Source organism: Leuresthes tenuis, unplaced genomic scaffold, assembly GCF_036924035.1.
Source record: "Leuresthes tenuis unplaced genomic scaffold, fLeuTen1.0.hap1 SCAF_6, whole genome shotgun sequence".
NCBI classification, from domain to species: Eukaryota; Metazoa; Chordata; class Actinopteri; order Atheriniformes; family Atherinopsidae; genus Leuresthes; species Leuresthes tenuis.
Genome location: NW_027325360.1, coordinates 5330390 through 5462491, shown reverse-complemented (window position 1 = coordinate 5462491; position 132102 = coordinate 5330390). Strand labels below are relative to the sequence as shown.

The following is a 132102-nucleotide window of genomic DNA, read 5'->3' as shown; positions in this document are numbered from 1 at the left end:
AGGAGAACATCCATTATGGAAGCGAGTGAAAATGCACCATTGCTTATTCACTGGGCCACAGAGATGTGCAACATAACTGCAGCTTTAGAGGAAATGACACATTTTTGCCACACTGCAGCTTTGGCTCCAATCCTAACAGGACTAACAAATAAAATCCACATTTTTAAGAAGCATGAAGTTACCATAAAATAACTGATGCTTTAAGACCTTTCATCTTGTTATGTCATTTCTGTCCTGCTATTTTCAGACCCAGAAAACACTAATCATAATTTTGTATTTCAGTCCAATAATCCATGGTTAAAATTGTGCTGCTCTGTTTTCATTGCCTTACTTTGTACAATGAAATATAAACGTTTGATTTCATTATTTTATTTTCTACCTCAAGCCTCAATGCTTGACATTTTTTAACCATATTATATAAAAGTGTTTTATATGGGTGTTTAATTTTATGACTCTAAAGGGTCCTAAACCCCAAAAATGTGAGAACCAGAAGAAATCCGAAGTTGCCTCTTTCTTACAAACTGACTTGTGCAGTGCAACTTTCTGAATCTGGGTAATGGCATGAATGAAAAGCAAATAAATCCCTCTGAACTTCCACTCAAGTCTCACAGGGCAGCTAAGAGGGGCACTGTCCCAGTCCATGCCAGCAGTCACCAGAAATCCTTTGACTTCTGACCTCTGTTGACATGGATAACCATGTCTGACCATAATTGCTTTGAAGCCCCCTCTCCTCCAAGACATTTAAGCTGAGGAAAAGATCTTGGCCTTAATAAGTGACCTCTGCTTTTAACGAAGTACTGCCATCGCCCCCCGGCACTGTATTCCCTGAACTAACTCAGAGGTCATGCACCCTGGTTACATCAACCTCATTCTCCTCACATCAGGGCTAAGCAGACGGCGTTGTCCTCTGCGTGGGGGAGATCTCACAGCAGATTTATCTCATAACCATCTATCATTCTCCCTTCTCCTCACTGGGGAATCCCCTAATTCCCACTGTGATATTCTTTGTCTTTGCTGATGAGGGTCTGAACCTGGCACGCACCCCCAGTCAACCAGTTCTCTTTTGTCTGATGTGGTTTTGGGAAGTGTGGAGAGCACAAGGCTTTCTGTAGCAAAGAATGTGCAACGTGTTACTAGGATGACTGCCAGGAGAGAGGTTGGTTGTAAGACCCTGCTCTAAGTTTTAATTGGTCTCATATTCTTGGCTCTCAGAGTGCAATGATTGAAAGCAAGGCTGCTGGGGGAAAGACATAAGAGTGGGGACAGAGGACGCCGTAGAACTGTAATCAAATAGTTCTGTTTTTTTTTATTGTTGGTTTTTCTAAAGAAATTTGTTCAGCCTACACTGCTTACAATTAAACGAATTAGAAAAATCTATTACAAAAAGCAGGCAAATGTCAAAGTGGCTAAGAGTTGGTCACTTGATACAATACAAATTTAGTAGAATAGCTGTTTCACTGCAGACTCAAGAGGTTCTTGGATTTTATGTGCATATTAATGTGCAATATTCTCTTATTGCAGCTGGGACGCCTGGTTTTCTAACACTGGATTGCAAAGGACTGCGAAAGCACGTGGGTGCTTCCACTCAAACTGCCTAAGCAAGTTTGAGCGACTTAAAAAAGTAGCAAATGTTTTACTGTTAAGCCAAGTATGTGAAACATTGAAGTATTTGGACTCTAAGTATCTAATGGAGCGTGTCACTCAAGCAAGCCTCCCCACCCTCTGTACTCGAGGGACGTTTAGTGTTAAGCTAACATGACTTGAGGCTCGGGCACTGCAGCTCAATGTCCAGCTAAATATTGCTGAGATTGGTTAGAGTTTACTGGTATTATAAGTGTGCCCATTTAATCCCACACCCTCGGACAATATATCTACCGCACTCATTACTGTCACAGCCCTTTAATATTAGATTAGTGACCCTTTGGAAATTGAAGGATCACCAGACAATGAGACTTGAGGATTGCTTGCCAGGAGGGATGAGAAGGAGTGTGCGCCTACCATCTATCCAAACCTCTTATGTTCGCTCTGGGAAAACGGACGCCGTGGCCTGGACTCATGTCATCCTATGTGGCCGGTAATCGCATTAAAAGTTCACACAGTAGTCTGAGATGAAAAAACTGTGCAGTGCTATGGATGTCCTAAAAGGCATCCCATGTGAAGATAGATGATCCGCTCCCTGGTGTACATTACAAGTACGTGGCTCTGGGCTGTGATGGAGCTCGTTAGCTGATGGTTCTATAGATGTTCTCAAAGTGGGACCATCAAGCAAGAAGACATGAGGGAGACTTTGATATGCGATAAGGCTGTTTGCTGAACTGAAAATCTGTCTGACAGCATCAAACTTTGTGTCACTGAGTTGCGCTTTCTAATGGATTTGTGCTCTTAGAACATTTAAAAAGATCAACATTTCATTCCTCCTATACCATGCAAAGGTATCATATGAGGATAAATTAAAATTCAAAATGTAGTGCTCTGAGCTAGTGGGTTGTGTCGTGCAAGTCTATGGTGAGATGCCTGGTTAGAATTAGAATCCTCAGAGCTTCAACTTTGCAGTTACTTGTCTTCTCCTTTGGTTGAATTATTAGATAATTATCAAAACACCAGCTAAAACCATATCTTAGTTTAATTGTGCAGTTAAAACCGTAAATTCATTGTAAAGTTGCTCGCTTATTCAACCTATAACAGCAATAGTACTGTTACTTAAGTGAATTACAGATCAGTCTTGTGTAACTGGAGAAGTTATGTGTGCACAGATCTGGCAGCATGTACTTCAAAGATATTAATGTTGCGGTGCCCATGGCCTCAAATCAGATTCAGATATTTGTTTGTTTAACAAAAGTGTTTTCACAAATATGTGGTGTGTCATTTGTAGCAGTTAGCAACACAGCAGTGTCCAAAATGTTTTTCCCAGGGGAATTTTGTATAAGATTTCTCCTGTATGCACATAACTGGCCTTGCATTACGACAGTGGACTTTGTAGTGTTTATGGTTGCTGCAGACACATAAGTTTGGAATTTTTAGAATTAATTTACAGTCTACATTCAGCTTTGACCAGCTTTGACTAGACTGGTGGCCATGGTCTTCATGGCATTGTGCAGAGAAATAATTTAATTTCTAAAGTCTTATAATACAAAGTTGCTAGGAGTGGTCAAAGGGTTCACCTACATGACATGCAAGTGCAAGTATCGACTGGAAAAACATATCTCATTGTCCCACTGAAAGATCAAACTGTTCACCTCATAAAGCTGAGACTGTAAGTTTAGTATGAATACAAACATTGTATTTACTTCACTTGCTGTGACAATGTGCTGCCATATGACAAACCACAAAACCCATTAGCTGTGCCCGCTCTGATTTTGCCTGCGTGTATGAGTTTGCACACAGCTTTGATGAGAAAAATTATGAAATGATAATCCCCTGCAGTCAGTAAAGCAAACTGAACTTTGTTACTCAGATACAATTGTTTTTCTGTCTATTGATGGCAAGTTTACAGCTTATCTAGTTAGCTGTGTTTGAAAAAAGCTTCAAGATTAACTGTTTTCATAGATATGTAATAAAAAATTACCTCTTACACATTGCATTATGTTATATGCTGGGTCTGAGAAACAAAAATGAGAAACAAACAAACTAAAAATAAAACACATAGTAATGACATACAGCACAACTTGGTTTGTTATCAATACAAAACCAGGCTAAGTAAAAAAGCTTGGTTGGGGCTAGGCATGACACTTATCTGTTAAGTTTAGGCTCCAGCAATAATGTTTAGAGATGAAGATAAGAAAGGATATGTGAGGCCCCATACTTGAGACTGTTCAAGACATTTGTTCATGATAAGGACCTGTAAATAGCAATCAAAGAAGGTGATTTCTAGTTGTCCTTGAAGCAACTACAAAATAAGTTCCAAAATGTTTTCTTTAATGCGCATAGTAAAAGTAATGTATTTTTGTCCAAACCACACTTTTCCATTTAACTCTAATCAGGATTTATAACCCTTATTACCTAAACCCATCCAGTAAGTGATAAAGCTTTTGTGTAAGGGGTTGTTGTGTTGATGTGTCACTGAGGAAATCAGCAAAATGCCATCCTTGAAGTTGATTTTACCTTAATTTCAGGCCTATTATCATTTTCTAACCCTAAGTGTCGAATGTTATTTCCCTAAGTCCAACCAGAAAGGCACAAAACTGTAAGTTCTATCAATCTAATCTAGTCTGCTATTGACTGAATGTAACTCAGAAGTAGAAAAACAGTTGTTGTCTGGGTGTTGGATTTGTGTCCCATGGTTAAAAGCACTCCCCCTTCCCTCCTTACACTCTAAAGGGTTAATTTCTTTTTTATGTTTTACCTAAAGCAAAAAGCTGCTCTGCTACTCCAAAGAGGGCCATGTAAGGAGCAAATTCTTCACCATTTTCAAACAACTCCAATTATAAAAGTATCATAACAGTTTCAGCAAGAATTGTACGGTGGCATTTTACACCGCATTACCTCTGCATAAAACATTCTTTATTCGGTCTCAACTGCAGAACATATGTGCGGCAACATGGTTCAAATCAGACAGGGTTGCAACAGCTTGGGCTATGTCACATGGCCTCACGCACAATCCCACTACAAAAAAAACAGAGTGTCTCTTTAAGATGGCTTTTTGGCTGGTTAAAGGAAATGTTTCAGAATGACATTTGCTCTAAAGTGGAAATGCTCCGCTGCCACTTTTTGGGGTGGTAATCCAGAGGACATCCCTTGGGTCACATTTAAGGGTCTGAACTAACCTTTTTGGTCGTTGTGAATCCAGGATTTGTTTTAATATTAACTTGAAAACAACGACAGAACCTGATTTCTATTCTACTCTGAATAAATTTATCTCTGACCCATTTTAGAATGGGACTTGTCTCCAAGCACTTTAATGTGATTGACAGACATGACATGAACACAACTTCTTATCACAGTGTGGTCAGTGGAGGGCAATGTGTGCATCTTCCATTCCACCTGAAAACTCTGAGACAAGGCTGTAAGAAACCTGTAAAGTTGATCATCCTAAAGTGAGAGATGCCTTCTAGTTAAACATTTACATAACCTTGCCTTCGGATGACAAAGTTCAGTTAAGACTCCAAAACCTCATCTGATGTAACATTATCGTAAGAACTGACACAGGTGTTCTGCTTTCCTGCTACATTTCAGTTCTGTAGTCCCATTGTTTCTGAGTCAGCCATCATGTCAGCGTCTCTTCGGCATCAGGCTGAGTATGCTCACTACCTCATCTCTAAGTTTAGGATATTTCTTATTTAATTTTGCTGTCTTCTCCTGCAGTCATTCGTGCTCCAGTGAAAGCCTGCTAGCTCTCAAGCCTCTGTTGCTAATCACCAGTGACATCGTGCCAAGTCCTTCCGCTGTCGCCAGTCTGTGCTCTGGAAAGCCAAGCAGGAAAAGGTGGCGAGAAAGTAAAGTTGATGGGGACTTGGCGGTTGGCTGGCGACGAGGGCGAAGCACGGTACTGAAAATGGCAGCTGTCAAGAGTTGTGATGCCGTGAGCGAGCAGGCGAGGACTCCCCTCCCCACACACACACACGCCACTGTGGGCTGTCTGAGGACTTTGTCACATGTGGTAGGTACTCCTGGTCATCAGAGTAAATGCAGACGGGCAAGCTTGTCAAGTTGAGTGAGGAGGTATGTGCATGCGTGAAGTCAAGTGTGACTGCTTAGGTAAATCTATTAAAGCACTGAGAACGGGGGAATATCTTCATTGATTTAGCTAAAGCTGGGAGAACAGATGACATGAACATCTCTTCACATTTTCAATGAATCTCATAAACTGGAGACCAGCTCATGATACAAATGAATATGTTTCAAAGATGACTGCTGACAGCAGGAAATACACTTTTCAGCCTTTGTGTTAAAGGCGCTTTTGCTAAAGTGGGGAACTGAGGTGTGAAGCAGGAAAAACAACAGCAACACAGCAACATCAGAAATAAAACAGCATTCAGTTCTCTGTAATGAATGAAAGTAGGTCATACATACGTATCTCAATAATGTGCAATCAAGACAAAATGGAACACTATTCTAATAATAACCATATTCTAATCTTTACAGTAATGGGAAAACAGTGTCTTAGACCCTGCCACGTCAAAGCTCCAGAAACCTCACAGTCCTGGCTGACAAAACCACATGGTCCTCATCAACAAACAAAGCTCAAGTTGCAATTCGTCAAGGCTTGTTGATCATATTATCTTTCAATGTGGAAACATTTGTTCTTTGGCCACGTGTTTAATTTATTTTTCAATCAAATTCAATTCAGTTTTGGGCGCTAAATCGCAACAAATGTCATCTCAAGGCACTTCAGATATATCTAAATAAATGAAAATGAGACCAACAAGATCTGAAAACATCTATATTTAGGTTTGAACTGAATAAAACTTTTTTGTAAGCGGAACATTTCAGGGCAAAGAAACACAGTGATGGAAAACAAGATGACAGATTTTTAATTTTTTTTCTTATTCATACGATTTAACAACAATAGTGGGTGATGTTAGTTCAAAAGTGTTTGAAATATTGTAAGTCCCCACAAAACTCTTGGCTCAGCCCCTAAAATCAATAACTTGTTAGTAAAATGACAGATTTAACAACGATCTCTCATCAGAATCTGCTGTTAAAGATAAAAATAGAATTAAATTGCAGAGCATTACAGAAAACTCAAACCAAGTCAGGATAATGTTTACCAGATACAAAATAATTTATTTCTGGAGAGCAGAGGACGTGAAAAGTATCCATTCACAGATGTTAGTACAGCAGTATGATGAAAGTATGTCCATACTGAATAATACATCCGGGGTGTTTATACTGTAAACCTTTCCCCTGTAAGATAATGTGAGGTCATAAGAAGAAAAAAGAGATGTGCCTGCAAGTTTTCTTCCAACACTGGAAAAGTGCAAAGGCTCTTGTGACAGGCTGGAAGAAACATCAGCAAGATGAACAGTGAACACAGCAATTGTTCTTCACTATCTTACTCCAAGCGCCTGAGGCACTTTCAACTGGAACTGGTGGAACAAGGGGGGAAAGGATTGTATGCTGCACTGGAGGTGACGAGGTTGGACGGATTATTTGTTGGCAAGTTAAGCGTCAGCAAGGCTTTTGGACTTTGTGCTTCTCTAAAAAGTGTTTTTCCCCCTGGAGGGACAGGGTGCTGTGGGACAATTATAAAGCTGTAAAGGGATGGGCCTCACCAATCAGCCCCTGTCAGTGCTCAGAAGCGCCGCAGCCTGACATGTGAAGTAACAGCTCTTTGAAAGCCTCGTCCATTTTGGTTTCACTTCAATGGCTGCGCTCTTGCCGTCATTCTCTTTGTCTTTATTCAAGTCAATGCTTCTCTGCCTCTTATGTACTTTTTCTGCCGAATGCACTTGGACATTCATGCAAGATAACACTAATTGTCTGTGACTATCATTTCCTTCTTAGCAAGATTTGTAAGATGAATCTTCTATTGAGTTAAAATGAAATAAAATGTTAAAAAGCAAGTTCTTTTTATACTCTTTGTCCCATAAAACAGCACTGAGATACCCACTGGGTCTATTTTGTTCATCAGATGCTCGGTCATTCAGTATTGATTCTCCAACCTGAACACTCCTTTGAAACAGATCTCCAAAGTTGCATATCCAACCATGGACAGCATGTGTGGGCTTGTATCAGAGGAACTGAGATCTCTTAAAAGTGTTGTTTAATTTTGACTTTTTTTAATTGATGTTTTACTGATGTCTCAACCATTTTTTTTAAATGCCAGCTGCTGATTCTGCAGTCAAGTCTTGAATCAATAAATAGATCCCTTTCCCCTCTGAAACACGGTATGCTAATGGTTCCCCCGGAGCTTGAGCCATTATTTATCCGATCAGATACTGAATATGAGTGTGAACACGCTCAGGGTACATTTAAAACACATTAAAACCGCAGGTCACTTTCAGAGGTGGTCTAGGATGCTTGTGGCCAAGTTCTTATAACAGTCTCATTGGAACTGGGTGTTTGGTCACATTGAAGGACCACCTGCTCACCTGATGGGACTCCAAGAAAGCAGCAGAGTTTCCAACAGGATGTTTTCTCACACTTCTAGTTTCCTGAAAAAATTCAATCTGCAAAAGCAGCATGAATGTATCATTCATGGAAAACCTCCTGCTGGTCTTTTGTGCTAAAGAAAGTTGTTGCTAGTCCCGCCGGTCCTGGGAGTCGTTTCTAATTGGCCGTGTCTCATTTATTCATATATTTGTGCGATCCAACACCCACTTTTAGTTTGGAGGTGGTAGGAATTGTTACTCAGGAAGCCAGGAAAAGGAAACTATGGCATATACTTTATTACAATGCATGTTTTAACCCAAGCAATCATGTTTTCCTAAGCTTAGTCAGTTCCCTTTTAATGTCTAAACCAAACAGTGACTGACAGCAGAATTAACACTGACTAAAAAAACAAGTGTTTCAAAACAAAGTAACTTTATAAAACACTTGGTTAGATGGGAGTCAAACTCAGATCTTCAGTTGAGTGTGTAGCATGACCACTGAAACCCTCAGACATACAAATGTGGTATTTTGCCTGTGAAATATATGATTAACACTCCTTACATGACAATGGAATGCCTTGAGACAGTATTCCAGTCATTAACGTGTCCTCATTTTGATTAAATTCTAACAGTTGAACACCATAAACAGAACACATAAGCTGTGTAACAAATAGGTGCAACTAATCACAATCTGGACTTGCTGCTGCACTGTAAAGTTTGTCATCACAGGCTGTTTTAATCTAGGAAGTTTATCTGCAACACAGACAATGTGTCAGTCAAGACTCATCCATTTTGTAATGTCTTTGAGTAAGACTCGGAATTCCCAACATACACACTCATGCAAAGACCGTCAGCAGAAGCCTCTTTCAAAAATGTGGTGAATGTAATCCAGTGATGTAATTCACAAACTTTTCCAGAGACAAGCATGCCTTAGGATGCGATTGTGACCTGATGTCTGCACAAGCAACCGTCAGATGGGGAGACATTTCAACAGAGTTGGAAAGAGAAAAACCTGCTGACATTTTTTTGCAGCTCTCTGGACAAGAAGGTGAGCAAACAATCACCAGGAGCAGGTGCCTTTTGATGGACAAACCTGCCAGCGCAAAAGCTGCATGTCAGCAAGATGGATGGATGCAAAATGATGCAGATACAAGCTGACCAATTTTTAGGAAGGCAAATTTGATTTGAACATTGCATGTCGAACACTGAACATTGCATTAAGTTTGTTGATATAGAGGACTGTGTTAGAGAGAAGCTGTTTTCCCCTTAGCCAGATTCGTTTCCATAAGTTCACTCGGCCTGCAGAGTAGTACAAAACAACAAAGACTCTTAAGAGTTGACTTTACAGAACTTATGTGAGGTACTGGTGTGACTTTCATGACTGAATGCGGCATTAGGAGACATTGTCTCTGTGAACTACTGTGAACTCACCGCATGAAGCCAAACCATCTACCAGGAACCACACATCATCACCTGTTTTGTTTGACTTTCAGGTCTGTCTCATTTGTTTGATTTACACCTGACCAGGGTGTCCTCAGGGATATTAGTCACACATTTGTGGAAATCTGCTGCCCCGGGCATCTTTTTTTATGAGGAAACTCATGTCAAGTAAAAATGTTTTTACTGTGGCAACAATCCATTTATGATAAACATTTTGAATTTAGAGTTAATTTTGGTTAAAGTCAGAAAATCTTACATACATTTTATGTAAAAAAAGATGTTACGTGTGAATGATTTCGGATGATACCGAGCAGTAAGCAGAAAAGACCTACACCTAACCCTGGATCCCTGTCTTTCCTTCCTTTCCTCCCTTCCTTCCTCTCATCCTTTGTAATACAAACAGAAAGACAAAAAGGACTCATCGTGACTGCTGTTCCCTGTTGTTCTTAATGAAGCCTTGATTTAATCAAACTCAGCTTACAAAACATTGAGATAAGTCACAACCAACTTTATTTTGGATAACTCTGTTCTGTTTAATTTTTTGCATGAATTCAAAAACCATACATCTATTCTAAATTTAAATTCCTTTTGATTTGCTGGTTCATTTATCACAGAAATTAATATGATAATTGATGTGCTGCGGTTGCCACAAGAGTTTAGCTTTTCTATCCTTTTTTCTATCGCGTTTAATTATTAAAAAAACATATGAGATGGCATAATTTCATAAGGAATTTCTCACAAGTAATTTGGAGATTTGGAGAACTCATTTAGACGTTCAACTGAAGCAAAGACATGTAAATCTAACAAAGGTTAAAGATGAGAAGGATCATCGAAGTTAGATTATCGTGTGAGAATCAACAGTGTTTGAATGAAATTTCAAGGCAATTTTGTGGTCATGTTGCTAAAAACCTTCATCACATAGTAACACAGAAATTGCCAGTTTGAAATTAATTAAACAACAAAGCAAACATCTAAAGCTCAGACTTGGATGAACTAAACTAGAGAATCTAATAGAACCTTGCACTGTCCCATTTAGACTGAACATCAGGAATAGCTCCTACTTTGACATTAATCAGTTCAGCCTAATGTTTCCCCAGATTAATACATACGTCCTCACACAGGCTTTCACTTCATCCCATGATACTCCATGCCAAAGAAATCCTTGATGTCTCACTAGTGCAGTAAAAGGAAGTTGATAAAGTAATTCTCAAACATCCTCATCACCTGTTTTTCTTTCATGCAGCCCTCTCCAATGTGGCATCTGAGAGTGTATTAATCCCGACTTCTCTCTAATCCAATTAAATATGGAAGCAGAGGTGCTGTCATTGCCAAACATGTTTCTGCAGGAGCGAACTAAAAAAAGCCTCGAGACAGATTAAGGCAAAGAAGATCCTTAATTTGTTAATCACTGAACTCTGCTGTCACTGATAGGGGAAATGAACACGTCTTCATACACAGGCCCTGATATGAGTGGGGAGTCAAGCGTGAAACACAAAGGGGGAATCAAGAACAATTACCAGGAGATGACGATCAAACGTAGATTCATTTCATTATCTGGACAATGCCTCACTGCCTCACTTTCTCTAAATGCTAACGTCTGCCTCCGAGGAGTTTGGAGTCATTTAAGATGTGAGTTTGATCTGAGGCTCAGTGTAGTGGAGAATGAACCCACAAGAAGTCAGTTTAAGGCAACATCTTGGTGTGAAAATTGAAAGCAGTGCTTGTATTAGCCCACATGTGTTGAGCTAGCTTGCACCAATACATGGAAGGGTCATTGCTAACGAATAAACACTTGGTCCAAGAGATCCCAGTTTTCCTATGTTGAAGCGTTTGAGTGCTGTCTGTTCCAGGAAGACAATGTGTCCATTTACTTTCAGTGTCCTTCAGTGTAAAGCCCTTTGTGTAAGAGATACCATCAGCTTGTGAGGGTCTTCTACACCAAACCATCATGATAACCCAGCAGAACACTAGCACTTCTACAACTGAACTGGCTGAAATGACCTGATGGAGAAAACAGGGAACTTTGGCAGGACAAGTCCATTGTACTTCATTATAGTTTCCATCTGGTAAAGGCCTCACTCATCTTTATTCTTGTTTTCTTCCTTTGTCAATCCCAAACTTGGTTTGACTTTTCACGTCTTTGCTTCTTTGACAAGGCTGATTCACGCTATTCCTTTTTCTTCCATTGTGTCAAGAGTGAGATATTATATTTGTCAAAGGGGCCCCTTAAACTCTCGCAACGGTATTTGATTCCTCAGCTTTCTTCTTTGTTGCCCTCATTTATGGCCGTAGGTACCCCAAAGGTTGTAAAATGGAGGTGCAAGGAGCGTGGAAGGACCTGCTGCACTATATGAATGGTTCATTCTAAGGTAATAAAAAAATACTTTATTTATTTATACAAACTTAGTTTTAATGCTAAAATGATATTTCCTTCATAGATCTTTGTTACTTTAACACACTGTGCATAAACATGGGTCTTCTAAGTTGTGATGAATACTATTTAGCTATGTTTTCATGTCGTAATCATTCTTCCTCTTCTGGCCATAACACAGCCCCCTTGTTGTGTCTGTTTTAAAAGTAAGGGGGCAAACCCTTGAGTCATTGAGAACAATAGAAGCTTTGATGTGGTATCATCCTGGCGGGTTTATTGCCTGTGTTGAGTTGCTCTTTAATTGTAAGTGCACTTACCAGGAGGTATCTGCTGAACAGCTTTGAAACAGTGTAGGTAAACACAGCAAAGAATTTTACTCTCGTAGAGCATTAGAAAACCAAAACTCAGGCAGCTAGAAGCTCATACTAACTACAGCTAAACTCTGTAAGTGTTTTGGATTTTTGTTCCCCATCCCTTACGTACTCCAAAAGGAGATAGCCCACTTGCCTGAGACAGCTGTACTTAAATGAATTTTGCTACAAGGAAATGGCATGATTTTATTGATGAAGTCTTATGAAGTATGAAGGTGCTATGCAGGAGTCTGAGCCTGTGAGAAGTCTTTCATCCTCTGGTGAAAGAGGGAGTTGAGATGGCAAGAGGTGTCTGCAAGACAAGCAAAAGACAAATTCAGCAAATACACTAGTTTATTGATGAGTTTAGAAACAGAAGGTTTAAGAATATGGAGAGATTGGATAAATAGGATCCAGCCTGAGTTAACCTGGTTTATTGTACTTGCTCAGAGACAGCAAGCTTTAATTTGCTTTCACCTGCTTGGATTTTGTGCATGGTCTTTCATAAAGGGGTTTAATTTCTTTTTTCTTGTCTGATTAAAGGATCTAAGTGTTAAATTTTCTGTCATCTTTAACTACAATCTGGCATGACCAACCTGTAAAGTTACTCCACTAACTGATGAGGGTGATGAGGAGCAGCTGAGTTTCAACAAAATGAAAAATGGCTTGTTAAAAAAAGACAAAGCTTGGGATGGTCACTGTGTGTATAATTATCACCTGCACACATAAACACACAATTGGTTTTGTGTGCTTTTGTGTGTTTTGACACTTGGCCTCAACTCGTGATTGATAGATACTGTTTACTTCTGGGCAAGGTACTCAATTTCAACTTAAGATGCCATTAATGACAAACAGTGCTTTCTCAAAGGAGGAAAAACAAGCTAAAATAACAGTTATTAAGGTAATTATGAGTTATAGACGCTATTAGGGCTCAATGGGTCTTTGTTAATGTGACTAATACTTGTTTGGCTGGTTTTCTTGAGGTGCCTTGATAATCAGACACCTCTCCAATTATCAATTTTACTCCAGATTAGGAGTCACAACAGCAGTTTTAAACTTCAAGGACCTTCAGGGAGCAAAGCTGTAAGATTTTCTTTCTTCAGTACATTATGATAAATATAAACTGTATACTGTGAGGTATAAATCACTACAGTCATGAAACTGACGCCACATCTCCTGCATCTTTCTAAAGAGCATGATCCCTGCCACTGGTGCGATTCTTCCATAAGACCTAAATTAAAAAAATCTAAATGACCTGTTTTGGTTTTATCTGGTTTATGACTAAATCAGAGCTAGAAGATGGTCATCAGAAGCAAATAAAGGTATATGTTTGGAGTAGTAGCTTTACCTACCAGCAGATCTTTTTCTAAAGCTAAGCCAACCTAGCTGTGTTTTGTTAGCTTATTTTAACAGTAGATTAAGCAGTAGATAAAGGTTTTCATGGACTTATATTAGAGAAATCATATTAGGGTCTACCTCTTCAGCCAACTTCCACTACAGTAAAAAAAAAGAAGAACTTGTTTTTTCCCATTGTTAGAAGTAATGTTTAAAGATGCCAACATAGTTTTAAAATTGTTGTTACAGGGTCTATCTTTTTAAGGTAACCAGTAGGTTAGCAAAGTATTTGTTGAAGTCTATTTTGAATATCATATGCTTAAATAATGCACATCATTTTAAATTTTGAGTTGCTCTGAAGCGCAAGACATTTATGGACACCAATGGACCATTATTTAGAGCAATGACCAACCATGGATCTTCACAATAATCTCAGAAGTTTGCATCAGCCAGTATCAACACAATATCGGTGTTGAGAGAAGATCCACCAATAAAGGGTAACGGCTTTATATAAGAAGATTAAATATCTTGTTTAGGAAAGTTAGCTATCTTCATTGATTTTTTTCTAAAAGATAAGTAAATAATGGCAACATTAACATTATAAGGAAAGTTGATGTTCATATAATTTTAGGGTGAGAGCATTTATGATAAAGCAGAGTTGGGAAAGTAAAATGCTGAAAAACAAATAAAAACTAAAACTAAGAATTTTTTAAAAACTGTTTTTAGGCTTTGTGATTCATTATGTTCCACGATGAAACTAGCTTTTTTTCTACCAAGATCATTTTAAGCATATCAAACACTTTGTAGTATGTAGAAATAATGTAGGTAACTGTATGTTTTTGATGGCAAGTTAATTTTCAGTTCAGTTTTTAGGAACACCAGTAAAACTTATTCTTTGTCATTGTTAGGTAAGATGTTTGTGAAGGCAATTTACTGTGCTCGGTGAACCATATAACATTTATACTGTTATACTAATTTGTAAGGACTTTAGCAATAATAGTCAAGTCAAGTCAAAATTTTTTGTATGGTACATTTCATGTACAAAACAATTCAAAGTGCTTTACATAAAATAAAAGCATTGCAGCGGGGAGTGGAAGAAGTATTAAAAATACATTAAAGAATATAAAGACAAACAAATAAAATTATTAAAATTAAATTAAAATGATTAAAAACAAGCAACTGTCTAGATAAGTTAAATGATACTGTGCAGTTTTCATGCTTAGACACATGAGAAAAGAAATGTTTTTAACCTGGATTTAAAAATGTCTACATTTGGTGACAGTTTAATCTCCACTAGCAGTTTGTTCTACTTGTTTGCAGCATAAAAGCTAAATGCTGCTTCTCCATGTTTAGTCTGGACTCTGGACTAGACCAGCTGACCTGAGTCATTGGATTTAAGAGCTCTGCTGGGTTTATATTCTCTGAACATATCACAGATGCATTTTGCACCTAAACTGTTCTGGGATTTGTAAACCATCAGTAGGCTTTTAAAATCTATTCTGTGACTGACTGGAAGCCGGTGTAAAGATTTTAAAACTGGTGTGATGTGTTCAGATCTCTTAGTCCTGGTAATACACAATATGTTTCACCAAATGTAAGGCGAGAACTCAACAATCCAGCTGCTGGGTCTTCACTCATATCAGAGTCACAATCCTAAATGCTGTAGAAGAACAAAGGAAATTATGCTGTGGTGTATAAGGGATGGTCGCCTTCAAACAGCCTATGTGTAGATGATACAGGAAGAACTCTGCTGACATAGACACAAACACACTGAACCCGATTCCCTTCCGAACCTCTGTTAAGTAAAGTCAGATGAGTCAGATTAAGTATCAGACACTGCAGTGCCATTATGTCTGTCTTTAAAGTCCATTGACAGAAACAGTAATTTTCTGATGTGAATCTGAATACACAGTTCCTTTTCAAAACAAGATGATATCTGTTTCCTAAGTGGTGAGGCACTTGGGCGGAAGGCATCTGGACCTCTTTTATTTGGTCGTTGCACACATTTCTCTTGAGGTTTCAGGCATTTATTTACAGCCACCTGTGAGTCGGTACTGACTCAAGTTAAATGTAAGTCAAGGCTTGTTAACAAAAACAACAAAAAAAAGAAAGTTGTTCCGTTGCTTTCTTCCTAAGCATTACCATGACCTGGATGAGTGAAATCTGCAAGGACATTTTGTCACATGGTGGTTTCACAGACATGTGTCAAGTCCCTTTTAGATCCTCTTTAAATCTGAATCACAGCAGAAAGCACTTATACGATCCTAGAAAGAAAATTATTTGGTCACAAAAGTCTTTTTTCTTGTGATGTTTTTGTTGATCTGGTATCAAAAGTTAAAACTGGAGTTTTGTTGACTCCTTTTCTTTAACATTAGCTTGTTTTCAGATAGTTGCATGTACCAAATTGTTTGTGTGCAATCCATATATGGGTTGCGATGATCTTCCTGTTTAGAAACCTGTTTAACTATCACACTTTCTAATGCTTTAAACGGTCAAATTAGTTTTCTTATCCACATAAGAAACTGACCATTTATTGAAGAGGGTCAAAGATGAAATAACTAATCTCTTTAAAGCTTTCATGGACCTTTTCAGAGAAACATTTTCTCTCGTGGTCCCAGAAGGTGTTCTTTAAATGAGTTTCATCCAGCGAGAGTCTGTCACTGAAGAGCATGACAGACTTGTCTCATTGCTTTCAGAAATATTTGTTTGTTCTTGTACTTTTGCTTTTTTTGTTTGTCATGGCTGTGTCTCTTGATTAACTTCCACACCTCACTGCTTTCATAAATCAGGGTTGTTGTTTTAACTGTCACTTTTGATTTCTCCCCCAGCTTTAGAGCTCCATATCAAATCGATGCGTTGCAACTATTTTCTCAAGCCACTGGATTCTAATACACACCTACATTTGTCAAATAATGGGAAATGCATGCTTGTTGTCTTTTTTTGTTCTCTTTGTTTTGTGGAGCCCTGCACAGAATACACCAAGTTATCTAGCATATACTGAAACCAAATGGTGTGCAAAAGAATTAACATTCTAATTAAAATCTAATTAGACTTAGATTTGCCAGATAATTATACTCGTGTGTTGCTGTTCTCTGGACTATTCAGATTTGATGAGGTGTGTTATGGTAATTACCTCACTGATATGGAGTTGTGTGACAGTGGAGTTTCACGGCGAGGCTAAACAAAAGAAAGTGAATTTAGTTTGTTCGTGTAAACCGTGTTTTAGTTGAAGCTGTGCTGTGAATAATTGATTCTTATACTTAATGAGGTGAGAACAGAGCAACATAAAATGACCAGGGTTTAAACAAGTGCTTCCAGTGGCAGATGTGAGCATCAATGTTTTTTTTCCTTCTTTACTAGCTTTACATACAATAATAAAGCAAACTGAATACATTAAAGCTTCATATTGAAACACAAAGTATCCTTAAATGACATTTAACAGCATTAAAAGAATATCAATCCTTGATAATATGAAAACTAATCCAAATTATAATTAACTGACTTTCATGTTATTGAAATAAGACACAAAAATACTCGAAAAGCAAAAGGAAACTCATGCTGATATAAAATTACTATATAATGTCCTAATGTCACATTTCCAAAGTCTCGACCATCTATTGCACATATCTGTTTATTGGATTTTAGGGAGCAGTGACGTGCATTTTGACTTGATGACTTTCTAAAGGAATTCTGACCTTTAATTTTAATTTAACTTTAATTTTAACATAGATAACTATCTTGAGTTTGACTTCAGTCTTTTCTGTTTTACTGAACTTTCTGTCATTGAAAAGCTTGAGGTACAGAGTGCAGCTGGGAAAAATAACCTGTCACATGACTCTTATCAGACTAAAACTGTTGACAGCTGTTTGATCATTTTTCCAAAAATACAATTACATAAAGCCATCATAAAAATGTCTTAAATTATGCTAATTGCAGAAAATTGTGGAAGTTTCATTCTGGGACAGCAACACATTTTTCTCATCCATTTATAATGTCAAAACCTTTCCTTTGCATCCATACTAAAGAATACATGTTAAAGTGCAGTAATGTGATTCACTAATGCTGTTTTACTGGAAAAGTTTAGGATTACATTTTAGGATTACATTGCGTTTTTTCAGTGTTTCTTAAGGTGAATTTGCAAAAAAGGCATGATGTTATTTCAGGCTCACCGGTCTTTGGCAGATGAACTAAACAAATAATTTAGGCCTTCGAAAGCATTGACAGGCATGACTATACACAACAAAGTACTTTTTCTGCAAATTACTTTGCAGATGTTTTCCATGCAGCCATGGAAACACTTATTTGCTACATTCAGGAAACCCTGTGCATCTAAATGGGACACTCTGGGGGTTAACTGTGCTTTCAAAACTGACGCAGCGGGGTCCTAACCATCATCAGTATGTGACAAAGTTTGGAGTGAGAAGAGGTTGCTTATTCTCACAACACCTCTGACCTAGCTTTAATCACTTTGTGAATGAGTTAATGTTCTTATATAAACTATACCAACACATTTTGAAAGCAGGTTTGGACTTGTACCTCGGCCAAGACTTGAGATTTGGTGGTGAAAAAAGTATTGTGACAACATCGAAATCACCACAGTTATGTATGTTACATTGATTACAGACAAAACAGGTGCTGAGTTCCTCAAAAGTAGCACTGGATGAATATTTTCTTCTATGTTGGTTCATGATTTCACATTGACCCCAAGGAGTGAGTATGATAGTAAGTGGTTATTCGTCTTGTTTGTATCTGTGTGGCCCTGTGATGGACAGGTGATCCATCCAGGGTGTACAGTGGCTCTCATTCAGAGGCAGCTTGGAAAGTCTCCAGCGCCCCTGTGACCCTGAATTGGATTAAGTTGGTAAAGAAAATGGATGGATGGATGGATGGATGGATGGATGGATGGATGGATGGATGGATGGATGGATGGATGGATGGATGGATGGATGGATGGATGGATGGATGGATGGATGGATGGATGGATGGATGGGTGTATTTGCAATACAAGACTTTTATTGCAGATGCCAGCTATTGTGACAAATTAGTGACATACCTTGAAATGTAAAACCAGTAAGTGCAGCAAATATATAAAATCCTTTAATTCCATCTTAATTGGGAACATTTGTAGCATTAGACACAGGTAAACCAGGTAGAGCTCAATAACAGATGCAGCATTAGTGTTTCCCCTCATTCTATCGCCTGGAGACTCATCCACAGCCACGAGACTCATGCTTGTTCAAACAAGTGGCACAAGACAAAACCTGGAATTTCCTGTGTGTCCTGAAAAAAATACCACCTGATGAAATATTCATGTTTAATGTAACCTGAGGGAAAGTTAGTCATATACACAGAAGTTATGAAATGAAATCCCTCATCTCAATCGAGTCAATAGATACAACTGTGAAAACATTTGCATTATCTGCCTCAGTTTTCATTTGAACACTTGTGGTTTTGGAATGCTACTTTGCCACATGTTCATATTGCATTTCATTAGATGGTACTGTGTAGCTCCGTGGGTAGACTTTGGTTTCATGCATACAGCTCCATGGTGCACAGCCAGATTTAAGGGCTCAGCTCCCATTGTAGATCAATGTCGTCCAGGTTTGGGGATCTAAAGCACACAAGGATTCATTCAGATTAAAGATGGAGGCACCTGTAGTTTTAGAGTGCCTGGGATATCAAGGCTCAGCGCTTGCGAGCATTAAAACATACGTAAAATGCATAGCTATCCAGATTACCCTGCAGTTGATACTGAGCACCTGAGGATGAACACCTTGTTTGCAAATGTCAGCTAAAAAAACTTAAAGTCTACTGATGGAGATACAAAAAATGAGAAAGACACACAAAGAGCCTTACAAAACACTGTTTGTCTTTATTTCAGTAACATCTTTGTTTTAACACATGGCAGACCTCACATCTGCAGCCTCTTCCTGTCTTCATTTAGCCAACAGACTTTTGTATTTCCCTTAAAGTGACTTTTCTCTCTGAATAGGAAGAATAGTGTTTGCTGCCTGTGTGGTTTGCCACGTGTCCATGCTGTTTCAAATGAAATGTTTCACAGACACTTTGCACGTTGAGCAGATATCAGTGGTTCAACAGGAAATTTAAAACCTGGACGTCATAAGAAAATGAGGAAATTGTGACACCGTGAGAAAATGAGAATGTATGTATTCTCATTCATTAGAGCTTGTGAGATGTGAAGATAAATCACACCAACTTCGAATTAGTGGAAAAAAAGGGAAGTAGAAATGATTGATCCATTTCAGGAATCCCCTTTGTCTGTTGATCCCCGTTGTATAGCAAGAGGTTTTCTTGTTTGTCGGCCAGATATTAACAGAAAACATGTGGTTTTGAGCTCCAAGCAAAAATCTTCGTTCTGCTGCATTCATAAGCAGTTCGTCAGAGTATTGATCTGCCTCGACTTGCGGGTTTCCACAGTTTTTACTCCTTTCTATTTTTCATATATTTAATTTTTCATGTAAACAGATACAGATGTTGGGTGCGTGCTGTGAGAACAGCTGGTTCCGCCATGGGCATGCGCACTGGACTAGGGGTTGATGAGGTCGCCTTCGGGTGGTATAGGAATATTGGGACCCTAAGCAATATTAAGAAAAAGTTAACAACCTATGAGTACGTGTTTAGGCCTTTAGGATAACGTATTTATAACGGGAACAGATTCAAACAGGGACTGCTGAACAATTAAGTGATCCATCAACTGTGGAGTAGTTCTTGCTTTAGGCTTGCGTTAGCTTGCTTAAGCTGTGTGACTCATCCAACAGCCACACATTTATTTGACCATATACTTAAAGAAAACACGAGTTTTCAGTCAGGTGGTTAAATAAAAGTAAGAACATTCTTATTTATTTTCTTTGTGAAATGAGTGTTCTGGTATCATGTGTATGTGGGTCAGTTCTACAAAGGTTGCATTTTTTTTACATCATGTGATAACGTTATCTTGCATGCAGTGATTCACTCTGAAATACTTTAAAGAATTTTCCATCAATTTCTGTCAATCATTAATTCATAATGACTAAGAGACATAATGTTTGAGATTCTTTTGTATTAACTCTTTAGTGGTGTAATCAGTTAAAAACACCAAATTGTACAAGTTGTTTACATGTTTTGTGTGGGAAATCCTAAATATTTGAAAATAACTAAAGTTGTCTAATACCTGTATTTCTAATATCAATATTTACCTGTAAGATATGGAATAAAAATAAAAGTGGGATGAAAAGCAAAGACTTTAGTATTGCAAACAAGCTATTTCAATGGTATTCAAGAGTACAGTTAAATGCAGCAGAAAGATCTATGCCAGTAGATTGACGAGACTAAACGCCTGTAAGATGTGCATGACTCATACGTTAAAAAGCAATAACGGTTTCTTATCAACGGCGAAAAGTTACACATGTGATTTTCAGAATTACGAGCTTTCTGTGGGTACATGAAGATAGCCTAACTTTTCTCCGGACTGGATACTTAGCCTGTCAAGAAATATGTTAGATGCTATTTGAGTTATCTTTCGAACAGAGTTAGGGCGATACCAGGAACCAGGTGTAGTTTTATTGAGGATGTAAGTGAGTTAACAGTGAGTCAGGAAGATGTAGAAACTACAACTGCTGACGACGAAGCGGTGGTTTCCTTTATTTTGCAGTTCAATCAGTGAACTTCATTGTTTGGAAAGAACTCTGTCATGTAGCTGCTCTCGCTGCTGGATTTGCACGTCGTATGCGAGCGTCTCCACAGTCTGGGAAGGTTATTGTTTGTTTTTCAACGAGACTTAACTTCATACGGATACTTTTTGTGGCAAAAATGTTGGACAAGTTGTCACGGTATTTCACCGCGGAGGAGAAACTTCTTCATGGAAAAAGTCGATGGACTTCAGCGCCGGTCGCTGTGATCCTCCTGGGTTTGTTTGCGGCGTCTTGCGGGGCAGAGGAAGCCTCCTGCCACGGAGCTTACGACCTCTACTTCGTTTTAGACAAGTAAGTCAAAAGAAAGAAAGAAAGAAAGTTGGGAAAGTTTAGTTGCAGATTGTAGTCGGGTTAGCGTGAAGCCGAAAATGGCAACAAAGTTGCAGCTCTACTCAAAACACAGAGTGTAACGTGGCAAAATAAGTGGATTTTGTTAAAAACTGTTGCATTTGGAGACAGAAGTAAGTTAAAGTTGCCTAAGGGTGTGATGGAACCGTTAGGGCGGGGGAGCGTGCACTCTGTCGCACGTGTCACACTGTTGTTTGTGACCCATTCATTTCTAAGACCCAAATAACAGTATAATATATAGAGATATGTATATATCTCTCTATATATATACACACATATATGTATATAGATATTTTCCGTCAGTATTATGTGTTAGCTTTTTTTCTTTATTTATTTTATTATTAAAACGAGTTATTTGACACCATAGGGCCAATTAGGTAACCCGAAATATGTTGACACTCATGGCAACAAGACTTAATTTCTTTATATCTATTGTAAGGAAAACAGGAAATATGTGTGGGTATAAGAGACAGAAACAGAGTTTGTACAATTCTAAAGAGATTGAAAGTCAATATCTGGTCTGAGCTCCTTTATTCTCCAACACAGCCTGAACCCTTGGAGAGGAGCTTTCTGTCATTTCTTTAAGGAGTCTTCAGGAATAGTTCTCCAGGCTTCTTGAAGGACATCCCAAAGCTCTTCTTTGGATGTTTTCTGCCTTTTGTTCCGTTCTCTGTCAGATGATCCCACACTGCTTCAATAATGTTGAGGTCCGGGCTCTGGGGAGGATTCATCCCTCCATAAGACCTGTTGCCACTGATTTTCAGTCCACTTCTTGTGTCATTTGCCTTTTCTCCCTGTTTCCCTTCCTTAAGAACGGCTTCTTGACAGCCACCCTTTCATGGAGACCATTTCTGATGAGGCTTGGGCCAACAGTAGATGGATCAGCTGAAGGTCCAGATTACGGTGTACATTTTAGGACATCCTCAGGATCAGGCTTCAGAGTCAGAACTCAGATGAAAAGGTATAAGGTCTCAGGAAAACCTCTGTCACACTCTCCTTTCAGTCTGACTGGCATTTTTCTGAGGCCGTTCATTGTGAAAAGTTTTTTTATGATGCCTTTTGGTCTGATTATTTTTTTTTATGTGGCTGTTTGGTGCGAGTGTGACAGAGGTTTTCCTGAGACCTTATACCTTTTCATCTGCGGTCTGATTCTGAAGTCTGATGCTGAAGATGTCCTAAAATGCACACCGTACCAGATGCATCTCTCAGGTCCTGTGTCAGGTCTTTGCTGGATGTTTTTTCCTATTTCTTAAGAACAACATTTTCAGATTCTGTTCATCTTCTGCAGACAGTTCTTTCGGCCTGATACTGGCTAAGTTGTATGTTACGTATAGATGCAACAGTGGTTCATACCTTGAGCTAGGTGCCTTTTTATGCTTGAGTGAATCAGCGTTAAGTGGCCTGGCAAACATAAAACGACATATTCTTCTGAAAATGATCAGGGACAAGGACTGGACTGAAAATGAGTGAGGAAGAAAAACTTTTAACGGCTTTCAGGAAGCCTGGAGAGCTATTGCTCAAGACCACTTTAAAAACTAACAAAAATGTATGGCTCTATGGAAGCAAAACTCACAAAAATAATGGCTGCCTTTTGAACAGTACTCTGGAGTCACAGTTAAAACAACAGTAACTCTGTTATTGAATTGTTTTGCCTGCCTCGGCATTAGCATCCCATTTGGGGTGGAACCTGACCGGCCTGTACAGACCCTTTGGGATGAACTCTGCGTCGATGTTGGCTCATGTGAATGCTCTTGCGACAGCAAAGCAAAGGAAGAGCGACAGAGCCCACGGTTTCGTAATGAGATGTGTGACAGCCACGTATTGGTGTAATTCCGAGTTTAAGACTTTGTAGTGCACCATTTTCTGTGTGTGTCCAATCTTTGCAAAAACCTCACCACCCAATGTGTGTTTGACCAGAATCTGATGGGTCACATATTCCAGTGTGACATCTCTTTCAAACTGAGTCCAAACTAGTTTTACTTACCTGGAGCTGCTCAGTACACCTCATCATCCTGTCATTTAACCGGGCGGCTGTCAATGTGCTTTACTTCTGGCTTTATACAATTTCTGTTTTTCACAGTTCACATAGAAAACAGACACAACACTGCAAGAGTTATGGATATGTTTGAGATAATAGTCCACAGAGTGAGTTGTAAAACCCGGTATGACCGATGATATGTTCCATGCAAGTTGAATAGTTGCACCACAGTGTTTTAGTCTCCTCTAACCAGGCAGACATTAGTTTAAGTTTGTTAGAATTCAGAGCAACAATAAGTGAAAGAGGTAGTCACTGTTTTTTTTTTCCAACAGAAAATGAAATCAGTGTGCAGATGTGGCAGATGTGCGTAGAAAAAAACAGAGGTTGACTCGGATGCACTGCCAACTTAATTTTTCTGGGGATTTCAGGAGATGAGCTTTGCAAGGCCTGCTCAGAAAGCTGCAGGAAGAGCTTTCAAAAGTTTCGTAACACACAGGCACACTTTTGAAAATGTTCTGCAGAAATGTGAGTTACTAAAAACCACACTTCCTCAATTGATGCATACCACTATGTGAAACCTGAAGGAACCGCACAAGCCTTACCATGATCTCTTTTTAACCCCATCCATGTAGTTTAATCTGACAAAGGTTTACCGCACGTTAACCATGCTGTGTTGCAGGAGCGTCGCTGGTCTCTGGCTTTGTCCATAGTTAATTCCCCTTACGAAGAACTCGCCGCCTGTATCTGAGTTTACATCTAAATGTCAAATGAATTTCAAGCTCATTTTTTAGCTGAACTTAGTTGGAGCAAATATATTAGGCTGCATGTTGCAGCCAAGAGTTGGTGGTACAGGTGATGGTATGCAGAGAATCGCTGCTAGATAGAAACAATACAATGAGGAAGAAGACCAGAACTAACACATTGCTTTAGATGAGAGAAAAATGGAGGAAGGTCTTGAAGTTTCTTATTCAGTCCCAGTAATTGGGATTGTTTTGTTGTTGCAGTGAGTTTCGTTAGTAAGTTATTTTTTTTCATCTAACACCAAAAAGAGCTCTTCCACAAAGTGTTTAAAAAAAACAAAAGAATATTTAAATGATCCCTTTTATGAATTTTTCCATTTCATTCAAACCTTTCTAAGGTGCATAAAAAATATTGAAGGTAGCACAATTGTTCCTCACTTGTTCATATCATATTTAAACATGATGAAAACAACAATTAAAAAGGTTACAAGTTTTCTTTGTTAGAAAACTCTCCCCAACCAGTTGATCCTATTCATTCAACAAGATCAACGAGTTGGAATTTTTACACTTAACAGATCATCAGTGTAACTATTTTAGTCTGCTAATGTCGCAGCACGGTGACCCACTGAGTCTTTGAAAGCTGCGTGTGACACATGCAGCTTTATTTGGAACAGATTTTGGTTCTGCACCACTTCCTGTGTCTTTGCTGCACTCGCTGTGCTGCTGCGCTGCTGTGCTGCTGTGCTGCTGCTGCTGTGCTGCTGCTGCTGCTGCGCTGCTGTGCTGCTGTGCTGCTGCTGCTGTGCTGCTGCTGCTGCGCTGCTGTGCTGCTGTGCTGTGCTGCTGTGCTGCTGCTGCTGTGCTGCTGCTGCTGCTGCGCTGCTGTGCTGCTGCTGCTGTGCTGCTGCTGCTGTGCTGCTGCTGCTGCTGCTGCTGTGCTGCTGCTGCTGTGCTGCTGTGCTGCTGCTGCTGCTGCTGTGCTGCTGCTGCTGCGCTGCTGTGCTGCTGCTGCTGTGCTGCTGTGCTGCTGCTGCGCTGCTGTGCTGCTGTGCTGCTGCTGCGCTGCTGTGCTGCGCTGCTGCTGTGCTGCTGCTGCTGCGCTGTTGCGCTGCTGCTGTGCTGCTGCAGCAGCGTAATGCAGAAAGGCCTCCAGTATAAGGAAACGTGTCATTGTATGGGACCGTTGAGTTGTACCACTGCTCCTCTGACCCATTGTCAAACTATCCCACCCACGTCTAAATTGTAAAATTACAGGATGATCCAAGTGTTTTTTGTATACTTTGTTAGTTTAGTCTGTACATGCAGATAAACTAACTCTGCTGGACTTCCTGATCCTTCTGATAAAGCTGACTTGCAGCAGTTGTTCTCTTTAATGTTTCTAGTCAAATACATGTGTAGTTTGGCATGTTGTGCCCCCTGCTGTTTTTGCACGAGTTGGGTGTCTGCTCAAAGGTTTTACTCGATGGCATTTGACTTTTGCCTTTGATGTCGCCAAACTTCACACGAGCAGTCAAATAATGCATATGTTTGTAAAGGTCGTGCCTGGCATCTGGTGAAAAGATATCATGCAAATCCATCCACAATCTGCACCAAATTAGATAAGTTCTTCTTTTGCCAAAACTTCAACTCATGAAAATTTGGCTTTGTAGTTTTTGCCCAGTCTTTTCAACCAACAGTTCAAGCAAATACTTGCGAACAATCCCAAACATCTGCCTTGGCCTTTGCCTTTGTGGAGCAGCAAACTAACCCTGGCAACAACATAACCTTGCTGAAGGCGTCACTGCCCTGCAGCACAACCCCAGTCTGCTGTGCAGGTCACTGGCCTGAGGTCTGCGTGGGAATGCACTCGGGCACCTCAGTGCAGGTGATAAAGGAGCAACTAGTTTTCACCTTTCACTTCCACATTTATCCTGCTGGTTCAGGTGTGTGATGATCAACCACGTGGTGACAATAAAATGCCCGATTATGGCATAGAAATAATTCAACATTACAGAAGTGTGATTGTTGAATGACTTCTATAGATCAAGTAATCCTGTGATGTTTAGCCTTCATATCAGAATCCATTCAAAGTACAAATGCATAATGATGGTTTTGGAGCTGCTAAATTAAATGGTACTTTCATGATGATTTATATCACGATTTTCAAAATCAAAAAGGGATACTGCATCAGCCAAAGTACCAATCAGAGGTTTCTAAAAACCTTTCCATTCCAGTAAGATCCCGCCGGTGCAGTCTCTAGGTCTAAAACTCAAACCTTTGTCCTCTTTAACCGTTTCACCAACACTTAACCACTTTTAACATCTGTTAATTCAACCGGCACCTCAGTGTCGTCTGTGTTTCCTTTTCCTTTACCTTCGCTGTGCGACCTTGTCTTTGGGCTGAAGGATGGAGAAAGAGGTGGCATAAATGAGAGATCCCTAACGGGGAAACTCCTCTGTTTTATGTTCTCCGTGCATACATAGAATTGTAATTATTGGTTTAATTACCTCTTTGTCGTTACAGCAAGGGCACATTTTACACACTGCGTTCACGGTCAGATTGAATTATTGAGAGGTGAGAGGGGCCAAGGGCTATAGGTTGACACCCTCCCGACACTGCTTTGGTGGCAGTGACTTTTTTCTGGTCAATTATTAACTCCTAATTAGATTTAATGAGAAAAGAGTTCTGCCACCTTTCCCTAGATTGAGTTCCTTTATGTATTCTTGTAGTTTTTGACTGTGCCAGGAAACGCTGCTGAACTCTGCAACTGAAGCTGAGCTGTGCCATATTACCTCCACCCATGTCTGACGATTTCCTGTTTATAAAACGAATCGTCATCGTGAGTTTTCTGCCTTTATTTTGGCAAGTAAACTTAAACCCAAACAGCCAACTAGATTTGTAGAAAGACAGATCTGTGAACATTTTTTAACAGCTGAGGTGGCTGCAAGTACACAGACTTATCAGTACAATTATCCAGCATGTGGCTGGTGTTAATGTCCAACTGTGGTTGTTGCACAAAGCACAAATACTGTACAGTATTTTACCACCCAGCACACAGTCTGCTGGCACTGATGGGCTGTGAGCTGACTGTTGTATTCTTGTTTCAGATCTGGAAGCGTCGCCACTGACTGGGGTGAGATTCACTCCTTTGTGAAGAACCTTACTGACCGATTTGTGAGGCAAGTATAAAATCACTCATGTAAGAATCATACATTTTCTTTGGAAATATAACTCATAAGTTTCATAACTGATTATGTCTTGATGAAAGAAAAAAAACTTTTTAAACATGCTAACACAGCGTGGAGTGAGGGCTTGCAATGATGTGATGTTCGTGACAAAAAAAGTTTTCGATTAGTTCAGCTCAATTCAGTTTTATTTATATGGTGCCAAATTCCAACAAATGTCATCTCAAGGCACTTCAAATCAAATCGGGTAACATTCAACAACTGACTAAAACCATAGTAAGCAGTAAATACAAGAACTCGCCTCCCACACACAAAAGAAGGTGACAACAGGAGATTTAAACAAGGCCTTTACATTTGGAAGATGCAGAACATTTGACTGAATTCCCATAGGTTACATCTGTTTGACATCAACTTTAGTTTTATGTCATAAATAGCTTTAATTCAGCCGCTGACATCATTATTTGTTGTCTGAATAGATTTGAAGGACTTCCCACCTGTTTTTTCAACGATAATTTTGCACAGTCCACGGCATCCTTTTTGCCCTTAATTAATAAAGAGACAAAGCAGAAGATATGGGCTTGAAACATTCAGCTTGCATAATGTTTGAGTCAAACGGCGCTTGCCAGCACAGTACAGACGGTAGCGACCCAGCCAGAATGAAGTGGTTGGTTGAAGAAAATAGCAAAGGCACCAGGTGGGAGTGGGTGGCAGAGAGGAGCAGTCTTCTGGGCTGTGAGAATGGCCATTTGCACCGGGGGGGTCCGGCTCCACACTTATCCCCTGCTTCCACCACAGAACGGCTGACAGGCAGACAATGTACAGTAAAGCAAAAGAACACTGGAAGGCGACAAGGACAATCTGCTAAACAATGCTCGCTCACCAAGAGCACTTCTGTTCCGCCATGTGGAGCGAACTGGACTATTTCATCACCCCCCTCCTTTTCAAAGGGAAAAAAACCCTACACCACCCTCTGATTTGTCCTTGGCATTGGCCTCAGTGCCTATTTATCCCAAGTCTTTCTTAGTAATAGAAAAAATGTCAGTGCTGCAAACCATTTAACATATAAAGTCAAGTGAAAACCTAAAGTTTGACTTTAAGATGCCGCCCACGTTTTTCAGCGGTGACTTGAACGTGGTTAGTTTTTAGTCCACATATGACTGTGGAACTTGCAGACAGGATATGGATGGATACGGCTGTTACCGCTCCTCTGCCAAATCTGGCTTAAAGATTGTGCTATGTTTGTGGGGGAGGATCGCGACTGTGTCACGTGGGTGAGAAATATCAGCACCTCTCCTTATGCTCTGAAGGCTTCACACTTCTGAAGGAAACACTTGTGTGCTTAATTATCTAAAGTTTAACTTGCTCTGTGGGATGGCATCTGTGTGCACTCTGTGGCAGAGTTGGGAAGTTACCGAGTATATTGATGCAAGTACCTACCCAAAATATTGCTTAATTTGGTACTTTCCTTCTCTTAACATTTTCTGTTTCACAAAATCTTCCTCATGTAATTACTGGCCTCTTTAACCATATTTGTGTGTTGTAAACTAGAATTTTAAAAATAACTTGAAGAATGAAATGAAGAATTAAGTAGTTCCTAATGCAACTTTTTTTTTATCCACGAGTAAGAACCAGGAATCTGTTACCGGGATCAAAAGCTTCCACTTCTAAGGTTGCTGTGCTTACTAAGCATCCTCTGCAGGGAGGAATTATGACAAAAAATATGTGTTAAAATGAGGATTTAAAGAATATATAGTTTTTTTTAGTGTTGAAACATAGACACAGTGTTGTCATCCGCTTTGGATGTTTTCAAGTAGCATCCAACTTTGCTCCCTACGGGGCTGCAGAACAAGGCAGTGAAGTTTTTACACAGGGAGTCGCTCTCAACATTCGTCTGTGTTTGTATAGTTTTCACAATTTTAAGCCGGGTATTTACGCTGAACACCACCTGTGTTTGTAAAGAAAGAAATCTGTTAACATCTATAGGCTCTCCGATATAACAGAGGGATTTCGACTGTAAACTTATCGGGTTGTGCAGAGAAATCTGAACTAAAAGCAGACCCTGTGGTCAGCACCACGTCAGAGTGTCCGGTGTCAGTTGACACCCTCAGAAAGTCACAGGTACAGAATATACACCAAATTAAAATGTATGTAATTGCCTGCAGAACGTTTGTGTGACTCATGATCAACACAGCATGTTTCCTTTTCAGTTCCGCTGAAGCTGCTTTAAGTCATACTCTAATATTAGTTGACATTAAAAGAGCTCCTTCTGTTTGCCTAATTATATATTCATTTTTAATTCTCTTTAACAGAACAGAAGTCATAAAGAAGCTTTAAATAAAACTGTCACTTCCACTGACTCCTCACTGGATGTTGTAAGCGTTTCGCATGTTTTGCTGTGAGGGTGGTTTTCTGATGAAGACCGTGACAGATGGGAGCGATGAGTTTTAGGAGAAAGGGAAAAAGAAAACTTGAAATGTACTCGGGATTTTGATGTGGTTCTCTAAAATGGGCATGTAGATTAAAGTCAGATCTGCATGAATGTAGTTTTTTCTTAGTTACTGAAAGAATTCCTTTTTTTGTCTTTGCAGCCCGAGGATGAGAGTTTCATTCATCGTTTTCTCGGCCAAAGCAGATGTCCTGCTGCCTCTGACTGGAGACAAGTGAGGAACCCTGAATTCATGCCACTGTTCTGATCATAAGCTTTATTAGCAACAATTCACGGTTCAGTTGTTTTACATGAATATTACTCAATATAACTCAAGAAGATGTCATACTGACAGTTAAAGTTGTTCTCATTTAAAGGGGTGGCTCAGTACGTATTGCGCATTTTTTCAGTTTAAAGCTTAAAAGGTGAGAATCTTTGGAGCAGATTGAGTAACATTAGTATCAGTTTTTCATTTGCATTTATTCTGCTCTAACCTGTCATTAGACACGTTGTTCGTAATGAAGCGCTTTGTGCAGAGAAAAGACGTTCCTAAAACTGGAACAAAAAGTCATTTACTGTTACACTTCTGCACACAAGACCTAAGAATTCCACACAACACAAATAAAGAATTAAATGATGGGGACAGGATATTTAACTTGATATTTTCATAACGTGGCTGCAAGGAGAAAGCCTTCACAAAAAGCAAAAAAAATCAATGTTTGGATAAAAGAAACGCACCTTCCAACGTGAGAGCTTTATTACAGATTTAACTTTGTGGGGTGGCAGTATTATAGGTACTATTATAGTTCTAAATTCTAAACTATACAGGTACATTTTAAAGGAAACTAACAAGACATGTGTCTGTGAGTTTAACCCCATCACTCTGTTCATGTTTTGGAGTAGTTAAGTCAAAGTTTAGACCCTTATCTCGAAAAAAAAAATGTGGCAGAAGGTATCAAATGTTCCTGAGAGATAATGAGCAGGAATGATCGACAGTAAGCAGAAATATTTTGTCGCACTTTTATCTGCAGTCACAAAGTTGGAGCAGATACGCAAACCAAAGTTCCCAAACTAATGCCGCTCACAGTATTGTGTAATGTTCTGTTCAGTGTTTACTTCACTTCTCTTTTTATACTATTTGGATTTGTGTAAAAACATGACAATTTTAAAGGGTTCTTATACCAAAAACAATTAGACTTTACAATGAAGACAGACAGAGCTGCTAACTGATCCCCTTCCAAAGGACAAACATTTCAGAGTTTCCATGTATTTTATTGAGTTCAAAAAACTTTTTTTTAGTTGGTTAAATTAAAAACTTTTATCTTGGTTGAACAGTGACACAAGGGAGATGAGTTAGTTGTTCAAGGATATAAGTCATGGCCTCACTGGACTATTTATACACCCAGAACAACCAAGTCAACGTCCCTGTTCCTGTTTCCTGAGTATTTAACAATTGTTTACCACATCATGCAGCCACTTAGGGTCTATGCAAGTTATTATGAATTAGGTGCTAACACGTCTTTTTTTGAGGGGATGGGGAAGAAAAATAAGGATGCAAAGAATGCCATTAAACTTCAATGCAGCACAGTCCATATGGACCAAATACTAATCATTTATATAATCTGTATCTTAAGACACAAGATCGAAGAGGGTCTGGTGCGCTTGAGTAAAGTGAACCCTACTGGGGAAACATACATGCACGAGGGAATCAAAGAGGTCAGTTTACCGCCTCAGATTCTTCCATTTTTATTGCGTTCAGTCACTGAGATCTGATAAAGTGTTCAATTGATTTCTAACTGAAGGCCCGGGATCAGATAGGACAACAGTCGACCCAGTCCTCAAGCATCATCCTGGCTTTGACAGACGGGAAGCTTGACATTTATGTTCATGAACTCACCGTAAAGGAGGTGAGTTTTGTTCTGACCGGCATTCAGAGCACATCATTAATGGAAGTTCCCACAAAGCATTTGTGGTACTGGACTTTTTCTCAGTTCATTTAATTATGTATCCTAATTCATAATGTGTTTTTTTAAACTTTTTTTTTCTGTCCAATCTGCACTGCAGGCTAATGAAGCGAGAAAATATGGTGCTCGTGTTTACTGTGTGGGTGTGAAGGACTTCGATGAGCAGCAGGTACGAGAGCTTTAGTATTAATCTGCACCAGAGAGGCCTGTTGCTGAATGTGTACACTGTGATTATGACATTTTGAGTGTTTAGAAAGGTAAATGACATCAGTGCTGTTGACCATGTGGAAAAAATACAAATATGATGATTCTACAGTGCTCTGTAAAAGTCTTTAGCATCCCCCTCTTTCTTTGTATATTGCGAGGAAAACATGAAAAGAGTTATTTATAGAAACATGTGCAAACACGACATATAACACAACAACAGTGTTTGTCCAATTCTAACAAGCTTGAATAGTTAATACTTAGTGTGAGCAGCTTTATTCTCCAACACAGCCTGAACCCTCTGAGACCAGCTTTCTGTCATTTCTTTAAGGAGTCTTCAGGAATAGTTCTCCAGGCTTCTTGAAGGACATCCCAAAGCTCTTCTTTGGATGTCGGCTGCCTTTTGTTCCGTTCTCTGTCAGATGATCCCACACTGCTTCAATAATGTTGAGGTCCGGGCTCTGGGGAGGATTCATCCCTCCATAAGACCTGTTGCCTCTGATTTTCAGTCCACTTCTTGTGTCATTTGGCACAGCTCAGCCTTTTCTCCCTGTTTCCCTTCCTTAAGAACGGCTTCTTGACAGCCACCCTTTCAGATACTGTTCATCTGCTGTAGATAGTTTTTTAGGCCTGACACTTGTCCAGTTTCCTCAGATTTTTTTTTAAGGACACACTCTCACCATGCAGAGTTTTTTTTTATCATATCTCAAAGTGATCTCTAACTATCTGAACTGCACCCAAGTTAGTGATGTCTGTAGTTTTACTTTATTTTTTCTGACATTGTGACCTGCCCCTTGTTACCAATGGTAACCATCTTGCTATGAGCGATTATCAAGTCAAAAACAAAGGCAATATTGCTCTCAATTTGTGCTGCAGCCTTTTTTTTATATTTGAGCAAAGTGTTTGCCACAGTCATGCCATCTGCTATGTCTCCTCCTGCCCATGATATGAAAGGAAAGACAGAGCTCACTCATAAAGAGGAAAACGGATAAAGAAGAAAGCAATGTTAAATCAGCAGTACTCCTTGTTTACTCCTCTTTCATGATGCCAACAGCTTGCTGAAATTGCGGACACCAAAGACCATGTGTTTCCTGTAAAAGATGGCTTCCACGCGCTCAAAGGCATTGTGAATTCTGTAAGTTTGCCGTCTCTCTGTTTCTCCGTTTGTCCGTGTGTGTGTGTCATTAATAATGTGTGAGTGAATCAAATAAGTTTTAGAGAAATGTCTTTTTGATACAACAAGATTCTTTGGCACCAAAGTGTAACTTATAAGAGGTTGTTGTACTTGTTTTTTGTAATGCATTTATTTTTTTAACTTTCCTCGATGATAACTGTGCCGGTAAATTGGCCTTTTCATTGGAGCTTCTCACAAATAAGAGCAGAACATCTTTGAACATCAAGTTAAGCTGCATGGGAAATGCCAGTGGAAATAACTACGCATTATGTGCTCATTTTGTAGACAGAGAAGGGAATGTCTTTGCCACTCATTTGCAAATTACACGCTGAAACAGCTTTACAGATCGTCGCTGTCCATATGACATCCATTTCACTGTTTTTATTGTGCGTCAAAACTCGGAGAGCAGCAGCGCCTCATTATGGATAATTTCTTTGCTTTACATAAAAAAAAGTAATACAATCCAGCATAATACAATAAACACATCCTCTTAGAGAAAAAATGTTATCAGTGAAAAGCTGTGGCAGAGTCGTGCCTCCATAGCGTTAGTAGGCAGTTTCCCATGAAGCCTCCTCGTCCTCTGCCAGCCAAGTAGTGTTACTTTCCATTTTGCTGCAGCTTTTAGGGTGAATGCCGTCAGCCAAGGCGGGGGTTTGAATGGCAAAATTTTCGCACGGAATCTGAGCCCACGGCCTCTCAAAACACCAACCTGAGCTGGACTTAACATCTGTGTCACAGACGACAAGGCCAGCAGTGTTTAGAACGAGCAAAACTACTCAGAGCTGTGAGACGTGCAGCTGGAAGGACACAAAGCCAAGGGGTGTGACTCCTTTCTGCAGTATGATGCAAACAACTGTGAACTGTGATTGATGAATGGATCGTTGTGTAAATATGTATCTAAAATCTTACAAGAGGACGAATGCATGCCAAATGCATTGTTCATTTGTGGTAGATTTAAACAGGAAATGAATGTATAACAAATACTGAAATATGTTCCATTTGTTTTATTTATATTTACGGAGCGTTGGAATTCAGCTTTTGATGCAGGTGATGTGACAACATGACTAAAGGCTTTTTATTCGTGATATCTAGAGGAAATGTAGCTTCTAATCTGTTTCTTGTTTATCTAGACCAGAGCACACACACGGCCTTGTTCATAAGTGTTTTATATGATGATTTATATGTACTACAGCCGTTTCCTGAACTGTTTATGAAATGCTTTTTGAAAACATCTAGGGCAACAAAGAAAAAGCTCATCCCCTCCTTGCAGTCCCCTCAGAGAGGCCCTGAGCACAGTGATGCTTTCAGCATGCAAATGAAAAGAGGAGCATTCCTCTCTGATTAGTAATACTGGATTCCTGACTAGTTGGCCTCATCACTTCTCTGTTGGATTGTGAGGATTTGAGATCATCTGTGGAGCCTTTTGCTGCAAGATCGTCGCTGTTTCTGTGACCAAAATGACAAAACTCACCGTCTATGTTGAGTTTCTCGACCATGATAGCCAGTTTATTCTTTTTTTTTTTCTGTGCAGCGTTCGCCCTTTTATCATCTGAGCTGCAGGCCTTTTGGGGAAAATCCCAAATTGTGATGCAGTCACATTGTTATTGCTCACATCCTTAAACTGCTGAACACAACAAGCTGTGTTTAGTGGCTTCTATAGTACAGCAGACTTTAAACTCTTGCATGACAGAATGCCCCAGTAAAACGTTCCACTCGATTATTTCCGTTATGTGACTTTATCAGCCTCATCCTTTCAGAAACACCAACCAGTTCAGCCCCGGCTGAGATAAGTGGATGACTTTGGATATTTGGACGACAGCCTCGTCTTTCCACTGCAGCCCGTAAATATTGTTTGTCACAAGATCCCAGAGAAATGAAAAGCGGAGGCCTCTAATCTCAGCACTCAGAGCTTATATTGTAATATCTCCAAAACACTCTTGCATCTTATTTTCAGATCCCCTACCTCTGACAGAGTACTTAAATCACCAAAATGTACTTTAAGCATTTGCTTTATTTAATCGTAATTGATAATTTTCCAAGAAGGAGATTTCTTTTTGTGGAGAGTAGAGCAGCCTCCACACTTATTGGTAAAACAGTGTCATTCCTAGAATCTTCCTTTTATTTTAAGCATAGGCAGGCAGTTTTATTTTCCTTTTTTCTACTTTATCTTGGGTACTGCCGAGGAAGTAATTAGACAGGAAAAATAGTGGCACAGGGGAACCGCAGCATATCCATTTCCTCCCAGCTGTCATACAACCCCCTCCCCTCTCAACAATCAAACCATCATCTCTTATAAGGTAGATGTGAACGTTTCTGTCTTCCACTTTTTAGATTGAAGTTTCCTCCAACATCGAATGAAATGTTTAAGTGTCCTCTATTGCAGTTAATATGCTTCCTTTTACTGACTGTGAACTGGGATTTGCATAGTTTCTCCTTTGTTGATTTATTGAATCATAGTGGGAAGTGCGGCTCTGTGACAGTGGGCTCACACAGGCCTCTTTATATGATAATGCAAGATCCCGGAGGTTTTTAATAGAACTGAGGAACAGTAATAGTCTTGCATAATTTTCCCATAAAGGCTGACACAGCTGCTGTTTTACTTCCTGTTCTCCTCACTGCTGATATTCAGCTGCCGAGCTCCGATCAGGAGCGAGACATTTCTCAGGTGTTGCACCCTAATCTGTTTTCTAAACTTGACAGAAAAGATAACAGCCAGGACTTGATGTATTTATTCTTGGTCACTAAGCAATAATGTACCCATTTCAACCTTTTGTCATTGTTCAGATACTGAAGCGATCGTGCACAGAGATCCTGACAGTGGAGCCCTCCAGTGTCTGTGTGAATGGTAAGCAGATCCTCCTGCTGAAGTCAGTCCTCTGAGCACTGCACAGACAGTTGTATTACATGCAAAATCCCTTTGTCTGAAATCCCTTAGTCTGAAATTTTGCAGAAGCTATTGCAAACATATCTCAGTTATAAGCAGCTGTATCAGCTGAGTGACGAGGAGGAGTCTGCTTTGGAAGATTATAGAGCAGAGAACTCTTTTCTTTTCTTTCCAACTTTGACTGTCCAGAAAGAATTCAAGAGGAAACTGTCTGAATAAGGCTGTTCCTCCCAGTCTTATCTTTTATGTGTTAACATTCCACAGAGTCTTTTGACATCGTTGTCAGAGGGAACGGTTTCAGCCTGGGACGAAGCAATGCAGGGGTCATCTGCAGCTTCATTGTTGAGCAGCATACCATCAGTAAGTGATGCCACTGCATTATCCAGCCAAGTCTCATCTACTGCAACATCAAGTCTCTGCATTTTAAAATGTTCATTAAGTTCCAAACGCCTCTCATTTGAAAGCTAAAAAAAAAGAAAATGGATATAATGGATTCTTTTTTGTGAGAATACAACAATCGTACATAATGTGCATTTGCGATAGGCCACTGAAAGCCAGCAGACTGTGCTCAGTGAATCTGTGTTGCAGCCACTGGCAGTTCAAGTTTTCCTTGGAGACACAAACTTGTTAACTTGCACTAACAGACCTCCACCCTCTTCCGCTTCTGCTCTGATCTGTGAATTTCTCACAAGGAACTATGGAGACTAATTGTCTTTTATTAAATTAGATTTCAGTGTCATGGAAATCTTTCACTTGCTGCGATGTGAGGTTGGATATAGCAGAACAAACTCTCATCCATACATGGCTGTCATTCTCCAGCTGCTCCTTATCTATGTTATCTAAATTCAGCAGAAGAAAGGAGGCTATGTGGGTCACTGTGCTCCTTATTTTGAGCTTGCAGTCTGTTCTGTTGAGAAATCCTTTTTCAGGAAGCAAACGGGATTTGGCACTCAAAGCCAATCTTTTAAAGCTCTCATTTGGCCGCGGGATCTGTGGGATCGGCGACTGCCAATGACAACACTCCATCCTTGACAAGTTATTTTTGATTTTTAACGTTATAACTCAACTAAAATACTTGAGCATATTTTTTTTCCTTTTAAAAATGAACTTCATCTGAATCAGGAAGTGGCCATTAGCAGATGTCTTCCTGTTAGTCCTTTCTCAGTTTAGGCTGTCTCACATTCGCCCACTTGGGGCTATTTATTCCCTTATTGGCTTTTGCATGTGTTCAGTCCAGACCTTTTTAACAGTGGGGCACCTTATAATTATGGACAAGCATCATGGCAACTATGGAACACACGCCACATATGTGAAACAGATGCTACAGTCTTCTCCATCACCAAATCAGTTGGAGCCCTATGCATAAGAAAAACAGACAGGAAAAAATATATATCTGTAATATAAATGATCTCAATAGCTGCCTTTGTGAACCTGCCCCTCCTCTTTTGATTTTTTTCTATTCATATGCAACTCCCAGTGAGAGTTCTGAAATATCAAATATATAAAATTATTTTCTGGCACGTTCCTGTCTGCAATATAATTTGTTAAACATAAAGCTCAGAGTATAACTGCTGTTTAGCTGGTTCTTGTTTGTCAGATATTCATGAAGTCCTTCCACGAGAAGCCGCCGGGTTCATATAAGGACTGCTGGCTGATTGTGCTCACGAGATTAAGGTTCATTCTGCACAAATATGACAAAACTGTGCCGGTAATGATGTTTGACTATGACTTCTAATACTTGTAGTTTAAAAAGATGTTAAGGGGATTAGTTGGGATTACAAAGCTGCGATGCCCAGTATCTCAAAGCTGCGTTTTAATTTTTGGTTTCATTTTAACACACATGAAAAGGAAATGTTTTCTTCGTCTTTACTTACTGCTGTTTATATTTTTCACTCGGCACAGTTTTAGTGGTGATTTTTTGCAAATGTTTTGGTCAAATTACGAAGCGATTTAAAGAAATTCTAGGTGCTTCGCAAAGTAAAAGTAGGCTCCTCAACAGCTGTGTTTCTAGTCCATCATCATCAAATCATGCCCAAGGACTGTTCCAATGTCAAGGACACTTTGAAGGACCAAGTCCTTCAGTAGTTGAATTTTCAAGGACAGTTCTGTATACATGCACAATATGGATTTAGATGTAAGTAAGGTGATATCGTATTAATGTCCTCCATCAAAGACTTGCAAAGTATAAATCGTCAATTTACATGGCTGTTAGATAGCAGCTAACTGCTACCGGCTACTGCTTTATGTGTAAAGTGTAATTGACGGTGGGACCTTTGGCACACTTGTAAGGATTCTTCCTTTATGTGTTCTTTTACAAATGCTCAGAGGGAGTCTTTCCTAGCCTAAGAGGGATGTGAGTTGGAAGGAATCATCTAACCAAGGAAGCATCATTTGACGCATTCAGACTAAGCAGTTCTAAGGGCTTTCTGAAGGTTATGGTCAAATCATAAATCCTCATTTTACTGTTGCATATCTGCTCAATAAACCTTGGGTTTCGCTGTGTATTAAGGTATTTAGAGGCTGCCGATTTACAGGTCGTTTTGTAAAGTGGGTTCCAGCGTTGTGTTTTTGTTCAACCCCCCAACATACAATGTCAATGCATGTGCAACTTTTCTGTCTAACTCTTAAGTCACATCTAAGTCATAAAGTAGCTTTAAATTCATTGGCTCACTTTGTAAAGATTGAAATAGCTGCAGCTGCTTTTGAACAAAGAGTGCAGCAGTTTTTTTGTCCTATTACAAGTCGAATATTTGATGTGACTCGTGTTCATGGTTCAGTAAATAAGTTTCTCTTTTTGTTGCTCTTCCAGATCAAAAGCCGAGCATCGTGCGCAATGACTATGTGCTGTGTCCTGCTCCAAAGCTGTTCGAGGTTGGACAGTAAGTAGAGCGTGGTTTGGTTTATTGGAGGGAAGTTCTGTTGGAAACCTGCGTTTTTTCTGCATATCATCCAAATATTGACTTCACAGTTAAATATTTGTCTGCTTCTGTCACATATTTGTCAGTAACGTGCTTGTTTTCCCGTTTACTCGAACTACAGATAAAACTTAGATGTTCTCCTGTTTGACTTCTTCTTTTAACAGATTCCATCTGTGTTCGTTGCATTAGTTATTTAAACGCATTTAGTGACAGTGAAGGCTGTTGGTGTCTGACTCAAATAAAAAGTCCTCATCTAAGCTTTAGTCACTGAAGTAGAAAGAAATGGAGGGAAGATGCTCAAAATCAAAGGGATTTCAATACCACAGAATTCTGATTAGTGATTCACAAGGAGAGGAGCAAAAATTTGTTTTTGAAACAAATTAAGTAGAACATAAGATGAGATCAGCTGTTTGCAGTAAAAGTGGCTGTGGCTTTGTTTTTTAAATTATATCATGGCATTTAAAGCTTAAACTTCTAATAAGTCCTGAAAACGTTAAACATAAGCATAAAGAATGGTTCTGATTATGCACAGTATGTGTTAAAATGTTCTTACAACTGAGATGTCAGTGTTTTTAGATGTACGTTGGCTATGATCTTGGCAAGTTGACAAGAGAGGTGTGAAATTTTAATGACAGATACCACATTGGCATTTATAAAACGGACCTGTTGAAATAGATTTAATATGTTCTATAAATTGGGTCGTTCTCATTTAATTTTGAAGGAAAGAAAGCATTATGGTGTCGGATAAACAGCAGTTACCAGAAATCAGGAAGCCTATCTCAGCCAAACGTCTCATCTCTTTTTTAAAATATTTTTTTCTACACGTACATCCCCTTTCTTCCATTACCAGCTTCTTTCAGACTTCTTACTGCTCCTCTCTGTGTTAACTTCTCTTTTAAATCGAAATCACCCATTCTGCTGTTAGGTTTTGCCAATATGTTTCAGTCTCCTTGCTTTTCTCAGTTTTTCTTTTATTGCCAATAAATAGCGCCTGAGTCTATAAATCGGCTGTATGTCAAAGACTCGATCATAAACACGCAGTAAACAGTGCAGACAGAAAAACACTGCATACATACAACCTACAAAGACAGAAGTGAAAACAGTGCAAATATGCGTTTATTCCAGGCTGCCGAGTTATTGTTTGATTTTAACGGCATCTGTTATAATCCCAAACCATAACAGATGATTGCTAAGGCATTCTAGATGGAACAACAGATTTTAATGTCCTTGCTGACTGCAATCCAATCAAAAATGTATGATTAGGAGCGCTGCTGGCTCCTGAAGGTCTTTGAGCTCTAAAAGAGATTATGAATCATATGATGACGGCGATGCTGTAACTACTCCAAATCAACTTGAACCTCACCTCAGTTAATCTGCCCATTTTTTAATTCCAAACTGCTTATGATAACATGTTATTTTTGCCAGAAGCTGACAACAGTGCTGAAAGTAAAATGTGGATATGTGCATGGATGTGGGCAAAGCAGTCAGACCACTCATTCATGTTTTTGGGTATGTTTGATACACTGCTTGCTGCCTCAGAAATGTCCAGCAGATTTCCATTAAATACATCGTCTTTGATACATGAGGGAGGCATGGCGTAAACTAAAGGCAGATACATATGCATACATTTGGGTTGTTGCATACATAAGCACATACACATGTTGTTAAACTCTCACATGCATTTTTGGGTAAAAAGGAAATGCTTGTTTATTTTGATTTAATCCCTGTTAAGAAAAAAAAGACGATGTTTGATTGATTTTTCTTTCTTTCTGTTAAAATACAGAATAGATAGGAAAAAAACGTTGTTTCCAAGACACCAGTGTGTCTTCACATTTCTGCAGATCAAATTAAATCAGATAAAAGATTAACACCCATCTGATTCTATCATTTAAGAACAAACACATTTTCAGCCATTATTTTTGTTAAAGTGGTAAAAGCCTGAGTAAATAATCAGGAATGATTTCAGTTTATTCTGCTAAACAAACTGAACATGTCAAAGCATTTTGTAAGCCCTGTGTTGTGTTTATTAAGATATTTTCTTTTGAATAATGAGGCATTTGAAAGTGATTGTATGGTCTTTTAATCATTTTCTTAAGGATTCAGTTAAAAAAATGAATGAACTACATCTGTAAGCCACAGTTCCGATGGCTCTTCCTACGCCCTGAAAGGACCTGAGCTGACACCGACATTACGTGCCTTCCATTTGCAAAAGGCCTGCTTAATTAACTCTTGGCTGCCGATGGTGACCCATTAAGTAGTTAGCTGGTATGTGTGGTGAGTAAACACATCTGCTGGAGGGGCTCTAAAAGGATGTGCGACAGATGCAGCCATTCCCTTTTCCACACTCTCCATTTAAATAATTCACCATGCACTGACAATCCCTGCACCCTGGACCACCTGCATGGAACACCAGAGCCCAGAAACTTCCGTCTCCATCCATCTGTCCGCTTCTGCTCCATCACCACGACGGCGCACAGGGTGCTCCTTTAACATGGCTCTACTCAGCCATACACGAATTTCTCTGTACGTTCCTTCTCTCCGTTTCCTCCTCGTAGCCAAGTTTTGCCACACATGGGGCGTTCTCAGAAAACACCGCTTGAGTTTCTGTTTTGACCTGGATTGCTGGGTAACATATTTCAGAAACAGATGCCCCTTGAGTTTTGGTTCTCAGCTGCAGCTTCTTGCTCTACTTGGGACCCTGAGCATACAGCTCCACATCCCGCTTGGATGTACAGGAATCACAGTGTCCTGTCGGTCATGGAGCTGTGCAGGAGCACTCATGGTGGAGGCATCATCTGTGCTGACAGCTGTGGCACCAGGCCTGAAACACTGGCATCTGCTGACGCCCCCCTCCCCACCACCCCTTCATCTGCGTATCCCCATCAGGAGACCTCGCACACCCTGCTGGGGCACATTGAGAGGTTAAGTGCCTGTGGTCTTGCAGCAGCATGTCCTCACCTGTGTTTTCACAATTACGAAGGAAGGAAAAAAATGACTTCGGGCGGGGGGGGGGTGACACCTGCATTACGAAGTAGGTACAGTAGCTAATGCTAATGCTTGTTGATTATTAAACAGGCTGTCCCACAGCAGCAATACCCCATCTGCTCCGGGGGGTATGAAGCTGTTATGATAGAGCAGTCTTGTCTTGTTGTAGCACAGACATGGTCCATGTGGATTGATTTTCGGGGACCAGATCTGTTTGACTGAGGGATGCAAAGAGATTGTCTTCATATGGTTAATCTGCAGTCTAATTCTTTCAATTAAGTGAAAAGCTTCTAAGAATATTTTTTAATGAAAATGTTTCATGATCTTCCACCTTAATCTGATTAGGAGCTTTTAAAGGTTTACTTCAAATGGTGGCAAAGGCCCATTGGAAACCAGGAAGCCAAAATCTTACTTTGGAACAGCTGTTATACCTTTTTATTCCACTTTAGGGTCCTCACTATAGTTTGTGTGAAGACAAATTCTTGGACTAAAGTGGCTAATGTTATCAATAGCTTGGACTATATGTGCCATGTTAGAGCTAATGCAATCAGGAATTATGAAAAATTTTGGACCAGTTTGAAACCAATAAACTCAAAAAACCAGCATAAAGTCACATGCTGTCAGTCACAGACTGCAGATTTCTTCCCCACAACATCCATGCATGGTGAGAGTACATTTTGTGGAGGGACCAGTTTCACTGCGAACTACAGGGTGCAATGGAAAGTCTGCAGATGTGTGGAAAAGTTGCATAATGGTTTTGAAAAATCCGCATCAGACTTGTGCATTTAACAGTCTGACAGTGTGAGCCCTGACCGTCTCCCAGCTAACAGGAACACTAGGTCTGTTAGTTTGTGGAGATTTTGCTTGAGCCATCGGAAGCAGAAATCACATATCAAATTACGTAGTTGTGAAGAAAAATAAGAGAGCTGATAAAGTTGCTTCTGTATTGATATGTTGATTGTGGTTGAAACACGGACAGCTTATTTTAGTACGAGCTATATGTGCTCTGTCTAACTGTGTAAAACCCCCTGCTTGGTTTATGTTTGAGTGTCTTTGAAAGGCACACAGCTGCTTATTTCATTTAAAGGTGTAAAAAGTACTAATATTTTTAGAAAAGGCAAACCAATGTTTGCCTTACCAGTTAGAATGAGTCATTTGTGTTGCATAGTTGGAACTTTTTATTTTATTTTTGTACAATCAAATGTGCATAAAAGAGAGTTCTACATGATTCTGAAGATAAACTGTACTGCTATCCAATGCTGTCCACTTTACTGTGTAATGGATGTTCACTTTGATGATTACACCATGGAACTCCAGCAAGTTGTAGAAGTCAGATAAATCATTTCAAGCATGGTGGAAATATTTGTAAATCTGACAACAGATAATTAGAAAAACTACTGTCGTACTATGTCAGATTCCCTTGTCCCCTGTCCCACCAGCATCAATGTGTTTTATTTTTTTATTTGCTGTTCATTTTTAGATTGCATGTCACTCTTTCCAAATGGAGGATGTCTGACTCTTGAGCACTACTTCCCATCTGGTCTTGAGGCTTCATTTGACAATTTCATCCCTCTATCAACTTCTGCCCTGCAAACTTGTGCAGAGTGATGACTCCTGAATGCCAAGTGACAGGCCTCACATATGCCGTGCTGTGAATTATTCAGCCTCCTCAATTTTCACATCTTTAAGGGAAGTTTGAAAGCCATTAGCGTCACCATTGTCAGCCACTCCAGCTGTATCGCATCACCAAAGCTTAGTGTCAGGCCGCAATTGCTTTCTGACAGACTATAGTGAGCCCAGGGACAAACTTTTTCCAAAGTGGAGCCAGACATCTGCAACAAGAAGACGCCCTCTGCCATTCAACTGGTTACCCTTGGAACCAGTGTTTCTTTCTATCCAAATGTTGCCTGATCCCTGGGCTCGCTGACAATCTTCACTCTCATCTCCCATTTATTCAAACATGACTTTCGACCCACCAAACAGCTGCAGTTCTCTCCTCAGTGTCACTCACTGGCTTTTACTGTAGGAAAGATAAATGACAGCCAACACTCAGCCACTTTTTCTTTTCTTTGCTTTTAAACCTCAAGATATGTTTTCCTAGTTTGATGCTGAAAGAAGTTTGATGAACACTGCCACACAATTACAAAAAAAATAAGCATTAAGAGCAAAAATGCACCATCACTAGATGTGCACAGAATTAAAAATGACTACCACAGGGTTTGTTTCAGGATTGGGTATGAAAGGAGCATCCACCAAAGGCATGTGCAGATTTTCATTGTTACCAGATTAGAGCATCCATGTTTAGAGCCATTCTGCAGGGTGTTAGGATGGTATTTGCAACAATAGACCTTCCATTGTAGTTTTAGTGTGAAGACTGTATGCCACAGACTTTAGAAATGCAGCTTATGATAATGATTGATGGGGAAATGATTGACTTTTATTTAATTTCAGCAGTTCTATGTCACTGCTCTTAAGTTACAGCTGGGGAACTTTCATGGCTTCGCTTTTTGAGTCATATCAACCATGGATTCCACAAGACTGTGTATTTATTGTCATTAACCGAGGTATCCTTGTTGTTGTTGCAGCAACACCACAACAGTGTGGTCACTGGTGTGGGTACATACCTGCAGCTGAAACACAGCAGTTCATGTAGCAGTTTTAAAGCCAGCCTTAGCCTTAGTTAGGATGGGTTGTGGCTCAGCACTTTGTGCCAATCTTTGTCAGATAATCATCGATCATTTAAGAAAAAAAAATAGTCAATGCAAGATTGCAAAGAACTTGGGTTTTCCAACATCTATTCAATTCAATTCAGTTCAGTTTTATTTCTATAGTGCAAAATTACAACAAATGTAATCTCAAGGCACTTTAATATATTCAAGGCACTATAATATAGTCCAATTCAAGCAAATTGAAGCTCAATTCATTGTAATCATAATCAAATCCAATTAATTAAATTCAAAATGAATCCAATTCATTCATACAGAGCCAATTCAAAAACAATTTCCCAGCTAAGCAAACCAACAGATTGCACCGAAACTTCTCTTTGGGGGTGCATCGGTGTTCATGGTATGAGTGAAATGTGTATGTGTGAAGGTAGTGCTGATGCAGGGATGCATAATGTAACTTTGGAGAGAGGTATGCTGCCATCAAGGGGACGTCTTTTCCCGGGAGGTCTGTGGTTTTTTAAGAAGAACAACGTCAGACCTCATTCTGCACGACTTCCACCGTGCAGCTTCATACGCACAGTGTGTATGCTTTACTGGCTTCCTCGCTGTCCAGATTTGTCTCCAAATGATCATCTATGGAGCATCATGCAGAAAAAGATCAGACAACTAAATCCCATAGACTGTTGAGCAGCTGAATCTTGTATTCAGGCATAATTCCCAAACAACCAAAATGTGTAATTTGTCAACATATTATTAAAAAGCTTCCCAAGTTTTCTAGAAATTGGGTTTGTATTATTTGAAATAAATAGAGCAATCAGTAATTCTTTAATTAGGAAAAATATTGTGCAATAACTTGGTTAAAGATTAATTTCCTGTCGAGGGATCAATAGAATACCAGCAGTAACTCGAGTACAGCTACACAGAACAAGTGCTTTAAGCACGTAACATTTACTGATTATTCTTTTGGTAACGTTCTTTGGAAAAAAGAGAGAAAAGTGGAAGAAGACTTATGCCTGTGTGTCAGTGCAGATTCTGCCTCCTCAACAGTAAATTAGCAGTCCGTGTGTGTGAGGAGGAAAGAAGGTCTCACTGACTGTGGTGGGGTTGTGGTGCGTTAAGGATGTCCAGCATTGTCAGGCGAGGGGGGAGTTGGTTCGTCAGTGTAACTCGCTTGGGAGCTTTCCTCATTCACACGACAGGGTCCGCACCTCCAGCTTGATTAACAACCTGCCCACCATTATCACGGATCGAGAGTGTCAGCTAAATTAGCCTCTCCCCTCACCCATTCAGCACATGGACTTCGTTAACATGCAAGGAACTCGAACAGCTTTGCTGCGCTACAGAGGCATGCAGCGTTCCTGTGATTCACACTGGACACACTGAGATGTTTTCTAATGGAAGCAAACTGCTTCTCACTCACAGTTTGGGTGCATTCTTTCATTTAGATCCAAAATACTAACTAGACAAGAGAAATGGCTTTTATGTGTGCAGACTTAAATGCCAGCTCAGTCCAACTTGTTTTGAAACAAAGAGGTTGCTTGTACAGAAAATCTTGTACCAGCAGTGACAGAAGCGCAGCAGAGTTTACGCTTGACTGACTTTAGATGTAAGAAGTTCAACATTTAATGAAAAATAATGCTATTGACACCAGGCTCTGTTCTCTGTATCGGACTGAAAACTGCTTATCCTCTCTAACCAGCAGAACTATTCTAACTTTTTTTGTCTGAACTGAAGTAAAGTCATGTTAAACACATAGTACACCTGTCGAGTTTTTACATATCAGAACATGATACTAAAGACTCATCTTGTCATCACCAGGTCTTATAATTGGAATGCTGCTTCAGGTCATGGAGGTTTGCATTTATTAATTCGCTGCTCCCTTATGGTGCTTTACCATTAAATGCTTCCGTACTGTGCGATACTGCTGTGCGGTGATGTGCAAGCACTGTGGAGCGCTGGTTGGTCAGAGAAGATCATCACCTGTGGGCGTGAACTTAGGTCTGAGTTGATTGGAAGTCTGGTCGGCAGACTATAGACATTTGCAACCTAAATCTGTGCCTACAATTATTGCATATTCATCACTAATGACTACATGAAAATCTGCAGATCATTCTTTGCTTAGCTGTAATGATCCCTCCGAAAAGATGTTCAAACCTCTTTTTATTTGCTAATATTTTGGAGTTGGTGGGACTTTTGCTGTTAGTTCTTTCAGATAATTTACAGGCTTAATTAGCTGCATTAATTAAGCCTGTATGTTAATTGTTGCTATTTTACTGCTTTTTTTCCTGATTTTTGCTGGCTGGGAAAAGAAACAGAACACCAACTGAGTTAAAAGGAAATAAGTCAGCCGCTTAAATAAAATTCCTAAAACACAATTCCTTTGAATGATATAGAGGAAGGAACTAAAGACATAAGTGGGGCGTCAACAAGTTGCGTAAAGTGCCAAAGCTCATCCTGTTTTAAAGTTCTTTGAACTGCATGTTAAATATTTATTGCGGTAAACAAGGTAAGGTGTAAAGAAGTCATTTTAGAATATTTAGAGTACACTGCATAGTAAAGGACACATGGTCTGGTTGCTCATCTGTTCAGAACCACAGGAGAATTGGTGGCCCAAGGCACTGCCTCAGGCAAAATCCAAAGCAAAGAGAGAGCTCTTGTTATTATTCCACAGCACCATTTTTAATGCCGGCCTCCCCTGTACACCACCACACACTCACAGCTGGCACCTCACACACAATACCACTCAGCGCACCTCCTTCTCACCTCTTTCCTTTTTTATGTAGGAGGGAGGATTTCAAGCGTTTCGCTCTCTCCACATCCTGAATTCTCATTAAACCTGCAGTAATTGGATCGGGCATAATAGACATATGGAAATTGCGGTGCCGTTCATCATTAGGGTTTTAATTGCACCCATTTTGGCCTGTGCATTTTTCCCTCTAAATAAGTCACAGGACTTCATCGGCCTTGTTACTGCTACTCAGCTTTCTTCAGCCACACACACTGACGGCTGTGATAATGAGAGGATTTCCTCCCTTCTAGTCTGACCATTTATTTTGCTGCTGTTGTGTTCTTTGTTGAGCTTTGTACTAATGTGATAACTTGACATATTACAGTTTTTATGATTTACTCTTCATGGGGAGTATTTGTTGCTAAAACAACACAATTGTCTGATTATCCCATGAATTGTTTTCTGTTGCTTCTACATCTGCATATCTTAAGATATTTTCTTTTCCTAAATTTACTTCATCAAAACACTCATTAAGTCAGTTTATATTTGTCTGTGTACAATATTCCACTGGGTATGAATCAGTCATGCTTAATAGAACATGCTGTAAACCTTTCTCTTTTCAACAGGACCATGGATGTTCTTATCAGCCTGAACAATGGCACGAGTTACATCGCCAGCGCTCAGACCATCACTGCTTCCACATGCGTAAGTCTGAATTAGTGAGCCCCGTTTTTCATCCTGTACAAGTACTGTAGGACGCACTGCTAACCTGAGAAAAGCTTTTTAATGCAGCTGATTTCCTGAAGTGTTGCTTTAAATTGTGGTTTGAGTGCATGATAGTCACAGTTTTCCTGTTTGAGCAGAACTTCCTCTTCCGGTCGTTATAGTTTCTCATGTGAGTTTCACCAGATGGTCTTAGTGGTGTCATAGTATCTTTGTGTTTGTCTTGATTATTTTCATGCACTTACATAGAATGTAAGAAACAGTTTTATTGGTGATGCTGAAACTTTCTGTGGTGTTAAAAGTCAGGAGATTGTCAATATAAGCTTAGAAATTAGACTTTTTTTTATCTGTTGATCAAACCTCCCATCAATAGGAAAACAATGATTGTTGTCTTCATGTGTTACTGAAAGGTTGTGCATAGATCTTTGTAGTCTAAGACAGATTTTTATGGCTTTTTGTGCTTTCCAGTAGCACAAATTTGTGTGTAAATTCAAAACTCTTAAACACAAACTACAATGAAAATTTGGCTCATTTTCTCTCCAGTCAGATGGTTTGGTGGTGGCAATAGTTTTCCTGGTGCTGCTGATCCTCGTGGCTCTGGCCCTCATGTGGTGGTTCTGGCCTCTCTGCTGCACAGTGGTAAGTGTTGCTGCTCTGCTCATAGCCAACAGTTTTGTGTTCACTCAACTGCAGCTGCTCTTTGCTTTAATCTTGAGTTTGCATGAGCGACACGGATGTTTTTAAAATTTTTTTATCTGTCTCCTTCAAACATCCTGTTGTTGCAAATGCAGGTTGTTGTAAGAAACTTCACGAAAACACAAGTTATCTCAATCAAACTTAAGCATTTGACATTTATGTACAACCATCCACTCCAGTTGTAACTCACAGGATCGTACCGGTGGATCTGGATCTAAGTCCACTGAGTATTTTGGGCTCAGATAAAGTTAAGAAGCCACATCCTGCAAATCGACAGCGGATGTCCGCATGAGATCAACTTCAGAGAAACAATGAATTTGTTTAAACAAACAAGACACAGACTAGCTGCAGAAGGATGTGGGTGACAGATTGACCGAAAGTTGCTCAAATCTCTGTTTACAAAAGACTAATATTAGAGCTATTTTTTACTATAATACATGAACATTTCTGTTTAATTGCAAAAAAACAACGAGAAAACTACAGACAAAGGGGCAGGTGACATGGCTCATTGAAGTCCTCTTTGAAATTCTCAGGAGATTAACACAAACTTCCGAAGACATGGTTAAAAACATAGAAACTAAAACCAGCTGCACCCATGTAAGTGGAAAAAGTCTAAGACTAACTACACATCAACACAGTTATTTATAAAAACAGGATTTTTCCCTCCTCAGTTCCAAAGAAAGTCATTTCCTTACAGCAAAGATTTTCTTTACAAAGAAATCTCTGTCCACATGAACACTCACAGACGCGTGCTGCAGCTTCTCTGACAGGACTGCCTGGTGATCTCATAGCAGTTTTTACTGCCCTTCAGTGTCTGGGTGAATGCTACAGAGATGTCTTGGACATGCAGAATTCTTCAGTGATAAATCACCTTGTACACAAAAAGGTCCGACTGGGTCTGGTCCGAAACCAGTGACTTAAGCATCAGGTTTTGTGTTGTTTGAGGGCTGTTATATGTAGGAGTGTACCTCATAACCCATTCTGATGTCTCTGTTCCTCAGTATGCTCGGTGAAACATGTAACATGTAAAAGATTAGCACCAGCTTTGTCTTGGCTAGAGATTGGTGCATATTCTGATGTTAAACCACGGAGACAGCGGCACACAATCTGACATCACAAACTACTAATCCATTCATAATGTTACAGTCGGAGCAAGTAAAAATCTTCCCCTAAGAGAACATTCTCTTTAGAGTTTGGTGTCAGTGCCCATGTACCTGTACCCATAGTACCTGTGGACGATATGGCGCAAAGCTGCTATCATGTGTTCAGGGCCTAACAAAAATGGGGAAGTCTCATCATCCGTGTCACCCTTCGGTCGACCAAGCAATGATTCATCAGTACATGATCAACCCTTTTATATTTATATATACCCTTTAAATGTCGAGATTTGGCCACGTCTCAGTGTCTCAGAAGGATCCTGACAGCCACAAGCATCCTGTTCTTGTTGTTTGGTAATTGATTAATATTTTCGTAGATAAAACATGATCAGACGGGAAAGATCAGTTAAAGGTCCACAGGATCGAAACCTTATATCAGTGTTTTTCAACTCCGGTCCTCGGGACCCACTGCCCTCTGCATGTTTTCCATGTTTCCCTCCTCCATCACACCTGATTGAAATGATCAGCTCGTCATCAAGCTCTGCAGCGGCCTGATAAGGAGTCTTTCATTTGAATCAGGTGTGTTGAAGGAGGGAAACATGGAAAACATGCAGAGGGCAGTGGGTCCCGAGGACCGGAGTTGAAAAACGCTGCCTTATATGTATATATACAGTATTTCACATATTATACATAATGTTTTATACTAAAAAACTCACGTTTACCAATAGAGATTCTGTGGGAAAATACCGCTGCATTGACCTGAAACCCGACAGTCAGTGGACACCCTACAGCATTTCCTGGGATTCATTCAAATGAAGGTCAATGAACTCTGACAACAGTCAACCGTCAGCAGAAAATATTGTGCTCACTTAGAGCGCCAGCAAGATTTCAAATTATGGAATTGTGACATTATGAAGGAAGCAGAATTTGTCTTACAACATCCTCAAAGCTGCACAATTAAACAGATTCTTTTTTCTATAGAGAGAAGAGGTACATAAAGAGTCTAAATCCCACTGTATTGATTTATCAACCACTTACTTATTAAGGTGCTCCGCAGGGCCCGGGGCTCCAGTGGTGCTGCCAAAATGTACTGTTTTCAGATCCTCACTGGCTGTATGCAAAACATGTCTTTTAGTGGCTGTTAAGGTCTAAAAAAGACCTATAAATGCTCAAAAAAAGCTCTTTAATGTTAACTGATATGAACACCTGAAAGTTCTGCTGGCATACATAATAATTAATTCAACATTTTCAATTAGTCCCATTATTTCATAGACTCCTGCTGAAAAAGTATATATTATTGCTGTGTGAGTCTGTTATGTTTATATTCTTTGAAGAGTAGTTTGGTAACGAATGCCAGAGATTCCTCCAGAACCGACTGTTTGACAGTTGGTGTCCTGGTTGTAACGTGTGCTTATAACCGGTAATTAAAGAGCATTTCGTCAGCATGTGCTTCTGTGTTTGAGGTTGAAAATGTTATCCACTGGTTCCGCAGATTGCCTGGTGTTTCTGTCCCATGTGAACAGACTGTTTTAGTCCTTGATAGTCATGAAAAGTACCATTTTCAAATCCTCACCCTCTTTGCTGTCACCCACTTTGAGGAAAAATTCTCACCCACTTAACCAATTACAGAAATCCACAACAGATTATCGTTTGGGGCTATGAGAGAGGGACTACAGATGGTGCTCTCACCACCTTTTTCTCTGAGCCCTTTTCTGTTGAGATCTGATGAAGGCAAATTTCCCCTCCACCCCGCTCCCCACTAACCCCACCTTCCCACTCACCCACACCAGCCCCTGAAACGATAGACGTCACCTGGCTTTGTGGACCTGAAGGGATCCCATCCAGGATGAGATGGAAGCATATTTTGGAAAACCAACAAAGGCATTAAAATGTAAACCCCCTGCAGCATGTCTGGCCGTGGACGTGTTTGTCTTGGTGGAGGGAGCTGCTGTTGCCTTCCATCGAGGGACGCAGCAGAAGAGGAGGGCCATGTGTGGCTTGTTAATATTTAAACCCCCAGTCTGCCAGGTTTCAGCAGTCGGGATGAGGCCATGCACACACACACACACACACACACACAATCACTCTCCCACAATTCCTCTGCCTCCACACACATGGATCGATGCCAGGAGAGAGGTCATACAAGCTGTGGAGTGGTAATTTCTTTGTTTATGATTTGTTTGGAAATTAAGCTCTGAATGGCGTAGCCTTTTGTTTAAATCAAAGGACTCGGGAGTGAAGATGAAGTTTGGAATTACATTGCCAGTTTATCCCAATTACAAATGATTAACTGCGGAATTGGACTCTCTTTTGGAAACATTTTCAACTCATTTGGTGCTTAATATGTTCATAATATCCGAATATTTAATGTTTGTTATATTAGAAGCTGTCAACTTTGCTACTGCAACAATGCAGAGCTTTTATCCTCTTTTGTTTCTGTGCCCTTCAGAATGATTTCCCACTGGTTAGCACAAATATTTTTTAACTCCCAAATATGCTGCCTGCCACTGATCCATCATGATAAGCCTCTCAAAACAGCTTGACACAACACCATTTGAGCTTGAGTTTGGGAACGAACGGATTATCAAGTCCAGTTATGGAGACAGCCATATGGGGACGGTGCCCTGAGTGCCTCTGATTGGTCTGATTCCCCCCGGTGTCGCGGCTGCAGTGGCAAGCCTCTGGGGCTGGTGTCAGATGGTTAAGTATCCCGCGGTTTAGTTTTTAATTATGCCACCACGTCGCAGAGCGCTCACATCTGTCCAGCAGGTTGCTGGGAAAGAGCAGCAGAGCCTCGTCATTTGTATAATGCTTTATTTAGCCCACAACATGTGCAGGAAATCTGCTGCATAATTACTTAATAAAAAGAGATAATCCCATCAACGTAAGGTGTGGCTGAAGTGATGTTAATCAGCGTATGGAGAGGCCATCGGTAGACCTTTATAGGATTTGCGTGCAGCCAGTTGTGTCAAAGAGAAATTAATTAACCCTAATTGATTGTTTTTCATTATTCTAATGACAACAGTATGCAGGGAGTCTGATAATATCCCTGAGATTAACAAGGAATGAAACAGCTGTTTGGATCTATGATATGCCATAATTACATTGCTCTTTTCCCCCTCCAAAACCACCAAATACAGTATTAGTAAATACATAACCAGCTAAGGTCTGTATGTGTCCGTGATGACTAATGAACAAAGGTCTGCCTTCCACTTTGCCACACACCTCCGGTTGAGATATGTTTTTGGTGTAACTGCATGTGCAATTTTAATAGGCCACTTACTCTGTATTTAGTGCCAAGGTCCGTGATTGTGTAAGAGAGGAACTATGAAGTTAGTCTTTATCTCAGACTAGACTGGGGAAATCTGGGTGGAGAACTCAGCACAAAGTACTCATTCCTTTCTTATCAAACCCTGCTGTTGAGCCTAAAACAAATGCCTCAGTTTCATGATACATTTTCTCAAATAGAAAAATAATTTTGCATTTCTTTTGTCACAAATATGGAATGGTTAGCAATAGATTTCTGCTTGACATTTCTGCAAAATTGAAGAAAGTATTTGACAATTATAATAATAATAACTGACAAATACTTTCAGCATTTTCACAGAAGTATATTTAGACTTGTTACAGTCAGCTTCCTTCTGCTCAGGTGTCCCAGTGAGCGATGACAATTTGATAGTGTAAAAGTTACTTTGCAAAAAGAAAAAGCAAAAAAAGGCCTCTTCAGGCGTTAGAAAGGTGCAGAATGAGCATGTCGGCTCAGAGAAACAACGTATCAGACAGGAGACAATGAGCAGGGGAGCGACATGGATGCTTGTTTAGAGGAGAGAGACAAGCCGTGCAGGACAAGCCGCTGTTATCCACACAAAGGTAGTATGTAAAGCCTGTCGGCAGAGTCTTGGACACTTGGACATGGTAACCATATAGCTGGCCTGAAGAGTTTTCTCCCCTTCAGCTACATTCATGGTTCGTGTCCACATCAGTTTGCACACACATTTCTCTGGTTGGTTCCGTCAAAGCTTTCCATACATACACGTGTAGTCTGTTCTTCTGCTCCCTCAGTGATGCAATGTGAAAGTGTGACTACTCATATTTTTACTGCAGATTCTTTCCTTAAAGCAGCTGTCGAAGTCTTTCTTCTTAATCTCTGCGTGCAGTCAATGTGGGGACAGAGTCTTGGGGTGCGTTTGGTCGGCTGCAGAAGGAACCAGTGAACCCTTACACACTGGTGCAAGCAACAACATTTATGACACATTGACAAGTTGATGCAATAACCAGGATGTGAGCTTTAGTCTACAATAAAGTTGGCAGACTAAATGTGTCCAGGACAACTGTGATGTCTAATGTGGGAACATTGTTTTCCTTTGCTTTTATTCACATTGTGTCATTGTTTGCTTAATTTTAGTGTTTTCTTTGAAAGAAGATTAACACTTCAGCTGAATAAATTGTTGTGAGGTTGGTATTATTCTGGATTTCTCAGTCTGTTATATTGGCTGTCACAGCTGCATTATTTAATCCCAAACCTACGTGGACGCAGGTTTATACCGTGCACTGATGAAAGCTTAAGGACATTTGCTCAACAATGAATGCATTTTTTGTTGGAGGAATGAGCTGTGCTTAGTGCGTTGATTAGAAACATTTCAACCTGCAGCTCAAAGAAATAAGACACGTGATATACTTTAAAGTCAGGTGAGTAGTACCTTGTTGGGCAGTTTTATTTGTTTATTTATTTCTGTATTTTAGAATTATGATCCTCATGTTTGCTTTAAAAAGAACCTACGACCTACGTCCCGTTCTGTGCTGTGCTGAGGCTTGCTACAGATTATAATGAATAAATGAAGAGACAGTATGCAAATGGAAAATTCAGTTGACATAGTGGCAATTTTAAATGACTAAAAAGAACACATTTTTCTATTTTCTTTACTTTCTGCTTTTGGATTTTGATCCTTTTATTTTTGTTCCATCCCTTTACTGTTGCTGCAGTGCAGTTTGTTTTTCTTTTTTATGGTTTGCTGTAGCTGAGTGAAACAGTATTTTAGTATCAAGAGAAATATTCCATGCATGTTTACTTTGTCAGAATCTTTTTTTCCCCCTCTTTTCTTTTTTTGTGATATCAACTTTACTGTGAATCAATTCTTCACCTGTTGTGGTCTGTTAGCAGCTTAAGCTCTGCTGAGGTGGATTTTTGTTCCCTGCCTCATCTCCAGTTCCTGATCACGATTACCAGAACTACTCTATACAGTATCAGTGGATGTAAGTGTAAGTTTGGACATACTTTGGAAAGAACTTGGATCATTTAAGAGATGTACAGGGAACGGGCGAAGGATCTATCTTTTCACAGTTGTTACTTGTTAGTGAGTGACATTGTTGGCTTCAGCAGTCCTTGAATAAAAAGTTTGACATCAGTATGTGAAGCGTCTGACTGACAAACGACAAATGCCACTGTCAGACCTCTCTTTGCTTTGCGTTGCACATCTGTAAAACCCAGTCGAGGCAGCTTGTCTTTGAGTGGAATCACATTGTGGACAACCTGCTCCTCAGGTGCCATGTCAGCCACTGTTGTCATGAACAATGCCGCTGGCCTGGTCACTCGGTTGCAAAAGAGATGTCGCAGTAATGTGAGTGTATGTGTTTTCTTTGTTTAGTTTTTTTTTCTTCTGTGTGTTTTGCACCACTCGTCTTTCCTCCAGACAGGACTTGGAGCTGAGCCCAAGCCTCCTCCTCTGCATCTCATTGGAGCTAATTAACTCCTTAGGACTTTATGATTGGGGGGATTGCTTTGGAGCACTGAACCCCATCCAATTAATTAAGAGCTAAATGGCCAGCAGCGCTCGCCCCAAAGACTCCCCTGTCAACAAGTTGATTTTCAGCTTTTCTTTATTTTGCACGGGGGGCCCCTGATGTTGGTTTACAAGCAGATTCCTTGTAATCAGTAGTTAGCGGGGCGATGGGGCACCAGTTGCAGTGAGAACACAGCCTGGCAGCGATGGTGTTTCCATTGTGAGATGAGCTCAGGGACGTCTCTGTTGGGCTGTGTCACCTGTCACGAATCCACTCCGTCAGCCTTGTCTCTGTCTTGATAAGATGTGAGCGTGTGTGTTTGTATGTCTCCTGATGAACTGTGCTGACCCTCTTTTTTTCTGTTTATTCAGGTCATCAAGGACCCACCACCACCTCCTCCCCCGTCTCGTCCTCCTCCACCTGTGAGTATGATGATTGTCTGTTGAGATTTAAAATTTATAGTATAAAAATGTACTTTTTATATGATGAAGCTTAATGAAATTATCCCAAAATTCAATAGAAGACAGTTAGACTTTAATCTTGTGGTGAATCACTTGATGTGGATAAATTGACTGAATCAAGACAGAGACTAATGCTTTACCCTTGCTAAAGCCAGCCAGTGATTAGGCCTATTAATAGCTTATGCTGGTATTTATTATGACTGTTCATGTAGCCTGGGTAACAGCTCATGTTTGTAATGAGACAACATGCTGAATAGGACTGAAAATTCAGCTGATGTTTTGTATGTGGTCAAACCAGTCACCCCTTAATTTGGAGTTCAGACCTTTATGACAAACGCATCAACACAGTGCAGAAGGAGCAGGATAAATTTTGTCAGATGTGCACATATGTGTAAACACAGGAGCTCTGCCTAATCCGACACAACTATATGCGGTTTCTTTAGATTCCATGAAGGCTTACGGACAATCTTCTTAGGAAAGAGAATCTCTACTTTTATACATGAATAAATGTATTTTTGAAGTGGGCTTTCAGCTCACTCTGTCCTGTTTCAATTCATTATTCATAAAGATGTGAATAAGAAAGGAATCCGATTTTGGGGGCAGCTGGTTTGACCTCAGAGGAGAGACCACCAGCTTACTTTAGTGTCCCATTCAGCGGGTAGTTCAGCCTCTTTGTGCTAGAAGCCAATCCATCAGTTACCAGCTCTGGTTTAATAGTGAGTGATCAGTAAGAGACTTGAGGTTCAGCATCATACAAAAGGACACTTCAGCTTGTGAACACGATGGGCATCAAACAGTCAACTGATTCTTTTCGTGTGCAGATCATTTTAACAAGCTGTCTCGTTTTAATTAGTGAGCTTTAGAGCTGTTTGCAGGCTTTTTTGTTTTGCCTTTGCAGACAGCCAGGTTAGTAGTAATTATAGTAATAATGAATTTGGTTCTATCTAATCGCATAGAAAGAATCAGAGACTGAGACAAAAGTAGCAGCTTAAGTGTGTTTTCCTTCCTGATGACCCAAAGATCTTTCCTTTCTGGCAGTAAATGCTGTACATTCAGATGTTGAATGATAAGTGAGAGGAAAAGAAAACTGAACAGCACAGTCTCCTTTTTGAATTCCTCCTTTTTATTGTTGAAATTGACATTTATAATGACAAAATTTGAGTGTTGTGGCATTTAGAACAAAAAACAAAACCAAGAATTTCCCTCTCTTTCCCAGGAACCTGAGTCACTTCCCAAGAAGAAGTGGCCTACTGTGGATGCCTCGTACTATGGAGGAAGAGGAGCTGGAGGGATCAAACGCATGGAGGTCAGAACACAAACATCCTCCTGAAGCATATTGCTTTCAGTTTAAAACAGAGCAGCCAAACAATCAATTCTATAGAAAGAAGAACCGAAAGATCCCAGACAGCAGCAGATGAGACGTATCTGACAGGTATAATCCTGTAAACCCGCATCATCAGAGAAATCTGCTGATGCTCAGTCTTTTCTGTGAGGTTCAAAGTTTGTTGAGTTGTGCCGGCAGTGGAAAGAGGCACCGACTGACACGGCAGGCCGCTGTCCTCTTAACTCCACTGATGCCTCTGACATGACAGGCCTGCCATCTCATCCTTGGCTACGCGGGCCTGATTGGATCAACTCATTGCTTGAATGAAAGATTGAGTGTTTCTGTCAACTTGACACATCTACCTCACTCTCCTCTCCTCTCCTCTCCTCTCCTCTCCTCTCCTCTCCTCTCCTCTCCTCTCCTCTCCTCTCCTCTCCTCTCCTCTCCTCTCCTCTCCTCTCCTCTCCTCTCCTCTCCTCTCCTCTCCTCTCCTCTCCTCTCCTCTCCTCTCCTCTCCTCTCCTCTCCTCTCCTCTCCTCTCCTCTCCTCTCCTCTCCTCTCCTCTCCTCTCCTCTCCTCTCCTCTCCTCTCCTCTCCTCTCCTCTCCTCTCCTCTCCTCTCCTCTCCTCTCCTCTCCTCTCCTCTCCTCTCCTCTCCTCTCCTCTCGTCTCTGCTTCCCCCCTTCTTTAACTCCTGGCAGCCCCTTTGTTATCAGCCTCCTCTGAAGGGAATCAAGGCTTAACTGTGAGCTTTCCCCCGTCCCTCCTGCTCTTCCCCCTCTCAGCCCCGAGGAAGTTGGTGGCATTGCAGAAATTTCTCAGCATCCTCGGGGAGATCCTACCTCTTGAATTTTTCCTCTTTAGTTTTGGTGAGATACGGGCCTGGCTCTCCCGCCTCAGTTCTTCCTGAAGCTGGTTGATTCCCTTCGACAGGCCCATCTCCACATCTAAACCTTTCCCCTCCCTTGAGGATGGAAAACGATGTGCTTGTTATTACCAACCGCTCCTCTGCATCCACATTTAAGGCGTCATGCTGAGAAAACCCCCAGCTTCACTTTTGCCGCTGCCAATATTTCAAACGATCATTGAGCTCGCGGAGGTGACAACATATCTTTTATTCATTGCAGCCCTCTCTATTCTTGATGATACAGAAGGCCAGGGATATATCCCAGAGATGATTCTGAAAAGCTGTTCTATATTGTCACGGCTTAACCTACAGCTTGAAAACTGCGTCGCTAATTAATCACCTCTCCCCATTCATGTGACAGTAGATGTTTTTTTATTTATCTCCTCCTTGCAACAGATGTGATGATTTCAATTAAAAAGCGGGACAGCTTAACTAACAGAGGCTTGCATTCACATGCTCTCTCAGACGCACTCAGAACACCACACATTGCTGTTCCTACTGTATTAATAGAGAGAAACAAGATTACATTTTTACGTTGCTAAACCCTTTGATTATCCTTTATCAGTCCGGTGCTGCTTAGTTCTTCTCTGACTGGAATTATTTTTCCCTCCCTGCTCGTTTAAAGGCTGTTAAGATCTGTAAATAATGGATATTACAACTGGATTTATCCTAGGAAGGTTCACTTAATGATTGTTTTCACCATCACTCATGCAGAACCTGCTGATGTATTTATTTATCTTTTCTGACTGACTAATGCTGTGGCGCCATTCATGAAAACTGGATACCTTGTTTAGTCCTTTTAAAGTGAATAGCTGGGTATGTCATGTCTCAAAGGCCCTCTGGGCTTCCTCCAAAACTCCTCATGATTCCTGCCTTTGATTTTGGGACTATGAACATGCTCAGTAGAGTCCCTCTTCAGCCATGCCAGGTCACGACATGCTCATCCAAGACTTGTGTTGGAAAGGCGCCTACAAACTGTTAGGTTATTAAAAGTTCACTGCACCCCATTTAGACATTGTAAACTTGGGTACAACATTATGTTTCATGACAACAGTCAGCTTCATGTTGTTGTAACTGCCTTTTCTTGCTGCATTTCTACAGCTCAGTTCATAAACTTCAATCGTAATAGCAGTTATTTTATGACATCATCATCCTGGATTTCTCACAATTATTCCCATGTAACTTTTGGTTGGAAGACCATGGCCGTTTCTCAGACTGTTGCGTAACATCGCCATTTTGGAGCCACACCCAAAGACATCCCTATGATTCTCTTATGTTGGTCATTTTCTGACTCAGAGTGGAATCATGTCGTGTGTACCAGAAGCCTGAAGTAAATGACTCTGATTGTGCTGTGCTGATAGCGTTCTAATGTTTAAATGTAAGCTGGAATTACTTGTCAAAAAGGACAAATTATGCCTGACCAGTGAGACTATTTCAGCATTCATTTAACTTCCATATTTTTTTTCCTGTCCAGGTGCGCTGGGGAGAAAAGGGCTCAACCGAGGAGGGGGCCCGGCTGGAGATGGCCAAAAATGCCAAAGTGTCCATACCAGAGGATGTAGAAGAGCCAATGATCAAACGTCCCACTCCAAAGGCCGCCTCCACCAACCGCCAGGCTGAGAACAAATGGTACACTCCCATCAAGGTGAGCACTTCTGCTCTGCACGTTCAGCTCAACACTTTTCTTCAGCTGCCCATAGCTGAAGATGGGTATTAATCAATGTGGTGTGTATTTCACCAAGCTTTCATTCACCTCGCTTGGTCTTTATTCAGCAAATTAACCAAGCTCATGTGTAATGTAATCTAAATGTAAAATTATAGTTGTGAGTGAACAAATCATGAAAGCCAGAAGGATAGATTTGAACTCATCCATCCATCCATCCATCCATTTTCTATAGCCGTTGGTCGGGTTGTGGGGGGGCTGGAGCCTATCCCAGCAGTCATCGGGCGAGATAGATTTGAACCTTAAAGGTTATTTAAAAGAGACAAATCTCATGAAATTCTGCTGACAACTCCACTAGAGGTCTCTCAGTTCCTGTAGTTAGTGGTAGTTTTGACTCGATGTAAAAATCTCGAGAAAATTCCTGTTTTGAGTTTTGCTTCAGTGCACTTTCTTTTGGTTATTTTTGTTATATACATGTAGATACTCATTCAGTTTCTTTGTGTTTGGGTGTGTGCTTTGTGCAACCATTGCAGATTGAGCTGCTATCTGCTCTTACTACAGAGACGTTAGATCCTATTTTAATAGTTAGATAAAGCTTACATGAAAATGCAAAATAAATAAAAAAGAAAACCAAGAAAATGTTTCTTTTTTTGGCAGATGATGCGATAAAACTACATAAACATTTCTGTGTTTTATCAGGGTCGTCTCGATGCTTTGTGGGCTTTGTTGGGGCGGCAGTATGACCGAGTCTCCCTCATGCGTCCCACCTCAGCAGATAAGGTAAGTTTTGAAAGAAAACCTAGATTTAATGATGCAAATGCAGTTTTCAGCAAAAACACATTTTCCAATGGAAAATGTGACTCGAAACCATAATTGTGTCATAAACTAAATATGCAGCTGCATTTGAGATCATGGTGGCAAACTGCAAATAAGCAGACATATCTGCATATCTTTTGGTTGCTTGTGTCATACAGGGAGGAAGTATCATGAGTTTTTGTTGGTTTTTAGTTGCACAATTCTCCTATCTGAGGGGCTAATCATTGACTGTCGTCAGTTCAGTTTGTTGGACTCAGATTTAAATTAAAACATTTGTAAGAATTTGTCAGCTTTGTCTACTTGAAGTTCCTGCTACACTTCCATGTAATTTACGTAGTTGTATCCTTCCTAATCTTTAAAGTCAACCTTCATTTTATTGTGGTATTGTATCAGAGCACAACACTGCCTCTTGGCACGGGTAGCTTCTGGCTTCTGTGGTTGTTACCTAAGCTTGTCGAAGTGAGCTGCAGCTGTAAAGCCTCACAGAGGAAAGTGTGACAGGGACTTCCTAATATGGTCAAACTTTGTTCAACCTCAGCCAGAGAACAGGAAACGGATCTCCACAAACCATCGTACTGAAACCCAACGTCCCACAGGCAGTTAAGAGAGCGCGCCGCTCACACCACCACCAGGTCGGCGTTAACCAAATGTAGTATTTGCTGCCCCAACACAACTCATAATCTAACAAACCACACCATCTGCTGTGGACGCAGAGACTTACTTAATCTGAAAATGAATGGTCTATATAGAATCGGGCTTCGCACAAGTTAAAGCAAGCTGCAGAGGACTGTAGTGTCCCTCCTTTTTTTCTCATGTTCTTGCTGCTTTTTTCACTTAATATGTTACAAAGCAGAAACACATGAGCATGTCTGCTGAAGGAGAGGAACAGATTCTTTCACGCACATGTCCTTCCTTGCAAGCTAATAGAAATATGCATCTACACCCATACAAACTGATTCAGTTTGGTCCTTGTTCACTGTGGGGGGTGCTTTTGTTGAAGTCTCAGAGGTCTGAGATCTGTAACCATATGGGCTCTGTTCCAGGGATGAGGTAAGACTGTAAGACTCTCTAGAGTGGAATAATGTTTGCAGCTATGAAGAACATGGAAAAAGCTGAGCATCTGGGCAGCTGTGCGCCTGCCAGTTGTTACTCAGGGTAAAGAGTGCTGTTTAGCTCATCTTTAAATGCTGGAGGATATGGTAGATATTAATAAATCCTCACAGTAGCATTCCAGTTAGCAGAGATGTGAGAGTTTTCCATTTGAAAAAGATATCTTGATAAAGTTAAGCAAACTTTGATTTAAAAATGAAGGTTTTGAAACATCTACATTACTCATAACTGGATTTTTACTTCCTGTATATTAATATTTACATAGGACAAGTGTTGGGTAATGTTACTTTTACAGAATTATTGCCCTGAAATTATTTAGTAGAGTACAAAAAAAAATACTGCATTTTTAGAGCTGTAATTGCAATACCATCATACTGTGAAACCAAGATATTTTTGCTTGAGGTTTATATAAGTTAGACTCTAATTACAGTCTACGCCTGCTGTTAAGGTGTTGTTTCCCATGAAACTACTCTCTGTTTGAGCAAAAGCTCTGGTATGATTTGTGCTGGTTTTAGAATGACACTGAATTTCTAACAGTTTGTTAGCTAGACAGACTCTCTTTGTGTTTTGTTATGATTAAGCCTGTGTTAGACCATCAGACTTGCAGATTGCACTGCATTACACTTGGTGATGAGACAAAACTTCCCTGCGCAGTATTCGTCTGACTTTTAGGCAGAAAGATGTAGACGTGCTGTGTAAAACATAAGAGATCATCCTAAACAAGAGGCGACCTCGGTCTCTCTGAGCGAGCAGTTTAAAGGTGTAGAAACCGGAGAGCGAGGCCTGTTGGTTTCTAAAAGAGCTGCATCAAAGCACTGAGGCTAGAGAAGGACATGCTGCCAGTGGAGCCCCTGACATTGCTTCATTCTCATGCCGATCAATGCAACAAACTCTGCTTTAAGTCTGTGATGAAGACTGTAAACAGTGGGTGCAAAAGAGAGTCAAACAGAGCCACCAAGATTCTGTGTGTTTGAAGTGACATTGTTACAGAGCTGATTTTAAGCTGCCCGGTGATGCACAGTTGAATAATAAGAGTAACTATATTTTCTGTGAACAGTACAAATATGATCAATGCTTCAGATACAAGCTTCAGATTACTTTGCCTAGTTTGCAACAAATTTAAAAATATCTTTTCAATCAATAAAGTCAGAATAATTAGATACTAACTGCACGTGAGTGTCAGTCATTCAAGTTTTGTGACAACTTGTCTCTAGGTTTGCACATGTTGGTCAGCCTGAGTGATCTGGCACAACAGATGGTTTCTTCATGAACTCGAGAGAATTCAGGGACAGTCTTTATTTGAGCTGCTGCTGGCTGCAGTGGAGAAGAGGGAGCTAGTCAGCCTTTTATCTTCTAGAGCTTGATATAGTCTGCTTTTTATAATCTAACTGTAGTTAGATTTAGTCTAACTGCAATCTCGAAAGGTGAAATCAGTGGCCATCAAGTTAAGCCATTTTGGAATTATTTTTAATGATCTTAAAGATCTCAATTACTCATAATCACCTTTGCAAGGATGGCCACTGTCTGCTGTAACTTTTCATCCTCTAATCCCTTAAACTAATTCAGTTTAGGTGGAATAGAAAGATAATCCACTTTCCCAAATGTTCATTTGTGATGTGAAAAATGTAACTGGTTAACAGTAAACTGGCCGTTTGGGGATAAATTCGTCCACATTATTACATTCTTGTAAAATCAAATATCTGATCGTAGATGTAGAATGTCTGCTTTTTAAAGAGCTTATGTTATGATCTCCTCTAACCTGCCCCACCCAAACTACAGCAGGTGGGATATTTTCAAAGTTAGAGAAGTCTAAACTGTGTGGTGGCAGGTTAGGTATCGATGATGAGTGTGTAGCAATGCCATAGAGAAGGGAGGCACAGTGGAGGGAAGGGAGGTAGCAGTCAGGGGACGGGGCGGGTTGAGTACTGGTCTTTGATGGTGGACAGGAAACCTCCAGGGTCATGAATTTTTCAGCATCCTGCGTCCTCAGGGTTACAAGGACTCGTACAGGTGTAAGTAAGCAGGTTGTCACAGACATCTGTTCAGCACGGGGACCTCAGCGTCTATGCAACCCCCACCCCCCCGTCGCCAAGCTTCCTTCCCACTTTCCAGGCCCACCCCATCTCCCCCCGGAGCCAGACCACTGGATTGTCAGCAGATGCAGAAGAGAAGCAAAAAAAATGAGAGTGTAACTGTTTTTTTTTGTTTTTTTTACTTTTATTTCGTGGTCTCACATTTAGCGCCCGAGGGCCTTCAACACCAAAGGTAGAGCGGGGGTGGACACAGCTGCAGTGCCGAACTTGCCCCAGGCACAAATAAAGAGATCTAATGTGGTTTGACTGTGTTGTCGGCGAGACCAGGGAGCCGGGGAGGCACTTCAGAGCCAACTTAGCACAGCAACATCTGCCGCCAAGTTTAGCTGGGGATCGACTGGGGACAGCAGGTAGAGGAAGGTGGCAGAAAGATGGAGGGAGGCTGGCCTTGTTTCGGGTGCTCACTCAGGCTCTTTTTTTAAAGCCTGTGAAAGCCCCAGCTCTATTTTCCCTCATTCAATGCCACCCACCTTCACATTCTAGGTTTTGTTTTCTAAAAGCAGCTGTCTGCCAAACGTCAAAACAAGGTGTGCAGTGAATGATGCCACAACATACATTAAATCCTCCGTGTCCTCCTACGGACGCAGAGCGGGCGAGCCAGGAGCAGAGAACAGGCGTTAGAGTTCTTGTGTGAGTGTTTTTCCTGTTGGATTTGTTCGCTCTCATCTGATCCTCACCAGGGGACCGTGTGGGCTGAGAGTGCTGGTGTGCGTGGAGGTTAATAGTATTATCTGACAGACCCTGTAGACTAGTATTGAAGCATATTAGATATTGATTTTCATGATCTTAGTATTAGTTCTTTTTAAACGACAATTCTTCTTCTAAATGGATTAAATAAGAAAGAATATACATGATCAAACTAATTAATGCATCAGAAGGAGTGAAAATCCCTGGATTTACAGAATAAACAGCCAATATAGGAAATCCAAAATGTGAAATTGCAGTACTCTGAGCAGTTAATATTTATTTTAAAATCAGTAAAACACACAGAGAAAACATAAATTCATTGTTTGCAGCTTTTAAAATTGATCTGGAGATAAATTACACTCCTTCGAATTTTGGGCTGTTTTATTAGTTTCTGAATATGATATTTGATTAATTTTAAGGAATTTAAAGGCTTCATGAAAAACAAGAAATTTGTTGGTAGTGAACTATAATCAAAAGAACATTGTAGTATCAAGAGAGAAACCAGAGCAGATCAATGAGGAGAAAATCTAAGTTTTAAATTGGATTTAGGAGCCACAGAGTTGCGCTTTTTCCCTTGAAATGACTCTTCAAACCTGCGCAGGTGAAGAATGTGCCCTCTTTCTCGTTTTCTCCGTCAGCTGCTTTTTCTTTCTCTCATCCTTGGAGCGCCCGTTTCTCGGGCTGTGACAGCGTCTTAATTCAACAGCCCTCATCGCGTTGTATAGGGTGTTATGGGAATGTTTAATTAAGAGACTGTGAGCAGAGGGACTGCACAAAACCACTCGTGAAGAGTCCCGTTAGATGAAGGGAGGGAGGGTAAAGAGAAATGCATGGATGTTAAAGGGAGGTGTTAAAAAAACGCAGACAAGGCTGGCATAAGCCGAGGGCCACTGAGGGCAGAGGTGACAGTCTGCTTGCCTGGTGTCTTGCTGCACGGCATGGCTTGTTTGAGCTGTCTGTGGAGGTCACAGCGGTACACGAGTTTATTTCCTCCTTCCTCAACAGCTCATCATTGCACCTCCTGGATTTTTAGGGCTCAATTAAGATACTGCGAGGTGCTGCAGGATGACTGTCTACCTGGAATGTGAATCGTGGACATTAAGAGGGCAATCGGATGAAGAGATTTTCTTTTTAACTCTAATATTGAACTGGTCTGAAGGTGTGAGATGTAGCTTTTTAACATCAGTAAGTCATTAGTGATTACTGCATTCATTTTGAGACATTAGTGTAATTACTGTAAACAAACAAGACTGTGGCTGCGAAGATTGGCAGCCTGTTTCTGGCCTCTACACTGCATTTTTACATTGTGAGCAACTGGGTCACATTTTGTGGGAAATGTTCTCGTAGTGCAAACGGAGCTCAAGTTTCTCTGAGTTTCTCTCAATAGCAGATGGTGGAGGGAGTGATGGTGGAAAAAAAACATTTCCAATATGTTTATCATCTTCAGATATTAGCCATAGAGAAAAGCTTTGATCATATCATCATCTTTGTGATAGCAACCAAGCGGTTTCTTAAAGAAACAGTACCACTATTTTTGCAGTGTGTGTACGTTATTTTACTGCCAACTATTTAATCAAATCTAGAAATCCTTTTAGACTAATTGCCTGCCCTCTGTTTAAGGTAATATTTCTTATCTTTCCTTATTTACTGTAAAGTATGCTCTCAGGGATATTTTCCTCAAAAAGACATTTTGAAACCCTTTTTTTTGTGTATATTTTTTAATTTACAGTGTTATTAAATCCATAGTAGTTTCAGTCGGTAGCTTTGCACGAACCACTCGGAACAAAATAGACTTTGTTATAGAAAAACAAAACTAACAACGTTTATTTCAGGAACATATTTAAAAGAAAATTCCTGGTATTTGAGCTGCACTGATTCTTATACATGCTCCAAATAAAAACACTTTGAAATTGATTTGATGTGTACTGCTGTGGAGTGCACTCAGGTTGTATTTATTCTGCAGTTCTCTTAAAGTAAAATTAATATTTACTCTAGAATTGTTGAATTTAATGTACATTGATATTTTTCAAAGGAGATGTAAAATAAGACGGTAGCCTGCAATTTGTGAATCAAAATGATGATTAAAAAAAATAATAATTTCACTGATATGCAGAAAGGTTTATATGCAATCTTGATTTTGTCAGGACTTGATCTGTAGTAACCTGGCAAAGACTGAAATGATGTGACTCGCCAGCTGTTTCTGCAGTCATAAAATCACCTGACTGACCAGTCTTCTCACATGTGATGGATTATTGCAAAAAATCCCAAAGTTAAAGTAATTCCTGAGGACTGATTCACATTTCTTTCAGATTGTCATAAGATCACTTCAGATTTAGACTATTTGCTAGCAAATGAAAAACAGCTGTGTTTACAAATTTAGTGGGAGGACTTCTACATGTTGACTTTCTGGCTGTATTTCTTCAAGAAAAACGATCTTACTGGAGCTACTTTGAAGTCTCCAACTGCTTTTCCATCATCATCGATCTGTTTGTTGAGCAGTTGTATTACACTCACCTTACAGCATACAGCTGAGCCTGTGAACCAACTTCCTCACAGTCATTATTTTAGATTGAGACGAAGCTAAAATCCAAGCACAGCTGCTTTTTGTGCTGATTTTATCGAATGATGTCGCAGTGATTAAATCAGTGACTTTTTTGCTTTATCAGACTTGATCTATTGATAACAGACCAAAAGTTACTGAAAAGTTACTAAAATTTATCTTATCAATGCTATGATTCCAGACATTCTCAGATAACACTGAAAAATAGGGATTGTATATCACCTTTAAATATCTAAAAATGTCAAAATATGATCTGTGGTTTAAATAGCCAAAACTGCTAAGGCACAATATTTTCCAGAGCGTATTTTTTCTCTGGTTATGTGTTCATGCAGTTACTTTATCTAACAGGCTGTATTTGTCTTTTGTGTAAACTCTCAAAGCCCATTTGGACCTAAGGTTCCCTTTAAGCAACTCATGGACCATGATGTTAGTTTTCTACATGCAAAAATGTATGTAAAGCCACACAAAGATGGTGTGAAAACATAGAACTTCAACACAAATCACATGAGTAAGAACAGAACCAACAGTAGACTAGATAAAGCTAATACTCTACACCACTGAATCAGATTTAAATGTTGGACTCTGTACCAGCGGATCAGCAGTAAACTGGCGGACACACTGGCTGCTCTGGTGGATCAGTATGTATTGGGCAAGCTGGTCACATGGAAATAGTCCAAGAGAGGAAATGGCTGCCTCCACTGAACTGGGCACACGTGTTCAGGTTGGAGAAATACACAATGACCTGCTTCAATAACACAAAAAAAGTTAAAAATCATATTATAAGATGGTAGAATACCGTAAAACTGGATCTTCCTCTGAATTTTTCGCTGAGAAAAGCAGAAATCCATTCAACAGACTGTTTATTGAGTGCTCTGCATATAAAGGATGTTTTTAGCAGCTTCTTTCTCTGCATCTTTTGCCGCTTGATCTCAGTATGTAAAGCAGAGCAAACATTTGCTCGGTGCAGTTTAAAAAAACAGACGAACAGATGCACACATACTCATCTTTTCACACGTTGTTGCTTTTGTCTTGTTGCATTACCATTCCACATTGAATATGGCGAGAACATCTTTTTTTAAACTAATAAAAGCCGTCAAACTGCATTGTTCATTGTTGGAATAAATGCCTGATAAGAGCCTGAGAAAACCTGAGATATCTTTGCAGGTTTTCAGTGTTGCAGAAGGTTTTTCGCTCTTTCCACAGATGTTCAGATGAATAATTTGGTACCCAAATTATTGCTAAAACATAATGCTAATGCGGTACAAATATATGCTTAACAAAGAGTTGACAGTAGCATCAATGCAGCAGGAACATAGTTCAGAGCGTGTGGGAGGACGTCTGCATGTTGACATCAGTTTGGATGTTTACCATCACACAGACAAATACCTCACTGAAACAAATGTAACACTTAATTTCGCAATAAAAGGCTGTAATCGACAGTAAACAACCTGGCAAATGATATTAAGTTGAAACAAACCTCTAGATCAGAGAGCATGAGATTTCCTAATTAACAGGGGTAATTGGAATTAAACCAGAGCGTCACAAATAATGAAGCACTGGGGGAGGAGATGAGGCTTATTCAACAGGGCTGAAAGAGACAAAGCGGCAAATGATAATCTTGCTAATGCTTCACATTTAACCCTCAGCCACCCTTAAATCCACCTCACCGTTTGAAGAGGGAGGAATTCATTCAGTGGACTTTCTTGCTGAAAGAACATTGCTGTTTTTGTGGTTTTTATTCGTGATGACGACACGCTTTGCACCATACTTTCTTACAGTTTCAACATTTGTGCGAAACCTGCAGAAGACTTTCAGAGTTTTCATCCACAGATTTTGTGAATACTCTCCAGGATACACAGAAGTAACATTTTATTGGATGTACACAGCACAAAATCTGCCACACGTGGCAGCAAATGTCAAAATGTGAAAAACACAAAGCACCTCATTTTCATAGTTTTTCAGCCATTTCGTGTTGTTTAGAGGCAGTTATGACCATACAGAACTAAAGAATTCACAGAGCCAGTAGAGTGAGCTTTTCTAAGCATAAGTTGTAACTGATTAAAGGCAGTGACAGGAGCTGAATAAGAGAGCGACATCTCAAGTTAAATGAACCCATTCAATAATAATAAAAAGAAAAACTGCTGGAAATGAAAAAAGTATTAAAACGGGTTCTTTTTTGTGATTTTTGGTGCAAGGACTTGGTTCAGGTTTGTTCAGACAGGTGATTCTGCAATGCATTCAGCTTCTTCACCCATAGATACCTGAGAGTCAACACTGATCTGCAGTCTTTCTCACGTTTTGAAGCTTTTAATTCCGTGTAAAGCAATTCAGCAAGTAAAGAATGCAGCAGCAATGGCGGTGGCGGCAGGCTGTGCAGGCTAGCGGTGAGTCCTGGGCCTCATTAGTCCTATCAGTGGATGGCCTTGTTAGCCCTAACAAGTAGCCAACTGACAGCTCTTATTCAGCCGCCACTCCCCCACAAGAGAAGTGACAGCTTTAACTACGGTGGATAGCGCCGCCGATTTACGAGCCTCGCCTATGCTCTCTTAACCAGATTAGTTCTTTTTACATTAACCAGGGAAAAGTAGGGCAGATGTCTGTGTGACTGGTTGTAAATTTGATAATGACCGCCATGCAACCCCCCGCACTCACACACACCCGCACACACACTCCCCTCCCCCATCCCATCCACGTCTCCCCCCTCCTCTGCCCGTCCACGTTCATGACCTGGCTGGTAAATGGATTACAGTGGAGTGGACCCTCCCCATGTGCAGGTCTATGTGTTTTGGACCAATAAAAAGGAAGCTAATTGTTGTTGGTGGCAGCTGGTTGGAGGAGTAAAGTGAAAAGTGGCCTAATGTGGGAAAAAAAGAGGGAAATTATGTGAAAATTAGATATTTAATGGATCCAGTTGAGTCTAAAACTTACATTTAATTAGTTTAAAACAAAAACATTTAAACATTTGAATTCAAAATTGATTTAAATGACTTTATTTTAATAGGTCCTTTATACTCAAAAACATGTAAAGATTTTAAAGATTTGGCTTAACATTTTAACTATTTCATATAGATCATATTAACATATTTTCTTTGGTCCAGGCTGAAGATTTTGTCTTGAAATATAGAAAGATTATATTTTGCTTTGGTGTAGATATGGATTCCCAATAAGAACAAAAAACAAATACCAAAAAAGGAGAAGGGAAAAACAGAACAAAATAAGCTGTTTGTTGGACGTTTTAATATCCTTCCAGATTTAATGTCATTTAGCAGCATGTTAAAGACGGTCCCTGTGGTCGCTCATCGGACAGTTTTGGATTAGTTCTTTGTTTTTCTCGTCCTTTTAAATCTCATTTAGCAGAGAAATCCACTTTGAACACAGCTTTATGAGAAAAGTATTTTATGATACAATCTAGTATTTTGTTTTCTTTATTCCTGATGTTGTTTTTTTTAGACTGTGCAGCCTTCCTTGGTAGTGTGGGGGGGGGTATCCCCTTTTCCTCTCCATTAGCTGATCGGTGTTGTTGTATTTGGGTGGCGGGGCTGGTACCTGCACCCACTTCCCTCCCTCCCTCCCTGCCTCCTTCTGTGCCTGATAGAATGTGAACTGATGTCCTGCCGGTGCGTTTTTTCCCAGTACCCCTCAGACTGGTCGGAGCGGTGACGGTGTCGCCGTGCACGGAGCCTTTTCTTCATCACCTATTAAAATCAAAGCCCCGTCATTGGGCGAGGACCGCTGGGATCTTGGCTTTAATTAAATTACATTATTGTTAACGTCAGCTTTGCAGAGGCCAACTCTGCCGCGTGCACTTTGTCCTCCTCCTCCTCCTCACCTCACCTCATAACAGACATATAAAGGAGAGGGGGAGGGTTGGAGGGGGGCTTGGATCACGCATACTTGCAGTAATGTATTCTAATGTTCCCATCCTCTCCTCCCATCAATTTGAATTTTTAAAAAGATGGAAGGAGGGAGTCATGTTATGCAGGGAATATGTTCACAGTGAATATTCAATTAGCCTGATCATACTTTGTATACATGAAAGTAACGTTGTGACAGAGGCGGCTAATGTATAGTGAAATGCCCTCGCGTGAAGCTACATGAAACATGATCCTCTCCAAAATGTTTGCATTTGAGAACAGACGCATGTGATGAATAAACATGTAAACATGTGCCTCTGAGCGTCAGATGGTGATTCTCATTCTGAATGTGCAACGTGGCTGTTTGAAAGTTAATTCTTGATTTTCACACTCCTTTAATACTTCTCTTGAACAGCGTGTGATAACTGAGCCTAAAAAATGCAGTTATCTTTCAGTAACGCACTCAAGCCGGTTTATCTTTAACATTTATTAACATTTATGTTATTTTATCTGCTTCCTGAGACAATAAACTGAACGGCCACCTGAATATCTCACCCTTGCAGCTTCTCCTATTGTGAATAGAGCAGTGAGGTGTCACTAATGGAGCTCTATTCACTGGTGTGCAGGCTGGATTCATGTCTTCATGACCACACACACACACACACACACAGCCTCCTCCTCTCTTGTCTGTCCCCCTCTCCGCTGCTGTCCTGTTGCTCTATTAAAGCTGCTAGATGATACAACTCCCACAGGTCGCCCACTCTTTAAATGCTGCTAGCTGCTTTAAAGAACCCTAACTGTCTCTTCTCTGGTGTACACAATGTACTTCAACAAAACAAGTTCAGATATATGCATAATCTCTCATTGACGAGGAAACTGCTCCGATGTACTGTCTTCCATCGGATACAACTGTACAACTAAACTCAAGGGATTACGATTGAGCGGGAACTCTTTACATATTCATGTGAACCAGATACGCTGCAGATTTCATACTCAGCCCACAAAGGTTTGTGTCATTTTGGGATTGTATGGTCTTTGTGCTTTGACCTGGAGCAATGCTTGAAGTCTGTAAAGTGAGTGCAATATAGGTAAATTAACAACCAAATACTACGTTAGACAGGATGAAGTTACTGAACAACTTCCAGCAGGTACTGACAAAACAAAAGCAGCTCTGATGGTTGGTTGAAATGGTGTTTGGTTAGGTTAAATATCTGGTTAAAATTAGAGGGAAAAAATGCTCGTTTAGCTTTAGGATAGGGTTTTGTTGAGCTTTAAGAACACTACATATTTACAATAATTGAGTGAGTAGATACTGAGGTGGAAATAATGTCTGCTTCGAAGGTACAAACCTTCATCACACAGAAAGTTCAGTATCGACTTATCAACCTGACAGTGACAGATGTGGCTTTAAGATTAACGGAGTACTCAATGAATGCATTTCAACACATCTTATTGGCTGTTTTTGAAGCTTTGCTCTCTAGTGACCACACCTTTAAATCGCTTTCCAATCGTTGGTGGATACTTGGATATTGTGCTGTCAAATTAGAAAAGGGTCATTTTAAAGAAGGTAAAGTCATACCAAAAAAGTTTAATATGAGCATTAACATCACAGCTAACTTGCAGCTTTAAACCAAAACAGTGAAAATACACACGTGTAACGCCCCATACTGCAACAAATCATCAAGCAGAACTATCCTACATGCACCAGCCTCCCATATGTGGCTCATCTGGATCATTTTCTCTATAGAACTACACTCTAACAATGCTTATATGGCTCTCTATATAAAGTTTTGGCATTCAATGACCATTCCAGCGAATTAACAGTGTCCCTGTCACCGCCTGTTAAAGGGTCGCTCCTCATCCAATTACTGGCTCCACCTCGTTAACTCCTTCAATCCCAGGCTTCTGCCGTCTTTCTAATGTGAGCTTAATTACACTAATGAGCCTAAAGTATTAACTCCTAAATGGTAAACTCTGGGCTCAAGCACTGTTTAAAGACATTTTAATTTGTATTTGACCTTTTGGTTAGTTTTGAGGTCTGCGTTGTGACCTCAGTCTCAAACCGCTGCTGGGGGCTTGCTGTGCTCAAACCTGCTGTGATTGCCACCGATGCAAACATATATCCCTTTGAATGATAACTATGTGATTGAAAAGGAGCACGTAAGACATTTTCAGCTCTACAATGCTGCTGTTAAAAGTGTTAAAATGCTTTTTACCTTCTACATGCTCATGATGTAAACAGATGTTTCCTTAAAGAATCCTGATTTCTTGTCAGTCTTGGTGGAAAAAAAAATCTTCATTCATTCCCACAAGTGCAGCTGAATATCCCATGAATAAATGACGCTGTTTCATTATTGATTGAGAGAAAAAAATGCAGATGTGACAGGAGTTGGCAAAACATTACTGTGGCTAATTGAAAACACTCTTGAAGGGCTTCCAGATGTGGTTGTCATTTCTTTGTTCTGTCCGACCTCATGGAATGCCCTCATTATGAATATGATTTTCACGTTTTCCTGCCGTCAGAAGCAGATTCTTGACTAGACTTTGATGTAGTCGTGTCATTTGCCCTCACCTCATTCATGCCGCTTCCCACATCTTGGAAGAAAACGCCAATTCACCACCTACTTTATCAATATGTCATTTATCATTATAATAGATGTATCTGATGTTAATGACTATAGTTTTTAAAACAGCTTATTAACCTCATTGACAGTGTGATATTTTACTATTAATAGGTTATCTCCCCTTCAATTATACTGAATACTGATGATACAGATTTAATTAATGCTTAAGTGCTCTAATGGCTTTTTTAATGGCTGCATTGTAGCTCTTCAGTGCAGCTTTTTATTGGTCTTTCTGTTTGTGGGAACCACATTAGCATCTATTCACGACAGGAACTAAGATGGTTTTATAGTATAGAAACTAGTATGTTAGAAAACAAGATGAAAGAAGATGAACCGCAACATAAATATTCATCGGATAAAATCTTGAATTAGTCTTAATACTGTGTTTGTTGATAGCTCCCAAATGGATAAAGCCACCACAGACATGTAGAAACAACAACAAGAATCTGTGTTCCTGAGCCGTCCCTTCGCTTCTCTGTGGTCCGTCTGTCTATGTATCTGTGTCTCAGAGTGAATGCTTCGAATGCTGCATTCAATCCCACTGTTGAGGAGCACAGATGCACATTCAGTCCTGTGTTCTCTGCCGTCTTAATAGTGTTAACCCGTCAGCTGTCCCCAAACCGAGGACACAAGCGTCTCCAGTGTTTTCGCCACTAAGCCGGATTTTCACTCTTTCTCGCTGAGTAAGTCGCCAAGACACTTTTTCCTGCTCCTCTGCAACACAAAATCATCCTCCTCCTCCTTCTCTTCTAGCCGTTTGCAGCCTATGTGAAAATATTTTTCCCTTTTATTTTCTAAAAAGTGTAAAGTAAATATTCTATAACTACTAACAGATAAACAGAAACGGCTCTTGTTGGTTTCTTGATCACATTTATTTTTAATTTTTTGTAGGTTTCTAACTTCACACTCTGCCGCTGTGCGCAGATTGGAATATTTTCTGATTTGAACTGAACGTTGTGTAAATTTTAGTTCACTTTCTGTCATTTTGGTAAAAAAAACTACTTTTTCTACAAATATGTTTTTATTTCTTAATCAGTGTATCATAAACTCGTGTTTCTTGTGCCAGTCTCAAAATGAAGGCATGCTTCTATGAACATTTCAAATTCTATCCAGTAATAACGTTTGTGCTTTCTGCAGACACAATAAACTTCCTCATCACAGCTAGTTGAATCTGTTTTGCAGGACAAAACTTCTTCACGCACTCTCTTTCATGCCAGTTATTTTCTCTGCCAACTTCTATCCACTCCTCCAGCCTCATCACCCTTTAAATCCTCTGTTCTCTCCTTTTTTTCTCCCCCTCTTCACATCTTTTCCTTCCCTCCGTCCCTTTCGCCGCCTTTGTCTGCTGCCTTCGCGTCTGACTTTGTCCTCCTCTCCGTCTTTCACACTCCCTCTCCGTCTCCATCCCTCTCTGTCCGTTCACATTGGGGCGAGGAGCGCTGGGTGCCTTTGACAGTAGTCCTAATTAAGACGTAAAACTGTGGGCAGCAGGTTTCTGAAGGTTACACTGTCTATACCGCAGGAAGTGATAAAGAATGGAGTCACTGATGACATGTGACGTTTTCAGCGGGGATGATGCAAACCGCTGCTAATGAAGCCAGTGCTACTGAGGAGAAAGCGAAGAGGACAGGGGGCCTCTGTGTGTGTCTGTGTGTGTGGAATATTTGCATGTGTGTGTTTTTGTGCGGGCTTTGCTTCAGAGGCCTCTGGGAGTTCAGGGGCAGAATATTTGAGTTAATTAGACAGGTCAAGTAGACGAGATGCTGCCCTGCACTTCCACTTGCGCACCGTATGATCGCCCTGCTGTGTGCTGCAGAAGATCATTCTTTTGACAGTGTGTTGGTTCAGTGTGATCATTTAGTGACTTTCAGGGGAATTGTTTAATACTTATTTGTGATCAGATGTTTTAGTTCCTTCTGATAATTTGAAATAGAAATAGAGATAGATTTGCCAATAAGCTGAGTAAGATTTGAGTTGGATGTTGTGCTGTTTCGTATTCAGGGAATATGAATATAGAAAAAGTATTTGTATTAAATCCTGTGCTGGGTTAAACACTTGAATATCAAAATATGTATTTGCACTTTTAATCAAAAACATTTCTCTTTTATCACTGATGCATTGAGAAATGCATTTTATTTTATTTCTCTTGGTTTCAGTAAACATTTAAAGTAGAGTTTTTTTTTTTATTTTAATGTACAAATACTTCAACTTTAACAATACTTTGAATGAGGAGACTATTCTCTGACAGAGCATACTATAGCAGTTTTCTGTTCTTGAATTATCTGCACTCAGAGCCACAAATATGTTTCATTTGTACAGCTTTAAGCTACAGTGTTTTTTCTGGCACTTGAGTTGACAAATTTTGAGTTAAATTGTATTCCTATGGTGCCAACGTGACATGGGGTATATGAATATAGATGTAAACATCAGCAATAAGTATGAACTAAGATAAGTGATTAAACATAATCAAATTAAATAGATAAACTGGGGTACGATAAGATTTGAGATATCCTGCTCAATCAGGAAGTGAGGATTACGTTTTCTGCTGAATTCTAATTCTAAGAGTCTGAGCATAGGAACAGCAGCTGGTTTGTAGACCTCAGCCTAGCTGGTGTGTATCGGCAGGTGTGTAAAGTAGGGTTGAAACTCTTAAAAACAATTAGTGAAATTGTATTCCTAAATTGACATGGGGGGGGGGGGGGGGGGGGGCAGTACAGGTGTGATGTGAACGCGCCGTTGCTTTCCTGTCAGAAGACGAGCCTGCAGGCGACTTGGTGACAACTCATCAGGGTCTACATATAAAGAATTACAATAAAGACCAAAAGTAATGATGATGATCATGATGATCAGCCACCACAATCCCTGCTGGGATGGTCAACAGACAGATTTCTAGAGAGTGGAGACATATATATACTTTGGTGTCGCCATTAACCACAACTACAGGTCCACCAATCAGCTTTGTTAGCTTATTACAAGCGTTTTACAGGATTCATCATCGCTTATAACAGAGTGTGTGACGTTCTCTGACGGTCACAGTTTCACAGTTTCAAATTGAGCACCTAAAACTAGGCATAATTTCCCAGAAGTCTCGCCAAAAAACATCTGACAAGTATGTTTGACCACGACCTTAATCTGTAGTTAGAAACTGTGAGATTGCAATGTAACTCTGGTCTCTCTTTTTTTGATGGATATGAAAATATGTAACCCATAACACAGACTCTAATTTTAACTTTAGTCATTAGCTCTTGATCATAACTGTTTATGGTTGGGAGTGAAGCAGAAAAGTCAAACCACAGTGGGAACCACATGGTGCAGGATGAGTCTTGAACTCATAACCTTCTGCATTGAAGCCTGCGGTCACCACAGCCTCCTTTTAAGGACAAATCCACCAGATGCAGCATTGGCATAGTCGCTCACCAAGAGTCAGCTTCATCATGTATTGACACATATGTAGACATTTAAGGGCACGTCATCACACAGCAAGACGAAAGCGTGATCTTAGCACAGAAATTAATACATTTATTTGTTCAATTTGTGAGCCTTTTTTTGCGAAACCGCATTGAACCAATGTAGATTTCCACGTTCTGTCTCGACATCGGCTTTAACATGGCACAACGAAAATCCCTGTCAGCATAGGGCACTAAATCAGCCTCATTTTTAAATGTTTATCTGCCCTACGGTTACCTTTCTTTTTTTTTTTTAAGCATGCTTCATGTTGTTATGTTAAATTTATTTTGCACATTATTTAACCAGAGAAGTCCCTTTGAAGTTAAGATGGTAGCATGAGATGTATATTAATACTAATTTCACATTAGAAACATTCTTTAAATTTTCTAGTCCAAAAAAGGCTACACCAAGTAAGTCCAGCACATTTCTGTTCCAGGTGAAATGATATGAAACAGCAATGGGCTTCTCTGTACAGAGAGTAGTACATGAAAAGCCAATATTTTCACATATGAAACATTTTCTTTGCAATAAACAGCAACATATACACGTTTTTCCTCTGGTTTAGAGAGGACCATCCTAAGCAGTCATACAAGCTGCAGTGTGTGGTTGTATTTGTGACAAAGCTCAATGCAGCATGAACAGCCGGATCCAGTTTTCTCAGTAAGAACGCAGACGCAGGCAGATACATTATTAACCATAATGTAAGACAGTTGGTTCGACTGAAACCATTAGATGCTGTCTGCAGGGAAATTTACTTCTACTGACGACAAAACTTTTCTTACTAGCTTGAAGACAATATGAGTTTATTTTGAAAGTTATGCATTTTAGATATATTGGTTCAGTCTATTCATCTTTTGACTCTCTATTAAATTCAGTTTTGTTTTTTGTGGATAAATTAATCTAAAAGGAAAAAATATTAGATTAGAACTGACATAATAAACAGTCATAATCTCAAATAAACATTAGCTATATCTAAACATATTTCCCATCCAGATGTTATATCGTTGTCAGATCACATCACTGCTGTATAAAATGCAGTTTACTGGCATGCAGTCAAGGCCGAAGCATCTGCAGTGAATGTATGAAAGCTGTACGCTGTAAAATATGAAAACTGAAGCGTGAGTCAAGCTGCATCTCCCAGAAAGCACTTGAAAGTGAAACTGAACTGAAAAGCGAATGCATAAAACATGACAGCTGGCGTTTTCCTTCAAACGAAATAATCTTGACACACTGTGCTGAAAAGCGCATAATAAGACTACAGGATGAGGCGTTGCTGATTAGCATGCATGTCGCCCTAACAGTACAGCTTGACTCCCCCCAAAAAACTTGGATACATTCAACAGAATGCTCTCGGCCACTTCATGTAACATCATATGCAGGCCCTCCTGGTCAGTTATCCTCTTGAGACTTGCAGTATGTAGATTGTAATGAATTGCATGCCCACTAACCTCGCCATTAGGAAAACGGCAGTGATTTTAGTCTTTTTAATGCTTTGCAATAGAGAATGGAGCTGCCCAAACTGTTGAATAATTACGCTTAATTCAGAGTGTTTGAGAGGAGGCTTCAGGCAACTGTGAATGTCTGTACTCTCCAACATATGCAAATAAATTAACATAACAGATCACGCTCAGATCTGTGCTCATGGCAGCAACGGAGGTTGAAATGAATGTTGACCCACTGAAAACCTGCTTAATTAATCAGTGACATCAGTGTTACAGCAGAGTTTTAAATCATCAAAAGAGCAGCAACAGAAACTTATTTCTATCATGTGGAACTTGACATTTGGAGACATTTGAGGTGTTAACTAGACACCGAATGACTTATCACCAGGCCCATATTATTAGCTGATAATGTTTCAGTATTAGCCTGTATGTCGGCAGATATGCAGACAAAAAAGTTTAAGATTTTCCTTTTTCCAAGCAAACAGATGCTTCATTTACCATAATATTGTTTCAGTTTTTTGTATTTATGTAACACGAGTTCACAACAAAGGCCATATCAGGGCACTTCAAAGTGCAAAGTCCAATTAAGTTGAAATGCAGTTTAATCAAACTAAACACACTGTATTTAAGTCCTATATATGTGTGTGTACATGTATATATACATATATATATATATATATATATATATATATGTATATATACGTAGAGAGAGGGATAGTAAATAGTGTTTATAGAGTAGTTTGTAAAAGGTTGTTCAGCTTTCTGCACATTTCACGTGTTTGTTCATTACTACATTCTAAGGAGAATTAAAGGCAGACATATTGGATAGCTGTGTGCCTATATTACAATACTATGAACTATGAAGGCAACTTGAAACTGCTTCATCACCTGAGGAATTACATGATGGTTTGTTGATGTATTAAGCTGAACATGACGTGAGCTTGATGAATGATGGTAATGACACTTCCCTTCAGTCACCCAGGGTCGTTGTTTGTGTTAGGAGACACTGAACTCCACGTGCTCTCTCCAGGGATGGAAGATGAATTATGAAGATGTATACACAAGATCAAGAGGAGGACGATGAGGGTGGAGTCTGTGCCCTGGGCTGAGTTTAAGTGGCAACCAATGACCATGAATTGGGATCCTGCAATAGATTCTATGCGCAAACTTGACTTGAAGTCGAGGAGAACGTGACTGGATATGTTTACTAGCTCAGTAATAATCCTAATCCTATGGACCCTAATTAAAATTAGGCATTATTCTGATAATGTTGCAGACATGATGTGCATAGTCTAATTAACGACTCATTCTCAGTCTTTATTATATCTATATCCCTCAAAATATTGAGCACTATGTGGACCTGGCAAACTCTAAAGGTGTATACTCCATTACTGCAAGTGATATAGAATACTCCACTCAAGTAGATTATTGACCTTATTTGTATTGTATTATGCAGTATCTTATTAAGTAAGATCCTAATCGGGTTGATATCAGAATCTTAAGGTGCATGTAAACACAGCCAGTGATGCAGAGGGAGGGCTTTCTCTGACTTTAAGCGTGTCGCAGTCATTGGATGACGAGAACCACGGGCAGCAGAGAAATCAAAGGCCTCAGCAGACCTTGTACAGAAGCAACAGGGAGAGTTAGGGAAGAGCAGATGTGAGCATGAGCCATCAACTGACTGACAAAGAGCTGGCTGCTAAGTTGGGACCTGGCTAGAGATTACAGAGACAAGGAAAAGTCTGTCACTCACTCAGGGAAGAGACAGCTTCACCCATGGAAACCTTGATACAGCATTCACTTTTCCTACTTTAACTGTCTTCTTGGCTTTCTGGCAGATATGGCGAATGCACCAGATCAATCCATAATGGTATTGACAGGCAGGGTTTAATGGCACAGAAAAATATTCAAATCTGAATTCTTACAGGTTCCTAAGTTTTCCTATACAAAAATACTAATGAATAAATCTTAGTGATTTTAAAGGAACTGTTTTTTTAATTTTGTGCATGCCAGATGATTCAGTTGTTGAACAGGTACACTATCTGCACTAGAATTTTTTGCTAGGAGAGAGTAAAACAATGCTTCTGGGCTGTAGTGGTGGATGTCAGTGTGCATGCAGTACAGTTTACTACCCACTGCTCCTAAGCTGGTAAATCTCAAACACGACTGCAGTGCTGCAACTCGACAATCCTCACGAGTTCATTGGTGTGAGCATCTGAGCCCAATATGAACTCTAGCCCAAATGTGACACACTGGCTCTGGCCATATGCAAGCTTTTCACCCCTCCTCTCAGCGCTCATACTGGTGTTGAGTACACGAGTCATGACTGTTGGCTGTGGCAACACTCTGACTCATATAACCCCTCACAAAAGATCGGGCCAAGCTCCCTCAGCCTAGGCCAAGCCAGGCCGTCTCTGCATAAGACTCTAATTGATTTGATGGACTTGTGTGCCGTTCACACCCCTTCCCCAAACAAACAGTCTGCCCAAGATTAGTCTCTATTGAGACAAAGAAGAAGCGCCCGCCCTCCTCTCGCAAAGCAACATTCTGCGACCGCCTGAGAAGGCAGCGCCGGCCTGCCAAACTTGCTAATTTCACTGCTGGGCCTCGGGGAAGGTTTGAGCTTGCTGTGTGGCGATTCATCATGCTGCAAACCAAGACTCCCACCCCATTGTTCTACCAATTCCCAGGTCAACTAGAGTTGACTCCAGTTCAGAAGTAATTTATTTCTGTCTTAGCCAAGACTTTTGATTAAGGACATACTTGAGTAAGGTAGACCAGAAACCAGATGTTTTTATCTGGGTTGATTTTGGTATTGCACTCTCTATGACCTCCACTAAGTATATAACACCTTGTGTTTGTTTTTCAAGGAAACATACATAATAGTGCACTGTGCATAACTCAGTATAGTTTTGTATAAAGAGTGAGGTGGTATGAAAATAAGGGAGAGCCTCTAAGGTATTATTTTTTGAAAAAGCTTGCCGTAAAGGTTCCTCCATTTGTTCAGTCATACCTGTTGACTTTTAGTACCTGTAAGTGACAGATGTGTCAGGTCTCACACATGGACTGCAGAAAGTTTCCCGTTGGACATGCATGTTACAGTTATATATCATCTGTAACATCAATGATTGGACTTCCGTAGAAGTTTCTTCTGGTCTGTATGTTGACATCCTCTCACCCAACAGTATTGTTGATGTGTGATGTTATCAATGCAAAGCAGCCATGCTGATGTGCTTTCAAATAAACGCTATGATTTCCGCAGCATCATTTTTGCATTTGCTTCTTCCAGTGGTAGGAAGGCAGCTAACTTTGAGTGTTTCCTGCTGTTTAATGAAGGGGTGAACGGGCAGTTAGTGACAATTTGGCACCTCAGTTCTTCATGAATGTTTCTGTGTTCATTTGTGAAAATGGCTCTTTTGTGCTCCTGTGAATAGGATGCATTTTAACGCATGCTGCAGTAAAATGGCTGAGATTTTATAAGGAGAAGCCCAGATTCTTCCTACTAACCAACTACTTTACGTTCCAGCTTTACAGAGCCCTGTGATATTAAAAACTAACATCTTTGTTAACTGTTAAAGCTCACAAAGAAAGATGATATCTCATGTGCTCAAGTTTGAGGTGAGGTGACTCAGCAACAGTCAGACTGAAGTGAGAATAAGCCAAGAAGAAGAGAGGTTAGTGTGTTGGGATGGTTGACATGCTGAGCAGAGAACAATGAGTTAGTGGTGAAGAGAAGCCAGGAAGTGAGGTTCTGTTAATCCCAATAGAAAACCTTCAGGCTGTTCATTTGTTTCCCATCATTTACTTTAGTTCATTCTGTGTTATTTCCTAACTAGTGACACTTTAAGAAGGTTGAGTGTAAGGCAGCGCTTATTTCTACATTTTATATAATAATGTAGCAACTGAACAATGTAATCAACATCCACGACAATTACACTGGTGTTCAAAACAAACTGAACTCATCTTATTTTTACATTCATTTAATCATTTTTCATTAATGATGAAAATGAAATGCTGACAGATGAATAATAACCATTATATGATATGTAAATCCAAAAAATCCTGCTCTGCTAAATCATTTTCACTAAATTCAGTGTTTCAGCAGCAAACTTCTCACTTAAACTCAGTCTGTAGATTTCCTTGCTCATTGCTTCTCACCATGATTGTTATTCATGTGCGTCTCCCTCACTTTGCTTGGTGGGGTTATATGTGCCGGTGTGTTTCTGTGTGTGTGGTCTGGTAAAATGCCTGATGTTGGTCTACCCCAGTGTGTGTTGTTGCTCATGTCTTCAGTGCTCAGGTCACATTAACCCAGTTCTCACAGTTTGCAGCTCAAAATGAAAGAAAAATAGACACAACGCCTCCCTGCAGTCAGCGTAGCTTCAGGCTCCTTCACGCTGTTATATTTCCAGCATCACTGGCCGATGATCACATTATTTACTGCTTGTATTACCATGCGGCATGATAAGCATATTTTCCACAGTAGAGCTAACAAGATGCTTTATCACCTCGCCTTTCCACCCGCCGTCGCAGGCCGCCACCGCCACTCATTTATAGTTCCACCCTGTTGGTTTACAGCCTCGTAAATAACAACTTTTCTCCAGGTGAGATTTAAAGCTGAAGTTTTTGCTGTAAAATCAGATTTAACTTTGAACAAGAAGACAGATTTTGGTTGTGAATAACTCCTCCTGAAACTTTAGTGTAAATCAAACATGAGCTCTGCTTAATAATCAGAACACCTTTGGAGAATGCAAAACAGAGTCGAGTCAAAGTGAACCATTAATAAAAAGGAAGGGTTTGGTTGCACACGTTCTTTTAAGCTTGTAATTTAATTTTGAAGACATGCAGTGATGTAATGCTGGAAAATAAAAATTTTACTTTCTTTAAATCCATACATCTGAAAAAAAATATACATTTGAGGTTTAGAAATGCAGCCAAACATTAGTTTATTCTAGTAGAAGACTGAACTGACACCATCACAATAGAACAGAAAAGAGAGGAACACTAATAAGGCAGCTACAGATGTTCATTCACTGGCAAAGATGAAATAACCCAAAATTGTCAGAGAAACTAATAGTAATTAATTCATCAACCCACTGAGCAATTATCTCCTTTGTGTCTGTGATTAGACACAATTTCCCATTAATGCTTTTGTTTTACCTTTGTTGTAATTGTAGTTAATCATGTCAACTGAAGGAAAGCGTCGCATGTTTCTGGCAGCTCACGTCGGCACGTCATTAGCTGCAGATCTCGTGTTTAATTTGTTGATTAACTCTTAAAGAGAAAGGAGGGCTGTGATCTCTCTCTCGCTAATTGCGTCTGAAGGAGCAGTGTTTCAGTAACCAGAAAGATACGAGTGGGTACTTTTTTTTGTTTGTTTCCTTCTTCTGTTTTTGTGTTTGTCAGAGAAAACATGAATATTCACCGCGAGTCAAAGTGAAACACACAGAAATGAACTTTCTCTGTGCACATGCTCCACATACAGTTCAGCTCTGCATCAACCCAGACCACCCTCCCCTTTCACCTCTTACGGGCGCGATGCCAAATTTATTTCCTCCTGCATTAGTCTCATCAGGGACTTTAATCTGTGGCACCCTACAGGAGGGGAGCCACCCCGGCACGTGCACAACACACACAAACACACCGCCCCGTCTTGACAGCTCACTCCCAATTACTGGCCCTCCCTGTCGCATGGCCTGCATCTCCGCTCGGAGCAGATCGCATGTGACCCCGTCCAGCATGCCGCTGGTGGAGGGGGAAAAGGGGAGCAGTGACACACATGCATGCGTTTACACAAGCTGAAGAGGCTTTTCCCCCAAATTCAGGCCAATCAAAGAGATCTTCGCCACTTGAGAATATGTCTGCATCAGCCATGAAAAACTAGAGCATGTTGCTGGTAATAAGTGATTCAGGCCTTATTTACGAAAAGGTTCATGAAAATTGAATCAGTAAAATACTGGCATCAGTGTTTCAGCTACATGGACGTTTAGCATTTGCACTCAGAAAGAAACATTATTTCTAACCTTTAAGACTGCCAGTTTACTGCTTTGCTGCTTGTTTGAAGACGTTGACACAGAAAGCTGAAATAACGTCTTTATTAAGGAAGCTGATAAACCATTGACTGTTTCATTGTTTCATTTAATTCATGCTTTGTTTGGTTTTATCTGAAATTAAAGTTGACAACAAACGGCTGAATTTAACTTGATTTTATTTTATTATTTCCTTGTCAGCTTTTTATTTTGCTGTTTATTTACCGCAAGAATGGACCAGTATGTTAAAGAAAATGAACATTTTTGTGCCTTTAAGAACTGATAACTAAAAAAAAAAAGGCAGACTACGGGAGGATGAAGCTTTTATGCTGTCAGACTGCACCAGCTGACTCGTACAGACTTTAACAGTTTCCACTTCTTCCAAAATCTATAAGATGTTTATTTGCCCGTCTTCTCTCCACCTCATATTGTCTGCAGAAAATTGAATGTGGCTTCTGTTAATCCATATTGCTGCAGATTATCAGTGACTTTGTTGACTTTAAGTATGCAAAACCCAAAAGTTTAAGCAGGAGCAACCTTAATCTCTCTCCACATAAATGAGAGAAGTTTTATCAGGCAGTGCATTTAGAAGATGCTTGTTGATAGGGCCGTGGCCTGCAGATAGCATGTGAGCTTATGTTTTTAGTGCATCTCTGAGTGTTTGTTGCGTCTCTGCCGGCCTCTCTGAGAGGACAGCCGTGGCGATGACACGTAATTTAAAAGTACAGATGAGCCCACTGGCTCTCTGTGGACACTGATACACTGTGGCACCCAGAAGGAAAATTAATAAATGGCCTCCTGTTTATTTTTGGTTTATGTTTGGAGTCCTTGCTCAGAAGTGTTGCACATGCTGTCTGAGCTTTTGGGACACTGAACAGCTGTGTGTCCTCTGCTGAGCTGGCCTTCCTTTTCTTTTTTTTCTATTTTTGTGGGATTTGGGTGCTGCTGCAGCTGTTTGCATGTGTTTTTATCAGAGCTTAGTCCCATCTTTTTTCTATGGCCGAGGCAGGTTTATTATGACTAACTCCGCTGACACACTGCTATATTTGCGATTGCCAACTAGTACCTGATAAATTTGTATCTAAATAAGCTGTGTTGGTAGTTTTAAGATGTCATACTGTTCCAATCTGTCCACCTATAAGCTTATATTCCCTGGTTCCAATGCAGCTTCCATTTTAGAAACCGTGCAGAAGATTTAAAAAGAAAGTATCATAAAGTAACGTAGAAGTGTTTAAAGCTTTATTGATAAAAGAATGTGGCTCTCCATACAGGTTCTCAGATACCTCTTGGTGTTACCAAAAGCTGAGGCAAGCATCTGTTTAGCACTACTTGCTTGAAGCGTGTTTTTGGGAATGCATGATGCAACAAATGCTAAGACCTGCAGTATGTGGGCATCTCATGGAAATGGAGGGAAAGTTATTGGTCTAAATGAAAGTCGCTCCACAGCTCATAAAACGGGCTATCTGCTGGCTCGCAGAGAGGAGCAGGGGAAGGTGCAGTCTATAAACTGGCTCTTCCTTGACAGGCAGTGCTTCAGTCAGTCCATTAGCTGTAAACCCAGTTGTTTGGGTGGAGTGGGTTGGCTTGGAATGGAGGCTTGTCTAAATCACTTCAACACATATCAGCAAAGAACAATCTCTCCTCTGTCTGAACCTGCTGGCGCTGCTCCACGCTGATCCTCCCACGGTCTCCCTCCCCTATGATTATTTTATCATTTTAAATACTTTATGCCGCATTGCCGTGGCACTGGCCCCACAAGAGCAGAGTGGCGCGTTGGCCATACAGTACATTCACACTACAGTTATTTGGACGGCGCTCCGGTGTGGCTCTGTCCCGGTCCCTCGGTTGGATTCTGCTCGTCCATTAGTGCCATCTGTGCCTTCATGCGCCGTCTGTGAGGGCCCCGTTGACGCCAAAACGATTGGCATTTCTCTGGAACAACCAGAGGGACCGTGCCCAGAGCTTTTAGCTGCCAATGATGTGCACTTACTCTGACAAAACCAGGGAGGGTGGGAGGGGGTGGAAGCAAGCAGGAGGCCCAGGCAGGAAACAGCTGCACCTACAGTCCTGCTGCTTCCATTTTAAAGCTATAGTTGCCATATTACCCTGAAACAACACAGATGATACTGAAGCAAAAGCTGTTTTATGATTTACATTTCAGACATGTCGCTGGTATTATTGTGCATAATGACGAATTGCGTTAATGAACAAGAAACACAGTAGAACTTGCTGACCAGCCCTTCATGCTCATCGCGATTAGGTTCAGCCTGAGTTCCTGTTTAATTACAATGGGTGTCGCTTACAGCCCTCACATTCAGAGCAGTTTCTTTAGTATTCAATCAATACAAGTACAACTAAGAAGAATTGGTGTATCTGAACCTAAGCTTTCAGGAGGGAACTGAGAGGAAACCTGGGTGATAGAGCCATGTTTCTAAACTGTGAGGCGGTGTACATTGTTAGTAAAGACAGACTGTTTAGATGCAACATGTCAAAGGCCAAAATGGACAAATGTTGTTTAAAAAATTATTGCAACAGTCTGTTTCCTCAAAGTTAAGACAGGAGCTGCAGAAGACTTGAAAGACTGCCTGGACAACTAGTTTAAACATTTTAAAATGGAAGAAAAGTTTTCAGTGTAGAATTGCGGGTTTATAATAAAACCATTGAAATATGCAGAGAATCTGAACAGATGCACAGGACAAAGCAGAAACCCAAAACTGAATGGCAGTTCAGTTTTGAGGCCCTCGGGCAGCGCTGCACTAAGCAAACATTGTTCTGGAGGGGGCGTCATTGCATGGTCTTACAGGGCACTGCTGAATACTGCTGTCAATGCACAGAATTTACATCCAAAAAAGCTGTAGCCCTTTCTGGGACTGGGATGGTTCAAATGGGCCAAGTTGAACTGGAAATTGATCTAAGGTCATTAGAAATAGTTTATGTCTCTGTGAAATAACGGCCAAGGTCTTGTCAGGGTGGGTCTGCACAGGTCTTTCACCCACTGAAAACATGTGGAGCGTTTTGATATTAAAACTACGACATATTAGGTCTCACGTGTTGAGCTGCTGAAATCCTGTACATGTGATTTTAAACCTACACTTTTGTTTCTCTGTTGTCAAACACTTGTGTGTAAAGAGAAGACTTGATGTGGTCATAAACACGTCTCCGTCCCAACTTTTAAAATTGTTTCTGCAAATGAACTTAAAATGTTTGTTCTTTTTGCTGCATGATGCATTAAAACCACTAAAACTACTGCTGAATTACACAGTTTTGAATTCTACTTCTGTAGAATTCTGTAGCTGAGCCAGTTGAGCTGTAGATGTAAGAAATACTGAAACAGATTTTTGTGACATTAAATCAGGTCACTTGAAGATGAGTGCTAGCGAAGAGTCCAACATTTTCTTGTTTGTTTTGGCAGGAACGGAGTCAGAATCTCAGTCCTGTAAGTGCTTAGAGTGTGAGGACATTCAGGCAGAATTTTATGCATGTAAGGAGGTAGATCTGATATTTTCACATTCAATTTTCAGGAAAAGTTCTTTCTAGAAAATGAGGATATGCAAAATAAAAGTTATTTCACAGTTCAGACCAAAGGATGAATGATTGTCTTGAACTGTCATTAGGAAACATATTAAGGATTTTATCAACATTGTTGCTGGGGTAGATTGAAGCACCGTTTCCCCTTGAAGACATGAACCTTTTTCCATTCATCTGACGGCACCTGCATTTGAACTGCTGCAGACGGACTATCAGACACACACATTATAGTTCATTTAGTCTGCAATCTGCTCTTCAGAGAAATTCAACTGATTGTGCTGATTAAAAATGAAAATGAAACAGCACTGTCCAACCTGTCCTGCGCCATTATTTAATGGCTTTACTTACATTATCAGGTTGAGAGTCTGTTTATTCGCAGCACGTGGTCCAAATGAACGGAAACATTTCTCCGCAGCTACATCTTTTCCTCTCCGTCTGATACACGACACAGACACAATGCACACAGAGTTCTTGTTCAACAAGCTGAAACTTGTAGAAAAGGGATATTTTTCACACACTCGGTGCACAAGCAGTTATTATCAGCTGGTATGGGAGTGGGACATGTTGCTGTAGGAACACGCTGTACCCATAGTTGATATATCGCCTTGTTTGAATGACAAATGTACAGCAGCTTTCTGACACTGTTGTCAGTATGACTGAATACTGTCACTTTAACAGTCTGATGAAGCCATTCAATTTGTATCTCATGTTTGACAAGAGCGTTATGTGCCTGAAGTAAGTAGATGTTTCCTTGTACTGATCTGACACAAAGTTCAATGGTCTGAGGTAGGCTCCTGAATCAAAATGAAGAAAAAAACTTTCTTATACGACAATACTTGATAGAAGACTTGAGCATCATCCAAAACATATTTGTATAAAGTATAGTTTGTTATAAAAGTGGTTCTTCCTCACCTCAAACCTCATCCAGCACCTTTGGAATGAGATGAAAAAGAAACGGGGATCAGTGTTTGATTTCACTGATGTACTTGTTGTTACGTGGCATCAAATTCCTTCAACCAAGTTCCAAAATCTGACAGAAACACGAGGAGTGAACCAGAGGAGTGAAAGCTGTTAAAGCAGTGCACAGATTCACAATATATGGGTGCATTGGAGCTGAAACCTGTATGTCCTATATTTACACCATAGCCCACTGTACTAGTGTGTGCAGCGTACATAGCTGGATATTTAGTACAGATGGAAAGTTGTCTCTGGTTTCGATCCAGGGAAAAAAACGTATCCTGAAAGCATGTCTTGTGTTCCAGCATTTTCTTGCTAAACTTCACAGTAGTGAAGAGAGTAGCTTTTTTTTTTCTCCTCAGATGTACCTTATGTGCTTGTATAATCTTTATTCATCTCTTTACAATCCGTAGAAATGCCCGAGTTGTCAGCAAGCATCATGTATTTGGCCGAGTCTCAGGTGGCTCTGATTTCCCAGCAGGCCAGATGGCAGCGCTGTGTGGGCAGCACGTGTGTGGGGACGAGGGGCTGTGAGAAGAGGGCCAGAAGCCTCGTGGAGGGACGATTGCTCACACTCTGGCTCTCTCCTCTGTACCCATGCAGCTGTGCTTCTAACTCCAACTTGAACTTTTAATGTGTTCAATATGTGGCTTAGGACACTGAGTAAAACAGAACACATGTCTGGTGGCTGAGGCCTGACAGGCAGGGACTCGAAGGAGAGGATGACACTGTGAGGAGTTGTTTTTTTAACTTGTCAAAGTCTGCTGCTTCCATCAGACTGCAGGATTCCTCATACTTTTGGTGGGTTCCTACAATGCTTTAAACCGAAGCTTAAATTCTTATCTTGTCTTCAATGAAACATTAAGTTCCAGTTTAGGTTGTTGTTAATGTGCGTTCCCACCTCTTACTGAGGGGCATCTGGGATCGGCTCCGGCCTGCTCTGATACTGAACAGGATTAAGGAGGAATACAGAAAACGTGTTTTTTTTCCCCAGGATTACACTTTTCAAAGAGCTGACCTGGAAGACTTCAAGTCACGTCAGGTGCCAGCTTAGCCTTTAAAAGGTATCAGTTGAATTAAAAGGTTTGGGAGTAAAAAAGCTTATTTTTCCTCACTGTGCAATTTCATACTCAAAAGAGCCTGAAATTGAGTTATTCTAAAACATAACTCAAGATTCAAAGATGTGTAATTTATGTTTTGTCCTTGAAAGCTTTGGCATACGCAAAGTCAGTTATTAGTCTTAATATATACATGAGGGGATGCAGTCGTGCTCGTTTAGCCTCTTTTCAGACATCAGATATGTAACATTAACTGTGCCATTGGTCACATTTATGTAAATGTTGGTCATGGCTTTATTCACGCACTCATGACAGCAACAACCTGCATGCAGTATCTGCAATGTGCCTGAAATGGATCGAGTAGGTCTAACACCACTTTATTGTCTCGATGCAGCTTTGGTTTCACTGTAGCTGGGGCCTTTCTGTGTGGAGTTTGCATGTTCTCCCCGTGTATGCGTGGGTTCTCTCCGGGTTCTCCGGCTTCCTCCCACCGTCCAAAACTATGCATTTTAGGTTAATTCTACTCTAAAATTGTCCTTAGGAGTGAGTGTGAGCGTGTGTGTGGTTGTTTGTCTCGTTTGTCTCTGTGTGGCCCTGTGATGGACTGGCGACCCGTCCAGGGTGTACCCCGCCTCTCACCCAATGACCGCTGGGAAAGGCTCCAGCCCCCCCCTGCGACCCGACCGACGGATTAAGCGGGTATAGAAAATGGATGGATGGTTTCACTGTTCAGTGCACCTGTGCACCTGTTCAGGTAGAAACAGAACAGCAGATGAAACCATGGCTAATGCAACAGAAAGAGGAGCATTATGCAGTATTGCTATTCAGCTCGACAACATTTTGTCAAAACAACAAACAAGTGTTCGAATAATGAGTGATGAGTTTTGCAGTTGCCCTGTTGTTGTTGGATTAAGTAAACCCTAGATTAACTAAGCTACTGTATGGGCTGCAAAGCTCCAATGTGGAAAAAAAACCCGTCTCTGCTCTGGTAATAAAGTCTTTCAAAGCCTGTAGCTTATCACTGCAAAATAAGCATCTTGCAACTGGATTACAACTCTCATGCTTGCAAGTGTTTTCACACTACAGTCCAGATGGGAGATTCATTCCGGAACCTAAATGGAGTCTTCTTTCATGTGACTTTTTTTTTTGTTTTTCATATTGTAAATGTGACAAACTATACAATCAATTAATGCACCAAGCCAATACAAACATTTGGAAAAGCGCTAATACACCATCATCTGTGTTTATTTCCTGGAGTTTCTCTCCCCAAACTCTGGAGGACTCATCGCAAACTTCTTCTGAGTTAATAAGCACCAGTTGGAGATTTGCTTGGTTCATGAATTGCAAATTCATTCACTGATTTGGTGAATAAAAGGCGGGGAAATATGAACATTAAATCACTGAGGGGTGTAACTTGTGGGTCATCATGTTGTTTCGTAGGTATGTTGTCTGATTCTAAAGTAAATTGATAGTTTGAAGACAACCGGATTAGATTTTTTTGGCACAAAGACTCAGAAACAGAAAATCCACCTTTCATTTCTGTGGTGAAATGAAGGATGAAGTTCTTCCCTCACTAAAAGCTTTTCTGGTGCTTCAAAGTTTATGTCAATGACAGGGAATGTTCACTGCAAATAGTTTCCTGGAAGCCTGAGTGATTGTATGCAGATGCACATGGCTTAAACTGTGCAGCTGTATTTTGAAGTGCACACACTGTAAAAGGCAGTAAGCAAGCCAGTGTTTCCTGAGGTTGTGTGATATCTTTTCAAAAAGTTTGCACAAACCTTTTTTGACTCAAGTCATTTTTTCCCCAGTCCTGGCTTGAGGTCAGGAAATGGAAAATTGGCATATTCACTATAAATACAAGGATTTGGAACTGTCAACGTTACTTTGAACAGTGTGTTATAAAGCATGGATCCACACATCCAGGAATTTACCCTCCACTTCTGGTGTGTTCAGCATGAACTCGGTTCCCAGTATGTTGGAAAATCAGCTGGAATAATGTTGGATTTCAGACTCACAAAAGATAGCTGCAGTTAAAGATAAAAACCAAACAACATTCAGTAATTTTATTTCTCTTATTATCACAAATGCCAGTATATCACAGCAGAGTAGAGCCTGATGGGTAGTTTGTATTGGTATTAATAGCATTTTTGGTTATTGAGCACAACAACAAGCAAGCTACCGGATGCAGCAGAAGTACTTTGATTTCACAAACATTGTGTTTGCCCCATAAACTTCCCAAGCAGAGTCTTTAAGACTCAGCGATTATTAATTATACCGCCGTATCCCGCTGTGTTTGATATCCTGAAAAATACGATAAAAAAGCTTTTTTTTAGGAGTTTAGTCACCTCCTGTCATTTCCCTGAAACTCACAGTCGCTTTCCACAGAGATGTTCAGGGAGCGGCAGCTCCGGGGAACTTGAGCTGCTCAGGGTGTGAATACTGTGAGAGAATCAAAATCACACATGCACATAATTCACTTCTGCATCTCTCCCTCAAGTTACAAGCCAACTGTCCAAGTGACAAACATGTCTGAGGACGGCAGAAATGTGGACCTCTGCAGCTCCGGTCAGCACGCTGTGAGGGCCTTCAAACCTGACCTCAGTGTAGAAGGCAGAAGAAGTTTCAGCTTCTGAGACCAATATCACTTTTTTACTAGTAAAACTGGGAATAAATTACCTTAAACTTTTAAAGTACAGCCAAAGAATTAATGAGAAAATGAATTGACATCTTTAATAACTCATCATCTGAAATTGTTAATTAGATAAAAGCAGCAAGCAGCAGCTTCCTCTGTGACATTTACATTGTTTTCCGTCGTTTTAAGCTGTGTTTTTGACAGTACAATGGCATTCTGATATTTTGTAACCTAAGAAAGTAATCTATTGATAATTAAAGTCACAAGAATCCTTTGTTGCAAAGCTTATCACTATTTCTACCTCCGTTGAACACTTATCTGCTTTCGGTGCCATGTTAGACATCACGGATGCCGTTATAATCAGCTTAATTTGATATCACCGTTCATATATTTCCATTTACTTCAGCAGAAAGCCAGTGGAGTGTTTATAATGAACCTTATTAATCACAGTCTTCATTTGGAGGTGATGCCTTCCTGTGACCCCCCTTTTCCTCCTCTTGTCGCTCAACTTCTCCGTCTCTCCACCTGACTCATCCACCCGTCTGTCTGCAGAAATGCTCCCGTCCGTCTGATGGGTTTTCGCCGTCATGCCATGTTGACATATTCAGACTATTGTTCTGCCGCTCCGGGTGGCACAGGTGGGGCTCTGTCTCTCCAACATGGCCCAGTTACAAGGCAGCGCTCCCTGCCAAGTCAGGCCCCATTCATCCGGGAACAGGGGAGCTGGAATGGTTTTGACCGTATTGTGCTGCACCTGCTTCGCCCTCACACCAGATACCCCTGCTTCGCCTGCCATACTGCCACCACAGAGAGCACTTCTTCCCTCACCGAGCCCCCGCCTTCATAAAACCCGTAAAATCCACTGAACTTAGCCGCTCTGATGGCCGCAGCCAAAACAGCATCTGATGTGCCTTATTTGTTGACTGTGTGAGATTAGTTGCAGAGGGTACACGTCGAGGGGCTTACCATGCAGAGATGGAGCGGAGCACCCTCCCCTCCACCAAACACCCACCAGCCTTGCCAAATAATGGGAAATGGAAGATTCTCCAGCTTGTCTAAAGCCCTCGTCACAGTCGGTCCATGCACAATTCTGCTCCCGAGCCAGACTGTAGAGCAGATACTGTATGAGCTCCTGCACCAGAGGAGCTGGCTGTTGACTTCCACATTCAGCAGGCAGCTCAGACGCCAACATACTGGTCATTCTTGTCCATAATACCTCAGTGGGAAACGTCTTCCCTGAACTGTATGTGCAAGAATGTGCTTTTGTCTTCAGAGAGTGAATGAAGCAGGTGTGCAAGTGTTGTAGAATCAGGTCTGTTGCCAGGTCCACCTTTTTAGATCCGGAACCACCGTTAGAGTCTAAATCCTTTTTTTTCTTTTCCACATCAGCATGAACTGCTTATCAAATAGATTTTTGTCAACCAACAGTTGACAAATCAGCTTTTTCAGTATGTTTTCTCTGCCGATATTCGTGCGTAAAACCAATTCTTACGAAGAACCGAACCTGTACTGGTTTTAGATTTTGAATATAATAAACAGCTAATGCCATTTAACTCTTTCTCTTCCAAAGGACCTTATTATGTCAGTTTAAATCCACAACTAGCGATGAGTGCCTGACTAATATAGGGCCAGAACATTTCCATGCATGTTACCTCATTCTAGGTAGAGAAAACCTAAGTATCGAGATACCTGAGCAAGCTCTTTGACTTGTTCAAACACACAAACTTGTGGGGTAAGGCCTGAATTGAAATAAAGTTCAGTAAGAGATTTTTTTCTTCATCAGAGAATGGTCTGATAACACAATGTGTTTGCTTAAATCACGTTGTTTTTAGCTGAGGAGACCAGAGTGTTGAGGATGCATAGGGACATTTTCTCCACCTAAAGTTAAGCACACGAGCACTTGATGGAATTAGTTTTCCAGCAGAGGTGTGTCTGTTTGACCTTCTTGTGCTCAGTCTTATTACCTGGTAGATGAGAGGCTCACACACAGAGAGGCTTGTACAGAGGCATAACTTAAGAGTTTAGGTTGTGGGGTTTGCACCCATTCCAAGGAAATGGGTGCAAGGAAATACTATTAAACCTAAAAGATGTTCTGTCTGATAGATCAACATCTGCATGGATGTACATGAACAGATGAAAATCAAAAATGTGGGAAGTTTTGCATTGTGATTTGTGTGAATTCACCCTTTAAATGTCCTCTCTGTTGCTCTTGAGCAGGTCCCAGTCCTTAGAGTTGATACATTAGCTGCTAACTGCTCTTAAGTTTTCACCATAAGACAAAGGATACTGGTATCAATGGATATAGATAGGAACTTGAATAAAGTACCTTTTTAATGCTCAAGCAGGTTACGGTGAGCAGAGCAGGATGCTGAAAGAGAAGGTTGTGTGTTTGTGGGAGTGTTGGAGGCCGACAGGCTGCTGAGGATTCGCTGTGCGAGAGCTCCCTCTTGGTGCCAGTCGGCCTACTGTTTGTGAACTGGCTGCTGCTGCAAAGACAGGCTCTCACACACACACACACACTCACACACACAGCACAAGCTGGGAAAGTTGAATATTTAACCAAAAGCTCTTGTGTTTTATCTGAGAGGTGATATTTTCAGGAATGAAGTGAAGGATCAGAGGTGCCACTGCAAGCTAAAAAAGACTGATTGACAAACAATTTGACTGACAAGAATTTTAGTGGAATTGTTTTCTTTTTTTTTATCCAGAATTTTCATCCATAACTTTATCAGTGAGCAGTGTGTTTAAATATGTTCATGTTAACTTTGTTTGCCTATCATTAAATGATGCTGTTTTCTTGGTTTCCTCTTTGTAAAATATATAAATACATATATTTATATGTGTGTCTTCTTTTTTTTCAGTCTTTAGAATTGATCTACTTCTTCCTATTTTTGTTTAATATGCAAGCATTCTTTTTCATGTTATTTTATGAACATTTTATTGAATACTTAAATCTGAAAATCATACAAAAGAATAATTTTGCTAAAATGTTTTTATCATTATTTATCAAGCTTTATTAGGATAATAATTTGGTTGAATAAGAAGTGGAGCCTAACTGCTTATTCTAAAGGCTCTGTGTGTGTGTTTGTGTCATTTTCAGGGCCGGTGTGTTAATTTCAATCGCGTGCAGCATCAGTAAAGGAGAAGAAGGACTGAATGAAAACGAATGTGAGCTGATCGACAAGAGAGGAATTTCAGGTCTTCTTTAAGAAGTATAATCCTGCAGCTAAAACCACTATCTGTTCACTTGGCTTTCCACTTTGTGCACAAAGTTTCTCTTCTTGTTCTTCATCCTGTGACCTTATAAAGCTTACGACGTGTAATGTTATTCTTTTAATGTTCAACTATTAAGTTATTTACTGCCTTTTTATGATAGGATTTTTTTTGTTTGTTTGTTTTGTTAAAAACAGGAGCATGGCGCCCCAGAACACAGCGCTCAGAATTGGTTAGCTTCTCATGCGCACCAAAGGCTTAACATATTCTGACCATATTGTGCCTTCTGTGAAAAACCTAATTTCATGGACACAGACGGAAGCTATCTTTGAAAGGGAAAAAAAATGAGAAAAGGGGCTGTTTGCTTTTGGCGTAGAAGTCGGAATAATCCCAGTGGGCCTCACAAGTGCAGAAGTCCGTTGCCTTTTGGCAATGTCTCATCACGACTCCTCTCCAACTTCAGCAGTGCTGGATGCCTGGCGGCTGCCCTTTGACTAGTTTCTCCTGTCATTTTATCACTGAGAAGTGCACACGCATGACAAATTGTAGACAGGATGCCCCAAGGTATTGGAAGGAACCAAGACTTTGCCCTTTAGTTTAGTTTTTTTCTTTTTTTAAGACACCTTCCTTTCATTATGCACTTGGGACAAGGAAATTAATAGAGCGTTATCCGACCGCAGGACAGCCTCCTGACCACGACGATCTCCAACTATGTTTGAGGGATTGATGCCTTCAAGACCTTGACATGGCGCTTGGTGTTTTTTGCCCCTGTTTTCAGTGCAGTCTGCTCTCTGCTCACTAAGGCGTAGCACATCATAGCCGATAAACAAGCCTATCAGTTAAGACTTAAGATATAGATACAGCTGTACTCCTCAACGCTCCGTCTCAACCCTCCGAGGGCTCTCACTCTGCGTCACAACTCACTAGTTCTCTCAGCACCAGAATATCGAAGTTTAATTAGAATAATTAAAGGCAACAGCAAGCAGCAGCCTGTGAAGACTTGGCTGTCTCTTTTTTATGCCTTTTGACTTTGAATGACCTATTATTGCGTTACTCACAGAAAAAAGAGGACACTGCTCTGCCGTGACGGTGCAACATGCCCAAAACGCAAACCCAAAGCAACGGATGCGACGGACGGATAAGTATTGTTCATTTCCAGAAATTAAATCCCCCCCTCCATCCACCCCAACTCCCTCATCCCAAAAAGCACTGAATATATATTTATATATATTGTGGACTTCTCAAGCGCGCTGTCATGACGCCAATCCCAAATGATGTTAGTGTGAGCGGAAACACTGTGGGGGAGGAAAGGGGGCAGCAGCTGAAGAAAAAGGCTCGAATGATCCAGTCACTTTGGATACCGTACTTCAGATGCAAAATGGATATTCGAGTCGAAACCTGACAAAGCGTGCCGGCTTTGACGGGAAGCGGTATAGACAATGACCAGTGGCTGGGTCAGTGGGATGTCTCTGTGCAAGCAGGGAAGCTTATCAAATGACACTAAAAATAAGTTCAACAACCATCAAGTTTGAGGGGGAATGGGTTTGCGTCTCACATTTGGAGGGCGCGAGAGTGCGCGAGACGGGCGGCGAGCAACTCACGGGTCTAATTATTCCTTTGTTTCCTCTCCGTCACCATTGCAGAGACATAAAAAATTCCAAATCAAATCCTCGGGGTGCGCTGGTATTTATGTCTGCCTTAAACGCTTTCAGCTTCTTGCATAATTTTGCAGGTTGACATTTAACATGTCGTCAGGCTCTTTCCGGACAAAATTTTAGCACTTAGATCTTGTTTTCTTAATCGTACAACCAAGAGCATGGGGATGCTATTAACCTGAACTAATGAGCTATTTACATAGCAGTCGCAACACAACTCAACCCTCTGTGTCTTCTCCATTCATTATTACGCAGCATGGAAGTCATTTTTTATTGATATACATTCAAAAAAGATCATTGTTGAATTTGTGTGTGCTTTTCTGTAAATGATGTCACCGATTTAAAAAAAAAAAAGGTATTTTGCCACTTTTGTTAGTTTAAGTACAACTTTAAGTTCAAATAAGTTTTATTCTTGTCAACATTTTTGCCAGATTTTAGCCTGAGTTTAATTTGCATGCACTTGTTTCTGCCTCACATGCCTGTCAACTCATTCCATGTACAAAAGCTTTGATTTATGATTTATTATCTTTAAGATTGTGGCTTTTTATATTCACGTAGCACCTTAAAGTCCAGGTTTGAGTCACACAAAGCTGCACGTGTGTGAGTTCCAAACAGAGACCAGAAAGCCTATTTTCTGGGTTTTACACTGTTTTTATATCTGCAGCCAATTTCTATAATTGTTTTACTTTGTATTGTTTTGTCAAATATACAAACAACAAAAAGCAAACTGTGTTATGTTTTTTGTGTGTGTGTGCGCCTGTTTTTAACACGAGTGTGTGCTGGTAGGGGTGGACATGCTAAAGGCGATCTTTAATTGGGCCCTTACAGATTTATAGGGCCCGACAGGGAACGTGATTATACGGTGTGTTTGTGTGTGTGTGTGTGGACAGAACAGTGGACAGTGTGTAGCCTCTCCCCCTGTGAAGTCAGTTACCGGAGGCACCACATAGACACACACACACACACACACACAAAAAAAAACCTTCCGAGGTCTTAAACGCCCTGAAAATGAGGTCTTGCATTTAGTAAAAAATATGCGCTCGTACACCTTCTGCTTTGTCCACATTTGCATGCTGTGACAAAATGCCTGCTGAGGTGTGTTTTCCTGCATGTGTCCATATTGAATAAGTGGCCCTTTTGCCATACTAGATGGACGTGTTCACCAAAAACCCACTTTTTATCTTCTCGTCATTTAGCAAAATAAGGCTCTTTAGTATTCCGGGGCACTAAGTGTCGAATGATCATGTGTGGCTCAGACGCTCACATCTGTGTGCTGCAGTAAAGTTGTGTGAAGATGCAACTCTGAGAATATTCCACAGAAACAAAACTCAAAATGTGGCTTCTGCTCAAATTTTTGTCAGATTTGAACACTATTAAATGTACATAAATATGTACATAAATGCACTTTTTCTTAAATAAGAATAAAGAAGTAAAGGCCTCGTTAAGTTTCAGTGTTAGTGTGAAGATCACAGATAAATAGAATTTCTGCATTTGGCTTTTATCCAAAGCAACTAACAGGTGGGGTAAGGGGGTCTTGCCAAAGGTAGTACCTTTCATGCAGGGGCTTTGAACCCAGGTCACCTACAGGTCACCTACATGAAAGGTGGCAATCTTACCACTACACTATCCTCAAATCATCATCAAAATACACAAAAATAAGGAAAAAACTTAAGCTATGAAGGGTGGAGAAATTCGCCTCCATCGGTCAATACGTGAGTCCCATAAGGATCCCAACTAATGGAGAAGTAACTGATTCCATGAAGGGAATTGTTTCATCACAGTGTACTGTGTCATGATTTTCAAAATGAAACAGACAATGAATGATATGAACTAGAGCTGTTAGTACAGATGGCCACAAGATTAAAGTTTTGGACAGTACAAATGGCTGTGCAGTGTAAATGTGCCGTAGATGGCAGAAACAATTCACATTTTCATAAATGTAGTGTAGACGGACTGTAAATGGAAAGGTGTGGCCACCTGTTACTCAGAGATGAGCTGTCCAACAATTAAACGGTGGGTGGTGTGAACGCTTAGCTGGAGCCTTGGGATGATTAGTGATAAACTGCTTTATTATTTAGCGCTTTGACTTGCTCAGTAAAAGCTGGATTTTTTTATAAAGCCGGTAAACTAAGCAGTAGGCACACTGACATGACGGTACAAAAAGAAAAGTTACAGGTAAAGATGTTATTCCTTACACAGCTGGGCCGACACACCCAGAAAATGCATGTACACACTCATCTACTCTCAAATGGACCCAGGCACTTTGGACAAATACCTTTACATTTTAAAAACACAAAGTGTTTGTTTATTTAGTTTCGGCTTGTAAGCATGTCATTTTCTTCAAAATGATTTTAGGCTGATACACAGAAAAGCCCAACATGATATCAGCAGTTTACATCAGATATGAGCTCCCTAAGTGATCTGCATCCACCATAGAAAACCTGTATCAGTTAACTTCCACCTGATGTTATTCCTGCTGAACTCATTTAGCACCAGCTCTTATTTAGGCAGCTGTTCAGGACCAATTATTCACTGAAAACAGAAGTAAACTTAGTGTGAAATTAGAGCTGTGGCAGTGGTGTTACGGTAGCTGATGTGATGCATCAGATATAAATGTAACCTCCAACCGTTTTCTAGAATGCTTCCTCAGCAGATTCAGCTAAAACAGAGGAAGACGCGTCTTCTGTGTCATTCTGATCCACAGACAGCTTCAGTGTATCATCAGTTTAAGCAGATTACTTCCTGCCTGACCAGATCCCGCCGCTTTTAGGGCGCCGAGACAAGTTCTTCTACAAACAGCTTTATTTCAAATTCAGCTTATCTGCTGTGTTTACTGTTGTGCTCGGATCAGCAGCAGCTACAGGCCGCCTTGTTTTAAACACAGCAGGCTCAGCAAATCACTTGATGTTAATCTGAGTCTAATATTCATCCTGTAAAAGCCGTGCGTTGAAATCTGGCGCCCCCAAATTCCACAGACGAATGTGGAGGTCAGCATTGATGATTTTTCAGCACGGGATTTGAAAAAAAGAAGAAAAAGGAACTTTTTAACTTTTTATATTTTTATATTTCAGTACTTTTTCAGTCAGCCCTCTTCTGTCTCTGGTTATACTCATCTGCAATGAACATGAGGGAAAGATGTGGGACTGTGAGTCTGAGAAGAGAAGAAGAGTTCAAACTTGAAAGCGAAGGACATCCCAAAGCTCTTCTTTGGATGTCGGCTGCCTTTTGTTCCGTTCTCTGTCAGATGATCCCACACTGCTTCAATAATGTTGAGGTCCGGGCTCTGGGGAGGATTCATCCCTCCATAAGACCTGTTGCCACTGCTGGTCCGGATGCCTTTCTCCTTGCTGGATTTTTTTCCATCACTGGACATCACTTTCAGATACTGTTCATCTGCTGAACAGTGTGTATTTTTTAGGCCTGACACATCTTATTTTGTCCACAACTTGAGTTAACTTGGAAAAACCTTCAGAAAGCCGGGAGAACTATTGCTCAACACCACTTTAGAGGACAACAAGAAAGTTTGGCTGCTTGGAAGCAAAATATGAAGAAATGAGGGCTTAAGATGTTAGCACTGTGTTGTATATAGTTACACTATAATTGAAAAAAAAACTTCAACAATAAAACATACTTTAGAATAAATAGAAAAAACATTCAAGACCCACTGAAAAGCTCAGTTAATCCACCCAAAACACTTTCACTGTTTTCTGATTTTAACAAGTAAAAATCGCTTGTTTGCTGAATTGCTTTAATTGCTTCAGACCGGAGCCTGTTCATATACCATGCTGCCACTCAAGATTATACATCATGCAATATGTAAATGTGCTCAGTGCAAAGTAACGCTCTGCCATGCGAGAACAAACAAAATAGTTTGGAGATGAAAAGACATCTGAGAGGAGAATAAAGCAGCTGAATTACCTCAAAGATGCCATGTGTTTAAAGAAGCTTAGACGCTGTAAATATTCTTTATTTTAGCAGCAGAGAAATTCACAAATATGATACAAAAGAGATACATAATGCGAAAGGCAGCTAATTTTCTGACTAAAGTTTTGAAAGTCCCTGAACACGTTAAGCTGCACTGCAGCTGTGAGTGGTTTTGATTTTTAAAAGGGAGATAATACTATTTTATCTGCAGTGATAGCGATAAAGTAGCGCATGAGGACAGCAGCATCCAAAGGTCTTTGCTCTTTTCTTTTTTATATTCATGCTCACAAAGCAAGGAAACACCAAGCAAACTCCTAAATCCATCCTGAGCTATGCCACAAGGTTCTGTTTTCACTATTTGATGGAGGAGGCTTAGCTGCCATAAAATATCAACCTCCACTTCCCCTGATAAAGTTTCTCTGGCAGGCAGTGAATGGACTTAAGCAGCTGTTGCCCCTCGAAAGCCCGTCTGGCTTCCCAGGTTATCCCGATTTGCACAGTTGTCTCTGAAATTTGGGTAACTGTGGGATCAAATGCTGAACTGCTGTACAGCCACTAACCTTTCAAAGCCTGAGCCCAGATCCTGTCAGATGCAGAGGGCAGCCCAGCCGCCCCAAGAACAGCTTGTTAAAGTTGACACTTGATTTTATGCATTGTATTTCTGAGAGCATTACAAGTAAATCCCCTCTCAAGCGATATGGAGGGCTGCTGTTCAGTGACGGCTGTGGAAAATGCAGGTGGGGGAATTAGGAGAGCTCGACAGTTTGGGATTTCAGAGCTTTATCTTGATGCTCTTTTCCGTCAGCTTGCTGTGAATTTTAAAGCCCAATATATTATATATGCTGGTAAAGATTTAGGACTCCTGTAAGATGATTAGACTGACTGTCAGTGATGGTGTACAGTTATTTCAAGTGTTGTAGCAAGTTGAATCATAAAACTGTGACCCTAATGAGCGAGGAGACAATAAAATGTGTTATTATCCGAAAGGCTTAAAGTCAACTTTTAAAACTGAGGCACAGAGAACAAATAATGATGTATCCAAACAAAGTTTTGTTATGTGTTTGCCTTGAATTTACACAGCTCTAATTTGGCACATTAAGATTGGATTAAACACAATATCACGATATCAATACGTTGCATAGCTGTAGGTTATATCAAGCAGCAAAAAGATCCAAAGGTCAAGATGGTCAGTGCTGAAATTTGGCCCAGTTTGTAAGCTTGTTGCCTCTTTCTTTGCTCATGATTTGGATCAAAAATCTGTTCTCAGGCTTATCATTTCAGGTATTATTTAAGTGAGCAAAGCTCTTGTAAATTGGCTTGTACGTCGACTATATTTTATGTGAGTAACTTTGTCAGACTGAGCAATTCTGTGTCTGACTGAGTAGTTAGGGTTACATACAATATCCAAAATTCAACCAAAAGGGCCAAACCAAACACTGGCTTTACAGCTGTCATGGTCCAGAAGTTTAGTTTTGTTACTGGTTTGCATTTTAGTAACTTTTCTGCCTGTTTTATGTTGTACAGTTAGCTTCATGTTGCACCATCATATGAGATCCTTGTTGCCACATCTTTTGTAATTACTCCACCCAGTGCATATTTGCTTGGTTTTACTTGGCCCATTGGCAAATTGACATCTTAAGTTTACCCACATGTAAGTTGTTGTTTGGGTCTATTTAGTCGACTTTAGTTCGACTAACTTTTGTTTCTCTTTGTGAACTATTTTTCACCAATTTCTTGTCTCTGCAGTGCCTCTCTTTTTGGTTTAACTAAAACTTTTAGTTCCGCCCCCTTTTGGGTTTGATGGGCCTTCCACATTTTTCCACTTCCACTTGTTTGACTGGGTTTTTTTTATGTGTGCGAGTGGCCATTTTCAGTTTTTCGTTCAGTCCACCACTTCATCCTTCCAGTCTTCAGAGAAGAAGGGTGAGGTATAAAGTTGGTTGCAATTGAGAAAGTGCAACAGAATAAAAATACCATTATAGCTCCAACTAAGTATGAGTTGCTTTAGATGCCAAAAAATGTCCTCAATGGCCATCTGAGGAGCTTTTAGCTTCAGTTCACCTGTCGGAATTAGCTTCTGATTCTTTGGAGTGAGAGTGCCCTCCTGCTACACCCTAGAACTTCCCACGATCCCAAACACAGAAGGTCCAATACCCCTGGTTTCAGATTAACTAAATCATCTTTCTGAAGAGCAGAATTGCCTACAGAGAGAGGTGATCAGCCACACCATTAACACCACCTCAGATTTTCTGTGGGTCCCTTTCATGCCTCCAAAACAGCCCTCTCTGGGATGGACATAAGACCATCCCAAAGTGTCCTGTGGTGTTTTCCCCTGCAGATCTTCTGTTTTTTCAGGTTTCTCAAACCATTTCTGAGCAGTTTTTGTTGTCTGCAAAAATATTTAGGTGGAAGGTCCAAGAAACATCCACGTGTGGCAGTGCAGAAATATGAGGACACATATGATGAAATGAAAGTTGATCTTCTTCTTAGGACTCCCTCAGTGATGATTATATTTTATACTGTTAATCTCTTGATTTGAGTTCAGATTACCTGTCTGAAAAATGAATGAACATATTTTGAAATGAACAGAAGGTTCACACGTGCACTTTGTTTCTCTCTTATCTAGTGCTACTCACATGGAAAAAAACCTCACAGCTGCCTACATTTGCACCTAAATCTGGGCTGTGCTCAGTGATGCTCCTGCTAGGTATGAAATAATGATGGCACAATATGCGTGTTGAAGCTCCATGGGGGCATATGTTGAGTCAGACAGCTGAGCGAGCTCACCTGGTCGGCCGGAGGGGCCGGCAGGCCGTCTGGATCCTGCTAATGATAAACCTCCAACATAATGGCTGTCAGCTCATGGCAGGCCTTCTTTGAGCAGCAGATCCACACAGGCAGCCGCGGTCACTTCATCTTCATGTTTGAACCCATTCCGACCCGGCACCCCAGCTGATGGACAATCCTCTGAGCCAATCGCGTGGGGCTGTGTGAGGTTGAGATGACCCAGTGGGGGTGGAGCTGTGAGGCTGCAGACTGGGGTCGAGTCACCTTGCCAGCAGCTCTTTGCGATGTGCTTTAATGAAGGCAGAGGGGAACACTGGCTGGAGGTGTTTGTATGTAATCATGTCACATTTCCAAAGAGGCATGAGCAGAGGAGGCAGCAGATCGCCTCTGACTTCTCCAGCAGATGTTTGGAAATGGTGCTAATGCAGTGGATCATGTCTGAGGGTGAACAAGCTGTGAGGAACTCTGATGCTAATGAGAACTGAGCTAAGTAGTGAAATGTACTTTGATTTGCTACAGAAACAGAAATAAGTGGTCAAAATATATTTTATGAGGCACATTGGAGGAGTGTTACTGGGCAGGGTCTGTAAAAACTACTGCGATTATAAAGAAGAAAGTGTGCTACAAGGCTTTAAATTCATTCAGTCATATTATTTAAGCAGTTAGCACAGGCTTATTGCTTTGTTGGGTATCAGAAAACGTGTGCCAAAGGAAATAGATGTACAGTCAGTAATAAAATAATAAGAGCTCATTTTCAAAATAAGGTTTTACTTATCAGGACACAATAAAAAAAAAAAACATCTGCTCTTACAATTCAGTGAATACAATCTCAGATGAACAGCACATGTCGTGTTACACCATCATCTTTTATTTGGCAAAAACAAAGTCAAAAATGCAGAAGTAGCATGTGAAACAGTCCTCCCCATGTTTCAGTAGCTTGTAGAAGCACCTTTAGCACCAATAACATTAAGTAATCATTTCCTGTGTGATGTTTCTCTTCTTTCTAAGCGATGATGCTTCATTCTTTTTAGAGAGAAGAGGCTTTCTCCTGCAAGAAGTTCACTTGTAGGGGAGTTGAGGATTATGCTAAAATGGTAGTAGAGCACAAGTCCATTTTAATGCTTTAAAAAGTGAGAAAATAACTTTTAATTAATTTCTAAAAGAAAGTATGTAAAACAAAGTTCTAATATGATACATTTGCTGGAGCATTCTGGCAGTATGTAATTTTGTAATGGCTGCCAGGCTTTATAAAGTACTGAAGCTGACTTGAAACAATTGGTCAAACAGACATACAAGTCTTCTTTTGGCTAACTGGTAAATTACATACGGTGCTCCTTTAAACAAGCAGAGCAAAGTAAAAGTTGATTTCTTTTTCCCTTTGGGCAGTTTCTTATTTGACCTCCAGCTTGTTTCTTATAACCGATCCAACTATACTTAGATTCTTTCATTACATTATTGATTATGTGTTTGGAATAGATCTATCATAAGTCTTACCCAAACTTTTATATTTACTTGCCAACATCCATTGTTGCTGTTGTTGTTGTTTTTTTACCAACCCACAATGTAAATGAGGAGTTTGTTCCTGAGTGTATTAAATGTTTAGATCCTATTATCAAAGAGAGCTGGAATAGGGTCCAGGGAGCAGGTAGTGCTGTGCAATATGTCCACCGTTAATGACACTTTCACATAGAGGATATGAATAGAAGGTTTGTGGAATTCTGTCTGATCTGTTGAAAGTTATAACTGATTTTATTTCATGCTTTTGTCTGTCAGAATAAGGAGTGCAGCCTTGAATCTGACCGACCACCAGCTGTGTGATGTTCAAGACAAACTGATGATGAAACTTACATTTATAAGGAGTATATTCTATTAAACTGTAAGAACATCCATTCCTGTTTCATTTGAATAATCTCTATATTAAGTTTATATGTACTGTAAATCTGATCCTGGGGTTTTGGGTTTCAAGCTTTGATTTTCATCCTTCTCTTTTCATCTTCTTCCTCCTCTCTCTGGAGGTTGCTTCTTCTCAAACTATTCACTCTCTGCATTGGTCTCTAATCTCAGCTGGACTGCAGGGGGGAGGGCAGATCCGAATCGATGTTTACAACCTCAGCTGCTGCGCTCGCTGGGCCGAGCAAACACAGCCCTCCCACACGCCTGGTGCCACTTTTCTCCATGGCTGGCATCGTTTAACATTACGATTTTCTCCCGGTGTTTGCCCACGGATGATGAGGCTCTCATTGCTATGCATGTGCCAGATGAATCATAAACCTATACCATATGCCATTGCAATTTGCTGATGGGCCCAAGCTGTTTTGGTGGATATAAAATCCGGGGATTATGAAGGCTTGATCCTCTGTGAATGAGGGGAGAAACGGAAGGGGAGATGAAGATAGTTGAGGGGGGAAAGGTGGAGGGCGATGCTCTTTCTCTGCTTTTCTATTGGTCCACAGGTCAGTGACAGTGAAATTGGTAGTAGGCAGAGCTACTGATTGACGCCTCCCAAAAAGTCTAATCTACCAAAAGCTGTGAGGTATTAGCTCAACCTGGTGGTTTGTGAAAACAAACAATTTCATGTGCACATAGGCAACAACATGTTTGTCACCTTGTCCCCCGTGTCACATGAGGTAATTGAAGTTTCTGTAGAAAACAAAGGGACAAAAGCCTTCAGGGATCTACTGTTGTTGTTATTCTCCACTCAGAAATCGAGAGTATTACATATGGTCCAATCAGTTTCCCTCTTAGTATTAAAGCTTATTTTAGGTACAGCTTGTTTTTACACAATACGTGAGGAATTCCACAATGCCCCACGATCATTTTGATTGTTAACCAAAAGCAGGCATTAAAGGCTTAGTTTGCATTAATGTGTTTGTGAGTGTTTTTGTTTTTTTATCGAAGAACACCTGAACTCGTTCTCAAAAAACTGCTGCAGACTAAGTTGGTTCCCACACTCTGCCAGTGTTCTTATAGAAGCCCCTCACAATGTTAAGAATAAAACTTGCCAAGAGATATATCTCTGTGTCTCATTTTCTATTAGAACAATAATTTGAAATGACAAAAATGTATTTCATTAACCTTTACTCTATGGAAGTTGATACCTACCTTTAAAGTTAGCCAGAAACAGATAATAAGGAATAGTTTTAGCAATCAGAAGTATGAGCACATGATCAGTAATTAAAACGATGTTTCGATAGTTTGTTTGCTATCTTGCCCATATTTTCTTCCACTGCTTTGGGTTAAACAAATCATTAAATTAAATACAATTCATCACCATATATCATGGAATGGGCCTCGGAAATCTTTTATCACTTTTAGTTTGTGTGTAAAGCTCTTGATGTTGTCAGCGGATGTAATCCGTTAATTTGTATCCCAGTAGACGACTTTCTCCTTCACTTTAAGTACGGACACGAAAACAACTGTCATGTAAGGAGTGATGATACTTACAAAAGACGACAAAGTCACCTTTAAGAAGGTGGGGCATGACTTTCTTCCTTCTAACCAAAACATGCCACATTTTAAACATTAAAACATCACAGCAAGTATTGGATAGCTTAGTTGAGATATTATAGTTATACAAATAGAACATTTTTGGTGGGCTTTGGGGATTCACACCGACCTGTTATAAGGCAGAGAGTGTGAAGAAGACAGTGCTAGTTTTTAAAAGGCTTCCAGTTCCAGAGGCGGCTGCTGCTAAGACATCATGCTACCTGAGAGACAGGGGCCTTTGATTGTCTGATGTTATTTGTTCACTGAGGGTGAATAAACACCTGTTTGCTCTGCACCCAATCTCTACCTCAGGCCTGTTGTTTAAACCAGATACTACGAACATCCTAACAGACCTGGGGCCTTTCTGTGTGGAGTTGGCATGTTCTCCCCGTGCATACGTGAGTTCTCTCCAGGTGCCCTGGCTTCCTCCCACTATCTGTAAGATGTTTTGAGTGACCCGAGGAGTGAGTGTGCATGGTTGAGTGGCAGGAAGGGGGAAGCTAAATGGAAGTGAAACAAAGAACAAGGATGTGAAAAAAAGCAGAAATCTCCAGATGAGCTTAACAAAACCTAACACAGAAGATATTCAAATCAGAGCAACACAAAAACCAAACCAAGACAGAGGAGTCATCAATGCCTAAATAACCTAATTACTGCCAAACCTCTCCAACATTTAGACGCTGTCATCATTTTTTGGGTTGTAATGTTTTATTGAACCTTCTGGTTTTGTTTGATTAGGTTTTCTTATGATCTTTGCTTTTGTAAAGCTCCTCCTCTGTGTTCAGGTAGTATTAGCTGAAAAAAAAGTGTATTTAAAAACCATGAACATAAAATTCAGAGCTAAAAGTTCCAACCTATCTTGTGTCATGATACATGGTGGTTAAATTTGAGAGAAAAACAGGCAGACAGTCAAACATTAGTCCAGCCTCTTGATGTTAACCATATCATATCGTTCATATCATAAAACTGTGTTTTGTAACAGTTTCATTTGTTTTTCATGCTCTTAGACTTGAGCAGTTAAATGGCTTTAATGTGTCTGACTTTTGTGTCTGAGCACAAAAGGGTTGCTATTGATTCTGTCTGTAAGTGCATATTACTTATCATACATTTAATTATCAAGCAGGTCAACAGACAACAAAAGTCCTGTTTGGATAAAGAGAAAAACAAGTAAAGAGACTTCATCTCATTTTAGATTACACTTAATGTCAATATTTGTCTTACAGACTAAGAACTCATGTCCTGCTTCTGACAGGAGAGAGGGTTTTGAAATCTGTATAATAGGAGCATCTGAGCAGTTTTATTGGATAAAATTCTTCAGTCAAACTTTCTATTTAACTTCATTGCACTTTTAAAGGTCACCTGAACTTAAACCTGTGATGCTTTCAAAGCTTTAATGTATAATTTCTTAAGTAATTGTATAATAGAAGAGCCTCTCAGCAGTGGAAAGAGAGCGCACTAACCACCATAACTCACACTAACAGCATGTATAAGCGATTACCTCGTACTTTTTAATTGAGTGGGTTCAAAGAAGCTCTAACTTGCAACTTTTACGAGTCAGGGGGTCTTTTAACTGCTCGGCCACCGTAATTTGGTAATCATTTTCATTTGGTAGAATGCTGGCGATCAATCTGATGGATGACTTCATCAATCCTTATAACACAGCCATATAGGCTGGAGAGTCTGAGTGTTAGTCATGAATCGTCCTTTTATGAATTACATTCCAACTAAAACTTGATGAGTGAGCCATTGTAGCAGGGAAATACAGCCCCACTTGATGTTCATTAAGTTAAGACGTTACTGCCAGCGTTACACGGTTTGTGACAATAAATTTCCCATTTGTATGAAAATGGGCTCCAAAATTTAAATGGCAAAAATACAGGGTAGCTCATTGTAGCACAGTTTGGCAGCATAGAGGGGAATAATTTATTCATGAGGCTGGCAGGATGATGGGTGCTGCCATCTGAAGTGTGCTGTAAAGAGGGCTGGTCCTTCTTTCCTAAGTGAGTTTCACTTTGTTTTTCATTGTGTATTACTGGGAATCTTCTGCATGTCCACAGATCGAAATACAATTGTTCATTAATATCAACATTTCAGGGTCTTTACTAATCCACAAAAAGCACCTTAAAGCAACTTGACGAGGTCAGATTTATGGATCAAGAGCAGCCAGCCAATAGAGTGCAAGTTTTAGAGACAAACATGTCCAAACAAGTCTTACTGATGATCCCAGTTTGATCAGGTAAACACATGCATGATAATTCCATCACTGTCTCCTCCTCTAACTCAGTTAGTCTGTGTTTGTTTTGCTCCAAACAATCGGTGACTGAATCGCATTTGTACCGCACTTTTAATAACTGAGATTATCTCTGATGATATTTACGGTCAACACACACACACACACACACACACATAAACACACATGCATCCCCAGATTAGGAGTAAACAATAACCATGGAATGAGGCTTTCCCATAAACAGGTAAATGAGGCATTTCGGAGTTACACATATTAAAAACGTTGCTCAGAATCTGTTTTCTGTGTGTTTATGCTCAAATATTCTCACCAAGTGAACCAAATGGAACAATGTCAACACAAGTAGACTGTACACAAAGAAAGCAAAATGTTGAAATTATTCAACGACGTGAAACAAAGGAAGGGAGAAGATTAAAGCGACAAACGATACAGGAAAAGAAAAATAGCAACACATAGCATCTTCTTCCCTTCTTCCCACCTCCAAATCACGCAGACTTTTTCCTCAAACATCCTTTTATAGCTGTGATTAATTCATTCTAGCGTTCTGCATCAACAATTGTGTCTTTAACAGAGGAAAACAGGTGCAGCACACATTTAAAAAGTATGTTTTTATCTCTCTCTCAGAACTGGAGCAATTTAAGTTCCTTTTGGCTGAATATGGCGTTGCTATTTTTTTGGTTGTTATGTTGTTTTCGGTTTGCTTGGTTTTGATAAACATAAGTGAACAAGTAATAATGTCAAAGTAAAAGTTTAAGCTTTAAGCTCTCAAATCTTAATATTGTGTTTTCAGTGGTGGAGAAATTCATTTATTAGAAAGCCCACACGTTTTCGATCAGCAAGAAATGCTTTCTAAGTTAAAGGATCAAAGCTGTTTACAGGAAAATTTAAGTTACTCTTTTGTTTTTTCTCCAGAAGTCCAATGAATGAGTTATCCTTGTTCCGCTGTTCTCCTGCTTCTTATTTGTCTCATTCATCTAATCCTCGAATGGACTCAGGTCTTCCATTTTTGTTTCACACACCAAAAAGTGCTGCTTTTCATCATTGCCCTTGTTGCTTGTTACTCAGGCAACAGAGGCCAAATATATGGTGCCTGCATTGTTTTGAGCGTCGATAGATAGATACCTGCCATGCTGTTTGAAAGCACACCTGTTACAGTGTTACACATCTTCTATTTGGATTGTATGAACCAAATGGCGCACAGAGATGAGTCGCTGTCTAAAAGGAAGCTCCTGAAAACAGAGCTAATTATATAAAGGAAACTGTACACTGTGTTATCGTGACCAGTCCTTACATTATAAGCAGCAAAATCAAAATTAGGATGTATGCCTGTTAGTTATTGGTCTGCTATTTTCTTGCCAATACGTGTGATTTTTGCCACTTACAATGAAAGGAACCGATAGTGACTTGAAAAGCATTGAGTTTTTTTGCTGTCTGGCTGTCATCAGATAGGTTGTAATGAGTTAAACCAAATTAATTAAACACGAGATTAAATGGTGACTTCTCAACATTTGCCTTCACCATGCTCAGTGTTAAAAAATCATGCTAATTTCTCATATTTCTGTTTGACCAGGCTGAAAATCAGTGAAAGTGTTAATGAGGCTTAAATATAACCTTTACCAGCTCCATTTATCAGTGACAGTGAACAACTTCCTCTGCCTTCATGTTAGACTTCATTCCCTCTCCCCGTTGACTTGCACCTTTTCGGACTATTGGCTCAGATAGCTGCAGTCGTCTTGTTCTCCTGAACAGATGAGAGGGAATGATGTTAAGATGAAGTGAGCGCGGTCCCTGGGGGCCCGCACCGCTCTGCAGTAAAGAAATTCATCTCCAGCTCTGGATTCCCTTGACGTCCTCTCACCTGAGGAACCCCCCAGGCTCTGTGTGACCTCATCCATAACCCTACACTGCAACCCGTTTACCCACCAAACCCCCCCATGTCTGCTGGAGAGAAACACGGTCACTGATATTGAGCCTTCACTTCAGCCCTGCATAAAATCCTGTCATGATCTGACACCAGCAGCATCACTGTGTCTCATCTACTCACTGCTGGGATTTTAATACTGCCTGTCAGCATCCTAAAAGCAGCAGACGTCAAGAAGAAATGGCACAAGTTATTGTCATCAGGTTCCATGTGTAACATTTCAAAACTTCACATTAAGTTTGAAGCTCTGTTCAAACTTTAAGAGAAAGAAAATCACTTACTAAGCCCCCAGAATCTGCATCATGCTCTATGTAGTGTGTATTTCTTGCTTCAATATTACATGCCTGATAATTGAGTAAACTTTAAGACACTATAATACATTTTTGTTTCTGATTATTTGAAGTGTTTTTCCTTTAGTTTACTAGATGTTTGGAGTGACCACACCACAGAAACTACACCGACTCTGTTAACAACTCTCCACTCCTCTTCATACTCAACTACCAATCACCTGATTACCTGTCATAGTATTATGTATACCACTTGGTTTCGTTTGTACTCTGTCTGACCCTCTTTCCTCCCTGAGAAAAACCTACAAGTTCTCCAAAGGATTCAAGTCAGGTGAGGAAGGGGGAAGGGTCTGCTTTCATCTGTACGATATCCCAAAAGTCTTCCCGTGTTACTAATCCACCTCTGGCTTCTCCACCTGCTCCGTCATTCTCGGTTCTTCTGCCCATAAAATCTTTGTCTTCAGCTACTTCTTATCAAGCTTCAACTTAGAAATCTTGTTCAATGAAGGTTAGTTTCAGCTGAAATCTGATCGATAACGTGTTCTCAGAGCTTCAAATTGGAGTTTTCTTTCCTGTCAAACAAACGTAAAATGTTCAATAGCCATTTCAAGAGCATTGTGTGTTCTTAACGTAGAGCCTGTATATTGTTAACTTGCTGCTACCTGAACAGACAGGGCTGCTCCTCCCTAAATGCGTTGGACCTCATGAATGCAGAGGCCTCATTTCACTGTATGTGCAAACTCAATGGAGTGTCATCGGACCAAGCAGTGGAGAGGTCCCCCAAGCCATCGCTTACGATACCCACACATGTCAAGTCACATCATTTGAGTTTGATTCGGATAGAAGTTCTCATTTCTGTCATCTATGATTCAGCATACAATGCTACATTGACTGGTAATCAACATGTGAACAATTACTGCTCAGAGCAGGGCAGCACTCAAAGTGAAGAAATGGCGACTAAGGCACATTTAGAATCTGATGCAAGCAATAGGAAAAAGAAAACAATGGAAATTGTATGTACAAGTAACTTTTATTCTGTAGGGTACCCTTAGGTTTGCTCTTATAATGAATTTGTTTGCTCTATTTCTTGAATTAAAAAGTGTCATTGCTGAAATTGGCCATCAAAAAGACAAACAAGCATTTTACCAAGAAAGTCCCCCAGCTGCTCAGGTAGAGACGAAGCAGCACTCACAGGGTTCTGGCTGTTTATATGTTGTAGGAATTGTTAAAAACTGTTGTTCAGGGGGCGGTCCTTTGAACAGGAGTGGAAACATTTATATACTGTTCGTATATTCAGCCTGCAGGGATTTAACCAGTGGAACCAGAGATGGATACAGTGTCCAGATTGTATTTTGTAGCCATCAGTCCCATCAGAGAGTACAGACGATGCTGTAAAGAGATCTGGGGTGTATCTTGGGGTTTTATCCACATCAACTTCCAGAATGCAATAAGGACACATATGTATTTTCATTTGTAGTGTATGTGCTATATAATCCTGTACATATTGCACTGTAATCACAACGAGCGTGACTAAGCTTGTGTGACCTCCAAACTTGAACTAAAGGATCAATGGCTATCAGGTCAGTTGTTCTCATGAGGGCCAAATGAAGCGTCATTTGGGAATTCTCTGGCATATTACACAGCTTAATTCCTGCGGTTCTTATAGAATTGAGCTTTGAGTGTACAGGGCAGCTCTGCAGCTTATCCTGTCTGCAGGCAGTATTTTCTTAATACCCTAATGTTAGGCAAACATACTGTATATGAAATGTGTTCCTGCACTGAAAACTAGATGGGATTAAAATATGTGCAACATTGTTAATATCTGAAAATAAAAAAGGAGCAACTGATCAGCTGCAGGCATATGCTGCCTTATTATTACTACACAAATAGTTATTATACATGAATTCAGGGTTTCCAACATCATTCACCATCATCCTCAGACTTGGTTTCTTAGTGTCAAGGTGTTTAGAGGCTTTGCTCCAGATTTTGTTTTAAGACATTAAAATTAGGCAGAAAAATATGAAAAGTGTAAGTGATTACAATAAGAATACAACACAAAGGCCCAGTAATAAGCTGCTGAAATAAATACTGATGTTGGACTTTATTTGAGGCAATACAATGTTTTTAACAAGCCCTTTGGTTCAGAAAACTAAAATATCAGGCGTCACTGCACCCTGTCTCATGTGTATGGTCCATGTTGGAAAAGGTCGTTTATTAATAAAGGCTGTAGAATCATGAGATGTTGGTGTTCTTTTCTTGCACAGTTTTTTTTTTTTTTTTTTGCATCAGATGTATGATGATTCATGTTATTATATGGTCATTTCATCTTGGTCATATCTAATCTGTTCAGTAACAATTCAGTAACAATCTAACTCTAAAAGAAGCTTTACGACAGAAGGCCCAAAAGCAAAAAGTGATGGTAAATCTGATGCAAAATGATTTGGCAGTCATGAGATGTGAAAATAATAGAGAGAAAAATATCAGCCACCCACAATCTAACCTCCTTTATGGTGAAATTGAACCTGTTTGTTCCATAGTGCAACGTTGCTTTACAATGTTTTGTTATAATTGTCTTTGTCATGACTCAGATCAAAGACATGGTACCGACTACTACTTGTAGAGAAGTAATAGACAGTAAAGGCTTGTTTTAATAAAAAGTCATCAGGAAAATGGTGCACACAATTATGAGAGGCCTCAGGGAGAGATGAGATTGATGTTTCTCTTTCAATCCATTTCACAACTGGGGGATAGTTTAATTTTCAAAATGAATTCATAAATACTGTTAAATTATGTGTACAACCAGTCAATTGTAATTTCTGTGGGAGCTAAAAAAAAATCCACTGGGGAAGTTTTGCATGTATAAACTATTACATGTAGATAATTAAGTACATAAATATAAAATGAAATGCTTCTATCAAACACCTCTATCTCCTTTTAGATGACTCCTCAGTCATCTCGTGTCACCAAGGCTGTGCACATTAATTACAAACCTGACTCAGAGGCTCTTTAACACACCCAGTATTAACGCAGCATGTCATTAATAAGGAAAGGAGAGTGACATGTGAAGGTCTCACATTGTGACTAATTGAAAAGGCATCAATCATCCGCGGCCATTTCACTTGCCTCAGCACCTGCTGCTGTATAGACGAGGTCACGCTTTGAGCAGGATCAAGACAACTTAATCTAGATAAATTAACACTGCAGACTGTCTGCCACATCCCTCATCTCTTCCTGCTCTTTCAAACTGATTTTGTTTTTGGTAGGATCAGATCCAGCTCGTCACTTGTTGTTCCAGGAATACAAGACCACAAAATGATTTCCCACCAAAAATTGACAAATGATTGTAACTTTTAACAGAAACAAAAGCTGAAAACCGTAGAACTCAGCACTGAAGCTGTAAAAAGTTGTTTTCCATCAATCCATCCATTATCTGCTGCTCTCCCTGGAGTCGTGGCGCAGCAGCTTGAGCAGAGAAGCCCAGACGTCCCCGGCCACTTCCTCCAGCTCTTCCAGGGGACCCCGAGGTCCCAGGTCAGCCTGAAAACAGTCTGAAAACATCCTATGTGGTTGTCACTTTTTCTAAAGGGGTGAAGACAGAGTTGTATCCAGCTTTAGAGGTTTTTAAATCTTACCGTTTATCCACATAGAGAGGAAGGTCTTTTACCCCTCTGTTGCACATCTGTTTAAATGTTTACTCAGAGTACAGCCAGTAACTGCCTTGAACAGAACCTGGTTCAACGAGGGAAAGATTTCAGGTAATATTGGTAATATCATAATTCAATTAACTGTTCAGATTGCAAAACATTGGCACAGTAAATTTTAATGCTTTGACTGAACTAGTAAATGAATGTAAAGTAAATGAATTTTGTGTGTTTTTGTATAGTTTTAGTAGCAATGAGGCAGTGCTTTTTTTGTGATTGCAATGAATTTTAAATGAGTTCCTTTTAACAATGTTTCCTGAAAGTGACTCTCTTTTCAACCCATGTTGCAACACTGCTTTTCATTACTGGTTCATTTTTAGATGTTATTGTGGACCTAATTGTGTATCAGACTGGTAAACCTGTATATGCTAAGATAAAAAAACAATCTGGTCTTTTATGAACAAAACAGATTTAAGGTCCAATTTATGACCTCAGAAACCGAAAAGTGAAATGTAACGTGGAGGCAGAGAGACAGTTTGTAGACTCAGATCAGTATTTGTCTACAAAGCAAAGTCTACACACAGCCAGTTTAGCTGAAAAAACGCTGTTTAAAACAACAGTCTGTGTTTGTGAATGCTCCTTGCAACACCAAAAGTTCCAACACTGTTTCGAGTGGGATCCATAAATGCCAGCTGGTAATACTGAAACACCTGACTGTGTTTGTGAATGTGGCTGCAATGCCAGTTTATAAATTCAGCTGAACACGGCAACTGTGAATGTAACCTTATATGATACATTGGAAACCAACTGCAAAAAAAATGAGAGGAAGACTAAGCTCATGTTCCTTCTCTGCTGGCTTCACGCTATGCAGGCCCTGGATTTCCATACAAGGCTGGTGTAATATTTTGGTTGGTAAAGTTGGGTCTCCATAACCCGGACCACAGCCCTCACTGTAAGCAGTTGTTTGCTCTGGACAAATCCAAGCTACACAGATGATGAGAGGCAAAACATCCCAGCATTTTTATATCTTCACATAGCAGATAGTATTTTGCCACTGTAATAAGATTTCAGACATAGTATCTTGGAACTTTAAGTCTAGAATACAATATTTCCAGGTCATGGTAATCCTAAAAACTTGAGCTTATCATATGAGTCAACTGGAATTTATTTGGTTCATGAGGATGTTTCACCTCTGAGCCACTTCCTCAGGTCTGACTGGTGGTGAGTCCTGTTTCACATACTGAGATTTTCTCACATTAGTAATCAACTTGGAGGGACATCCCGTTATGAACACATTGCGTAAACACAAGATCACACAGATCATTATCCAAGGCACCAGATGAATGCTGTACATATTCCTTCTCTAAACTTAACTAGTTGTTGTGCCTCAATCTAACCAAACAGCAAGTGGAGGTGAAACTGTCCCATCCCTCTTGCCTCCTTAAAAAGCGCTTTTTTGTCTGTTTATTACTAATCACTCCTGAATGACATCTGATCATTACTTTTTGAGTCCAATATTGCCACAACCTGACCTTCAGGACACCAACATGTATCTCAAAGATACCCTGAATTTTATAAAAAAAACAGTATCTAATGCACCAGGAGTGAGAGCATCGGCAGTTCTGGGGTTTTAAGCGCATCTGGGGTCATTTTCACCTTGTGAGTCGAATGATCAAAGACCAAAACATAACACCAATAAATGAAATCCAACAGAGCAAAGAAGTTCACTGACTGAATCTTTTGGCTGAAAACAGCAGATCCAGTTTCTCCAGACTAGTCTCAGCTGTCCACTGGTATCTAAAGTAGAAGAGACACTCCTTAATCGTCAGTGATGTATACATTCTGGACAGAGAAGACAGAGAATCGAGAGTGAAAGAAACCATCTATACTGAACTGGAAAGAAACATAGCTGAATAGAGGATGTGGGTTTTTTTAGCATCACTTTTGAACCACATACAAATACATCCTTTGGAATCTCTCCCCACCATTATTTGTTTGTGTTATGACAACATCTGAAATTAAATGCCGTGCATGTGGCATGTATGGCTCGTTTCCTGTTTAAATGCATCTACTCTAGCAGCCCAGAGTACAAACATCGAAAGAGAAAAACTGTTTCCAAGCCACTAACATTCAAATTAGTAATGCAGTTGCAAAATATTAAATAAATTCTCCCAGTTTAATGATGATAACACTGAATAGCTTGTTTAGCATCCTTGTTTAGCATAGGGTTTACATTAAGGATGTATCCAAAGCATTTCACATGTACAACACAGAAAATGAACACTGAGATATAATCAGAAGTGTATCTAAGACCATAAAAATGGAATAATCATGTTATTTGGAAAAGTTCTATGAAAGAATATAAAACAGATATCAGCTCCAAAGACGTAATGAAGGATCTCCAACAACACACTGTCCTAGGCTCACTTCTGTGTTTTCTTTCAATCTTTTGACATGTATTTTTCATCTTCATGTCATCAGATAGGTCACGACAGAGTAGAGCCCCTTAGTGGCTGCTCAGCTTAGTGGCCGTTGGGAATGGCAGATGAGCACAACTTAGTCCTCACATATGCTGCTCAATCAAGAGCTGGCAGTGATTTATTCATTGCATTGAATAATGTAAACACACATTTTAAGTGAGTGGGGTCTGGTTTGGGTGCGTGTTGGGAGCCTATGACAAGCTGATGTTAACGTCATGAGAAATATCACTCATTTTCAGAATGGATGATTGTACAGATGCAGACAGCTGTGGTTCCTTTTAGGTTTAAAATTCCCTCTTCTTCACTTTCTAACTTCTAAAACAAGGCTGCAATCAAGACATTTAGGTCAAGCCTAAAAGAATCTCAGATGTAATCAGTGAGACTGAACTGAAACAATTCCCCACTAATATTTCTGTGTTAGGTGGTAAGGTTTCATAACTCAGTAGCCCATGACCCAACACGTGATGAGGAAATAATGACAGTTTGTACTCAAAATAAATAGATGTCAGAGCTTTGAGACTGAAATTAGATCTAAATTTACTCTGAAATAACATGCAGTGTCAGAAAAATCCTGCTTACATGCAATTATGTCATGCAACAAGTCCAGAAAGCTAAAAACCTGTTGGCCCATGAAGACTTAAGGCACAAACCCCACAAATGTTGCTTGAGGTCTGAATGGGAGATACATCCATATGTTGCATCCTGGCTAATCAGAAAAAATAAATTTTCATGCATTTGATATAAAACACTTTGTTAACATTTCCAACCAGCCACAAAACACATCATACGTCATTTCTAGACACCAAAAATGACAAATTGTATGTGCATTCATCAACTAATTCAGCCCAGTGTGTCTGGCAGCATCTGGCATAGTGATGTGTCTTAGGAAGGGAGGAAGGTACAAGGGGGTAGGTCATGTATTTAACTCCTCATAATGACACAATATATATAACAAATATGCTTTAGTACGGCATGTGTTACAAATAATTATTTTTTTCCCTCAAGCAAAACCATGATACTCAAGGTGAAATAAAATAATCGAAAAACTTTGATTACTTTTCTTGCACAGCAAACTCAGTTCTCTCAGGAGAGATTTAATGTGTCAGAGCTACCTCACTTACTGTTTGCTGCATCTTAAAGGTGACAGTCAGAAATACATAAAAAATAAGAAAAGACAAACATAGCTACAAAATTAATGCAGATGTTGTGTTTCATCAATTCACTCTCTTTGTCTGTAGTGCAAAATGTAGTTGTGTTACAGCTCGTACACTGAGATGTCAGCGTTGCATGTCGCCTTCAGTTCTGTGTATGGCAGCACTCCCGGGACATGTGATGGGAAAACCCAACCACGTTATCTGTCATTTCTAAATCCACCTATGTAATAGACTCAAGCTCTTATAGTAATGCAAACACGGGTGCTTTTTCATGCTTTTTGCATTTACAATCATCTTTAAACAACTGCCTGTGATAACACAGAAATCCTTGATAGAAGTAATCGGCACCGAATTAGTTAATTATCTGCCCCCCATCTAGTAAAGAAGATTGTGATGGTGAATTAGATAACTAAAAAGACCAGTGTGATTGTAATGACAGCTCTTTGTAGGAATCATTTCATCTGCCTACATTACTTTGGCAGACACGATTAATGAAGCGCAGCGTCCTTCACATTTCTCCCCTGCTCTCCCTCTCATTCCCAGATATACTGATCTGCTGACATTTACTTAAGTTTGGGCTAATGTATTAATTCCAAAGATAATTATTCAATATACTTTTGTCACTGTTGATATAGCTCAGTGTCACCCTTAGTGCACTGTGCTGATAGCTTCTATATGACTTTGCCAGATGGGAAACAAGCTCCTGCAGATATCTTGTTCTTTGAGGAAGGCCATATGTGAGAAGTACCAAGGAGAGATAACCAGACAAGAGCCCAGATAACTCAGTGGTCTCACTGAAATTAGAATTACCTTGAACTGTGTGATGAAATTAACAATATCTTCTGGAGTTTTACACTGAGAAGTATTATTCTTAGATTCTTAAAAGACTGTGGATTTCTAGGATGCTTTTTATATGTAACCAAACATGTTACTGACTTGTTCCCAATTAGCCTGATTTATTTTCAAACTTTTTTTTCCCATTGTCATTAGTCATAATTTTTGACAAGGTGTTGCTGGCAACCAGCAGACATTAAAATATCCAATTCAACATTTGATATGATGTCTTTGTACTGTTTTCAACAACAGCTGTGAGAGAGAGGGTTAATTATGAGACTTTATGAGTCTTAAAGGGAAAGTTCCGTTTGTTAAACCTAGACCTTATTTCTAGCTGTATATACGGTCATTTACTCATTGATCACATTTTGGTGTCACTCGGAGTCATTCGGACGCTATTTAGATCATTCGCATATATATCCGTGTATATTATAACGAGAGTGAATGGGGAAAGGCTGATGCAGCCTCTAAATAAGGCACAAAACTCCTTCATTTTACTCACAGGGCAATAGTACTGGTGATTCGTATTAAAGTATTGGTGAAATGAAGGAGCTTCATGTTATCAATGAGTAAACGAACATATATACAGCTAGAAATAAGGTCCAGGTTTAGAAAAACTGAACTTTCCCTTTAAGTCATTCAGTTTTACAGTAAAAGCTCACTCTTTCAGTAAAGCTGTGTGCAAGAGATTGACTTATGTTACATTGTGTGTTATATGAAAAAAAACTAATTGACTAAAGTCGTATGGACTATGGAGTCATCTGTCAAGTACCACATTTAACTTTTCATCATTTTGTGTTATTAAAACATCTGGTTGAGCTTTAGCCGCTCAAACAGGATCCACATGTAATTACCATTTTATCTTCTTGCCTTGTAATTGTCTGCGAGTACGAATATTCCCACAGAGATGGAATGCAACAGGTGCAGCAGTGAATGGGAAGCCTTTAAGAAATAACTTGGCAGAGGTTTCATTTTTCCTTTAAAGCGTTATGAGATGATATTGTGAAATTTTAAAAAAGACTTCAGGAACATGAAACTCCCACTGAGCACTGAAGGGCTGATGATAATAAAACCCCAACTGTTTCCAGAGATAATACAGTTTTTGTTCAATTTGTGGACCAAGAAAACAGAACATCAATCTTTAACTGACAGAAACCAGATGTCAAGAGATAAGATTTCTATTATTTCATCTAAATGAACTCTAGAGTTTTCAGAGTAACCCTCTCTTATTGTAATAGGATATGATTCCAATTAATTTTTATAATATCCATATAAATGTATTTCCTACCTATGATGTATCCAGTGTTTTTCTTTTTTATGTTTTCACATCTTTTTTTAACATAATTATCACCAAGAAATGTTTTATTTGTGTTTCTAAAATCACGTAGTTCATGGAAAACAAACACAAATGAAAAAGATGAAAAATAAAGAAGTTATTGTTAGATATCATGCACAGTTTTTATGGTAATATGCTCCAGTTATTGGCACCTGAAAGCCTTTGGTCTCTTTAATTCAAAACGCCAACCACAGATTTTGATCTACAAGATAAGGGAGAAGGGATCATCCTAACTGGCATAAAGAGAATATCCTGTCACTGATTCATGAATTCAGCTCACATTTACTTGGAACATTGTCAGACAAACTTGAATTTTGAGATTAACTTAGTCACAAAAAGCTGAAAGAAAGAATTAAGCAACAAAATTACACTGGAAAAAGTGTTTGTAGTTTTTCTGAATTAGATTTTGGTACATTCAAATTTACTCCAGGGAGATGTGAGGGGAAATACTGAGAGATGGACTGATTTTTGTAGCATTCAAAGTTGGTGGTAGGAAAATAATTAATAATGGTTCATTCTGTGTTGCACACATTGTGGGTCAAGACTGTTTTAACTTATTAAAGTAACAGTGTGTAACAATAACTGATGCCTATTAGTCAAGTTGAAGGCAGAACCATCTCAAATGCCATCCAGCCATTTACAAGCAAAAAACTGCATCTGTGTCAGTTGGTAAAATGACCCTTTGAGGCCAAAGGTATCTGCCTGTGCTTGCATTTCATAAAAAGTATCACCCTCAGTTTCTAAAATGTGTATTGTTCCTTTTCCCTTCCCCTCTTAACAGTCATCTTCTGCTGCATGACTTTTGAATGCTTTGTTATAAAGTGATAAATCCAGATTCTGTATATATATCTATATTGTCTGCACCAACTGCACCAAGTCAAATTCCTTGTTAGTGCAAACCTACTTGACAATAAACTTATTTCTGATTCTGATTCTGATGTACAAAAACAATTAATTTAGAAGAGCAACTACACACTGATAAAAACACAATTTAAAATAGAAAGATTTCCTTGTAAATCTTACATATTCTTACATACTGTAACTCTAAGGTTGGATGCAACACATGCAATTCGACCTTTCATATCTATATAGTGGAAGAATTTAGAAGGTCTATATATGATTTTAGAAGGATTTTTGAAAATTAGCTTTAGTTTTGAATTGGTTAAAGGATTGCGTTTAGACTCTAGGTCTAAATATAAATTAACTATAGTGACATCTTCAGGAAGTCTAACATACTGTGTCTATCCTATCTGAGGCAGAGAAGTCAAATGTCAGGACCATCTTTGAACCAGACAAACAGGCAGCATCAGAAAACCATCTTTGTGTTGGAAACAATGATTACAAACACTAGTTCCTTCTTGCATGTCATTTCACACAAAAAAGAAACAGCAGGAGTGGGATAAAGCCAGAAGAAGAGCACAGCTCAGCAGCAGGCCTGCCATTCACCCAGCAACCACCACATCACAGCAGTGAACACATCGGTGGGGTTGTGTGTCTGAGGCCATCTTGCAGATGTCTTTGTTGTGTCCTCTCTCTGTAGGCTGAGCTGGCCACTGTGTTTGTGTGATAGATACTAGGAGACACGAGGGGGCTGCCTGTGATATTTCAGCAGCTGTTTCCTTTATGCAGCTGCACCACTGCAGACAGGACACTTCAAATCATGCTCATCACTGCGCGTGTGTGTGTGTGTGTGTGTGTGTGTGTGTGTGTGTGTGTGTGTGTGTGTGTGTGTGTGTGTGTGTGTGTGTGTGTGTGTGTGGCAGTCCAGAGGGATCTGGAGCCCGACGTCACAGTGAGACACAACAGAGAGTCGAGAGGTATCCTACATATATCACTATGGATACGATCAGCACAGAGGAAACATGGGTTTACCGCAGAGTTGTGTGTCGTGGGAAGAGTGTGGCGCTTGCCATGTTTACTGTGTGTTAACTCGATAACTGCTTTTCATGTAAATGTCCATTCTGTTTTCTTTCATATTCTTTTGGAACAGATTTGTGCATTTCACAAGACATTTGCAGCTTTATGGAGACGTAATTATATGTTTCATTTTCTTTACAGAAGCGGAGCCACCTATGAATAACAGACTGTTGTCACAGGAAAAATTAAGGGCTTGCAGTGGGTTTGCAGTGATTTGTAATTATTTCAACCAAAATTTGATCTAAGATTTATCAAATTAATGTTACAGCATTCATCATAGTGCACATTTGGCTTAGTCTGTTATAGATATACAGAACTGTCTGTCTGTATTTCTTTCATGGAGTGTGAGAAAATAAATACAAATATCCTTGAAGATGTAAATTAGTTATTGCATGTTATACCTTACTGATGAGTTTCAGAAAATGTGCACAACAGAACAGGAGAAACGTCTGACAGCAGCTGGAAGGAAAGGCCTGTGAGCAGAAATATACTGACATTATGATTTTTTTCTTAGTTTTGTTGATTACTTTTACAAATCGATGCAATACAATGAAACTGCTTTGAAGTTGATATCACCACAGTTGATATCACCACATTTATATGAATAAATGGAACAACGGACACGGTGCTTAACATTAAAAAATATTTTTCTAATTTTGCTTGTTATCAAATTTTTGCTGCTTAACAGTTTGTAAAATCCTAATTTCATTATGAGCCCCATTTTTTCACCATGCACCATGGCTCTGAGCTGCAGGCAGGTCAGTTGTACTACACAGTCATGCTGTTGTGATTCATACAACAGAATGTGGTTTATCTTATTGAAATAAGCAAGACCTGCCCTGGAAAAGGCTTAATGGCAGTAAATGTTTCCCCTGTTGAGCATTATTGCATTCAAAGATGTGCCGGTGAATCAGACATTGTATTAGTGCTCTCCATTTCCCAACAGAAGCAGACGTTGGAACTGTGTGCGGATAATAAGCTGGATAATTCCTCTGCCCTGTAATTTAAAGGATGGAGCATTCATGATATCCAAAAATTATTCAGAATTTAAAATCTTAAGACAGTTTTCCACTCAGTTTCAGTCTATCTTGTGATGTGGTGTGCGCAGCATTTTTATTCATTTGTATGAAACTTTTTCAGTTGTTACTTGCAGTTGATACGCCTAACAGTTCTTCCGGTTAAGTTTAGCTAGTAACTTCCCTTTGTAGGAGTTAGAAAATGATCAAACAGCACAACTGTCACCTTCATGGACACCATTCTTTGCATTCATTGGCAGTTGAGAGATTGCATTTTCAGGTGTAATTACACTGTATTGGCCTGCATGAACAAACAGCTCATGGGGTCATATTTGGGAGCTGACATACTGTACTGTCTGTCTATGTTGTCTGTGATCACAACCAATAAATATCAGCTGTGCCCTGTTCCTTATTTAGTTTTTTGGATTCTTTACAATTTTTTCACAACCAAAGAAGTTACAGATCCATAGCCAATAATCTAACAGGCTCTGAAATGTTAAACCAGCTGTTTTTTTCTTTTATTTTTCTATTCTTATTGATCTATTTCCTATTAGATATATGGATTAAAACATTTTTATTAATCATTTTGATTTATACTTCAAAGAGCATCCCTACTTACTTTGGAAACAAAGTCACGACAATTGGAATCAATTGGTTGGCAAGAAACTGTGGCTGAAGAGTTTTTCATCTTAAACCTAACAAAACCTTAATTATAGCAGAGATAAAACGACAATATAACATCGCTGCTCCCAGAGGACTTAAAAACATTTTATTAAGGAAGATAGTAACAATAAACACATTTTGGATGAAGGACTTATATCTTACTGAGTGTTCATGTCCACCTTTTATCTCAGTTTTCTGCCTTAGGAAACAGGACTTTTTTTTTTGTTTATACTCACATACACAGAATCTCACAAGTTCGAACCATACTAGGATATTCCGTGTTAACTTCCATTCATTGTGTACAGTCAAACACTAATCAAAGGCTTAACGAGTTCACGCCAAACCCTAACCTTAATGCACACCTGACCCTAACCAGAACCCCAGAAATCCTGTTCTGCTTCATTGGCTTCATAAGGACTATAGTTCCAAACTTGTAAAGTCATTATACCAGAAAAGGTCCAAATTAGCTTACAAAAGAAAGAACACATATAACACCTGCACGAAATCAGTACAAACAGCTTCTTGTCCAACTTATGTGAACAACAAATAAGAAAGTTAAACAAATTAAACAGTTCTTATCAGGAGTACAGATACACACATTTTCCCTTTGCGCTTATCAGAAGTTCAACAAGTGACCCTAATTTAATATATAATAAAGTATGTGTGTGACTTGGAATTTGCATATAAGGCCCGTCAAGCTTTGAAGACTTTCTCAGAGTTCATTAAAGGGAGTATTGCCTTGTTTTAGATTACATGAGGCAAAGAAACAAGGTATTGAACCATTACTGTGGTACAATGATGCTTCTCCTAAATCCTTTTACAGCATTTTTTTCTGTTTACAATACTTGAATTCTGACATATCATATTTTGAGTATTTACGTCATTATCTAAGGACTCGACTGCTCCTGAATTGTTCATATGGAAACAACACGTAATGTGCAGCACTTAAGACAAAAGTCACAGAGCCAAATGTTTAATTTTGGGTGTTAGACTGTTACTTGGAAATTACCGGATACTGGTCAGTCGATATCCATCTTACCAACTGTGGCTTTTCTAAGATGAGAGAAGCTTGTTTCCTTTTGTAATGATAATTTTGGCTGGTAATATGATCTGCTGTATAGATGCTCTTCTACAACCACAACACACTGATGTATTTCAATTTCTCATTCAGGTACTGTATTTACATGTAATGGTCTCGATTAAATTTGTCTTAAACAAACACAAGAAATAAAGAAATTAAATAAGTACATTTAAAATTTGGGGTGAGTCTTACTATAATGCTACATCAGTTTCAGTCACAGCCATTCTTGTCAAATCCCTCTGTCAACAAAGAGTTCTCCTGGCTACAAGTAGAAAACCATCTATTATTTTCTCATTTATTTTTCATTTAAAGCCCAAACCACATTGGAGTGCCCATGAAAAATAGAGATTTCACCCTTGTCCAGTAGGAGGAAAAAGATCCAATGAAGCAGAAAGACACATCAACATAGAAGAGAGGGCAACAGAAGAGAGAGGGGAAAATACACACAGCGTGTCCTTTGAGCTGGTGTCACCCTGCTGGGTGGAGTTTGACATTCAGACCATGCGACAAGGCTCAACCCAGGGTGGACGGCCCCCCTGCAATATTAACTCTCATTTGGAGAGCAGCTGTGGCTATGAGCATGAAACATTGAAGGAAACAGCTGCCATGGATCCAGAGCCATCGCACCACCTCTCGCACTGTCTATTAAAGCGCCCTCCCTACTGTTCCCTTAAGCCCGCATGGGAAAAAAGCACACAAACTGGCTCTTATTCCTCATGAAATTTCCCTTCTGACTGCAGTCTCAGGGCAACTCAGCCTGTCTGTGAGAGGCTTCAGTGGTCTGGGAGATGTCACCAACATGTGGACGAGGAGAAGGGCTTTCAAGGCCTCTCTGTCTCGAAGGCTCAGTGGTTAGTGTGTTAAGAGGGCAGTCAAGTAAATCACATAAAACATATGAGGACAAAGCTCAATAGGGTGTGGAAGGGGTGCTGTATGTTTATGAAACGGCTACATGTTTTTTTTTAAATTACGCTGATATCCATCCATCCGTTCATCCATTTTCTATTGCTGACTTTGGCTGAGGGGCAGGGTAAACCCTGGAAAGGTCGCCAGTCCATCACAGGAGGGACACCAATTAACCGAATATGCATGTTTTTGGATAGTGGGAGGAAGCTGGAGTACCTGGAGAGATCCAACACATAGGGGAGGAGGGAGGGAGGGACTGTGCAAAGTCCACACAGAAGGCCCCAGCTGGGAATCGAATCAGGAACTCTCTTGCTGTCGGGCGACATGAACCGCTACGCCACCGAGCAGCCCATTACACTAATACGAGGAAAAGAATTGTTCTTTCAAGATGACAAATGAATATTTAGGCCAAGGATAGAACTGTAGTTATTTTATTAAAAAAATGCCTTGAAAGTCCAAATCAGCAACGCTATTAGCACATAGCACATTTATTAGCACATTTTGTTGCCTGTATTCATCGTGCTTAGCACATCTTTGAATGACACCCAAAAATGCCATACAATTACTTTTTATTAAGAGAAAAGTACTGTGTCAATGGTAGATTGAAGAGACATCAAAGTTATTACAGTGGAGTGCTCTGGCATGTACACAGCAGCATGTAAAATCTTAATATCATTAGCCTAATAGCATAATTCTAAGTCTAAGACATTCAAATATGACTTAGGCAATTATGGTATTAGGCTAACGATATAAGGACCCCTTGTCCTCTAAACAGTGCTTAACTTATTCCTTGACTTATTGTTTCAAGAGTGTAGTTTTAATGAATTTTGTTTGTATCTTCAGTCAAAAGAGGTGGAAAGTTTTTACTGAGAGCTCTGATAGTTATGTGAAATAATAGTTGGTTTTCTATTTACATTATTTATCTAAATGTATAAGATTTAAGCAAGAAAAATATTAATTGAAATAGCAACCAAAAGAAATAAAACAAAGACAAAAAAAAAATGTTTTGCCCACTTAAGGTGGTTTTGCCTATTTTGAAGGAAAGTTTATGTTTCTATGTGGCATGGAAACACTTATTTAAGTCATGTCTGACCTGGGAAAGAAAATGTGACAAGTGAGAAAAGTAAATAAGAGCTTTTCCATTTTCCTTTTTATGTCCACCATACATCCCCAAGTCGGAGGTCGTACCTCTGTGCTGAAGCTGGGAGTTGCGGCCTCAGATGAGGAAGTATCTCAAGATTCCACGAAGGTGTGCATTTCAAAGCCCTGTGTGCTGCTGCGCTGTTAAAGGGAAAGTTTACAGTAAACTATAGCGTTTTCTCTGAGTGCTGTAAAATGTGTATTTGTTTCCCAGACTTTATTGCAGTTTACAGGATAAGACTAAATTAAATCTTTACAGCAGGTTTCTGTTCATATTTTACTGTAACTTTTCAAAAAGTTTGTGAACAACTTGAGTTTTGTGATGAGGGTCTGGAAAACTGAAAAGTGCCTGAAAATTGATATTCTGCATTAATGTAGATATGTGCCAAATAAAAACTGGAATAAATCATGAACTAGCTGTTTTAAATATCATAGAATCAAGTGTTATTCAAGTGTTGAAAAGGTTTTGTGCTTGATGTTAACCTCTGGAGTTCAGTTGAATTCAGGTTTAATATTTAGACACGGGCTGCATGGCGCTGTGGTGTTTAGCGCCGTCGCCTCACAGCGAGAGGGTTCCAGGTTTGATCCCCACCTGGAGCCTTTCTGTGTGGAGTTTCTGTGTGCATGTTCTCCCTGTGTATGCGTGGGTTCTCTCCGGGTACGCCGGCTCCCTCCCACCATCCAAAAACTTGCATGTCAGGTTAATTGGTGTCTCTAAAATTGTCCTTAGGAGTGAGTGTGTGTGGTTGTTTGTCTCTGTGTGACCCTGTGATGAGCTGGCGACCCGTCCAGGGTGTACCCCTCCTCTCGCCTGATGACCGCTGGGATAGGCTCTTTTATTTCTTTACCCATCTCTTTGGTGAGATCCATTGCACAACGTAGTGAATACTTCCTCCCTCCCACAGCAGTCTTTATCTTCCACCTTGCCCTTTTATGGCTATCCTCCCCCTCCCCTCACTGCCTGCCTGTTCTTCCTAAATCACTCTGAACGCTACAGTGACTCTACTTCCACTTTACTGTCACACGTTCATAAGACATGCTGCGTTTTAAAAGACTCTCGCCTTGTAAAGGAGCTCCTCAGAGACCCATGCTAATTTAGTTTAGCTTTGGGAGAGATAGAGGGGGGTCAAAGCATTAAAGGTCGTCTGTGATTTCAAGTGACAGGGTGAAAGTAAGTGTAGAGGCGTCTGAACCTGAAGCTCCGCTGGGACCTGGACCCCCTGGTGTTCTCCTAGTAGCTGTACAAGCTCCTGTCGTCTGTGCAATGTGTCAGTGACCGATTCAAAGGCAAATGGCTCTGAATAATTGATCAGTCAGATCATCATAGCTGTGGATTATAACCGTGTGAACTCTCCACTTATGTGTTTAGCTGAAATGAAAAACAACGGCTCATAAAGTGACAAAGAAATGTCATGTGCAAAAGGAATGTGACTTGAATCCTCCTGCAGAGCTTACGCTGCCATCATCAGTGTAAATGGGGCCCTGACTCCTTGCCAGAAAGGTGGACAATTAAGCTGTTATTAATTATTCAAGAGTGGAAATAATTGATCAGCCAGGTTGAAGTGGCTGCGGATTGTAATGGCATGGGCAGTGCCACTGTCACAGGGGGCAATTAGCAACAGGGGTAATTACACTCACAGCCAATTTGTTATGCCATCATCTCTTAATGCTGCACATGTATACTAGTGTCAATGAGAGTCCAACCCAGCAGGTTTCTTATCCACATTAAAGAGAGATGTGGTGATACCCCGCACTTGATACAGATTATTGAAGTCGGAGCCCACACTACATACTGATGTGAATAAGTTCAGCCATGACATGTGATCAGTTGTAATATATCTAAGCATCATTGTACCACAGTAATGGTTCTTACACTGAAATGCATGATGGAAAAAGGCAATGATTTTTCTTTTGATTACATACTAAATACCTTGTTTCTTTGCCTCGTGTAATCTAAAATAAGGCAATACTCCCTTTAATGAACTCTGAGAAAGTCTTCAAAGCTTGACGGGCCTTATATGCAAATTCCAAGTCACACACATACTTTATTATATATTAAATTAGGGTCACTTGTTGAACTTCTGATAAGAGCAAAGGGAAAGTGTGTGTATCTGTACTCCTGATAATGCCGACCAGACTCAATCATTTTTCCCACTGCTTTAATCCATCAGTTATATTTCCATATTGACTGGTCACTTTGTCCAAATGTGTCAGAAATGACCAATTAGTACCTAATTTCCACTTTTCAGAATGGAAATGCCAAATCATAAACTGAATCAGAAGGATCTCATATATTGTCTGATGGCTGAGAGGGTTATAAATCAAAGTGTTGGAATGTTGCAGATAAGCAAATCTTACCTTTTACAGCACATCAAAAGTATTATTGTACAGTTAGTCACTAATAGTGTTGATTTAGTATTTTCTGCTCATAAGCTCTCTGTTGTCATGACACAGGCTAGCAGCATGTGCATGAAAAGTACATGCATGCATAAACTGACGTTGTAGCTTTACCTCCTCTGAGTAACACACCCTCTTTGATGTAAAATACTTCTATAAAGAGAGGGATGCAATCTGAGTTATCAGTGCTTGCTGTTGGTCATATGGGTCCACATATTAAGCCATATATTACCCCTTTACAGGAGACATATTGTGCCCTTTTTCACAAGCTGACGAAATTTCTCAGAGGTTTCAACAAAATGTTTGGTGAAACAACCACGGCACACCCACTCTAACTCCTGTCATACAACTAACTGACACTTTGCAGTTTTCATATGTTCTATTTGTACTTTGCCCTTTAAACCGATTTAGCACTTAGTGCTCTTGCCAGGTAATTACACCGGGGTTTTTCCTACACTAAACTTGCATGAAATAAAATATTTATCCAGCAAGACTTTCAAAGAAATATATCTCAGTGGAGGTTTCTGTACATGCACCACGTTTGTGTCTCTGCAAAAAAATATTTGTAACCCAAACAAAATTGTTTTTATCTTCTGAACTCAAGTGGAAGGTGATTAAAATCTCTGCTTATGTACAAAAGAGGAAAATCATTTCACAGATTTGACACTTTCCATGAGACTGTGGGAGGAGTGCATGCTAGGCATATTAAGATATTATTATACATATATTAATATACATAATATTAATATACATATTTTTGTTATTCACCTAAAGAAGATAGACAGCGTAATAGTCACCTCCTGCTTTATTTTACCAACAAACATGGTGGTACAGGCAATGAAAATTCAGATATTCAAGAAGTTGAAAATGAAATAAAGTCTTTCACATTTTTAGTTTAAATAAACTAAGAACTGGTTGATTTGACACATCATTCATTTGATACCCTACTCCAGCTGCAGTTGATTTACAATCAATGCTGTACTATGTAGACCTTAATTGTTTCAGTTTTTTTTTTTTTAGTTATCAGAGTAACATACAAAGAAAGGTTCCTCAGATAAACACAGGATCAATCCATGAAAACACTGCAGAGTTGGTTAACTGACATGTTTGTTTGTGTTCTCTGTATTACT

At 40.0% G+C, this 132102-nt stretch overlaps 1 protein-coding gene across 1 annotated transcript; it reads left to right on the top strand.

Moving 5' to 3' along the window:
* The first annotated feature begins 21006 nt into the window (after window positions 1-21006).
* antxr2a (ANTXR cell adhesion molecule 2a) lies at window positions 21007-98481 on the top strand. Its single transcript, XM_072387298.1, has 17 exons — window positions 21007-21508; window positions 27370-27441; window positions 30036-30107; window positions 31507-31588; window positions 31675-31779; window positions 31937-32005; window positions 33095-33175; window positions 35999-36059; window positions 36363-36458; window positions 38908-38977; window positions 48022-48100; window positions 48662-48757; window positions 56064-56114; window positions 57370-57459; window positions 59858-60028; window positions 60746-60826; window positions 95987-98481. The coding sequence occupies exons 1-17, from the start codon at window positions 21252-21254 to the stop codon at window positions 96023-96025; spliced, it is 1572 nt and encodes a 523-aa protein (XP_072243399.1). The 5' UTR covers window positions 21007-21251; the 3' UTR covers window positions 96026-98481.
* The last annotated feature ends 33621 nt before the right edge of the window (window positions 98482-132102 follow it).

Excerpts from the sequence above, each read along its gene's own strand:
- antxr2a (XM_072387298.1), top strand. The coding sequence starts at position 21,252 with ATGCGAGCGTCTCCACAGTCTGGGAAGGTTATTGTTTGTTTTTCAACG. Across the intron at positions 31,780-31,936 it reads ATGAACTCACCGTAAAGGAG|GCTAATGAAGCGAGAAAATA; the intron begins GTGAGTTTTGTT and ends TCTGCACTGCAG. Across the intron at positions 48,101-48,661 it reads CCATCACTGCTTCCACATGC|TCAGATGGTTTGGTGGTGGC; the intron begins GTAAGTCTGAAT and ends TTTTCTCTCCAG.